Source organism: Eulemur rufifrons, chromosome 2 (genome assembly GCF_041146395.1).
Source record: "Eulemur rufifrons isolate Redbay chromosome 2, OSU_ERuf_1, whole genome shotgun sequence".
Classification (NCBI taxonomy): domain Eukaryota; kingdom Metazoa; phylum Chordata; class Mammalia; order Primates; family Lemuridae; genus Eulemur; species Eulemur rufifrons.
Window position 1 is genome coordinate 6568673 of NC_090984.1, and position 129841 is coordinate 6698513.

The window sequence follows — 129841 nt, forward strand, 5'->3', positions numbered from 1 at the left end:
GCCTGTAGCACCCGTTCCTTGGCCCTCCCCATGGCTGGCTCCTCCCAGCACCAGGTTTCAGCTCACACATGGCCTCCTCAGGGAGACACCCAGCACATCACCCGATGGCTGACTCTGACCTCTGGCTCCATCTGGGGTCACCTTGTTTGTGTCCTCTGCTGTTTGTCTTGCCCTCACTGTCTGCAGGCTCTCTGCGGGCGCTTTCTGTCCCCTTGCTGTGCTCTGGCTTTCCAGAAAATGTGTTTGAATGTGCACCTGAATAAACTGAGCAGTACACGGGATGTTTGGAGGGAAGGCCTTTGCCAGGCAGCCCCAGCGTCCTCCCCCGGAGTTCCGCCCAGCCGCAGGCTTCTTCGGGAAGGAGTGGCTTGACTTTATCTGTCCTTCCCACCTTAGCCTGAGGAAATGGGTGTACTCAGAGGGTGCAGCTCAGCGTGTTTGGACAGCCCCAGGTTGGGTGGGGCCCCACACCTGGCTGAAGACCCCACATTTCCCTGGGGTTGGTGGCCTGGGTTTCCATTCCTACTCAACCACCTCAGCATGTCACCTCCACTTTGTGAGCTTGGCTTCCTCATCTGAACCCAGGTTGGGTCTGTCACTGTGCAGGGCCACAGCCCCCAACAAAGCCTAGCTCAAGAGATGCCCAGCACATGACACCTGCTCCTCTGACAAGCAACCGTTCCTCTAAGGAGCACTTCGCGTCCTTGTTAATGATACCAGGATATGGGCCGAGGGGGAAACTGCTGCAAGGTGGCATGAGCACATTCAGGCTGTTTCTCTGCTGCTGTGCACTCTTGGGTAAGTGGCCCGACTTCTCTGAGCCTTGGGAGGTGAATGAGACCACTTTGACCCCAGTTAGGCTTGGTGGTTGTCACTATTGTATTCAGGACATCCCCCTCCAGCCAGATATGGTCTCAGGCTCCTGAGGAACACAGTTGCCTTTTCATTGTGAACACACATGTCTGAGAGGCTGGGTTATGATTCCCATTTTCCAGATGAGAAATAGACTTGCCTGCATTCGAGTGGCTGCAGTGGGGTGAGATGCCAGCTCAGCCTGCCTCCACACCCCTCCTCTTTTGCCAAAGTTGTTAACCTGACCTTGGGCAAATGGCTTTCTGGCCTTGGGTGATTAGGCCCTAACACTGTCAGGGTCTGGCTCACAGCCTTCTTGTCAGATGATTCCTGGAATCCCCGAGAGGTAGAGGAAACCAGAGGGCAGAGAGGCAGTGTCCTGCCCAGGACCAGCCAGGCCAAAACAGAAGAGCTGGGATCCCAGGCATCCTGGCTGGGCTCAGAGGCACACATGGTGAGGGGGTCATTTGCTGTTGCCAAGGGGTATTGCCTGCTGTTGTTGGAAGGTGGTAGGGAGGTTGGCTGGCGCCAGCCTGCTAAAAAATGAACAAAAGCCAGAACCCAGCCAGCACCTCTGGCACCATAGGGAGAGGCAGCCTAGTGCTGGGCCACTGCCCGACCCTTGCCTCAGTTGGCACTGTCCCCAGGGGCACTCGGGGCTTTCCAAGAGCTTTATTACCTCTATCCCATGGCCTGGCAGGTGGGCACTGGGAGTGGGGGCTCCTCCAGCATAGATACCTCTCTCTTGGCGTGGCAACCCATGCCCATAGTTAGTCTATGTCCGTGAAGTGTTATTTTTTTTGTTGTTCTTGAGACAGAGTCTCACTTTGTTGCCCAGGCTAGAGTGAGTGCCGTGGCGTCAGCTTAGCTCACAGCAACCTCAGACTCCTCAGCTTAAGCGATCCTACTGCCTCAGCCTCCTGAGTAGCTGGGACTACAGGCATGCGCCACTATGCCCGGCTAATTTTTTCTATATAGATTTTTAGTTGTCCATATAATGTCTTTCTATTTTTAGTAGAGACGGGGTCTCGCTCTTGCTCAGGCTGGTCTCAAACTCCTGACCTCAAGCGATCCACCCGCCTCGGCCTCCCAGAGTGCTAGGATTACAGGCGTGAGCCACCGCGCCCGGCCGTGAAGTGTTATTTACAGAGAGGAAACAGGCCCAGAGAAGAACAATATGTCACCAACATCCAGCAAGTGCTTACTGTGGACTAAGCTATTTTAAGCATTTTGCTTCCATTTCTTCAATGCTCCCATCAACCCCGGGAGACAGCTGGGAAACTGAGGCAGGGAGTCTGAGTCTCTTGCTAAAGGTCCTGTGGCTAGTAAGTAAAAAAGGGCAGGGATTCGAACCCAGCCCTGGGTCATTTCACCAAAAATCACTCTCCACGAGAGGCTCAGTTTTCTCTTCTGCTAAGTGGGCACTGTCACCTCCACCTGGAAGTGAGGTCATGAGATGGGGTGGGGGAAAGTCCCAGCCCAGCAAGGACTGGGCGCTCAGTGTTTAATGGACCTCAGCTTCCTCCTCTTCTCTGGAGGGCAAAATGGGCCCGGGTCCTGGGAATTGCAAGAAAGCAAACCACAGGTGGGAGTTATGTGAGAGGAGGTCCAGGTGGGAATATCAGGAGTCGGACGGTGGCCTCGGACTAATGACTCCAAGGTGAGTCAAGTCCTCCCCGTTTGAAATGTTGTGGATCAAGCATTTAGCAGGGGGCTTCCTCAGCTCTGAAATGTGAGCCCTTATTAAGACCTGTCTCAGCCTTACTCCCTCCCAGAATTCCCTGTTTCTGAACTTGATCTCCACCAACCCGAACCTGCACCTAGAGGAAACGAGCCGATACATGGGGACGTCTGGAACCCTCTCCGCCCTGAAAATTAAGGGTGAGTCAGAGAACAGGGTGGGCTCAGGGGAGGGGCCAATGACACAACCACCCACAGGATAGCAGGTGTCTCCCTAAACTGCTGGCATGTCTGCAAAGCAACCTCATGATCTGCACTTCACAAAGAAGCTGAGGCTCAAAGGCTGAATGTGACCTGCTGAGGGTCAAATGTTTTCCAAGAAGATTAAAGCATAGCTGGGATGTAAATTCTTCCAGGGAAATAGCCTTAGAGAGGAAAGATCAAGGTTAAGGTATAGGAATCATTTTTTCCACTTTCTAAGTGAGGAGGCTGAGGCCTCACAAGCACTTTGTCCAAGGTTGTGTGATGGGCCAATGACTGGACAAGGATTCAAACTCAGGTCACTCAGGCCTCCAGTGGCTGTTCTCTTGACACTCCCTTTCCAAAAAGCAGGCTGCTCTAGATTCATGTGCTGATTTAGCAAGTGAAGTGCTGTGTAACCCTGGGCAAGGTGCTTGACCTCTCTGTGCTCTGGTTTCTGTGAGAGGGCCAATGGCCCCTTTGCCTCATAGGATTGAGGTTAGGGTTCAGTTAATTCACAAAAGGTTTAGCAGGAAGGAGGCCCAACAGGGATGTCACTGGATTCCGCGGTGGAGAAAGCTGGGACTCAAGAGAAGTCAGACATTCAGAAAATCACAGCGCGTTTGAGTAGGATTCCACCTCTTATTTCCACATCTTCACACCACCCCGAGAGGAAGAGGAGGGCCGTGAGAGTGACCTCTAGCGAGTCTCTACCCTCATATCGTTTGCAGTGGATTACTTAAGGAGTAAGGGGATGGAAAATTATCCTCGAGTCCTTCAGCCTCTGTGGTCCAAATTCACAGCCGCTTCTGCCCTGGGTGGCCAGACAGCAGACTTCGCCAGAGGCCTCAAGGAACCGTGCGCACCAGACGTCCGAGGCCACCTCCAGCCGCAGTGCTCCAGGCCGACCCGCACCTTGCACGTTCCAGCCCTCCCTGTGGGCGCACCGCCCACACCCCTTGCGACTGGTCTCGGGGCCTGTCCGTCTTCAGCTGCGCAGCCAATCTCTGTCGCCCGCCAGGATACGCCCTCCGATCCTCTCGCTTCCATCCCGCCAGTCGCGCCAGCTTCCTCGTAGCCCCGCCCTTTCTCACTGGCGATTGGCCAGCAGGTCTGCCTGTTTTCTGCTGGGGCTCCAATCCTCGCCTGCCTCCAGGCTCTCGCCTCCCAACACCTAGCACCCGCTGGACCACTGGGGGACGCAGGGCCTCTCCCAGTAGCCCCGCCTCTGCCCGTTAGGGATTGACTTTAGGGGATGCCCGTCTGCTTAATGCGCTCCAATCACTGAAGCCTTCACTACTGATTGGTCAGGGAGCAGCCAATCGGGGCGTGGCGTGGACCTCTCCCGTGGCGCGCGCTGGGGGTGCGCGAGGCGGGGCCGTGGAGTCTGGAGGTGGCGGCGGCGGTAGCGGCGGCGCGTCCGGGCCGGTGAGGGGGCGCAGGGGGCGCGGGGCGGCGCAGGCGTCGAGGGCCCGTGCTCGTCGGGTTGAAGTGAGGCGGGGCACGGGTCCTGTCAAGGGCCCCGGGGATGGGGGCGGACGAGGCGGGGCGTGACAGCAGCGTCGCGAGGGCAGGGAGAGGTTAAAAGCCCCCATGACCCCCACACTCCAGGTCTGGTGCCCTTGGGGGCTCTCACAGCCAAGTCTGAGCCTCCTCACCCACAATCCACGCACATTTGACATCACGTCCCTTCTTGTTGACATCTCAGCCATACACCCGAGACTTCTTGCTGACATCCCCCACACCCCCAGGGCCGTGTCCCCTGCGCCCCACACAATTGGGTCTGACATACTCCTCACACACCTGACACCGCGCCCCCTCTCATGGACACCCCCCACATCACCTGAGTTTGTCCCTGTCGATGATATCCCCCCACTATGGGACCTACACCCCCCAACACTCGAGCCCGTGACTTCTCACTCAAGGCCCCCCCAGTCTCACCTGGAAGTGTTCTGTCCCCTCACGACCTTCCATGTATACAGATTTGTGTCCCCCCTACTTTAGCAACGGTGGGTCAGTTCCATCAGGTGCTTCCCCTCGGTCACCTGCCGTGTGCTTCTGGCGGCCCCACACCTTTCTGTCTCCCAACTGTGCTTTCTTGCACGTGCAGCTGTGTCGTGCTCCCTATGTAATAGTCCTGAGTCCCCCGGGGTCCCTCAACATTCACCCAAGCGGGGTACCTCAGGATCACTGCAGCTTCCCCTCCCCAAGTGTTCTCTTTTAATTTCGAACAGTGCTTACAGTATAAATTGATTTCTGCACCTTAGAATAATCTCATCAGCCAGACAAAACCAGAATTATCTCCATTTTACCAGCAACAAACCTAAAGCCACTTGAATGCTAGAGGCAGAGCCCACCCCTTCCTGGGCATTGCTGACCCTCCTCTGTATACCGCGCCCCCCATTTTTGCCCATCTATTGTGTTTACCTCTGAGGGATTGGCCAGGGAGGGAAACCACACTCCACCCCCTCAGGCTGTTCTCAGGAGTCGTGACTTTGACTGGGTCCGGAAAGGCTTAGCTGGAAGGGACGGCGCCTCTGCTGAGCCTATGTCTCTGGAGCCTGGGCCAGGGTGGGGGTGGAGGCGCTGCTGGAAGAGGGCAAACAACATCTGGGGTGCCTCCAGCCAGGGCCCCACCTCAGGGCTCCTGCACACCGGGGTCCCTCTCTGAGAGTTCGTTGGGCCCTTGAAGCCGCCAAACAGAGAGCAAGGAAACACTCTTCAGAGTGAGATGAGCTAATGTTTCAGCTGCTTAAAGCTAATATGCAAAACCGGAGCCTGGTGTGGTGCTGGGAATAATGATTCTTCTGGAACTTTTCAAGTTCCCTGGAGTCTGATTTGCAAGTGCGCAGCTTTGGAGCCTGGTGGCTTTGTTGTTGAAAAGCAATAAAGTGTTGTTTCCTGTAAGGCTTGTAGAGAGCCTCTTACCTCCCCAGCCCACAATCTCTCCCTTCAAAGATGGTGCCAGAATGTTCCAGAGGGTCATGTCACCTTCAGCTTATCTTATGGAAACTGAAGCCATTGGGGTTTTCTGCCCAACTTTGAAAGGGGTTATTTAACGTATATATGGGCATGTATATCTGTAATTTATATGTGTATGCATGTAGGTGTGTGTTGTACACATATGCACTTATACATATGTGCATATACATATTTTTATGTATACTTATGTTGTGTGTGTGTGTATATAAACTTTGATAAGGTAATTGATGTATATAGTAAAAAAAAAAATCAAATAGTACAAAAGGGCATACAGTAAAAACCAGGCATATACCCCATCCTCTCCGGATGCACATGCTGTTAATAATTTCTTGTGTTTTCTTCTAGAGGTAGCCTGTGACTGAGGCAGCAGAGAGGGTGGATAGGGGTGGGCAAGTGTATACCCCAATCCCTTTTAAACCACTGCTGAATTCTCACTGGACTTTATTGAACAGACATAGGGATTCTATGGCCAGTCCCTTACTGATGGCTATTTAAGCTGTTGCCTGTATTTTGCTTTGACAAACAGAGCTGCAATGGATAGATATAGATTCATGCATCAGCAAATACCAAATACATAGTGAACGTGTGTGGGCTCTTCATGGAGTTTACATCTGACTACAGGGACTTGTTAGCAGTGGCCAGGTCAAAGAACATGTCCATTCAAATGGTTAACATCCCTCCTCCTCCTCTCAGCTGTGAAGTTGGAAAGCCTGTTTCCTTCTCTGATGCCAACTCAGTTATGACCACGTGTTCTGGTCTGTCCAATCTGATATGTTAAAAATGGCACAAGAGATCCTTTTGAACATCACTTCTGTGTGTCCTACCCCTCCCTGCCTTAGGAGTTCTGGCTCATGGGGTAGGGATTAAACATTAGACTTGTTTCTCTTCCACAATCAGACTAAAGTTCAAGAAATATTTGAATCCCTCCTCTGCGAAGTTTGTCCTGGTGGCAGGGGGCAGTGGTGGCACTGAGATTTTGGCACAAGGTACCTTGGCAAGAACAATTGGCTAAAAGAACTATTTAGCTGTTGCTGATTTTTTTTTTTCACTTGGATCTAGGCAAAGAAAAATGAGGGTATCATAAGAGATTGAGACAAATCAGATGTTAAATCTGTTTGGGAAACTGTTTTGAAGGTCTCTCCAGTTGTCCGCAGTTTCTCACTAATGGTGCCAGATGGAGGGTGTCGTCATACTGAGGTCGGGCCGCTTCCCACCTGTCATCTAGTGTTTTGTCCATCTCTTCTATTTTGGCAGTTAGACATTTGGAGAGGTTTTTTTGTTTTTGTTTTCACAAAAAATAGGAAAAATTAGCTGGGCATAGTAGCATTGCTTTTTTTTTTTTTTTTTTTTTTGACAGGGTCTTACTCTGTCCCTTAGGCTGGAGTACAATGGCATGATTGTAGCTCACTGTAACCTTGAACTCTTGGACTCAAGTGACCCTCTCACCTTAGCCTCCCAAGTAGCTAGTAGCTAGGACTACAGGTATATGCCACCGTGCCTGGCTAATTTTTTTTTTTTTTTTTTTTTTTGTAGAGACAAGGTCTTGTTATGTTGTCCAAGCTGGTCTCAAACACCTGGCCTCAATCGATCCTCTCACCTCACCCTCCCAAAGTGTCGGGATTACAGGTGTGAGCCGCCTCACCCAGCCTACATTTTTTATTTTAAGTATGAAATACTTCTTCATAAAAAGTATAGCATGTACACAGGAAAAGAAAGAAGATATAAAGAATAATAAAACTAACACCCAGCTCAAGTAGAACATTGTCCCCCAGAGGCCCCACCTTGGTCACTGTGCTATTTTTATTTTTATTTATTTATTTATTTATCTTGAGACAGAGTCTCACTCTGTCACCCTGGGTAGACTTCAGTGGCATCATCGTAGCTCACTGCAACCTCAAAGTGCTGGGCTCAAGCGATCCTCCCACGTCAGCCTCCCAAGTAGCTGGGACTACAGGTGCGTGCCACGACACCCACTAATTTTTCTATTTTTAGTAGAGATGGGGTCTTGCTCTTGCTTAGGCTGGTCTTGAACTCCTGAACTCAAACAATCCTCCTGCCTCAGCCTCCCATAGTGGTAGGATTATAGGCATGATCCACCACACCCAGTCAACTGTGCTATTTTTAAAATAGACTGGTCAACATTTGTTTTCTTCACTGAGCACCTTTTGCTCCAACTGTCTTGGGCCGAGTGCTCAGATTCCAGGGGCTCGGCAAAGTTCTGCAGAAGCCAGATTTTCTACTGAGGACTCTGCCAGCAAGACAGCCTGTGCAGTCCCAGGAGGGGGATGGTGGCCTCAAGGCCATGAGCAAGTCACTAGCCGAGGGACAGGCCAGCACACGGAGGCTTTGTCTCAGATTCCTTCTGTATTTGTTTCTGTGGCTACCATAACAAATTATCACAAACTGGGTGGTTTAAAAAACAAAAAAATTATTACTGGTGTGGAAGCCTAAAGTCTCAAATTGAGGTGTCAGTAGGTTGGTTCCTTCTGAGGCTCTGAGAAAGGACCCATCCCATACCTTTCTCCTGGCTTCTGATGGCTGCTGGAGATCTTTGGTGTTCCTCGGCTTGTGGCCGCGTCACTCCAATCTCTGCCTTTATATTTGCGCGGCCTTTCTGTTGCATGTCTCTATGTCTCTGTGTCCTCTCCTTTAGAGATAGGGCCTTGCAGTGTTGCCCAGGCTGGAGTGCAGTGGCACAGATGCAATCATAGCACACTATGGCCTTGAACACCTGTGCTCAAGTGATCCCGCCACCCAGCCTCTCCTCTGTAGCTGGCACTACAGGCGTGCGCCACCACACTTAGCTCTCCTCTTATAAGGATACTAGTCACTGGATTTAGGACCCACCCTAAATCTCAGGATGAGTTCACCCCAAGATCCTCAACTAATTACATCTGCAAAGACCCCATTTCCAAATAAGGCCGCATTCTGAGGTTCCAGGTAGACATGAATTCAGGATAACACCATTCAGGTCCTACACTTGCTGGTCCAGCATTTCCATCATAACTTTATTCAGGGATGCACTTGTCTTCCAGGTGCCTCTGCTGTTTCAGGAAGAAGAGGCCACTGGGGTGAGAGCACATTTCTCAGCCCCTCCAGATGGCCCATGTGGGCATCCTGTGCCCTGGCTCACCCCCCTGCCTCCCTTTTGGAAGGTGGAGGCATCTGCTCAGAGCTAGCACTGACCTGGATTAGTGAGTGTGCACATCTTAATTTTGCTTTCCATTACCCCTTGGCACGTGCTTTCTGGGCTATGAGCTTGGTCCTGTGATTGTCCTTCTGTTTACATCAGGGTACAGAAGGGTGAGGGACATGGACACACATCAGACCATCACCAAGTGCACTTGGTCAGTCCTGAGAAAAGGGTGGGGGTGCTGTGATCTGATTCTGGGGGCTGAGGCAGGCTCCAGGAGATCCGAGGCTAACATGGAGTTAACTATTAATAGACAGCAGAGGGTTTTGAGCAAAGGACACACTGTGGGACCCAAGAGAAGGCTGTGGGGCTGGGCAACACAAGAGGGGTTCCAGGGGCCTGGTCTACAGTGCTGGTGCAAAGCCCATAGAGAGAGGCTCACACCAAGGTGGCTGTGGGCAAGGCATGGTCAGCAGACCTGAGCTCAGAGCCTCTCATGGGGACCCACCTGACAAGCACTTGTGAGGCTTCCAAGATAAAATGTCCCAACACAGAGCAAAACTCCCGACAGATGTCAAAGCTGTTGCTCCATCTCTAGGCCATATGCCTTTGCCTAAAGTTGAGTCCAAAAAGTGAATATGTACATTTCAATCAAGTCTGAATTACAGCACTGGCCCAAGACCCACCTGCTCCACAGTATTTGTTAGTGCAGCAAGTCTCATCCTCATACTGCCTCAAGGCCAGGTTCCCAAACTCCACCCTCTGGCAGTCCTGACTTACTGAGTCTACAGTGGGGCTCAGGAGTCCTGCGCAAATGTCCCTGCAGATTCCTGGGGCAGGTGGTCCTAGAAACACCTGGAAGAATGGCTCAACTCTAGGGGAATAAGCAAGACCCTGCCTTTCTCCTGCTGTGGGCAAGTCCCTTCCTTTGTAGGATTGTCTCCTCACAGGGCCACTGGTGCTAGGGTAAGGGGATGGGGTGGCAAGCCCCACTTCTAGCATGATCAGTGGGCATGAACTTTTGCCAACCAGGCCTTAGCAAGGTGGCTGGTTTTGCTCAAAGGTGGGGCCTGCCTCAGGCTAGGGAAAGGGCACCTTTGAACCAGGCCTTGAAGAATGGGTTTGGGGTCAGAAGGTGTCCCCAGGCAACAGAATGAAGGCTACAAGGCAAGACAGGCGTGTGTTTGGGGGCTTCAAGCAGCACCATTTGCGTGGAGCTCGTGGGTCAGAGCTAGACGACAGTGAACCTTGAATGTCAGAGTCAAAGTTGGCAGTTTCCCTGGCACTAAACGGCAGTGATGGCATTGGTGGTATGCTTGGTGGGCAGGAGGCGCTTTTACACAATGCCTCTTTGATGAGCAGTGGGACAATACCATCCAAGTTTTTTTTCACACTTTGGGGAGAGTAACCTGGAGAGGGGAGGGCGAGGGATGGATGTTCAGGGATGCAGGCTGAAAGAGGGTCTCCAGGTAGTGAAGTCGGGCAGCTGGAGAAGGGGTGTGGAAACATCTCAAAGGCATTCTCAGTAGGGCTGGGGAGTGTTAAATGGGATTCATCCCAGCCCCGTCTGATTGCTTATTAGGGAGGAGGATGCTTACCAACACCTGTCACCCACTTGAGTGGCACCAGCCTGAGAAGATAGGGACAGAAGAGGAAACTGAGGCACAGGGAGATTTTTAGTGACACATCCAAGGTCATGTGCTGGACCCCATCTTCCCACAGCACTGGTGTGTCGTGGCAGGGAGCAGAGAGTGATTGAAGAGATACATTTGTGCTTCTGTGAGGAGGATGCCTGGAGGGCAGGAAGATGGGACAGCAAAAGGCAAAAGCACTTGTCTGCAGGTGTCATACCTCTGGCTTCTTGCTAGACACGGACACTGATGTGACCCAGGCCCTTGCCTTCCAGGGCCCCTCAGGCTAGTGGGACAGGCAAATGGAAGTGGCACCTCACAGTGCAGCAGGGAACCGTGAAGTGCTCAGTGCAGGGCAGAGCAGCTAACTTTGGGCGAGGTAAGGCCAAGATATTTCACAGGGCTTTGAAGGATGCAGAGGAGTTTGCCAGCATGGCAGAGTACAGCCAAAAGCAGAACTTGGCATGTCCAGGGAATTAATTCACTCATCCAACAAATAACTGTTGAAGGCCAACCACGTGCAGGGTGCTGTGCTGGGCTCCGTGTGGCAGGAACTAGGGCTTTCAGAGTGAGGCCCAGTCACTGAAGTGCACCCTCTTAGTGGAGGTGTATGAGTGACGCTCAGTGCCGTGGTTTGTTTTAGATCACATCTAAGGGCCTTTGGTGACAGGTGTGGGCAGCACTGTCTGCAAGGATAGAGGACAGTGATCGACCATAGAATTTTTTGGATCTTTCAGGACATGACTGTCTGTGTGTTTAACCCATAGAGACTGCCATAAGAGGTGTAGTGACCAAAGTTTGTCTGAAAGGCACACAGAAGCAAAGGCAGCTCCCCACGTGCAGAGCAGCCAGTCCTGTCAGGGTTAACAAGAGCAGCCATTATGTAAGCTGCACCCAGATCCCACAGGCAGAAGTTAATGCCTATTAACTAAAAAAGAAAACAGCCTTTATCGATGGGCAGATAGGATGTTAATTGGCTTTCGTTTACCAAGCGATTACAGGATCCATTTCACGGCTGCTTATAAACTCCATACACTGAGAAACTGCCCTTCTGTTTGTGGAAATACTGCACATCCCACGGGGTGGAGCGGCGGCTGTACAGGGGCCCCGCCACACACCAGCGAATGCGGGGTCCTGGCTCATGGCTGGTCGGGCAGCTCCCGAGGGAGCGGGGCGAGTGTGCGGGCGTGTGCGTGTGGATGGATGAGGACGGCCTGCGCACGAGGGGTTTATAGCACGCTTGGCGCACACCCCGGACTGGAAATTGCCCTATTCAGAGCATAAGCAGCCTCTCCTGCCCCTGCCCAGTGCTCCTATTGCTCTGGAGGTTTTTATGCCAGAGGTGGTGGAACCAAGGGTTACCTAAGATCCCACTGGTTCGCATTTCCTGGATAACGCTGTTCAGTAAGTCATATTCACCATCGCCGCCGGCCACCTCTCGTTGCTTTCTGTTTGACGAGCAGAAAGATTGCCTGAACAGAAGTAGCCTGTGAAAAGGGAAACGTTTGTTATTTGGGGCTGGTCTTGGAATGCCACCCTGCACCTGGCCTCTGGCTCTCCCCCTAACTCAAGCGAGGTGTTTCTCTCCCTGGCACCCAAATTCCAGTTCAGAAAGCACCAATGCCCTAGGTACTTGTGAAAGGTATCCAGAGAGAACACAGTAAGCCTGGGCCTCCCGGGGCCACAGGACGCTGTCACCTGTGGTTGGAAATACGATACAGGGCTGGAGGGGCATAAGGGAAACAGGAACCCCAGCGCGGCGGATGAGCCAGGACTCTGGGAGGTGCAAGTGGCAGAAACCCAACCCACACTGGCTGAACTGGAGCGGTGCTTCTCCTGCTCCAGGACAGCAAAGTCCGTGTGCTTCCAGCACCACTGTTGGATTCCAGACTCCCTCCTCCCCCCTCAAGTATCCCCCTGCCGGCCTTGCTCTGCCCCCAGTTCTGTGTCGCCCCTGCCCTGGAACCTCACACCTTACCCACTTCCCTCCCCTGAAGAAGGAGGACTTCTCTGGCACAGTGGTTCCCTCAAAAGTCCCTGGTCTCAGTCTTTGGGTCCAGCACCCTGAACCCAGGGGAGTGTGAGCTCTCATTACCTGACCAGGGTCACCTTAGTGTTGAGGGGAGGGTCAGCCCCACTTTCTCCATGGTGACAGAGAGTGAGTGGTGGTTGCTGTCCTCAGAAGGGGACCACTGTGTGTGGGGACTGCCTTCTGGGCTTAAATGTCTCCTAGGGACTTTTACTCAATTGTTAAAATTACCAGCAGGTGTTCTCCACAGGTGGGGAGCTGAGCCTGTCCCCTTCCTAAAGCCCGTTCATTCCAGCCCCTTGTGCCTGGGCCATCCCCAGGCTTGGGTCAGTTGGCCTGGGAGGAGCTGGGCAAGGTTTGGTTTTATTTTCACTGTTTGAACTTTTTTTTTTTTTTTTTGGTAGAGATAGAGTCTCACTGTGTTGCCCAGGCTGGTCTCAAACTCCTGGGCTCAAGTGATCCTCCCGCCTCAGCCTCCCAATAGTGCTGGGATAAAAGGCATGAGCCACCTCGCCCAGCCTGTTTACACACTTTTTATTGAGGCATAGCTTACGTGCAGTAAAGTGAATGAACCCTAAGTGTGCAGCTGGGTGGGTTATTGCATCTGTATTTGTCTGCGTAACCAGCTCAAGGCACAGAGGCTTCAGGCCCCCTGTTGGCTCCTTCTTGCCCCTTCCTGATGTACCCCTCCAAAGATACCCACCATTCTGGTCACCACAGATGTGTTTTGTGCTTGAATTTTTTAAATCGTGGTAAAATACACATAACATAAAATTTACCATTTTAGCCATTTGTAAGTGTTCAGTTCAGTGGGTTTAAGTACATTCACACTATTGTGCAACCATCACCACCATCTGTCTCTAGAACTCTTTGATCTCGCAAAAGTGAAACTCTGTCCCCATTAAACACTAACTCCCTGTTCCCCCTCCCCCAGCCCTGGCAACACCACTCTAGTTTGTCTCTATGAACTTGACTACTCTAGGGACCTCATATCTGTAGGATCATATGTCCTTTTGTGACTAGCTTATTTCACTGAGCATAATGTCCTCAAGGTTCATCCATGTGGTAGCAGGTGACAGAATTTGAATGCATATACCACATTTTGTTTACTGTGCTTGAATTTTATGTAGGCAGAACCATTCGGTACATGCTGGGCAGGTCTTCAGAGCTCCCAGGGGACTTGAACGTGGCTCTAGGGCTGTATATGGGGAGGCCAGAGGGAGAGGCCTCTACAGGAGACTTTAGTTGTTTAAAGTGAACAATTCAGTGGCATTTAGTATAACATACTGATGTACGACCACCACCTCTATCCAGTTCCAGAACATTTTCATCGCCCAAAAGGAGACCCTGTCCCCATCGGCAGTCACTCCCCACTCGCCTCCCCCAGCCCCTGGCAGCCACTAATCTGCTTCCCGTCTCTATGGATTTGCCTGTTCTGGACATTTCATACAGATGGAGTCACACACTATGGTTACAACTAGCCTTTTGTGACCGGCTTCAAGTTTCACTCAGCATCATGCTTTTGAGGTTCATTCACGTTGTAGCAGGTGTCAGTGCTTTATTTATTTATTTATTTATTTTTTTGAGACGAGGTCTCACTCTTGTCTAGGCTGGAGTGCAGTGGCATCATCCTAGCTCACTGCACCCTCCAACTCCTGGGCTCAAAAGATCCTCCTGCCTCAGCCTCCCAGAGCGCTAGGATTACAGCCGTGAGCCACCTTGCCAGGCCCCTTTCTTTTTAATGGTTTTATTTGAGAGTAAACAGGTGGTCCTTAAGGCTCCCCTTTCCAGGACGATCACCCCAAGTGTCAGGACCAGAGGCTTTCAGGACCTCCTGCCCTGTCCTCTCCAGTGGCGTCATTCCTCCTCTTTTGGGGCTTCTCTTACCTCGTGAGCTGAGCATGTGAGCGAAGGCGTGAATTGGCAAACCCCTCAGCGCCCGCAGCTCAGGGAGTGGGTGTCGTGGGAGCAGTGAGGACGTGGAGCAGAGGTGCAGTCCCTGCAGCCAGAGCAGGGGGCAGAGAGCCCCGGGAAAAGGGAAGGGGAGCCCCTCCCCACCCCCCCACCCTGCTGCTCTTGCATGTACTTCCCTACCCCCCTGCACACACCATCCTGCATCCCGCCGCCCCCCATCCCCCGTACACCCTGCCTTCCCTCTGCATCTGCACAGTCCAGTCTCGGGCCCTCAGATGCATTGACACCTGTCCTTAAGGTGCATCTGTTCAGCCTCTCCAGCTGCCTGGGTCTTTTGGGCAAGAGTCATCATCCACACAGTCTCCATCCACCTTCCCTCCCCAAACCCTCTCCTCCACCTTGGGCGGTGGATGTGGAGCATCACGGAGCATTTGGGCTTAACCCAGGGCATGAAGCGAATGTGCATGAGGCCATCCAGATAGAAATCAATGACTGAAAAACAGAGACATGGGGGAGGAGAGACAGGTGTTCCTGGGGAAGAGTCCTGTACGTTGGTCCTCCTCCCTCTGGGAAGTGGAGCGTAACCCACCCCTCACTGGGCTGGTTCCAAAGGGTAGAACAGGGAATGGGAAGTCCTTTGACAGGGGCGGCCTGGACCCAAGAGGTCCAGGTGGGCCCTGGGAGAAGCGGCGTGCTGTCGGGAACCCCCATGTGATGTAGAGGAGGGCACCTCCGCTCCGTAGTCCCCCTAAAATCCCATAACCCCAGGCTAATCATGAAAAAACACATCAAACAAACCGAGCTGGGGGCAGGACATGGGCCTGTCCTCCCCAAAGCCACCAAGGTCATGGGCAACCAGGCAAGACCGAGGAGCTGACACAGACCAGCAAGGACTGGGGAATAACTGGTAAAAGCCAAAGGAAGCCCGGAGCTCTGTTGACAGTCATGATGGAATCACAGTAATGACAGTCACACCGACCAGGTCAGCCCAGGCCACCTGCCAGAGCCCCCTTCACTGCTGACACCTCGAGGGTCCGCCTCCCGCTGTGGGGTCACTGTTCTGAGATCTGCAGGCAATGACAGACACTTGATGGGGAGCTCAAGAGGCCCCTGCTTTTTAATTATTTCATCAGGTACTGCCCACCATACGTCACCATCCACCATACCTAATTCACTAATTCGCCACTGCTGGGGAACCAAGAGCCTTAAAGATGCTGAGGAACATTCCACCGGAGGCCCCATGTCCAGAATGTGGGGTAAAGGTGGTGGCTGGGGTGCGAGCCAGCTCTGGGCTCTTCCCAATCAGATGTCCGGTTGGCATTTTCAGACCAGGCTTCTGCCAGCCCAGCCTGTGTCTGGCGACGCTGAGCCCTGCAGCCCGGGGCAGTGTCTCCTGGTCTGCTGTTGTTTTCCTTGCATGTGACGTCTGGTCTCCTCCTGCGCCTCATTATCTTAGGCTGAGTCCTAGATATTAGATTTTTTTTTAATCACACAAGGCCCAGGGTATCATCTTCTCCTGGACATGATTTCCACTGGCCTCTTCCAGGCTCTCGGGAACCAGCAGGCCGGGGCTGACTTCTTCCAAGTTCAGAGCTGGAGGTTCCCCAGCCCCCAGACACCACGGGTTGCAGTCCCTCAGGGCTGGCTTTCTCTGCCACCTTCCTTCTACCAGGCAGCCCTTTGGCAGGAGCCCACGGCGGGGACTGGTTAACCAGAGTCCTCACCTCTGTCGTCTGGACTCTGACTTCTGTCCCCTCCCTTGATTCTGCCAAATGCTGAGGTCACCTCTTCCAGGCTCATGTCCTGAGACAGAGTCTTCCTGGGCACTGGACTCAGCCCCCAGGGTTTCTGGCCCCCCGGATCTCAGCTCAGGAGTTTGAGTCATCCATTTGGCTCTGAAGTTTGTGTTCCGGCCGCTTTTAGAGTTGCCATCTTGAGTTCAGCCAGACCCTTGCCCTCTGCATCCCCCTAACGGGCTGTTCCTTTGGGTTAAGGAAAGTCTTGATTAAGGGGCACATTGCTCTCTAGGAGAGACTTCCAGGATGAAATGATGTTGAAACTGGCCTTGGTGGCCGTGGCCTGCTTGAGGGGGGCCAGGGCTCCATGGAGAAGGACCTGGCCATGGCTTTGGAGTTCGCACTGGGTCCTGAGTGCCCTCTGCCCCTGGACTGAGCCAGGCTTCGCCGTGTCTCATCTGCAAAGTGACAGGCAGCACCTGCCCATGAGGGATAAAGGAGCGACTATGGTACCCCATCGTTAGTGCGGTGATTGTCACCGTTGTCCTCAGCCCAGCCTGGCCAGCACTAGCCAAGTGACCTTGGCCTCAGGCAAGCACCCAAGCTGCCTCAGCTTCCCCAGCTGTAAAGCAGAACTGAGACTCCTCAGTTAATGCTGGGCAGATTCGAGCACTCGGGCAAAGGGACGTCATGATCACTAGCTAATAGCTGCTGTGCGTTGAGCGATGCATATGTATTCACGCCGTTCTCCCCTCCACAGGCAGAGGCAGGGACAGACCCACCCCAGTGAAGGCCCCAGGGAGCTGCAGAGGTCGTGGGTGAGAGTTCTGTGGTCACAGGGTCTGGCCGCCATCCCTGTGTCCATTCTGCCTCAAACCCGAAGACGTTTTTAAGGAACCGTTCCAGACTACACCCTAGCGCTGCACACAGATCCAATCCCCCCATTGACGAAGCGGCACCTGTTCTTTCTGCACCACCTGAAACAAAGCGGGTGCTTCCTTTCGAGGGAGCTCAACTTACGCTCTGAATTTGAGGAATGTGCAGTTGAACTTTCTAATAGCTTCTGTCCTGGAGTGAGAGCCACTGAGCGGTGTGCTCAGCCCAGCGGCTGCCCAGGTGTCCTTCACGGTAAATACTGACAGAAATAACTTCGCAGACATGAAGCCGTTGCCGGTCCCAGGATGTTCATGAGCTGCAGGTGGAGGCTGGGGCACTGAGCGAGGCCGCTGGTTTCCCCAGGGAGACTGGACCCTGCAATGTGGGGATGGACAGATGGGCTCCCAGGCTGAACTCCAGAGATCCTCAGGTGGACAGTGTCACCAGCACACGGGGCAGGGTGCGTGTCACTTGGGCAGAGTTTGCACGGTGCACACAGTGTCACAGGTGGTCTAAGATTCTAACAAATGAGTGGAGGAGAAAAAGGCATTGCAGTGGGAATGTCTGCCCCACTGGGGTCGCTGGGGCGAGACCAAGGGTCGGCGCTACAAACTCTCCTTTGGCTCTTTCCAAATATTGTTTTTTTTTTAGGAGCAAACGTTTACAACTGGCCTAATCTAGTGTTCTATCCCACACCTGCGCCCAGATCCTGTTTTATATAAATACATCTTTGAGCTGGTGAGTTACATTTTCAGAAGGCAAAGTGTGGCCAACAGTCCTCGTCTCCCCACAGTCAACACCTCGGAAGTACCGTCGAGTTTCGCCTCTTCCTAAAAGTCACGGGCGGTTACGCGCTTGCTTGTTTGCTAAGCGGCAAAGGTGCCACCACCCAACACGTGGCTGCCCCATGCAGGGGAGGAAAAATATCTTTCCCTCGCCCATCGTAGGTCCACGGCTGAGGCCCCTATGACAAAAGACAGATTAACAAGAGCAAAGCGCACACATTTATTTAATACAAGTTTTACATGACACGAGAGCCTGCATAAGGAAAGGAAGACCCCAGAAACAGGTAAACCTGAGTGTCTCCATGTTAGGTCTGATTGAGAGTGGACAGAGGGTCTGATGTAATGGTCATAAACTGGGGAACTTGGCCCGGCCTGTTTGTTCTTCCTTTCCTCCAGGTATAGGCCAGGCACCTCTCACCTGAGGCTCTGATCACCGGCTCCAGGGGAGAGGGGTGAGGGAAAGGTGGAAGTGACCTTCCTAATTCTGCTATTTTCCCAAAGGCCAACGTGCTGTATTTGGGGGTAGCATGTCCTGAACCCCATCCTGCATTCTTGCCGTGGTCCCCAGGGCCAAGGCTGTGACTTGGTGGCCAGGTTGCTCTTCCCTCTTGCTTTCTTGAGCCTCAGCAAACATGAGTGACTCTTGACCACAGACAGCAGCTTTCTGCCGTGACAAGAAACCTGAGGTGTGACTCCTGGGTTGGTTTCCACTGAATTCCTGGGGGACCTCCTCCCCCCTCCCAGGTCTGCAGTCTGCCCCACCCCATTCTAGAATTCACTTCGTGGTTGTCTTTTCTAACTTAAATTCCTCTAAAGGACATTTTGTACCACTGCCTTAAAAGTAACTTCAGTACTGCCAGCACCAAAGGGAGGCTGGGAAGAAACAAGGTACGGTGGAAACGAAAGGATTTTAGGAAACCCCGGGCTCTCTTGCTCTGGAGAGAGGGAGGCAGCAGGGGGGCGTGGGGCTGAGACTCCCTCCTTGGTGTCTGCAGTCGCCAAAGGCTCTGGAGGGGGTCAGAACCAGAGCAGGCGGCTCTTGCACGATGGGACTGCAAGTACCAGCTGCAGTCACCCATCACAGCTCTGGCCTTGTCCTCAGCCTTCCCCTCTGCGCTGTGTCTCTTCTGTCTCCTAAGAGGACAGCAGTCATTGTACTCAGGGCCCACCCTAACCCAGGATGTTCTCATCTAGAGATTTTACCTTAATGACATCCGCAAAGACCCTTTTTCCAAAAAGCGTCACATTCACAAGTTCCAGGAGGACAGGTCTTTTGGCTGCCACCATTCAGCCCCCTCTAGGCACCTGCCCCCACCTTGCCTCAGCACCCTGTCACCCACAGGGCCCAGCACACTCAGGTAGTTCTGGGCAGTGTGTGTAGTGACTTTGTCCATGTCACGGGCACCACACCAAGGCCCGTCCAAGCTATCTGTGCAGAGATCCCATGGCAGGCTCTCACCCTGGCCGGCGACTGAGCAAAGGATTGTCCTTGGGCACCATCACGAGCAGCCCTGGCTGTTCACAGGGTAGGGAGGGTCTGAAGCCGCACTGCCAGTCTGGGGAAACTGTTCATCACAAAACCTGCGGCGCTCTGAGCAGGAGTCTGTGGGTTGGGGGAGCCGCACTCAGCCATGGCACCTCACTACCCAGGCCACGGCGCCTCACCCACACAGCAAATATCTGGATCCTCAGGAAGGCGGCTTCACAGCACGCGTCCACGCCCAACATGCCCGGGCCACCTGACCCGGCCCCTTGATTCTCAGAATCTACCGTAGAGAGGCCGTGCTGTACTCGCTGAGCGCCCAGGTGCCGAGGTGTGGGGGAGACCGCCAGGGTCCTCAGGGTCGGGGGTGGCGCTGGGCAACAGTCTGACACCACCGATGTCCGTTGGGAATGGGGGTGGGTGAAACATGCGGTGAATCCCACGGACTGACGATCAAAGGAAAGAGGCTTGGAAAGGTGTCTAGGGCCTGGTTTCCGTTTGTTCACTTACAGTGGTTTTAGATTTACAGAAAAATCGCAAAGGTCATGCATACAGAGTCCCCTGCAGCCCACACTTCCAGTGTCTCCTCTCCATAATGTCTCGCAGTGGTGTGGCACACCTGTCACAACTAATGAACAAATACTGAGACATTGTTATCAGCGAAAGTCCGCACTTCATTCAGATTTTCTCCGTTTTTCCTGAATGTTCTTTTTGTGTCCCAGGATCACATGTGACATTTAGGCATCATGTCTCCTTAGGCTCCTCGAGGCTGAGACACTATCACAGACTTAGACATGCCGCGTGTTTGATGACCTTGACAGTGTTTTGAGGAGTAGCAGTCAGGCGTTCTGTGGAACGTACGCCCATCGGGATGTGTCCGGTGTTTCTCTCTGTTAGACGGGGCGATGGATCTGGGGAAGGAAGACCACAGGCCCCTGAAGTGCCCTTATGGTCACATCATTATCAAAGGAACACACTGTCCACGTGACTTCTCACAGCTAATATTGACCTGGCTCTCCCGGCGAGGTGTCAGGTTCCGCCACCGTAAAGTCACTCTTACACTGCCCCTTCCCATGTTGTACCGTTTGGGAGGAAGTCACTGTGTGCAGCTCACGCCTAAGGGGTGGGCAGTCACATCCGCCTCCTGCCGGGAGGAGTAACTGCGTAAATTATTTGGGATTCCTCTGTGTGGGAGATCTCTCTCTTCGCCCCTGTTTACTCATTTCCTCAGTTGTTTATTTATATCGGTGTGGACTCATGGATGTTTATTTTATACTTAGGGTTACAATCACCACTGCTTTATTTGTTTTGTTGCTCAAAATGTTCTGGCTTTGGCCATGGGGAGCTCTTTCCATCGGCTCCTGTGACCCTTGTCATACCCCCTCGGTTTGGGTTTCTATTTTTGAGCAGGTCCTAACCGCCTGGCACCTCAAGGTGCTCCAAGTTCATCCTTCCTTTCCTGCCCCATTTTAGAAGCAGCTGTTGCTCCCAGCGCCAGGGCCACGGGCCCATTTTCAGTAGGAAAGAGCTGGCCGCAGACAGCTCGTATAGCAGAATCTCGTTTGTGCTTTTTGCAAGGTTACTCGCTGGCACCGAGGCCTGTTCTGGGGGCCTCTGTGTCATTCGCACTGTTTTGCAGTAACACATTAATTTATTGGGTAATTTTAAAGCATGAGAACCGAGACCTCACAGAACACCCAGTGCACACTGGCATCTCGGTAGAGCGAGGTCCTTCATCCTTTCTTCCTTCTGGGACCCTCTGGCCTGGACGGTGGGACTGTCCTCACAGTTTGCTGAGTTTGGGATGTGCTTCTACAGGAAGGTTCAATGTAGGTTTCCACGGAGGACTCTGATTAGGGCCCCTGACTGTAAGCTTTCCCGCAAAGAGCAGGCGGCTGTGCTGTAGGAAGATTAATTTTCTCAAAGTATTTCAGCGGACAGAGAGTGTCCGGTCCAAGGTGACACAGGCCCACTGCACGTTTGGTCTGGTGGTGGTGCTGGCCCTGAGCAGCTCTGGCCTCCACACCCCAGCCATGCCAGCCCTGCAGCACACCTCTACCTCCTGCTGTGTGACCTTGGCTGGCTGCTTAACCTCTCTGAGCCCATCTGCTCTGCTGGTACCAGATTCAAAAAGAAAACAGACTGTTTTTGATGAGCTGACAAGAAAGCCTTTTGTAAATGATTAAGCAATCCACACGGGACAGTGGCTTCAGCACACAGCTGAGGGCATCCTTCTCCCTGCAGGAGAAAGGACAGGAGAAGGCCGCTGCCCTGGCCTTGGGCATTCTGGTCCTGGTTTCAGGGGACTCGTGGAGGAGTCACAGGCCCGAGCCTGCTGGCAGGAGGGGGAAGCCACCGTCTGTGAGGGTCTCGCAGTATCTCATCTGCCCCTCTTGCTCCCCCAGGACCGAGTCTCCCGCTGACCCGAGCAGGCCTGGTATGGGTAATGGTGTGAAGGAAGGCTCGGTGCATTTGCGTGAGGATGCCGAGGCCGTGCTGTCCTCGCCCGTCTCATCGAAGGCAAGTACCCCCTGGCCTCTGGGGATGGGTGTTCTCCCGGGGTCCCTGCTGTCCCAGTCGGCCCCCCAGCCCCGGCCTCTGGGCCCCATTGCTCCCTCTCCCGTACTCCCCAGGCCGTGTGACGCACCCGTCTCCATCTCTGCTGCCCGACTGAGGGCGGAGCAGCGGCAGGAGCCTCTGTCCGCTCCACAAGGTTGTGGGGTGGAAAACGCCACATCTCTCCCACTCAGAGCACCACTTATGACATGAATCCAGCCAGCCCAGCCACCTGGCAAGAAGCCAAAACCACGCCTGACGAGGTTTGGAGGCTGGACTGTCAGAAGGCGTCCTACATCCCCCTCTCCTCCCTCAGGTCATTGAATACTAAAGAATGAGCCAAACTCAGGGATGGTCCTGGAGGGTGGATGTACTCAGGGTTTGCTCCACGTTCCAAAGTTCATCTCTGGTGTCCACACTTCAACTGAAGAAAAGATATTCCCTGTTAAATCAGGTCAGCCCTGACATTGTTCACGGTAGAAGCCAGAGCCTTCACTGCCCTCTAAGTCCTCCCGGCTGAGCCTGACACACCCAGACCAACCCAACCCTGCGTAGGAACCAAACCTCATTCCCAGGGCCCGACTCAGGTGCCAGCACAAGCAGCTCTCAAAGTCCACTGGGTCAAAAGCTGAGGTGATGTCATCTTTCAGGCCTCCTGACCTTTCTCCAAATTCCAGATGACACCAAGGAGCACCAGGTGGGAGGACTCGTTTGCCAGGGTCACCATCAGGTGGCTGAGGCACAGGACAGGCACGAAGTTCAGTGAACTTCCCAAAAGAGCAGGAAGAACACCTGGGCCAGGTGTGGTGGCTCACACCTGTAATCCCAGCCTGGGAGGCTGAGGCAGAGAATGGCTTGAGCCCAGGAGTTCAAGGCTGCAGGAAGCTATGATCCCACCCGTGAGCTCCAGCCTGGGTGACAGAGCAAGACCCTGTCTCGGTGGGGGGGGTGGGGAGGAGAACAGCTGGGCACAGCTGTCCCTGGGCACACCAATGAGGGTGTGCGGGGCGGATCCCACCAAGTGGACAAGCTCGAGGCTGTGGTTACTGCAGAGCCACCCTGGAAGTGCCCAGGTACCAGTCATTCACCAGACACCATACACAAGTGCCCATCTTCCTCTGTGCTGGTCAACCCTGATGACATCGATCTTGGTCCGCTTGGCCAGCCCCACGGTGGGGAGGGTCACACTCTGTAAAGTCACTTCTTTGGCTAAGAGGCTGAGCATCTTCTTATGGTGTTTACAGCCAACGTAGATCCCACCTGTAGTTCGCCCACTTTTTATGTGTCGGTGCCTTTGCCTGGTTCTTCATGCTCGGGACCTCTCCATTTGACCTATATTTTGAAACTTCGACCCTCCGGTGTTGCCTGTGCCGAGCTCTTTGGACAACACACTTTAGTATTCATTAACAAGGAGCTGCAAGTGCCGGGCAAAGGCGGTGACCTCTGCTGAGCAAGCAGGTCCCCCAAGTGAGGCTGGCGGCTACCTCCAGAGCTGCGGTTTGTGGATATGTGTTCCTGATGCAAAGAGTTGGTGTAATTTTGAGAACCACTAACTTTTGTTACCAGCATGAGCAATATAGCGAGACCCCAACCCTACAAAATATAAAAAGTTAGCCAGGCATGGTGGCGCGTGCCTGTAGTCCCAGCTACTCGGGAGGTTAAGGCAGGAGGATCACTTGAGCCCAGGAGTTGGAGGTTGTGGCAAACTGTGATTGTGCCTCTGCACTCCAGCCTGGGCAACAGAGCATGACCCTGTCTCAAAAACAAAACAACAACAACAAAAAAAAAACCAACCTACAAACTGCCTAGGAGATAACGTGATGGAGGAGATGGAAGGAAAGGCACGTCCACAGCACCAGCAGGACACGTGGAGGGACGCTCCGTGGACTCTTCCATCTGCTCACGGTGGCCCACAAGGGGAATGGTTGATCCGACTGATTCACAGAGAGGAAACTGAGGCCAGCAGCTGGTCAGCCTCAGAGCTGCTGCTGGGACCACCACCGAGCATCCACCATTTCCCAGAGCCCACAGAACCACACATCCATAACCTTGCTGTGTAACCTACAAAAGACAGGGGACCCCAAAGGCAAGCCTCCAAGAAGTGAGAAGATCAAACCCCACAGCCAAGTTCAGACCTGGAAACGCTTTGCGATCTGTTCCCCTGGGGAGGAGTGGCTGTGCAGTGAGGACACGAAACCTGAGCCCTGTGGGATGAGGCCGGGGTCAGGCCTCAGGGTGATCCGGGACATGTGGGAGTCAGACCCGGGCCAAGAGTTGGCCCTTTGCTGTTTCAAAGATGAGACAGGGAAGCCTAAATGGTCATCCTAGTCCCTGTGGTCAGTCTGGGCAGAGCCCAGGCTCAGGCCAGGTGTGTGGACAGCACCAGGCCCAGCCCTTCACGCCTGAGCCCCTGCTGAGCTGAGCAAACATGGGTGCGGACGTAGCCACACTTGGTCAGACATCGGCTGCCAGCTGTACCCCGTGTCCCTCTCTCTCCCCACAGCCTCCCCCAGTTCCAGCCTCTGTCCTCTCTTTCCTGGGTTTCTGCAGGAGCTGTCTCTGCTCTGGTCACAGTTAAAGTGGCCTGTCCACCCTCCGTGCTGCTCTGTGCCAGGCTCTGTGGGGTCTGGCCCCTGCCTGCCTCTCCTCTCTTCTCTGGGCTCCCTCCATTTCTCTGTGCCAGTCAGCCTGCCTGCCTTGTGGTCCCCCAGGACTCCCTGTTCCTTCTCACCCGGGGCCTCTGAGTATTTGTTCTTCTCCCTCTAATCTTGTGACACACACCCCAAGTTTCCTGTTCCTCATCCTTCAACCTCGGCCCCTCAACCCCAACCCCAACTTCTCCCGGAGCCCGGAGCTGCCTCCTCACGGCACCTTCCAAATCTCCAGATCAGTGGCTGTGTGCACGCGCACGTGTCTGACGTTCAGTTCACGTCTGGCTCTCCCTGGGGACCGGCAGCACCACGGAGGTGGGAGGGGGCCCGTATACACCCCCAGCCTGCACTGTGGGTCTCCAGGCCCCTCAGGGTGCCAAGGGGAACCCCACGGAGTCCTGCGAATCACTGCACAACCTGCCCCACGTTGCACTCAGACCACAAAGCGCCCTGGCGCAGAATTCCCCAGACCACTCCCCACTGCGACCCATTGAGAGTCTGCGGCTGAGTCCACCGGGGAGGTTGAGGCGGAGGCTCCACCTGCTGAGCAGGTGGCTTCCCCTGGCATGACCTTAGAGTGGTGGGGCAGGGACCTCGGGGAGCTCCAGAAGACTCAGGAAAGCACTGGTTCCAGGGCTGGTCACAGGAGCACTTGGTGCCACCATCATTGGTGTCACTGTCACCCCCTTCCTGGAATGGATGAAGAGTTGCAAACGTTGACCCCTGGAGTCCTGATCTGAAGTTGTGGGAAGGGGATACGCCGGCACAGAGTCAGGGCCTGCTTGCCTGACACTCCTTGCATGCCCCCCAGACCCCAAAGGTTCCTTGTGACTGTTTTTGCTCCCTGTGTGACTGAAACACCACAGTTCAGTAGTCAGGTACAGGCCAGGCACGGTGGCTCACACCTGTAATCCCAGCACTCTGGGAGGCCGAGGCGGGAGGATCGCTTGAGGTCAGGAGTTCGAGACCAGCCTGAGCAAGAGCGAGATCCCGTCTCTACTAAAAATAGAAAGAAATTATCTGGACAACTAAAAATATATATAGAAAAAATTAGCCAGGCGTGATGGTGCATGCCTGTAGTCCCAGCTACTCGGGAGGCTGAGGCAGGAGGATCGCTTGAGCCCAGGAGTTTGAGGTTGCTGTGAGCTAGGCTGACGCCATGGCACTCACTCTAGCCAGGGCAACAAAGCGACACTGTCTCAAAAAAAAAAAAAAAAAAGTAGTCAGATACACACAGTGGTGGAGGAACTAAGCTTCACACACGGGGCTCTCAGGGGTGACTCTTCTGTTTGGGGTACGTCCCATTGTGGACCCATCTCTGAGAACACAGAACCTCATGAGACAGCCCAGATAGCACCTCACCTTTAACGAGGACAGTCCCTGTCATCCCGGGAGGTTTTCACTTTGTTCTCGGCAGGCTCTGTGGCCACTGAACCCACAACTGCTCACCCAGGACCAAGCAGAGCCAGCACACTTGGCCACTGTGCATGTCCCAGCCCTGGCCCGGAGGGTGTAAGGAAGGCTCTTTTCTGGGGCACAGTCTCCTGCCCCCTGACAACCCCAACCATGTGTTCTGTTGCAGAGTGACCACAGGCAAGTGCTCAGCTCCCTCCTGTCCGGGGCCTTGGCAGGCGCTCTTGCCAAAACAGCGGTAGCTCCCCTGGACAGAACCAAAATCATCTTCCAAGGTAAATGCTGTCTGTCTGTGTCCATGTGATCGAGAAGCTGCCAGGTGGTCACCTCCTCCTCCATGGCCCCCTCAAGCGGTGCTTCAAATTGATTTTTAAAATGCTTCTGTAAAGTCCACTTAGACACTGCATGGGTTTCCTGGGGCTGCCAGCACAAAGCACCACAAACCAGGTGGCTTAGAACAGCAGCAATTTATTCCCTCACGGTCCTGAGGGCCAGCAGTCAGAAATCAAGGTGTCCACAGGGCTGCGCCCCATCCAGCGGCTCTAGGGGAGGACCCCTCCTTGTCTCTTCCAGCGTCTGGAGGCTCCAGGTGTTCTCGGATTGTGGCCATATCAGTCCAGTCTCTGCCTCCATCTTCACACGGCCTTCTCACTGTGTGTCTGAGTGTCTGTTTTCTCTTCCTACAAGGGCTCCAGTCATTGGAGTTAGAGCCTCCTCTGATCTGGTACATCACCTTAACTGAATTACATCTGCAAAAACCCTGTTTGTAAATAAGGTCACCTTCACAGGGATTAAGGGTTAGGATGGAGACACATCTTTTCAGAGGATGCAATTTAACCAACAACAGAAACCATCTCCCTCTTTCCTTAGGGTTAAACAGTCACAGGGTCCTCTGAAGATTAAGCCTGTCCCTCCTGCAAACAGATACCAGTTCATGCCCAGGGCTGGCAGCAGGACCGTCACAGCCCAGGCCCCTCTGCCCCTCAGCTGTTTGGGGAGGGACTGCAGGCTTGAGCCAGGCCCTTCCCAGAGCCTGGAGCGGGTCCCTGGCCTCCCTGGGCCCTGTTTCCTCGTTGCGAAAATGGGGCATTGATAATCGCCCTCCTCCCTGGGCTGCGTGAGGATGCAGCTTGCTGACAGGGTTGAAAGGAGCAGGGAGCCGGGGTTTGATTGTGGACACAGCAGGCACCACGTCACAGACTGGGGGGAGACTGCCAGGCCTCAGCAGAGGCTGCTTGCTCATGACTGTGTTTCTGGATCCCGCCACCGCTCAGATCCCGGGTGGCCACGGGCACCAAAGGGTGTGGGAGAGCAGTACTGGGTGTGCCCTTGGAGACTGTTCTCACTCCCAGTTTCCAGACCAGACCCTGGTGGGGGTGTCACACATACTGGGGGTTCCAGCCTTTGCATCTCACCGTCTCTATTGTGCTTTTGTTTTTTCCAGTGTCTTCAAAAAGATTTTCTGCCAAGGTGAGGTACTAGATCATTGTCCCCTGGCTTGGGGGCAGTCACCCCCACCACGCTCATGAGGCTGGTGGTCCTGGGAGAGACTGGGGGCGGGGACAGGACCACCGGTCCTCCCACCCCAAGCTCTGCCTGGACACTGCCCGCCGTGGGAATTTACAGGAGACTCGGCGTATCCTTGGGTGATGGGGTGAGGCCACGGGAGAGCTCTAAACCACGTTTCTGCGTTTGATTTATTGTTACCCAGAGAGCAGGTGTTACCTTCTCAATAAAGAAAAAAATAAAGGGCACGTGTAAAAGCCAGACTATCCAACACCAACGAATGGCCCTGCGCAGGGTTCTAAGCTCGCTCCGCAAACCGGGTTCGCTTTACAATCCCAGGGTTGGAGGACTGGGGAGGGCTCGATAATGTCGCAGGCTGCACCAACTGAGGTGCGGCACTCACGGGGTGCGTGTGGGGAGGCGGAGGAGTTGGCTGTGCATCAGCAGGGGTGGGGCACCCCGACCCAGCCTCCGGTTCAGGGCGCTCTGCAGGCCAACCGGGCTCTCGGGGAGGGCAGCGGAGTCGGAGGGATGCTGACCTCCATCTTTCTCCCAGGAGGCCTTCCGGATGCTCTATTACACTTACCTCAACGAGGGCTTCCTCAGCCTGTGGCGCGGGAACTCCGCCACCATGGTGCGCGTGGTGCCCTACGCCGCCATCCAGTTCAGCGCGCACGAGGAGTACAAGCGAGTCCTGGGCCGCTACTACGGCTTCCGCGGAGAGTAAGGCCCGGACGGCCCGGCCCCTCCTCCCACGCCACGCCCCTCCTCCCACGCCACGCCCCTCTCCTCCCACGCCACGCCCCCTCCTCCCGCGCCACACCCCTCTCCTCCCACGCCACGCCCCCTCCTCCCACACCACGCCCCTCTCCCCTTCTCGCCTCGCCCCCTCCACCCTGGCCCTTCCCCCACAAAACGCCAGGCAGTTCCTCACTGAGACCCTCCCAAGCGCGCCCCTCAACTCTGTCACATCAGCCCGTTCTGTTAGAGCTCCTCTCGGTTTGCCCATCTGTTTCCTTACGCCCCCTTATAAGTGCTGGGGGCGCAGGCCACTGTGCCCCCAGAGCCGTGGGGAAAATACACACATCATTCGTTCATCCAGGGGGAAAGGGAAGGCACCCTGCGAATCTCCACGTGACTCCCACTCAGGAGACCGCAGCGCACCTGGTGTTCCGTGGCCGTAGCCACCCCCAGCTGGGACGTGTGGGGGCTCCAGCTGGGCTCCGGCCGGGCCTATGCGCATCTCAGCCCCTCACTGGGTCTCCTTTCCCCCCACCCGCTTCAGAGCCCTACCCCCGTGGCCTCGTCTTCTCGCCGGCTCACTAGCTGGGACGACCGCCGCTTCACTCACCTACCCCCTGGACCTGGTCAGGGCGAGGATGGCTGTGACCCCAAAGGAAATGTGAGTCCTACCTTGGTGACGCTCTCACCAGTCACAGGGGCTCCCAGGTCAGAATCCCTCCATCAGGCCCCCGGGTTTGGGTCTGTCCCCCTGCGTTAAGAATCCAACATGCTGGCTGGGCGCGGTGGCTCACGCCTGTAATCCGAGCACTCTGGGAGGCCGAGGTGGGAGGATCGCTTGAGGTCAGGAGTTCGAGACCAGCCTGAGCAAGAGTGAGAGCGCATCTCTACTGAAAACAGAAAAATTAGCTGGGCGTTCTGGTGTTTGCCTATAGTCCCAGCTACTTAGGAGGCTGAGGCATGAGGATGGCTTGAGTCCAGCAGTTTGAACTTGCTGTGAGCTAGGTTGACCCCATGGCAATCTAGCCTGGGCAACAGGGAGAGACTCTTGTCTCAAAAAAAAAAAAAAAAAAATACGCCATGCTGACCCCGCCTGGTACAACAGAGCAGGCCTGGTGTCCAATTCTGCAGCTGTTCTCGAAAGGCAGTAATTTGTTCTCTTACCCTGGGGTCAGTTTCTGCTTGGATCAAACCAAGAGTCTTGGTTTTGAATTGGATGCAGATGCATTAGAATGTGCGGGAATAAAAGGCAAGGGCTGAGCCCACTAAAGCGACCCCATGGTGAAGGTGGAGTTTGGGCTTGGGCCTGCCTTTCCCCGGATTCCAAGGCTTTTGCAGCATGGCTGTATCTCTCAAAGAAGGGAAGCAGCAACATGCGCCCAGGCCCAGGCCCAGGCCCAGCAGGCTGCGGCAAGAACCGAGAGGCCGCATCCCACCTGCTCCCGCTCTGTTCCGGCAGGTACAGCAACATATTTCACGTCTTCGTCCGCATCTCGCGGGAAGAGGGCCTGAAGACCCTCTACCACGGATTTACGCCTACAGTGCTGGGGGTCATTCCCTACGCCGGCCTGAGCTTCTTCACCTACGAGACGCTGAAGAGCCTGCACAGAGGTAAGGAGCGTGGGAGGTCCGGGAAGGGGCGGCACCTCCGCCAAGCTCACGCAGACCCGGAGGCAGGACGGGGAACGACAGAGAGTGACGTAACAGCACTGACACCTGCCGCCCGTGTGAACAGGTGTGAGCACACTGCCGTCTTGCTCCTAGGTGTTTTTTGTTAAAGAATTAAACTGTTGTGGGTAAAGTTGAGGCCCGGACTCTCCCTCCCGAGGTCTCTTGCTAGAAGTGTGGGCTGCATCCCTCCGGACAGCTTTGGAAATGTGAACAGTACCTTGTCACACTCCACGGCATAAAAAGTGCCCCAGATGGAGTCAGCTTGCCTGGGCGTGCAGCTCCCCTTCGGCTGGTTCGGGGTCCATCCGCCTGCCATCTGTTTCTCTGCTCCACCCTGTTAGTGGCGACACCGTGTGCCTCCCCCTCTTGGGGGGTGTTAGGCTGTTTCCAGATTTTCTGTGATCAGCCCACATCCGGGACTCATCTCCCTGTGGGAGTGTGAGACCCGGTTTTCAGATTTTCTCCCCGCAAAGGGCCTCCCAGCACCCTGTCCCCACGTTCTCACCCCACATGGTGCCGGCAGCCCGTGTGTGTTTGCCCATCTGGTGCAATCAATGGATAGCAGCGTCTGCTTCTCCCTGTTCTGAATTCCTAGTTCTAAATTCACTGCTACAAAGGTGTAAAGAACCCCGGTCAATCGGTTGCGGCTCCTTCCTTCATCACGTCTACACGTCCTGTGTAGACCCACGCAACAGTGCTCTGTGTGGTTCACGGTCACATGTGTCGGTTCTTGGAACCACTAGCAAGGCCCTCCAGACGGGGCCGGTGGGCGACAGGGCAAGGCGAAGATTCTGGACGCGTTATTTTGCTAGACGCTGAGCTGACCCAATTGGATGTGAGCAGTGGCTCTCGGGGTTGGTTGTATGATTCCTTGTGTTTTCTGTCTTTTAAGAAACTTCACTCCCGATTTTGATAAAAAGGAGTGACTGGGAGGTGAGGACGTGGGGCGCGGGGGTACTAGTGCACGTGCGCCGGTGGGCCGCTCACGCGGGCGCGGGGTGCTCGGCCCTCCCCGCGCGCTCACGCCCCTCCCGGCCCCGCCCGCAGAGTACAGCGGCCGCCGGCAGCCCTACCCCTTCGAGCGCATGATCTTCGGCGCCTGCGCCGGCCTCATCGGGCAGTCGGCCTCGTACCCGCTGGACGTGGTGCGGCGGCGCATGCAGACGGCCGGCGTCACCGGCCACCCGCGCGCCTCCATCGCGTGCACGCTGCGCACCATTGTGCAGGAGGAGGGCGCGGTGCGCGGCCTCTACAAGGGCCTGAGCATGAACTGGGTCAAGGGCCCCATAGCCGTGGGCATCAGCTTCACCACCTTCGACCTCATGCAGATCCTGCTGCGGCACCTGCAGAGTTAGGGGCCCTGCTGTCGGCTGCTCTCGGGATGGTGGACCGGCGACCCCTTTGGTTTTCTGAACCCGTGGAATACGGTGTGCTTGGTCCCACCACGGGAACCACGTCAGGGGCTTTCTGGAACAAGCAGGCGGGCCTGGGGGCCGGGGCTGGCAGCCCTTAAGGTGCAATGTTGGGGCAATGGGCTCAGGGTCACTGCCACTCTCCTCTTCCCTCCTCCCCAGGGGCTGCGCTGCCTCGGGAGGTGTCGCCCAAAGACCCTGAGTCAGGAGTGGTCAGCTCCACCTCCTGGCCCTGCGTGTCCTCCAACATGCTGCTGATTCGAGTGTCCCTGTCCCCACTAGGCTCAGGGCCACACTCGCCTGTCCCTTCCGACTCTGCCTGCGGGCCTGGCCTCCAGCCTGGGCAGGCACCTTTCCTGGCAGCCCACCCCTGTCCAGGATGGGACAAGCCTCATGCTCAGTTTGGCCACAATGCAGAGCCTCTTACCCACCCAACCCATCCTGCCTTCTCTGTCATTTTCCAGAGGGCAATGACTCCTCCATCCCCAGAGCCTTCTGCTCAGGAACGGCCTTCTCCTGAGAGCCCCATCCTAGCCTCTGCTGTGAGTGCGGGACCCCTAGCTGCCCACCCGGGTGTAACCTTCCCAGGGAGGTCACGCATCCTCCGCACGGCAGGGTTTGAAGCACAGACCATGACATGGAACCACTTCAGGTTTGGGTCTGACCCCCCACCTGGGTAAATCTGCTGAAATCTGAGCACCCAGCCACCACCTCTAGGCCATGAAGCTCCTGCCGGGTCCCTGGCTCCCCAACTTCAGTGGGCACTTGGCTGAGGCATGGAGCAAGTTAAGGCCCACAAGGGATGTCTGATTTCCATGAATGGAGCACCCAGAGGTGGCTGGTGGTGTTGACCCTCCCAGAGTGGGAGCCCCATGACAGTGGGTGGCCCAGGTTGGGAACTGTGGAAGAGCAGAGGCACCCCAGGGAACCCCCAGCTAGCTGGTCTCTCAGAGAAGTCCCCAGGGCCGCCAGGTATTGGGGCTCAGAAATACCCAATAGCGATGTTTCGGGTTTCTTGGTTTTTTGTTTTATTTTGTTCTTCAAATTGGCCAACCCTGGGTTTATTCACATCAAAGCCCTGACTGGTCCGATCTGGTTCCAGGGCGAGGGGGACCTTGAGGGCTGGTTTCCATAGCTGGCTCAGCTGCCACACTGTGTGAAGGGCTCTGAGCTGGTGCCCCTGCCCTGTGTGTGTTTCCCGCCCCCCCCCCCCACTCTTCTTGCCTTGGACCTGCGAGTGTGAGGACCTCTCTCTGGCCTTAGCCACCAGCCATCCCTGACCTCATCCCCAGTGGCCCAGGCAGCCTCAGATGGCTATGAGGGGCTGTCCTATTGGGCGAGCATCCCTTGCCCCGTACTAAGATTCGGTGGGAGAGGCCGGGGTAGCCCTCACAGGGAGATGGGGGGACCTGAGCCCCCCAACCCCCAGCAAGTGAGGGCAGCAGGGGCTGGGGGTCCACCAGGCGGGTGAGACCAAATAGGTGGTTGGGGAGTGCCCTCCTCTGGGCCCCAGGCTAGGTAGGAGAGACGAGGGTTGGGAGGGGCCCCAGGTCCTGCTGGCACGCAGCGTGCTTCCCCTGAGGTGGCTCCTGGCTGAGTGGGCTGTGGCAGTGCCGTCCCCCACCCCTGCACACGGCCGGGCTCTCTGGCCGCTGCGGTCACCCGCCTCCCTGCTGATCGCTGGTCCCGGTCTGGAGTTATATTTTGATGCCATGAAGACACTTTGTTTATACATAATGTTTATATATTTTAAAGATTTGTGCCAAGAGAGTATATTTAATAAAAATTGAAATGACTTCTGCTCATGTCTTGTCTTCTTTGGCTCTGAGCACCTCCTACCCTCCCCCAGGAACCCCAGAAGAGAGTTGATGTTGTTTTGATATATTTGTGAATAAAGTTTTGAATAAAAATCTTGAATAAAGTTTTTTTTAATTCAATTGTTGCTGTTTGAGTTGTTAATACATACCATGATTTTCCAGAAGACACCAACTGTGCAAAAGGGTTTATGATAAAAAGTAGGCGAGCCTCCCAGTTCCCTCTGTAGGTGTGTCTCCTCCTGGAGAGATTCTGTGCGTACACACTTGTCCCTTTGGGGACCTATGTGGCTACCCACAGTGTCAGTCAGGACGGGCTGCCTCCGGCTGCAGCTAGCACAGCCCCGAAATCCACGAGGATTGAACAAAGCTTTCTCTCCCCAGAGCCTGCACCCTGGGACTAGCTAAGGCATCGGGCCAGAGCAATCAGCTCCTGCAGGCCAGCAGAAAGGGTCTCGCAGCAGCAATCAAGGCTCACTTTGCCGGCAGCCCATTGGCCAGGGCGACCTGCAGGGCCCGCCCTCCACGAGGCTGGCCGTGGCAGCTGTGTGCGCATGCGTATGCACACTTGGTCAGGGCGAGCAGGTTCCACTGACCCCCACCGCTTTGCTCCATGCTTGTGAGTCGGGACCCCGCTGTCTGTCTCATTGTTAGCAGTTGCAGTGTTCCCCCAGGACGATGCCCACTGATGAAATTTACCCATCCATCATGAATAGGCAACTAGATTGTCAGTGAGCTGTTGCCAGGACGTCGTGGTGACTCAGTGGGGACCGCTGAGCTTGTCCCCACCCCCCACCACATCCACGCCTGATTCCTCATTCCAGCTTCTATGCCGTGGTCAACCCCTCCCCACTCCCACCCTGCACTGTGGTGTCCCCTAATAGTATAGAGATGGGCTCATGGCCCTGTCTGGGCTAGCGACAGTGGGGAAGATGTTTGCTGGTTGCTTCTGAGAAAACTTCAGGACGCACTCTCCCTCTCTCTGATGGCCTTGGGGGAAGAAACCCCAGCCCGAGTGGGTGTTGGGACCACCTTGTGAACACCAGGAAGGGACTAACCCCAGGGTGAGGCTGACACTGCAGACAGTAGAGCAGAGATGAAGAGAGAAGCCGAATTCTTGTTGATGTCTGGGCTGCTGGATCTAGCTTTACCTGAAGCTCAATTGACTCTCCACTTCCAGCAACATGAGTCACTTTCTCTGCTTTATTTAAGACAGAGTTGAGTCTTCTGTCACTTTCTGAAGCAAATATTATTTTATATATCTCTTTGTGTTCATATACTAGTGTATCTATGGTATAAGTTATTAGGAACAAAATTGCTGGGCCAAAGGTCAAGGAATAGCAGGCACGGTGGCTCACACCTGTAATCTTAACACTTTGGGAGGCCAATGTGGGAGAATCCCTTGAGGCCAGGAGTTTGAGAACGGTCTGGACAATATTGAGAGACCTCCCTATCTAAAAAAAATACCCATCTACAAAAAATTTTTAAATTAGCCAGGCGTGGTGGCACGTGTCTATAGTCCCAGCTACTCAGGAGGCTGAGGCAGGAGGATCACTTGAGCCCAGGGGTTCAAGGCTGCAGTAAGCTATGATTGCACCATGCCTGGCTAATTTTTAAAAAATTTTTTGTAGAAAGGGATCTCACTGTGTTGCCCAGGCCAGTCTTGAACTCCTGGACTCAAGCAATCCTCCTGCCTCAGCCTCCCAAAGTGCTGGGACTATAGGTGTGAGCCACGGTGCTGGTCGGGTTTTGGTTTTGAAGATTAAGCCAACAGGCTTCCCAATGAGCTAGATATGAGGAGTCAGACGGGGAGGGGTCAAGGTGCTCCCAAGTTATGGTGTGACAGGACAGATGGGGCTGAGGTGACCAGGGGGTGCTGAGGAAAGTTCAGGTGCTGTGGACACACTGGGTTGAGCCATCTGAGATGCCCAGGGCTGCAGAAATCAAACTGGGCTTTGTTGGCAAACATGCGGTGCCTAATTAGTGAGGATGGCAAAAGAGGGGACCAGCAGGAACAGCCACGGAGGTGACAGCTGGAGGCAAAAGAGGCCTGAAGACTGGCTTGGATTGGAGAAGGGTGAAGTCCCAGGGACCTGATGAGACTTGCTCTGGAGGTGCAGTGAGAGGACCTTAGATTGAGTTTTCAATTTGTGCCAATTTTTCCTTGTAATGTTGACTTCTCTTGAGCTGAAGGTTGTATTTGCTTTGGTTTTTCATTCTTCCTTTTTTTTTTTTTTTTTTTTATTCTTTTGTTTGTTTCTTTCAGCTAGTTTGGAAACAGTACATTCTGTTTTTTCTGCCACAGCGTTCTCAGCCTCACACAACTGACATCTGGGGCTGGATCACTGTCTAGGGCTAGGGTGTCCTGGGCACCGTAGGATGTTGAACATCGTCCCTGGCCTCTGCCCACCAGGTGCCAGGAGCATTGCCCCCCTACCCCCAGTGGTGACAATTAAAAAATAATCTCCAGATATGGCCAGTATCCCTTTGGAGCTGAATTACCCCCTCCTTTGAGAGGCACTGATGTGGTTATTTTTATTTAGTTTTTTGAGACAGGGGCTCACTATGTTGCCAAGGCTGGCCTCAAACTCCTGGCCTCAAGTGATCCTCTTACTTCAGCCTCCCAAAGTGCTAAGATTACAGGTGTGAGCCACCACACCCGGCCTATTTTTCATTTTTATCTACATAATGGAAGAGCAGTTTCAAAAGTCAAACACTGTTCAAAGGAAGGTGAGGACGATGGCATTTCCACCTCCTCCTGACAACTGTTTTCTAGGTGTCACTGAGTGTCAGTGCTTCTGTGGCTCTCTGGTTGTGACCTCACTTTCCTAAGTGGAATGATGCCCCCTTCTGGTGGCAGTTGTTAGTTTTAGACACATGCCAAGTCAGCAGGACAGAAGGGGAGTGGCTTTACCCTGAGGTGGTGCAGACTTGGTACAAGTCAGGGAGTTCAGAGGCTGTGAATGAACAAGTGGTCCCAGCAGGGACGTGGGTCATGCTTGTCCCATGACGGGGCAGCAACAGCCCCACATTGGGGCCGGTCACTAGGCCTCATGCTCTCACCCTGGCAAGGGAAATGGGTGACTCAATTGTTTTATTCTCAATACAGATGCTCCCTGGCTTACCATGGGGTTAAGTCTTGATAAACCCATCTAAAGTCAGAAATATCGGCCCAGCGTGGTGGCTCACACCTGTAATCCCAGCACTCTGGGAGGCCGAGGCCAGAGGATCGCTTGAGGTCAGGAGTTCAAGACCAGCCTGAGCAAAAGCGAGACCCTGTCTCTACTAAAAATAGAAAAAATTAGCTGAGTGTGGTGGTGCGTGCCTGTAGTCCCAGCTACTCGGGAGGCTGAGACAGGAGGATCGCTTGAGCCCAGGAGTCTGAGGTTGCTGTGAGCTAGGCTGACGCCACGGCACTCTAGCCTGGGCAACAGAGTAAGACTCTGTCTCAAAAAAAAAAAAATAAAAATAAAAAATATCATAAACCAAAAATGCACTTAGCCAGGCTTGGTGGCTTATGCCTGTATTCCCAGCTACTTGGGAGGCTGAGATGGGGGGATCACTTAAGCCCAGGAGTTCGAGGCTGCAGTGAGCTATGATCACGCCACTGCACTCCAGCCTGGATGACAGAGCAAGACCCTGTCTCTAAGAAAAAATAAAATAAAATACAAATGCATTTAATGCTGGCAACACAGCAGATAGTCCCTGATTTATAATGATTCGATTTTTGATTTTTTTTTCCCCCCGAGACAGAGTCTCACTCTGTTGCCCAGGCTAGAGTGCCGTGGCATCAGCCTCACTCACAGCAACCTCAAACTCCTGGGCTCAAGCGATCCTCCTGCCTCAGCCTCCTGAGTAGCTGGGACTACAGGCATGCACCACCATGCCCGGCTGATTTTTTCTATATATATTTTTAGTTGTCCATATAATTTCTTTCTATTTTTAGTAGAGACAGGGTCTCACTCTTGCTCAGGCTGGTCTCGAACTCCTGAGTTCAGATGATCCACTCGCCTCGGCCTCCCAGAGTGCCAGGATTACAGGCGTGAGCCACCATACCCGTCCCCCCAATTTTTGATTTTTTTACTTTATTATGGTACAAGAGCAATATGCATTCAGTAGAAACCATAACTCATTGTAGGCCATAAGGAGCTCCTCGACTTACAATGGGGGTAACCTCCCGATAAACCCACTGTAAAGTCGAAAAATATTAAGTGTGCCGGGCGCGGTGGCTCACACCTGTAATCCTAGCACTCTGGGAGGCCGAGGCGGGAGGATCTCTCGAGGTCAGGAGTTCAAGACCAGCCTTAGCAAGAGCGAGACCCCGTCTCTACTAAAAATAGAAATTATTTGGACAACTAAAAATATATCTATAAAAAAAAAGAAATCAGCGACCGTATACATTTTACATAAACAGAAAGGTCACATACTCCACCTGTACATTGTTTTGTTTTTAATATTTTTAATTTTTTTTTTTTTTTGAGACAGAGTCTCGCTCTGTTGCCCAGGCTAGAGTGCCGTGGCGTCAGCCTAGCTCACAGCAACCTCAAACTCCTGGGCTCAAGCAATCCTCCTGCCTCAGCCTCCCGAGCAGCTGGGACTACAGGCATGCGCCACCATGCCCGGCTAATTTTTTCTATATATATTTTTAATTGTCTAAATAATTTCTTTCTATTTTTAGTAGAGACGGGGTCTCGCTCTTGCTCAGGCTGGTCCACCTGTACACTGTAATACAGACATGCACACACACCAGGGTCACAGGGACAGGACCATTTGAGTCCTTGACGGCACCACTTCCCTTTCGCTGGGTCACCACAGCCTTAATGTGCCCGTTTGCCTGCGGTGACCTCTGTGAGAGCAGTCACCCATGTACCTGGGGCAGAGAGTGGCAGCAGCGTGGGTGCACCCCACTCCCATTCCCTCAGCCTCTTTCTCCCCTGTCCTCTCCTGTCCCTTGTAATCTGCCCACTGTGCCCCCTCATGGTGCTCATTTCTCCCGTCCTCCCGCCCCTCCCCAGGCCGGTGTTCTCCAACAGCCACCCTGGGCCTTTTCCTCAGACTTGTGTTTCTTCTCACTCCCCTTCCTCCTCTCTTTGCCCCGAGGCCTTTTCTCCCTGTCTCCCTTCTGCTCTGTTCTCCCTCCCGCCTGGCCCCCCACCGTGCGACGCAGGCGGTGCCACACCAACATGCCAGAAGCTACTTGCACAGGCCAGCGTCCGCCACCACCACCACCGGGCTCCTGTTCGTAAAAACTGGCCTGCTCCTTTATTTGTCCAGAAGAGCAGTCCCACCCGCAACTCAAACTCGGCACAGGCGCTTCAGCGACAATGGCTTCAGGCCCTCCTGCCGCAGGGCCCAAGAGAGACAGTTTCCAGGCGGACACACAAAGTCCAAGTGGGGCCGCGGCTCAGGCACTGCGGTGTAGAGGACGGTGGGGAGTCCCAGCCCCATCTTGCAGCTGGGGACACTGGGGCACACACAGAGGGGGCTGGCTTGTGTCCCACCGGTCCAGGACCAGACCTCAGGGCCCCAGGAGGGTCTGCAGGCAGCTAGGAGCCGGCCAAGTGTTGGTGAAAGTAGAGGCCGAAGAGACTGGAGAGGAGCTGGCAGGCGGCCGTCCACCAGACAAGGTAGGCCAGGACACCGCGGAGAAAGAGAGGCGTGAGCAAGCCGCCCAGGGCTCCGGCGATGCGGGCTGCCATCTGCTGGGCTTCGTCCTCCCCGGGGCCGACCGGGACAGCGCTGGCTGAGGACGGGGCGGGGGACAGTGGGGGTGCAGGGCCCAGGCCCCAGGAGTAGCCACCTGGGATAAAAGGAGGATGGAGGGAAGTATGGGTGGAGGCACAGGAGGGGTCGGCCTCCCTGCCGGCACCTCTGGCTCCTGCCCGGGCCCTGCCCCTACCCCAGGCTCCTCCTCCTGCCCGGGCCCTGCCCCTACCCCAGGCTCCTCCTGCTGCCCGGGCCCTGCCCAGGCTCCTCCTCCTGCCCTGGACCTGCCCCTACCCCAGGCTCCTCCTCCTGCCGAGGCCCCGCCCCTACTCCAGGCTCCTCCTCCTGCCCAGGCCCTGCCCAGGCTCCTTCTCCTGCCCAGGCCCTGCCCCTACCCCAGGCTCCTCCTCCTGCCCTGGCCCTGCCCAGGCTCCTTCTCCTGCCCAGGCCCTGCCCCTACTCCAGGCTCCTCCTCCTGCCCAGGCCCTGCCCAGGCTCCTCCTCCTGCCGAGGCCCTGCCCCTACCCCAGGCTCCTCCTCCTGCCCGGGCCCTGCCCCTACCCCAGGCTCCTCCTCCTGTCCTGGCCCTGCCCAGGCTCCTCCTCCTGCCGAGGCCCCGCCCCTACTCCAGGCCCCTCCTCCCGCTCAGGCCCCGCTGCCTCCATTCTTTGTGCTGGACCCCCCCTCCCCTCCCTTCCCCTTCTTCCCCCTGCAGTTCTCACCCAGTGTCTTGAGCAGTAGTGTGCAGTTGAGGGTGAGGATGAGTGGCGTGAGGTACTGCAAGCTTACCACCGTCACGTAACAGTAGACCCGGACCACCTGGTGGGCAAGCAGCAGTGGTGGCTGCAGAGGGGGCCTTCCGGGTTCAGGGTTCACGCATGCCTGAGTGACCCAGGGACCTACCCTGAGCTCCAGGTTCCCTCCCTGCCCACCGCCCATACCCGCCGCTGGATCTCGCGGGCCTCGATGCGGCCAGCCTCCTTCCGCAGCTGCTCCACGCGGGCCTTGGCCAGGCACAGGTAGGCCTGCAGGTGGGGCCGGGTCACCGCCAGCCGCAGCAAGCACAGGGCCACCAGCACCCAGAGGCGCATCGAGTCGAAGGCCGAGTCTGACAGCCTGCACCGAGGGGCACAAGAGGGGGCAAGAGGGCTAACAAGGCTGACCCTTCACCCCTAGGATCTGTCCCCCAACCTCCAAGATCTTCCCTGACCCTCAGAGACTGGAGTAGAGAGAGGCGCCCCCAGCCCCACCCAATACGCACAGGGAGAAAGGTGTTCCTCCAAAGGGCGCCTGTTGCAGGAAGTCCCGTGCAATGGGCTTTGTCCAGAGCCACAGGATGAACAGGGGAGACAGGAAGCTGGTGTGCAGGAGGAACCTGGGGGGTGAGGGCAGGAAGGGGTGAGGCACCCCACCACTCCCCTAGCCTCCCCCAGGTCCCCCAACCCCCCCACCCACCAGGCGACCCACGTAACTGCAGCATGGGCCGGTCCTCTGACATGGTCAACGCATCGCGGTGGGTCTGGGCCAGCCGCAGGCCGGGGAAGGTGAGGAAGGCACCCAGCATGGAGCCCACCACCGCCAGCCCCACGCGGATGGCCAGCTTGGCCAGAGGGAGCCTGGAGAGAATAGCAGGTCAAGGGGCCCCACAGCCAGTCAGAAGCCTGCCTGTGGGACCCTAGGAGACTCCCAGCCTGCCCCTGTCCCCATTCCCCAATACCAGAACTCACGCCCAGTCCCAGCCCTGCTTCTTCAGAAATGGCTCCAAGTTCTGGGTCATGCTGGCCAAGCCTGAGGAAGATAAGGAGACGATGGAGTAGAGTGCATTCCCAGGGTCTCCAAGCCCATTCTGGCCCCCTCCCAGGCATCCTTTTGCTCCCCAAGTAGGAATGCACTAGTGGTGGCCAGGCCCTGTATCAAGCACTAGAACAACTTTGTGCTCTAGTTGTGCAGGGCTCTCTTCAAGAAACAGAAGGATGCACCAAGCAGACACCTCTGATTGGGCTGGAGACATGGGGTGGGGCTGCTGAGCGTGAGTTTCCTAGATTATTCCAGGAATCTGGAGAGGGATGAAGGACTCCTGCAAAGTCCTCCTGGAAGAAGGAATTCTCAATTCAGGCCCCAAGATTTTCCAAAGATTAAAAGCAAATTAATATGAGCTCACAACCAAAATTACCAAACACACAAGGACACAAATCACCATAAAGGAGAGTTGGCAGAAAAATAATAAAGTTTAGGCCTCAAGGACTTAAGAAATTGGCACTATCAATTATGTGTTAAATGATTAAGGAAATAAAAGCTGGAATCACAGAATGGGTGACATTGAGACTACATTCAGATGACTGGATAGACTTGCAAAGGAACTAAATTAAGCTTTCCTAAAGAGAAAATATAATTATTGAAATAATAGGTTGTTAAACAGCACATTAGAAACAGCCAAAGGAGGAATTGATGAAATGGAAGACCAATCTGAGGAAATCACTCAGATTCCAACTCAGAAAGACAAGAAGGTAGGAAATATGAAGGGAGGCTAAGAGATAAGGAGAGCAGAGTAGAAATCCCAGCATAAGTTAAATTAGAGCCCCAGAGTGAGAAAAGAGAGGGAACAAAGGGTCATGCTGGCCAAGCCTGGGGAAGATAAGGAGAGGATGGAGTAGAGTGGATTCCCAGGGTCTCCAAGCCCATTCTGCCCCCCTCCCAGGCATCCTTTTGGATGTTATTGGAAAAGAATGGCTAAGTCTGCAGAATGAATGAAGCACACAAACTATCAACCAGATAAATAAAAGGAAATCCATACCTAGACACACTGTAGTGAAACTGCAGAACACCACAAACAAACAGATCACAAAGCAGCCAGGGAGTTAAGACAGATCACCTATAAAGGAATGACAATTAGGCCAACAGCCAATATCAACTGCAACAACAGAAAAGGAACAAACAGAAAGAAAAAAGGGCTCACGCCTGTAATCCTAGCACTCTGGGAGGCCGAGGCGGGCAGATTGTTTGAGCTCAGTAGTTCAAGACCAGCCTGAGCAAGAGTGAGACCCCATTTCTACTAAAATAGAAAGAAATGATATGGACAGCTAAAAAAAATATATAGAAGAATTAGCCGGGCATGGTGGTGGTGCCTGCAGTCCCAGCTACTCAGGAGGCTGAGGCAGGAGGATCGCTTGAGCCCAGGAGTTTGAGGTTGCTGTGAGCTAGGCTGACACCACGGCACTGTAGCCCGGGCAACAGAGTAAGACTCTGTCTCAAAAACAAACAAACAAAAAAAACCAAACAGAAAGCAAAAAAGTAAGATGGTAGAAACAAGGCCATATACGTCAGTAATCACAATAAATGTAACTAGACTAAATTTTAAGTTAAATGATAAAGACTGTCAGACTACATTGAAAATATCCAGGTACATGGTTTTTAAAGGATAACACACTCCAACATAAGGTCACTGGAAGGTTGAAAATAAAGGGATGTTAAAAAGACATAGAAAATTCTAATCAAAAGAAAGCTGGAAAGGCTATATTAATACCAGACAAACTAGACTAAGAAGTATTATTAGACTCATGCCCGTAATCCTAGTACTCTGGGAGGCCAAGGTAGGTGGATCATTTGAGCACAGGAGTTTGAGACTGGCCTGAGCAAGAGCGAGACCCCTTCTCTACTTAAAAAAAAAAAAAAAAAAAAAATACTAAAAAAATAATAGAATGAAATTAGCTGGACAACTAAAAATATATAGAAAAAATTAGCCGGCATGGTGGCACATGCCTGTAGTCCCAGCTACTCAGGAGGCTGAGGCAGTAGGATTGTTTGAGCCCAGGAGTTTGAGGTTGCTGTGAGCTAGACTGATGCCACGGCACTCTAGTCCTGACAACAGAGCGAGACTCTATCTCAAAAAAAAAAAAAAAAGAAGTATTATTAGAGATAGGAGTCAATATATCATGATAAAATAGCTGACTCACCAGGAAAATCTGACAATTCCAAATTCATGAACATCTTGTAAATTAGCCTCAAAATATATAAAGAAAACACTGGTGGAACTACATAGAGGAATTGAGAGCTCTACTATTTCATAGGGAGACTAACCTCTACTAACTGATGTGTCAAGGAGAAAAGATTAGGAAACACAGAGATTTGAATTTATTAGACTCATAGATCCACAGAATATGTCTTTCAAGAACACATGGAATAGTCACAAAAATGGATCACATTCCAGGCCATAAGGCAATCTTACCCAATTTTAAAGAATCTACTTCAAATAGACCATCTTTTGTAACTATAGTGCAATTAAGCTAGAAATAAATAAATTTTTTTAAGGTCCATGTTTGACTTTTTTTTTTTTTTTTTTTTTTTTTGAGATAGAGTCTTGCTCTGTTGCCCCAGTTAGAATGCTGTGGCATCATCATAGCTCACTGCAGCCTCAAACTCCTGGGCTCAGGCGATCCTCCTGCCTCAGTCTCCTGTGTAGCTGGGACTACAGGCCTATGCCACCACACCCCGCTAATTTTTTCCATTTTTGGTAGAGACAGGGTCTCACTCTTGCTCAGGCTGGTCTCCAAATCCAAATACTGAGCTTAAGTGATCCTCTTGGTGCTAGGATTACAGGTCTGAGCCACAGTGCCTGACCTGACATTTTTTTTCCTTAAGAGATGCAGCCAGGCGCAGTGGCTCACACCTATAATTTTAGCACTTTGGGAGGCTGAGGCAGGAGGATCAGTTGAGCCCAGGAGTTTGAAGTTGCAGAGAGCTACGATGCCATTGCACTCCAGCCCAGGCAACAGAAGAAAAAAAAAAGAGACAGTCTCATTCTGTCACCCAGGCTGGAGTGCAGTGGCATGATCATAGCTCACTGCAGCCTTGAACTCCTGGGCTCAAGTGATCCTCCCACCTCAGCCTCACAAGTAGCTGGGACTACAGGCATATGACACCATGCCTGGCTATATGTAAGGTTTTAAAAATATTTATGTAATAATCCACAGGTCAAAGAAGAAATAATGATAGAAAAAACACCTAGACCTGAATGATAAAAAAAATCAGTGAAAACCTGGATGAACAAAAATGAGACTTGGCCGGGCGCGGTGGCTCACGCCTGTAATCCTAGCACTCTGGGAGGCCGAGGCAGGTGGATCGCTCAAGGTCAGGAGTTCGAGACCAGCCTGAGCAAGAGCGAGACCTCGTCTCTACTAAAAATAGAAGGAAATTATCTGGCCAACTAAAATATATATAGAAAAAAATTAGCCGGGCATGGTGGCGCATGCCTGTAGTCCCAGCTACTCGGGAGGCTGAGGCGGTAGGATCGCTTAAGCCCAGGAGTTTGAGGTTGCTGTGAGCTAGGCTGATGCCACGGCACTCACTCTAGCCCGGGCAACAAAGCGAGACTCTGTCTCAAAAAAAAAAAAAAAAAAAAAAAGAGACTTGGTAAAATATATATAGCATTAAATGCTATATATACTATAAAAATAGAAGAAACTGAAAATTTATGAGGCAAGTATCCAAGTGAGAAATTGAGAACAAGAGAAGGAAGTGTATCAGTCCTGCTCCGAAATGTCCTCGCCACACCAAAGGGGAAGGAGCAGAAAGGACAAAAGAAAATCAAAAAGAATCCTCGATTCAGTAAAAATACAATTCCTTAGCAAGTTCATTCCATGGGAAACACTCACATTTGACCACTACATCTTAACACAAAAATTAACTGCCAGGAGTTTCAGGGCTTATGTGAAATGCAGAACTTGAAATATTTTAGAAGAACATATAGAGTAAGTGTCTAATCTTAGGGAAGAGAAGGATATTTTCAAGACAAATACCAACTAAAGGAATGAACTTCTCTTCCTGAAGCCACCTGAGAGGATGCCTGCGATTACAATGGCTCAGTAGAGAAAATGTGGTCTGTGTATACAGAGGGAAAATAACGCAAATTTGGGCAAAAGAAAAAAAAACGAGAAACCGGAACACTTGTGCACTGTTGGTGGGAATGTAAAACGGTGCCACCACTGTGGAAAACAATATGGTGTTTCCTCAAAACATTAAAAATAGGCCGGGTGCGGTGGCTCACGCCTGTAATCCCAGCACTTTGCAAGACTGAGGCGGGAGGATCGCTTGAGGTCAGGAGTTCAAGATCAGCTTGAGCAAGAGCAAGACCCCCTTCTCTACTAAAAACTAGAAAAATTAGCTGGGTGTGGTGGCAGGGGCCTGTAGTCCCAGCTACTCCTGAGGCTGAGGCAGGAGGATCGCTTGAGCCCAGGAGTTTGAGGTTGCAGTGAGCTGTGATGATGCCACGGCACTCCATCCCTGGCAACAGAGGGAGACTTTGTCTCAAAAATAAATAAATAAAAATATAAAAGTAAAAATAGGATCACTATGTGATCTAGCAATGCCACTTCTTGGCATATATCCCCCAACACTGAAAGCAGGCTCCTGAAGAGATACTTGTGCCCCCACGTTTATAGCAGCATCATTCACAGTAGCCAAAAGGTGGCACCACCCCAAGTGCCCATCCACAGATCAATGGATAAACAAAATGTGGTCCGTCCATACAACAAAGTATTTATTCAGCCTTAAAAATGGGATTCGGTGGGGCTCGGGGCCCTTTGCCCCATGGCTTCCTAGGGGGCTGAGAGCAGCCTGCAAGCAGGGCCGCAGTGACTTCCTGCCCCTGGCCTAGCTGGTGGCCCAGGGCCCCTGCGCCTGGGAGCTGCTCAGGGTGGGCTCCAGCTGGTGTGTTCAGCTGGGTCAGCATCTTCCCAGCCTCGCGGGTCCCGCGCCGCCCCTGGGCCCCGCGTCCCACTTGCGTTTTCCTGACCACGGGACTCGGGCTACCCTGTCTGCCTGGCAGCGCCTCCCTGGTCTCAGCTCCAAGGGGTTGGGTGCAAAGCTTTGGACACCCAGGGAGACCGACACACAGTGAGGCGCGTCAAGTGGGTTGAAGACATAATCAATACCAACACGAAACAGGTCATCGGCATTTTTGCACCAGCTTTTCCACCTTTCAGCTTCTTTCCCGCTTTGTCAAGTCACTGGTTTTCAGCAAAAAAGTATCTCCAGGTTTTAACAGCCTTAGCTTGAGAAGAAGATTGAATGGAACTCAAGGGTAGTATCTACATGCCGTTTTTTGGTGGTCGGGATTTTTGGCCTGTACATGTCCTTATTTGATGAGGCCACTATAGCTGATCCACTTTGGGGTGATCCATCCCTTGGGAATGTGACTATTGCTATGCTCAGGCTACCTCATTTCTTTTCCTTGTTTTTTTTTTTTTTTTTTGGAGGCAGAGTCTCGCTCTGTCACCCAGGCTAGAGTGCAGTGGCGTCAGCCTAGCCCACAGCAACCTCATACTCCTGGGCTCAAGCGATCCTCCTGCCTCAGCCTTCCCAGTAGCTAGGACTATAGGCATGCGCCACCACATCCGGCTAATTTCTGTTAAATTATGTTTTGATACCCTATCATAACTTGAAATTAATTTTTTTTTTTTTTTTTTTTAAGACAGAGTCTCGCTCTGTTGCCCAGGCTAGAGTGAGTGCTGTGGTGTCAGCCTAGCTCACAGCAACCTCAAACTCCTGGGCTCAAGCGATCCTCCTGTCTCAGACTCCCGAGTAGCTGGGACTACAGGCATGCGCCACCATGCCCGGCTAATTTTATATATATATATATATATATTTTTTTTTTTTTTTTTTTTTTTTTTTTTTGCCAGATAATTTCTTTCTATTTTTTTTAGTAGAGACAGGGTCTCACTCTTGCTCAGGCTAGTCTCGAACTCCTGACCTCGAGCGATCCACCCGCCTTGGCCTCCCAGAGTGCTAGGATTACAGGCGTCAGCCACCGTGCCCAGCCGAAATTAAAGCTTTATTCCAACTGTTTCATTTTGTTATGTCATGGGCTAGCCCTATGTTAAGAATAATAATAGCTATGTTGTTACCAACCCTAACAGTGACTCTGATACAGTTTGGATAACCCAGGACTGTCTTAAAGGTCACTGCCTAGTTTATAGGTATTTGAATCAAATTCCTTTCTAAATTTTAATAATTTGACTCAAATCAAATTTTTGCTAAAGTGTCAGTTGTTAAATGGTATTCTTTCTCTGAAGCGCACAAGGCATTTGGAAAACAGTTCTTCCCTGGTGTGAACAGTCCACTTTACTGCCAGTGGCACCATGTTACGCATTCAGAAACATTCTTACTGAGATACAAGAGGGGAAAGTGTTGTTGTAATGTGATTGTTTCTTCTGTGTCATTTTTAAGCGAACTAAACATGTTCCAAAAGATGCTATTAAAATGTTTACAAAATGGAATTCTAACACCTGCTATAACCTGGATGAAACTTGAAGACATTACGCTAAGTGAAATAAGCCCGTCATAAAAGAACAAACACTGCACACCTCCACCTTTATGAGGTCCCTAAGGTAGTCACATTTGTAGAAACGGAAAACAGAAGGGTGGTTACCAAGGGCTGGGGGAGAGAGACAGGGAGTCGGTGTTTGATGGGGACAAAGTTTCAGTTTGGGAAGAAACAGTTGTGGGGACGGACGGTGGTGACGGTTGCTCAACATTGTGAACGTAGTTAATGCCACTGAGCTGAACACTTATAAATGATTAAGATCGTGAATTCTGTTGTGTCTATTTTACCACAATAAAAAAAAAAATGGAAAGAGAAAAAAAGACATCCGAAAATGGGCAACAATGTGAATGGGCATTTCACAGAAGAGGAAATATGAATCATGAATAAACAGGTAGAAGTGCTCAACTTCCCTGGTAATCAGCAAGTTCACATGGGCTATGGTGAGGATTTTGGTCTTTCTCCTAAGACCCTTGGAGTCTGGTGCCAAGAAGAAAAGTTACATGATCCAAATCATGTTTTGAAAAGAACATTCAAGAAATAAAGATAAATGGTAAACTGAGAGAAATATTTGCAACTCCTATCACACACAAAGGCTAAATTCCTTAATACGTAAAGAGTGCCTACAAATCAATAAAAGGTCCAACAAACCAATAACAAAAACTGGGCAAAAGAAATAAACAGGCCTTTTCAAGAAAGGAAACATCATGGCTCTTCAACATATGAAAAGATGCTCAACCTCACTTATATTTCCACACATCAGATCACCCAAGACTTGAAAGTCTGAGGAAATACAGGCAGAGAGGATGTCGGGAAATAGACACATTCATACCTCTTTTCCTAAAGGGCAATTTGCAACATTGCCAAAGCTACAAATGCACTTTCTTGCACAGGGACACATGCACAAGACTATTCCTACATAACACTGTCATACAACAACCGATGTGGTTTCATGCAATGATGTCACATAGCAAAAGACCTAGATGTCCATAAATAGGGACCTGGTTAAATAATCATAGAATATTCACATAATGAATACTATGTAGCTGTTATAAAAAAATAACACTGTAGTGTCAAGGAACCCAGGACTTCCAACATTTATTGTTTCTAAGAGAAAAAGATAAAAGTATAAAACCATATTTTGTGTGAATAAAAGAAAGTGGAGCTATAGGTTTCCTCTGGGGAGGAGAACAGTGAAGGAGGGTGATTTTCACTCTATCCTTCTTGTACTTTATGAATTTCATGTCATTTACCTATCCCCCCACAATTAAATTAGAATAGGTAAATATTAAACACCATGGCTGCTGGGTAGGGCACAGACTGGGGTGGAACAGAAGTACCCGTGTGAAGAGCTATAGCCACCAAGTGTGTCCATCAAAGAGGGGACGTCCTCTCTTCCCCAAAGCCCAAGAGGGCACCCAGGTAGCAGGCACTTGAGGCTCAGGAGCCATTATGGTCACTAATGGAGACTGCTCGGGCCCCAGGAGTCCCCTCCTTCATCTATTTAATACTATGTGCCCGACGGGCAAGCCAGTTAAGCTGCCCTGGTCAAATTACACAAGGGAGTGACAGTAGCAGTGGCTCCACGCTGGGGAGCACACTTACCTGGCTCCAGGCCCAGCTCAAGCGTCTCCTCCCGCACCACCTGCACCAGCATGGCCAGCAGCAGGAAGAGGAAGGCGAAGGTCAGGCAGACAGAGCGCTCGCCCCCCTCCTCCGCGCTGAAGTACAGCCGGGTCACAGTCAGGAACACCTTGCTGGGGGTGGAGCTAAGGAGGCCTTGGGTGCTGGTGCCAACGGTCCCCAGCCCGCTCCATTACACCTATTCCAGGACCCCCCAGCTTCAGGGCACAAATGCCCTTGCACAAATTGGCCTTGCGGGTGGCCTGGAGGAGTTCCAGTTTTGGGTCTCGGGGGCCCAGATCAGGGTGTGAGCTGGTGGTGTTTGTTCAGTGGGAAGTAGCCTCATCACACCACTTGTGGCCAATTAGGAATGGCCACCACCCCACACCCCTGGCCAGGTGATCCTGCCTCCTTGAGTCCCCTTGCCTCCTGGCCACATTTGTATATCTCAGGAAAGCTACCAGAGATACAAGGGCTGCAGCTCCAAACCACCCTCAAAAGTCACACAGGGTTTTTGAGAACCAGTGTGGGTCTCAAGACAGTTTTTCTTTTCCAGAAGCCCACTCCACAGGAGTGGTATTCTTGCTGTACTTTCTTAGACTTGGGTCTCCAAAGTCACATATTTGCCTCTGCTCTCTATGCTGCTTAATAAAAAATTTGCAGAGGGGGCATCTCTTTCTCAGCCCCTGAGTCTGGCTGGCCTGGTGATTTGCTTTGACACAGAGAATGTGACAGATGGGGCAGGGGTGGAGGTGGGCCGACTTCAGGCAAGCCACTGCCTTTGCTTCCCGTGGTTTCTACTGCCACCAAAGAGCAAGACCATGTGAAGCGGTGATGAACCGACCCAGCTGAGCCCAGCCAAGACTACCCACCCACAAAGCTAGAGCACAAAAAACTGCTGCTTTATGCCACCGAGCTTGGGAGAAATTTGTGGCACAGCAGGGGAAAACTGCCACACCAGTGTAGAGCAAACCACGAAGCCTGGGTCCCCACATGCCCTACCCAGGGAGCCGGAAGGAAGGATACATGGAGAAGGCCACAGTAAGCAGGCACCAGAACACGGAGATGTTGGTCTCCTTGGCTGGGCCCAGCACGTAGTAGTAGGCCTCTGTGAAGAGGTACACGCCACCCGAGTACACGGCAAAGTCCACGAACCACTGGTACTCCAGGAAGAAATGCAGGACTGCAGGAAGCACTCCACTGAGCCCCTGCCCAGCCAGCCCAGGACTCTCCCCAGCCCAACCCCAGTGAGGATGTGGTGACCTTCAAGGGCCCAGGGAGGAGAGTTTGGGGACCAGTGCTGGGCTGTTACCTAGGGCATCCACGGTTGTGAGGGGACAAGTTTCCAGCTGGAATGGAGTGTCTCGGGGCACAGACAGTGGCTTCTCATCACTAAGGCCATTGGCCCACCTGGGGTGATGGGGAAAAAGAAGGCGGCAGGTGAGAACGGCATCCTACAAGCACCTGGGAGGCTCTGCACACCAGAGTGTGGGTCCCCCCCACCCACAGAGCAGCCCAGACCACACTGCCTGTAAACGTGGGATGCTAACTTGACAGTGACCATCTCTTCGGACTGGGGCCTCTCTGATTCACCTGTGCCCGGAGCAGTGCACGGAAATGAGGGAGGGCAGAACCTGGAGCCCCTGGGCAGGAGCAAAGCTGTCTCCCGGGGAGGAGCTGCCCACCCAGGGCTGAGGCTGGGCCCGGCTCACTCACCGCTCCTTCCTGCCTCTGGGCCTCTGCTTGCCTGCCAGGGCCCGAAGCTCCTCCTCCGACGGGTGCTTGTACCGAAACAGACTGAGGGCAAAGCAAGGACAGGCAGTCAGGAAAGCTTGGGCATGGGGCATCGAGGCAGTGAGCCCCGAACCCAGGGACTTGGCTGGGCCAGGGGAAGCCCTGGGAGCGGGTAGGGGGTGGGCTGGGGGGGTCTGGGACACCCCTGAATCCGCTGGCTGACTCTCCTGGGGAGGCAGGCGTGTGCATTTTTCTAGGGAGAGAATTCAGTTTCCTCCAGCTTCTCAGAAAGGGTCAGAGACCCCCACAGGGACAGAAACCAGAGCAGGGTTGGAGGGGTAATCTCTAGCCGGAGTAAGGGCGGAAGGAAGGCAAGAGTAGCGGACGTCAGGGGCGTGGCCGTGGTACACGGGATCCAACCTGCGTTTCAAATACATGCAGACTGTCATAGTTCAGTGACTTCTCAATAAAGTAGTTCCCCCAGCCCCAGCCGAAGTAAAGGCTGCACAAGGCAGAGTGGGCGTGGCTCCTCCTGGCCCCTCCCACCTCGGGGCGGGGCTCACCTGCCATTGCAGAGCAGCCAGCGCGCGAAGGAGCAGTGCGGCGCCAGCCTGTGCATGAGGGTGGCAGTGAGCAGGGTCACCACCAGCTGCACTCCGAGGACCGCCTGGGGGGAGGGGACATGACGGGCAGTGCCTGCCAGAGGGTCACAAGCTCCTTCCCCCAACCCAGGCTATTTATAGAGAAGCCGGGCCAGATGGGGGAGGGTGAGCCTCTCTGGCTTCAGTGGCTTCTTAGGGAAGGGGTTCCCGGGGGAGCAGAGACTCAACTCTGGGAGCCTCTGCTGAGAGCGGAGCCCCCTCACCTGGCCTGGCTCTGCGCACCACCCCACCCCTGCGCCACCCACGTCACAGGCCAGCCCACCCCCCACCTGGCTGGGGTGTGGGAAGTGGAGCCCATAGGGTTCGCCCCCAGCCTCTGCTATGGATTTCCCGTATTCATCTCCCCAAGCCTCGGCTTTCTCATCTGGAAATGGGGAACTCCCTATTCTGCTTCCTGCATTCGTCACCCCCACTTTCTAGCCCTGCGAGCCCCGCACACCCAGGGAAAGCGGCTCGTCTGCCACCGCCTCGCACACCAACCGCGTCTCGGTTGAGCTTCTTGGCTTCACCCTGGTGGCTCCTGCCCCTGTCTGTGCCACCTTATATGGTCCCTGATGGCTCCACCCCCACCCCCGCCCCTGTCATCAACCTCCTTGCAAAAACATCCCTGCTCCGGGCCCTCCTCACTTCAGCATAAAGGCTGACACGTTGGAGTGGGATGATTTATTTTAAATTGAAAATTTTCTTACCAAGTTCTACATAACAACCTTTTAAACACTAATTCAGAACACGTTTTCATACGCTTATTTTTAAACGTTTTAGAAGGATCAGTCTGAAGCTGAAATTGGGTTTTCCTGCTTGAGTGCAGTAAATACCCATTTGCTATCAGTAATTATGTAATTATGTAAAATTATGTGCTCAGGAGAGCTGTCTACTAGTCTTCTGGTATTATAACCAACAATTAAAATGAAATAAAGATTACTTAAATGGTAGAATTAATTGATTATTAACATAATCCCTTAATCAGGCATAAATAAGCTAACTTTAATAGGAAAAACTCTAGTGTGATGGATACCCGGCCTCGCGCTGCAATTCACAAGCAGTGCTGGAAATCCATCACTAAAAATACCGACTATAGGACATTTTCTCTATGCCTGTGTCTTGGAAACCGAAAAAAGAAATCTTTTTTCGGTACTAAAATGCGGTGGGAGGCACAGTCATCCTAATCTCCAAATCCTCGTTGCTCGTTGCTCGCCCTCCCCCGCACCCAAGTGCAGACTGGTTGGCGGTCCACCCGGGTTCCTCCAAACCCAGCGGGCCGGGCCTCTCCAAAGTCCTCCCTTCCTTCTAGGACCCCCTCCCCTCCACGGCCCCCTGGCGCCTCTCACCCGCTGCTGTCCGAACATCGGGGCCTCGGGACAAGCGCTCCATCCTGTTGCCTTCCCCTCTGGAGACCACCCAGCCTCACTGCCCGGCTGTCTCCCCAGCCCTCCCTACGTCAACCCCCGGGGTCTCAGAGGCCCTACTGGACCCGCGGGTTCTCCATCGCTGACTTTGTCACCTCCAAAACCTCCCAGGGAGAAGATCTTGCTGGAGGGTCGCGTCCCTCCAGCTCAGGCTCCTGAGGTCGGTCCAGGGATGTGTCTCATGGCCCCGCCCCCCAACAGTCTCCCGTTTCAGGGTCAACGCTCTGCAGACATCTCCAAGGAACTTCTAGAGCCTTCTATCAGCCCATGTCCCTTCCTCGCCCTTCTCTGGATTTACGATCATCGAACCCAAGAATCCTACTAAAATCAATGCAACCTTCCTCCATCCGGTTCCCGAGAGCCCTGGTCCTCACCTGCTGCAAGCGTCCGGCACCCGGCCTAGAACGACGCCCCACTTTCAACAATCCCATTCATTAATGCACTTCCTTCAGGCCCACCTCCAACGTCCCTCCTCGGGGATCCCTCCCAGGCAGGGCCAGACCCCCCTCCCACTCCCTGTCCCTCCCTCTGCCCAGGCCGGACCCCTCAGGGAGACCCCCACGCTCCTGCAGGACCCTGTCCCCAGAGTGGGCCCCAAGAGGACCCCAGACCACCCTCGCGGGGCTCCAACGTGCTCGGGTCTCCAGTCCCCTTTGCGGGACCACGACCGCTAGGCAGGACCCCAGGCCCCTAAGGGATCTCCAAAAACCAGAACCCCCAGAACGCTCAGGGGCTTCCAGTCCTCTCGGCACGACCCCTGCCGGCTCCCTCGGAGGCCTGCAGCGAGACCAGGCCCCCAGAGAGGGACACACGGCCCTCAGTGTGACCCCACGTCCCTCACAGCCGCCAATCCCCACAAAGGGACCCCATCCCATCGGCGTCTCCCTGGACCCCCTCGGCTGCACCCCGGCCTCTCAGGGCACCCCACGCCGCAGAACGCTCGCTCACCATGTCGCATGCTGGAGCCCAGTGCACAGACCCACGGGCCTATGGCTCGGGTCACTCCTCGGGAACCCGACCAATCAGAGCCCCACACTGGTGTGACGAGCAGCTCACGCAACCAATCATCGGGTTTTGAACGGCAAATCGCGAGGGACGAGGGGGGGGGTCTCTCGCGTTGCATGCCGGAAGTTGTAGTTCAGACTGGCTGGGTCTGAGGTCGGAGTCCGGGCTGTATCTGAGAACCTGTGTGTCGGCCTCTCTAAGGCTGTCTTCTCACCTACACCCATCTTGCAGGTCTGCTGAGAAAACATTCATCCACACACTGTCCCCGGAGGGACAGGTTTTTTTTGTTTGTTTTGTTTGTTTTACGGCAAGTCAAGTGAGGGACAATTCTAAGTGTTGAACGTCCCCCATCACGGACATTCAATGGCTCCCACTGTCTAAACTCCTAAGCGTTCAAAGGCTGAATTCAGACCCCTCTGCCTGACTTAAATCTGCCTCCCACTCTATTGTACACACTATAGTACAGCTTTCCACCTGCCATGCTATCTAATAGCTCCAGGCCTTTGTAAATATCCTCTGTCTTGGAATGCTCCAAGGATGCCTCAATCTTTCTCACTTGACAAGTGCCTTATTCATCTATCAGCCAGGACTCTGTTGTGCTCCACACACACACACACAAATCTGACTCAAATGGGTTTTTGGCTCATGTAACAGAAAACGCTAGAGGTGAGGTCAGCTTCAGGCATGTCTGGATCAAGGACCAGCTGTCAGCCTCGGGAATCTTATGTTCTTGAAGTGTTTCATGGCTTGGAGGAAAGGGCTTCTGCTGTACGTAAGTGCCTGAGCTTTGCCATCTGTGTTTCTCTGGACGAGAGAGTCTCCCTGAGCATGGACATGGATTGTGCATGACTGGGTGTCTGAGGGCCTTTATGAGGGTGTAGTTCATTGCCTGGTCTCCGTGGGTGTTTTTGCCTTTATGAGCACGTGTGGATGTCTGTTCACAGGATATTCATCATTTGTGACTTTGGTCTTCTGGATTCAGAATGTCCCCTTGAAAGAATGTGGGTGACAGTGGCAGTGGGGGTCACTGAGATTTCCCGGGACCTACACGGGGATGACAAGATACCCCTCAGGGTCAGAGTGTGCAGATAGGATCCAGAGAAGCTCGGATTAGGGAGAGCATCAGAGAAGTCAAAGGTGCCAGGCGAGGGGGACCAAGAGAGAAAGGAAGAAAGGGGGCATTTGGCTTGGGGCGGGGGACTGATTCATGTCCTCCCTCCAGCATGACTGGGTGGCAGAACAATTGTCTCCGTTTCACCGATGAAGATACTGAGGTTCTGAGAGGCCCAAATCTCTGCCTCACACCCTGATCTCTTCCCTGGGCCCCCAAGCTCATGAGTTAAAGTGGCACTCAGCGCCCCCTTGTGGGGGCGCTGACAGCTAGCAGGAATCTGGCCGCAGGGGTACAGCGTCTTCCCTTAGACCTGCCCTTCCCCCACCTCCCCATTGCAGAAAAGGCAGCTCCAGCTTCCAGGGGCTCGGCCACAAACTCTGGAGTTGCTCTTGGCTTTTCTCTCACCCCACATATGAACGGGGCTGATGGCTCCATTTTCCAAGTGGAACCACGGTCCAACCCGGCTTCCGCCCCTTTCCAGCCTCCACCTCGTCTAGCCTCTGTCATTGCTTGCGGGTAGTCATCTGTTCGCCTGGTCTCTGGCTTCTGCCCCCCACCCCGCCATCCCCCAAAGCTGTTTTCCCCTGAGCAGCTTGTTCCCTTGTGAGCACCTGAGCACCTGAGCTCCTGAGCCAGACCACACCCCCCCTCTGCTCACAACCCTCCATGGCTCCCACCTCGCTGACAGCAAAAGCCAGTCTTCCCTTCCACATTGGACTTTCTGCATACTCTGCCCTCACCGTTTGCTCCGTGCTGCTGTCCTACATTGGAATCTTCGTGCACGCTCGTGCTCATCCTTATTCAACGTCTCTGCTCTGCGTTGCGCATCCCTCGTTCCCTCTTCCACACTGCATGTGCCATGTTCTCACTTTTACATCGGAGGTTCCACACACTCTGCTCTTCGTTGCCAGTTCAGCATCTCTTCTCTACACTGGATGCGCCTGTTACCTGTTCTGCACTGGCCCTGCCTTGATTCTTACTGTCCATCGGGCAAGCCCACGTGGTCTATGCTACACTGGGTATTGCACGCTCCCTGGTCGTCCTTGGATGTCCCTGTGTCTGTCTACACCAAACGTCCTACATTCTCTAACCCATATTAAGGTCCACGCTCTCATTCAACATTTCCTGGTCTCTATTTATGGGGGTCTTGAAAACACCTCTCTCAACATCTCCCGTGGGTGCCCCAGTGCTTTGCCTTCCAGCACTGCATTTGTACCTGGGCCGCTCTTCCCGCGGGTGCTTCCAACCAGTGCCTGAGCCCCTGGGGCCCTTCTAACAGTGACATTGCCCTGGCTGACGTGACTGTGGTGTCCTTGTCTGTGGATGTCTTTCGAGTGGCTCAGCGCTGTAGGACAATTCCACGCGACCCTCCTTCCTTCCCCTCCACGAGGGGACAGAGCTGGGGGCTGACCACAAAGGCCTTGCTGGAACCTGGCTCGCTGTCCACTGCCCTCTTGTGGTCCAGGACACCTCAAGTTCTACATGTATGATTATAGCACAAACACACACGTGACATGTGACACAGCCCTTGCTGGGTTCTCAGGCACAGAGCCTGAAAACATAGGGTGGGCCCCTGAAAGATTTAATTAATTACTTTTTTGAGACAGGGTCCCACTCCATCGCCCAGACCAGAACCCCTGGGCTCAGGCTCTCCTCCTGCCCGGGGATACCACCAAGCCCAGCTAATTCTTTTATTTTTTTGTAGAGATGGGGTCTCACTACGTTGCCCAGGCTGGTCTCAAACACCTGGTCTCAACAGATTCTCCCACCTCGGCCTCCCAAAGTGTTAATAAATTAAATCACCCTTAATTTATTTATTACAATTACTATTTTATTACCTTTTTTTACTTTTGGCTGGGAAGCACTGAATCCAAAGCTCACCATTGATCGCCACCTTGTGGCACATAGCAAAAGTGCAGTCTCCTGGGGACGGGAACCCGAGCCAGGACTCATCAACCGTATGGGGACCTCCAGCCTTAGAAAGCAGCTCACATTTTAATAACCCCACACTGGGTGCTTAGCCTGTGGGCATTGACCTCAGGGACTTGCCCAGTTTCTTGTTTACCATGGAGGTGAGATGCAGAGGCTGGGAAGGAGTTCTCTCCCGCTGTGCCTCAGTTTCCCCAGGGCACTTCCAGAGTCCCCCATTGATCACTGGAGTGGGGACAGTGACTCACCTCTCCTGCGTGGGGGAGGCACCAGGTGGAGGGGATTTAAGAGCCGAATTCTGACACTCTACGGAGGCGCTGATCACCCCAATCCCAGCCTCCGTCCCTGCAGGTTTCCCCAGCGCAAGACGTGGCTCCTCCACGGCCCCCACCAGGTCAGGGCTTCCTGTCACCCATGGCACCCTCTTCCCGTCACCCCACCTTCAAGCCATCCTCCAAACACACCCACAGAGTAACCGCACCTGCAAACGCTGGCTCCCCAGCCCCAGCCCCCTGCTACAGCAGGTCAGGGAGGGGCTTCTGCACACTTTGATCATGTGGTGTCCCTCCCTTGGAAACTGAGGTCCCAAGGCGCCAGCCTCACTGGGAATAAGAGTGTCAAAGACTGGGAAGAACCCGCAGGACAAACCCCAGCTTGGGGCTGGCATGGGTATGTGCGTGGCATCCTATACTCTGCCTCCCCTTCCAAAACAGGTTCTATCATGTACATACATATTTTACCCTGTCCCCTATCCCTCAAAGGAGTTGGACCCATAGTCTTGCCATAGTCTTGGCCCTTTTTGTCCGCTGTCTAGGTCTGTGTGTGCTAATGGTGGAATGCAAGGTGTTGGATTTTACTGAAGAAGCTCTTCTGTGCGGCGCTGCGGTGACACAGGGGATAAAGGTCTTGACATTGTCAGGCAAGCTGCCCTGCCCTCCCTGGCTGAGCTGGGCTGGCCAATCAGCCTTGGATCTTGGCTGGCAGAGTGATGGGAGAAGGTGGATTTTTTTTTTTTTTTTTTTTTTTTTTATGAAGACAGGCCTCTCTGTTGCCCAGGCTGGAGTGCAGTGGTGTGATCACAGCTCACTGCAGCCTTGAACTCCTGGGCTCAAACAATCCTCCCGCCTCAGCCTCCTGAGTAGCTAGGACTACAGGTGTGTGCCACCATGTCCGGCTAATTGTTTAATTTTTTGTAGAGTTGGGGGTCTCGTTATGTTGTCCAGGCTGGTCTCAAGCGATCCTCCTGCCTTGGCCTCCAAAGTGCTGGTATTACAGGCGTGAGCCACCGCTCCTGGCCCGGAGGCAGATCTTATAAACTTTGATGCCAACCCTCATGTTTCCCACTTTTCTGTTCAAATATATGATCCCCAGCTTTTTACCTGCTGGGGACACTACAGAAGGCTTCCTGGAGGAGGGGACATGGAGATGGGCCTTGGAGGGTGGGAAGGAGTTTTAAAAGGAGGCTAGTTGAGGGAAGTGCTCCCGGAGGAAGGACCAACATCGTGGCATGTTGTAACTGCAAGTGTTTCTAGGGGACTTGAGGAGGGGGTGGACAGAGGCCAGGACACAACAGAGTGGGGGCAGGGGAGCCGAGGAGCTCAGCTTCCTCCTAAGGATGAGTGAGGGTCAGGGCAGGGCAGAAATCAGATCTTGAGTGTTATAAAAATCCCACTGAAAGCCAGAATGCACGTGCCTGTAGTCCCAGCTACTTGGGAGGCTGAGGCAACAGGATCGCTTGAGCCCAGGAGTTCAAGACCAGCCTGGGCAACATGGCGAGACTCTGTCTCAAACAAAACACATCCCACTGAGACCACCTCGGTGGGGTGGACGGACACTGCTGCACCTTGACTATTTTCTGGGAGCTCTCCTGGCTCCTGGACACCAAAGTGTGCCCTGACACAGGATAGGCCCAAGTTGGGGCAGCTTGTGACTCCAAAGTGAGTCGCTTCTCCCTTGTCCCTTGGATGGAATGAAATTGCTGGGTCAAGGGATTGAGGGATATGACCATTTAAAAGATTACCGAGCAGTGCCCTGAGTGCGAGCAAGCAGCCTGCCATTCAAGGCTTCCAGCCGTTTCTAGCATTGCCACGCAGCCTGGGGGCTTACCCCTGAGCCCACGATGGGACACCCCCAGGAGCAGCCCTGGCTAGTGACTGTGGGGAGCTGGAGGGTAAATAGCCCAGCCCCTCCCCCCTGGAGCGGAAGCACCCTCCGTCTCTGCTGTCCCCAGAGACCCCAGCTGCATCACCTGCTCCTCGGCGACCCCTGCAGGGCTCCCCCCCTGTCCCCTCCCCACCCCTCCCCCCAGCCTTTCTCCCGGATACACCGCGGGCTCCAGTGGGCACCGCAAACCAAGACAGGGCAAGAATGAGGCTGCTGGGGAGGGGGTGGGGAAACGGGGGGTCTCCGAGCAGCGACAGTGTCGTCCATGGACGTCACGCGTGTTTTATTGGTGGATACACACTCAGGCAGGAGGAAAGGAGACCCCCCACCCAGAGTGGATCCGAATCCAGCCGCCCCCGCCAAGCCCCCACCGCAGAGGCCCGGAGGGAGGCTGGGTCCCCACCTGCCTTCGCCCTGCTCGGCGACAGGATGTGCCGGTGCCACCCGGGGTCCGCTACCGGGGCCAGCCGTCGGCCAAGGGCAGCCGGCGCAGGGCGGGCCCGGGCCTCAGGGGCTCTGCCAGAGACCGGGCGAGGAGCAGGGGGTAGGGGAAGGCCTTGGGAAAGTCGCCGGGGCCCCCGGGGGCCGGCGAGAGGCGCTCGGACTTGACGCTGACTGCCGGGGTCGGCGGGGAGGCGCCGCGGGGAGGGGGGCCCTCCTCGCCCAGGCTACGGCCCCCGCTGCAGGGGAGAGAGAGACAGAAGGGGGGTCGTGAGTGCAGCGAGGAAGGGACGGAAGCCAGGGAGGGGGGACAGCGTGGGCAGAGGCTCGGCAGGAGGACCTTGGGAAAGGAGGGGGTGGCGGTCCCTCTTGGGGCCTCCAAAATAGCCACCCCCCCGCGCCAGGGTCCTTCGCTGCGGGGGGGGGGGGGGGGCTGTGCGCAGTACCAGGTATGGCCACCAGGGGTCAGCCGCGGCCGGGGCTTCGGGAGCACCTGCGGTCCTAAGCATGTGGGACAGTCCGGGCGCTTACCTGGGCGGGACGGAGATGGCGGGGGGCCCATCTCCCCTGGAGGACTGCCACGGGGCCAGCGGGGGGGACTGCAGCAAGCCAGGGGGCGGCGGAGGGTCTCCCAAGCCGTATTCTGGTGGGAGGGAAGGGTGGGCTCAGGCCCTGACCCACCCCACGCGCCAGTCTCCAGTTCTGGTGAGGGGGGCAGTATGGAGCACCTGGCGGGCAGGGCGGCTGGGGGCGTACCTGGGGGGCCTGCAGAGAGGAAGGGGAAGCTCCCCAGCGGGGTTCCCGGCGCCGCAGCGGAGCACGGGCTCTGCAGGCTCCCGTAGAGGCTTCTCTGTGGGGACAGAGGGTGAAGGGTCATTTGGGGCCCGCACCCAGGTGGCCCTGCCCCCATCAGCCCGCCACACCGTCCCCTCACTCACCGAGGAGTTCAGTCCCCCTCGGGCCCCAGCCAGGCCACCAGGCAGGTCTGGCCTCCGCCCATCTGCGGCCAGGTACAGGGGGGGCGGCGTCTTGCTGGTGAGGTGGTTTGGTGAGAAGAGAGGGTGTGCCAGGCCTGGGGAGGGGGGGACCCCCAGAGAAAGGGTACCGGGGCCATGTCAACCAATGAAGTCTGAGGTTTAGAGGTGACGCGTGCAACAAACACTGCCAGAGCCCAGATCCACCCAGATGACCCCCTGGGACCCCCACCACTGCCCCCCGCCAGGGCCTGTGCCCCATCTCACCTGGGGGTCCAGCTTTCGGGGCTGCTGGTCGGAAGGGAGATGGGCGGCTCTGGGCAGGCAGGGCCTCCCCAAGCCCACTGGGGTCACAGCCTGGGGGGGGCAATGCCCCGTACACCACGTCCGGGCTGGGCATAGCGGGGGTTGCTGGCTGTGGACCGAGAGGTGGGTGGGTGGGAGGACGGTGCCAATGGGGTGCCAAGTCCAAGGGAGAAAATCCTGATGAGTTCGAGGGCCAGCCTCTACCTGTCCTTCAGGAAGCCTTTGCTGCTCTTCCCTTGGGGTTCCCGATCTCCTCCTCCCTCTGGCCTAACCCCACAAGCTAGGGGAGCCTGTGTCTGGCTCTGTCTGTCCAAGACAGCTAGGTCCAGAGCTGAGGCCATTTGCTCAGCATAGAGTTGGCACTGAGGGGGCTGCCTGGGGTGTTTGATGAAAGAAAGAAGGAAGGAACTGTTTGCCTGTTGAACTCTTATTTATCCTTCAAAGCCCCAGCTACAATGCCCATTCTTCAAGGAAGCCTTGCCTGCCCACCCAGGCAGAGACCTGCCTCCAAATTCCAGGTTCCCTGCCTCTAGGTCCTTCTCTCAGTACCAGCCTCAACCACTTGGGCCTAGGAGGTGGGGGAGGGCCCCGTTCACAGTGGGGTAGGGGGTCACTTACATAGAGCCGGGGCCGGGGCAAGGCTGGGTCACCCCCTTCGCCTGCCAGCCTCCGCAGCTTCTCTCCCGGCCCCTCAGGCCCCTCGTCTGGCTCCAGCTCTGGCCCATCAAGGCCCACACCCCTCCGCTTCAGCGTCTGTCAGGACAAGAGACAACAGAGTGGACCCTTCCCCCCTACCCCAGGTACGGGACAGGGAGAGGCCTTCCCAGCCCAGCTCTGTGGCTGGGGTAGAATGCAAGCACAGCCTGCTCCGGCCAAACCTCATCAGCCAAAACCTTAGTGAGTTACCATCTAGCAATTTCCACCTGTGTGCAAGGAAGGGCAGGTCCTGCCCTGGGACCAGAGAGGCCAAGGACCCACCCAGGTCACACAGGAGGAGCTGAGGTCTACCCAGGCCTGTTGTCACTGTCCTAATGCTGCCCCTGGACATGACTCAGGGACCTCCATTCTGCCCCCATGTGCAGCCTCAGAGCCTGGTATGCAGTGGCCGCTTAATAAATGTCGGCGGATTTCCTGAGCTGCCTTCCCCTGGGACAACAGAACCACACATGCCTGGGCCCCCCCGTTTCCTTTGCCAACTTCTCCCCCAACTTCCAAGCATCGGGAGCTCCCAGGCCCGGTCCCAGCCCACTGGGTCCTTCCCATCCTGGGCGAGGACTCCCTCGTCTGCAGGGACAGTGGTCCTGCCCTCTCCAATGGCAGGTGTGGGGCCGGAGCCCGCTACTGCAAGGGCCACTCCAGTCTCTCCCAAGGATGCAGCCGCGCAGACAGAAACACGCCGGGGCCTCAGCAAGGTCCGCTCGCCTCGTGGGGCCTTTTATTGCCTGTCTCTGTTTCTCTCCGTGCTTGCCTCTGTCTGACCCCCTCTGTCTCGGTGTGTGTGTCTCTCTCAGTCTCTGTCTCCCTCTGTCTCTGTCTCTGTCTCTCTCTCCATTTATCATGGCAGAAATTTAAGAGCACACTCCCTGGGGACAGACACACATAGGTTCAAATTCTGCCCCCTCCACGTATGTACTCTGCGACCTTCAGAGGCACCGAGAAGTCCTCCGAGAACGGGTGAACAGCGTGAAATGAGGTGGCGCGCGAGGGGCATGCAGTCAGCCCTCGATGCACGGTGGTCAATGTGCTGTGTTTCTGCTGCCCCCAGAGGGGGCCAGCCATGACCCCAGGCTTGTGGGTTTGTTTGTTTTTTTTTTTTTTTTGTGACAGAGTCTCGCTTTGTTGCCCAGGCTAGGGTGCCGTGGCGTCAGCCTAGCTCACAGCAACCTCAAACTCCTGGGCTTAAGCGATCCTCCTGCCTCAGCCTCCCGAGCAGCTGGGACTACAGGCATGCGCCACCATGCCCGGCTAATTTTTTCTATATATATTTTAGTTGGCCAGATAATTTCTTTGTATTTTTAGTAGAGATGGGGTCTCGCTCTTGCTCAGGCTGGTCTCGAACTCCTGACCTCGAGCGATCCACCCGCCTCTGCCTCCCAGAGTGCTAGGATCACAGGCGTGAGCCACCGCGCCCGGCCCCCAGGCTTGTTTTTACCAGCACCAAAGCCAGACTACGATGCTCGGCTTTTGTGCAAACCAGGAGTCCCTGAGAGAGCAGCGTGAGCGGGGCTCCCTGGGGCTGGGGGGAGGGCCCAGGGTACCTCGAGGATGTCGGTGTTGGTGCGGCTCTCGTGGGGTTCGCTGTACTCTGTGTACTTGAGGAGCACGCGGTCCATGTCCGTGCTGGCATACTGGAACAGGCGGTTGGCGCTGTTGAAGATGATGAGGGCGATCTCACAGTCGCAGAGCACACTCAGCTCATAGGCCTTCTTCATCAGCCCAAACTTGCGCTTGGTGAATGTCACCTGGACCCAGGACCCACGGGGGCAGGAGAGAGGAGAATAGAAGGATTTGGGGTGGTGTGGGGGAGGTGGAGAGGCCTAATTGTTCCTCAAACGTGCCTCATGATCCCATGCCTTCACGTGTGCTGTTCTTTCTGGCTGCACTCTCCTTCTCACTGCACAACCTGGAAAACTCCTATTGGTGCTTCAAAACCCAACCCAAATGTCCCCTCCCCTTTGGGAAGTTTTCCTTGGCCTCCCAAGCAGAACCCACACACTCTCTTTGGGTTTCCGCAGTTCTGTGGCTCCCTCTGGGCCAGCCCTCTGTGTGGGGTGTGTCTGTGTTAAGTTTCATCTCCCCTGTGACTGGGCTTCCAGTCATCAGGAAGAATAAATGAATACATGATCATAACAATGAGCAAACCCTCCATCTCCGACACCTGACACCGCGTCAAGGCTCCTCACACGTCCTCATGCCCCTGCAGTGTCCCCAAATGGCCAGGCCGTTGCCTCCGCCGTGCCCCTGCCGGAAATGCCGTTTGTGCAGCCGCTATTCCACCCAGTGCGCTCACCTGCCGGTTCCTTTGGTCCAGAATGCGTGAGATCTGGATTTTCTTCCTCCCCATCTTTCGCAGGTTGGGCAGAGTGACCTTGGTCTGGGGGAGAAGGGGGAGAGGACTCCCGGGTGGGTGGCCAGTGGGGAGCGGGAGGTACCCCAGCCTCCCTCCTATCCTCTGCCTGCCCCTGCCAGGAGCAATTGCACACGAGGAGAAGGCTGAGCAAGGGTGGAAGAGCAGGACACAGACACCCCACAGTCTAAAACAACACGAGCTGGTAACCGTGGGACCTCAGGTGAACCTGACCTCCCTGGGCCTCAGTTTCCCCATCTGTGCAGCAGGGATGATAGTGGTGTGCACTGCCCAGTGTTGCTGGGAGATAAAATGGCTAAGCCACGTGAGGCACTCAGATGTGCCCGGCACACAGCAGGCGCCACACACATGCTGCTATTATGAATATTGGCAACAGCCTAAACATCCTCCACCGGCGGATGGGAGTCACATGCGATGCCGGCACCCGGCGGCACCCAGCGAACGTCAGTCACTGAATCGGTAACCTGAGCGCTGGCTGTGAACGTGACCTGACCGTGACCGTGACCGGCACAGGGCCCACGCATGCGCAGGTGCGTCTCACTCAATACCACGGCAGGCCCCGCAAGCAAGACGGAGGGCCGTGTTTACAAGGAGACACGGATTCAAACGTCGTGTTGAGATTGGAAAAAAAGACTAGAAGGAAATGCTCGTGGCAGTAGTCATTGCCAGGCGGGGGATCCTGAGTGAGTTCCCATGTTTTTGTAAATGGAGGTGAAATTCACATAACATAAAATTCACTTTTTTGTATTTTGGTTTTTAGAGACAGGTTCTCATTCTGTTGCCCAGGCTGGAGTGCAGTGGCCCAGTCGTAGCTCACAGCAGCCTCAAACTCCTGGGCTCAAGTGACCCTCCTGCCTCAGCCTCCCGAGTAGCTGGACTGCAAGTGCCACCATCACACCTAGATTCTTTAATTTTGTGTAGAGTTGGGGTCTCCCTATGCTACCCAGGCTGGTCTCAAGCGATCCTCCTGCCTCGGCCTCCAAAAGCTCTGGGATTACAGGCGTGAGCCACCGTGCCTGGCCTCAAAATTCACCACGTTAAACTGTACAATTCAGTGGCATTTAGTGCATTCACGATGCTATGCGACCACTACCACTATCTAGTTCCAGAACATTCTCATCCTCCCAAAAGGAGACCCCATCTTCATCAGCAGTCATTCCCCACTGCCCCTCCCCCGGCCCCTGGCAGTCACCGATCTGCTCCTGCCTCCGTGGACTGGCCTGTTCCGGACATTTCGTATCAGTGGAGTCCCACACTGTGTGACGTTTTCAGTCCTTTTCTTTTTCCTTTTTGATTATCTGAATTTTCTAACTTTCCCCCTTCAATGATTAGAAATTATTTCTGTTAAAATTTTTTTTTTGCTAGTCAGACATCTTGCAAGAATGTTAAAAAAAAATTTTTAACAGAGCTGCAGCAGCCACCCCACTGTGAGACAGCCACCCCCAGTTCCCTGCGACCCGAAGGGGACATTCCCCGTCTGTCAACTGTGCAACCACACTCCACGTCCCAGCCTCTGCCGTGTCACAGGTGATGGAGGCTTCAGGCGAGTGGCCTCCCCAGGGTCACACGGGCCTGTGCTCGTGTTGCAGCCTGGCCTCTGACCCTCACTTGGGGTGGCCCTCACCACGGGCGGCCTCTCCCTACGCCTCGGTTTGCTGTTCTGTGAACCAGACGCGTAGCAGACCCCCAGGGTGAGCATGACATGCCAAGCACCCGCCACAAGCCCTGGCAATGAGCTCCCAAGAAATTCAGGTCCTTCCCCAGGAGCGGTCACAGCTGCTGTGTCCCGGACCCCCAGCCCAAGCAGTCTAGGCGGGACCCTCCATCATCCCAGGGGCCCAGGGTGCAGAAGTGTGAGACACCTTGGCTGGCATATATGGCCTGCTGTGTGACCCCAGGCATACCCTCTGCCCTCTCTGGGCTGGGTCTCTGAGCCATCACAGCTACCCAGAACTCAGGCCGGCAGCCCTAGCCCCGCAGCTCCGGCTCGGCATGCTAAATTTAACCTCCCGGGCTAATTTTAATCCCTGGCCGGAATCGGGTAAGTTCCCACGGCTGGGATGGCCCCCCACCCCCGATGGGTCCCCAGGGGCTGGAGGGGCACACTGGCCCGGAGGTCCCTCCGGAAATGGCCCCCATGCCCGGGGTCCCACGAGAGCAGGGCCTGGGCCAAGGCTTGGACCTGAGTCTCTTGGGCCTAGAAGACCCGACTCTGGCCCCTTCTCAGTCTGTCCCCATTTTAGAGACAGACACTATGGCTAGGGCAGGGGTCACATGACAGGGGGATTGCCCGAGAGCCAGGAAGTCAGGGGGTCTCTCTGAACTGAGACCAGAGAGCTGAGACAGGACGTGAGTTCCAGGCAGGAGGAATAGCAGGTGCGAGGGCCCTGAGGAGGGGTGAGAAACAGCAACAGGAGGGAGCGAGGGGGGAGGGCAAGAGGCCACAGGGTCTGGGCCACTCTGGGCCTTCTGAGCTTGGGGACAGCTGTGGGTTTTGGTCTAAGAGTGATGAAAGACTGTGACAGGGTTTGACACAAGAAGCCATGGGGCTTCATTTATCCTTTTAAGACTCAGCTGTGGCTTCCACAGGGTGCAGAACTGTGGGGGACCAGGGTGGAGGTGGCAGGAGGCTGGACAGGAGGCCAGGGCTGCATCTGTCCGGGCAGAGGCTGAGGGTAGGGCCCTCTGTGCTAGGCCTGTGCCTTGCATTTTAAGTCACTGCTCTGCAGGGCCTTTCAGGGCCTCTAGAACACCAGGAGGTCCTCCATCAACTCTGGTGCCAGGCCTGAAAGGTGCTGATGAGCTCATGCAGGGATTTGACACTCCTGACCCCTGCTTACACACTCTCTGTGGCTCCCCACTGCCCTTATGAGAAAGTCACAAAACCCAGCTTGGCATTCAAGGCCACTGCCCGAATCAGCTCCTGCCTACCTCTACCTTTGATAAATATCTCTCCCTAGAAGTCACTTATTCTCCTTCTTTGCCTGGCCAACTCCTATTCACACATCAAAACCCAACTTGAAAAATCCATTCCTCCAGGAAGCCCTCTATGCCATTCCCCTGGACTCCCACAGTCCCCATTCTCCTTCTCCAGTTCTGATCACATGGGGTTAGGGGTATATATCCCCAGCTTTGTCTCCCCTAGACTAGAAGCCCCCCTGAACCAGGCCTAGGAGTGGTCAGGAAGATTTGGTGAGTGGAGCAGGTCAAGAGAGACACGACTGACCCCCTACCCCCAGCTTCCCTCAACAACTTCCTCTCAGACTCCCCAGCTGATACCCTGCCCAGAAATACACGGGCATGCAAATCCAGCCACTCAGCGGAGACCTGTCTGGGCCCAGGTGTGAAGGGCCAGCCAAGGTATGCGGAGGCGGAGGGCCTGGGGCGTGCATGTATATTTGTCCTCACATGCAAATCCCCGCCCTAAAGCCGCAGACAGACCCTGGCGGCCCATTCTCCAGATGTTGGTGTGATCGGAACTGCTGGGGGAGGTGGCGGCACATGCTGAATGTGCCGGGCACGAGGTGGGAGGCTGAGGTTTGGAGAAACCTCTTCCGCACACATAGAGCCTCGCTGCCTTTCTAGCCAGAAATCAGAGAGATGTGGCATCTGCCCAGCACAGAGGCAGAGAGAGGTAGACCCACTGGCCAGGGGATGGAACAGGGAAGAAAGGACAGGAGAAACCCAGGAGGACTTCCCAGGGGAGGACGAATGTAGTTGGGCCCAGATGCAGAGACTGGATGGGGCTTGAGCAGAGCGGCTGGGGGGCAGGCATTTGAAGCTGAGAGTCCCACCTCCCCAACCCTGTCTTTGTACCCTCATCCTTAGCATTTATTGGTATCAACCTGTGCCAACCACTGAGCTACGCTGACCTCAAAAGAAGTAGAAAGCCTAAGTAGACCAACAATGACTACAGAAGATTAGAGAAGTGACTCGGGATTTTTTTTTTTTTTTTAAGGACAGGGTCTTGCTCTGTCACCCATCTGGGCCTGTTGCCTTTTTAATGGGAGGTCCTGGACTGGATGTCGTGGCTCGTGCCTGTAATCCCAGGATTTTGGGAGGCTGAGGCCAGGAGTTTGAGACCAGCCTGGGCAACATAGCAAGACTCCCACCTCTACAAAAAATAAAAAAGTTAGCCAGGCATGGTGGTGCATGCCTGTAGTCCCAGCTACTCAGGAGGCTAAAGCAGGAGGATCACTTGAGCTATGATTGTGCCACTGCACTCCAGCCTAGGTGACAGAGTGAGACCCTGTCTTAAAAAAAAAAAAAAGCCCCCCACTATCATGGCTGCTGTGGTGATTGGGGTCTGTCCAGGTAGAAGTGAGGTGACAGGAAAAGGCTGGGGCAGGTGTCCAGGTGGGAGACCTGGAGTTTGAACCAGGATGGAGGTGGCAACTGGATCAGTGGCACATGGGCTGATCAGCTGGTGACCAAAGGGGCAGGATGAGCTGGTGGCACATGCCTGGGGTAGGGGAGGAGTGGGCCTGAGCACTGTGGGGGGTGAGAGTGACTGGGGGGACAAAGGAAGATCTCAGGAGTGCAGATGCATCATAAACTTTCTACGGCAGTCTCTGTGGTCACTAAGTCAATCAACAAACACCACTCCGAGGTCCTTTAAGCCATAGACAATCACCTTCCCAGCCTGGTGAGGTCTCTTGGCCCCCAGGTAATAGAAGGGGGGAATCCCACCCTCCCACCAGCCCTTTACCTACGGGAAGACTCAGTTTTCTCACCTGTAGATTAGGGTGAGAATCCGTCTCCCACCCGCTGGGGAGGAGGTAGGGAAGAGGGTCTGTCGATGGTCTTGCTTCCCAGAAGCCAAAAGGAAGAGGGACCTGGCCTTGGAAGTGGGGAGGCTGAGTCAGTGTGCCATCTTGCCAGACCACGGCGACACCCTCGGCCCCCACTTCCTCCCTCATCAAATGGGTCCCAGGACCCTAACCTCCAAGGCTTTGCAGCAGGGGGCCTGAGAGGAAAGATCAGGAAGGGTTCACGGTCCCTTTCTCGGCTTCTAGCGGGGCTTTAACAAAGGGGGCACGAGTTGCAGAGTCATTTTGCCAGACCCCTGAGCCCGCAGGGAGCCGCGGCCTGGCGGGGGAGCCAGGCGGGAAAGGAGAAGTGAGAGGCAGGTGGGTGGCGGGGGGAGGGGAGGGCCCGCGGGAGGCGGCTGAGCGGGGAGGGGGCGCCGCTCCGCGAATCAGGCCGGCGGCCCCGCCTCACGCAACCCAGGCTGCGGTTTCATCACCTGCTCCCCAAGTACCTCATTACGGGCGACAGGAAGAGCCCCTTGGAAAGCCAGGACCCTCCCTCCTCTCTCCTGGGGGCTCGCATGGCTCAGACCCCAGCTGCCCACGACCCTCCCTCCCCAGCGGGAGCCCGGAGCCGCCTCCTCCCCTGGGGAGCTGGCTCAGCCCCCAGCAGGCCCTGGAGCCCTACATGCTGGGAGAGGGTGGGCTCCAGCAATGACTCCCCTGCAGCCAAACCTCTCTCAGCCTCAGCAAAGGGGGACGGGCCGGGGCCGCCTCGCTGAGCTGGCGCTTTGCAGTCAGTGCTGTGTAGATTCAGGCAGCTGCCATGGTCACGGGGCCCTGACCCCTCCCAGAAGGCCTTGGGGTCACCTCTTCCTCCACCCTGGGATGGGGGGCCCAGTTCAGGGGTGCTGAGGGGCAGGGACATGTTGGTTTGGGGGTCATTCTGTCCTTGTATGGACATAACGGGAGGTAGGGACATTCCCCCCCACGGAGACCCCCAAGCTCATACAAATCCCCTCAAAATCCACACATGCCTTAAACACAGTGGATCCCCAAACACACAAGGATGCCTCATACAAAAGTCCCCAAAGCACACGCAGTCCGCAGTACACCAAACCCACACAACTCTCCAAAGGCAAACGCCCCCAAACATACAGATCTGTCTGCACATTGGGCCCCCGATACACCCAGCCCCCCCGGCACACACAGACCTCCCATCATGTGGGGTCCTCCAACAGCACGTAGATCCCCCAAATGTCATGCAGACCCCCCAACAACATGCAGACCCCCACCACATAGACATGCGCACATACCCCAAAGGCATGCAAACCCCTGGTTACATATAGACTCCCCAACAACATGCAGACCCCCCAAATTCGTGCTGGTTCCCCATTATACACAGGGTCCCCAGACACAGGGAGGGCCTCCGTCCCTGCAGTGGAATGCCCCCCACCTTCCTTCCTGAGGCAGGGTGGTTGGCACCCCTCAGGGGACAGATGCCAGCTAGGAGTTGGGGGCGGTGTCTGAGGGTGTGAGGAGTGTTTGAATCTGGGAATCCCAGAATGTTCCAGCTGGAGAAGGCCCCACGGGGAACCCTTTGTCCCCAGGTCCCTCTGGCACCCATGGGGACACTAAGGCCCAGGAGGAAACTGAGGCCTCAGTCACTGCCCCCAGACATCCCCCCTGGCCTGCTCCTGGGAGGGAAGGTGGCCGGTATAGAGGCAGGGCCTGGGATGGGGACTCACATGCTGCCCTGGGAGTCCACGGTGGCCACGCACTGAGAGGCCAGGGCTGGGGCTGTGGGGCCAGCTAGTCCAGGCTTTGAATCCTGACTCCGTCATTGCATGGTGCTTTCTGGGCTCAGTTTCCCCATTTGTACAATGGGCTCCAGCAAACTCTCCAGGTGCCCACCCACCTGTCCCCAACTCAGAAAGGTCTCCTCTACCGGCAAATGCTCAGCACCCCCCTTCTGCCCCTTTTTGGGCACCTGACTGGTGCACTGGACTGGCCCCAAACAGACCTGCCTCTGTCCATCCCTGTCTCTCTCCTGGGCCATGCGCTCCCCTAGAACACCCTTCTTGGCTGGCCCAGGTCTGCTGAGCTGCGACACCAGACACCCGTCCTACAAGGATCTGCAGAAACCCCTCTTTCTGGAGGGATTCCCAGGCAGAATTCAACTTTCTGCACTTAGCCCTACTGGAGATTTTTTGCATTTCTTTGTTGCTTTTTTTTTTTTTTTGAGACAGGGTCTTGCTCTGTCCCCGGGCTAGAGTGCAGTGGTGTTGTCATAGCTCACTGCAGCCTCCAACTCCTGGGCTCAAGCGATCCTCCTGCCTCAGCCTCCTGAGTAGCTGGGACTATAGGAGTGAGCCACCATGCCCGGCTAATTTTTCTGTTTATTTATTTAGTTAGTTATTTTTGTAGAGACGGGGTCTCGCTATGTTGCTCTCTTTGATGAGCATCTTGCCCCACTAGGATGTCCTGCTCTGTGACCGCAGGGACGGATTCTCCCCAGCACCTGGCACACAGTTGGCCTCCAATCACCCCTCCTTGAATGAACGCGCAAACAACTGCTTAACAAGCAGAAGAAATATCGGCAACTTGTTCAGTTTTCTTTTAGATATCTCATGGCTCACGCAACAAATTCAAGGCTCCACGTGGCCCGTGGGCCATCAGTTTGAGACGCCTGCTCTAAACAACCTTCACAGAAAAACAGCCAAAGGGGCAGTGCTGGTGACCCTGGTCCTTTCGGGCCAAGGAACTGACCCTCTGAAGGTCCTACTGCCCAGCTTGGAAGGAAACCATATCCACAGGACCACCCATGGCAAACCTGGCCTGGCACGGGTGTCCTCACCTGCCCTGATGGCCAGTTCCTCTGTCACCGCCACTGCAGGCTGAGGCCCACCGCCCCATCCCACCTTCCCTTGGGAGGGACCCCGACCCCTGGAGCCAGGGGAAACCCCACGCTGTGAAGCTGACCCTGCTGTCCCATGCAGGTTGGAGACCAGGGCCACCTAAGGCCCCCAGCAATGTCCCTGGAGCTGCAGGGATGGCCCAAGGTTTCACTCTCTTTGTTCCAGAGAAAGATGTCCCTGTAGGGCCCCAGAAATTCTCCCCCAGAGGCCCAAGCGTCTCCGCTTGGGAAATTAACACATATGTCAGTGCTGGGTGGAAGGGGCTCTGCACACAGCCCAGCAGGCCCGAGATGCAGCCAGCAGGGACCCCGAGATGGGGGCTTTAGGCTATTGCTAGCTCGCAATATCTTCCCCCAGAAATGTCTGCGGGCCCACCAGGTGCCAGGGACACGGGAGCAGGGAGTGGGCAGAGCCTGGCCTCCCCCACTGCCCCGTCTGGTAGGGGAGGCAGCAACAGACACGAAACCGTGTCTGGGACGGAGGTCTGCATGCAAGAAATCAAACAGGGAGAGGCAGTGGAGCAAGGCAGGGCAGTGAGCTTCTTGTGACAGAGGGGCCAGGAGGGCCTTTCTGAAGAGGGGTGGTCTCAAGGATGAGAGGACACCAGTCGTGTAGGGATGTGAGGGACAGAATGACAGGTGCAAAGGCCCTGAGGTTGGAATTTGCTGGGCGGGTTCCGGGAACAAGGGAGGCCAGTGTGGCTGGGGCAGGCGGAGACAGGAGGGCAGGGAGTCTGCAAGGGGACTCAGGGGACAGAATGAGGGGTGTGGACTATAGAGCAATGGGGAGCTATGGAAGGTATGTGAGCAGGCGAGGGCTATTGTCTGATTCAGGATTTTCAGAAGGCTCTGTGGCTGCCATGGGGAAAAGGCCTGTTGGGATAGGGGGTCAGAAAAATGCCCAGCAGAGATGGCGCCTGGAGCAGGCCAGGCTGCAGGCTGGGACAGTGGACACGGCAGGCCCGTGCCCACAGCAGCAGGTGAGACACTTTATTCCAACCTACCACAATCGCTCCCCTGCCTGGGCCCCACCTTGACCTTGGGTGAATTTGGATCTGGAGGAGAACAGCGGCTGGTGGATGGTGGGATAGAAACGGCCTGGATGGGATTCACCGGCATCTCCACTTGCTCACCGTGCTGCTGGCACCTCCTGTTATTGAGTGCCTACTGTCTACCCGGGTGCACGCCCCACCTCATTTACGCACAAGACCTGCCTGACCCACAGACAGCCCAGGGGAGTGGAGATGGTCACCTCTGTTTTACACAGAAGAGGCAGGCTTCATCTAGGGGCCACATGGCGAGACCCCCACATCCCTACTCAAGTCTGGGCCAGCCCACTGCACCCCAAGATCACCACACCCCAAATCACTGCCCAGACCCAGTCTGGGAAGTGGGCACCGTCAGAGCCCAAGACACTCATTCCGGGGGTGTCAGGGCAGCCACATAAGTCCCTGAGATGCCGGGCCAGGGAGGCCGAGAAATGGGACTCAACCTCCTTGTGCACCCCATGGGAATTCACCAGTGGGGGCTAGGGTGAGTTCCCTGACCCCTAAGGGATCCCAGACACATTCTAAGCCTCTCAGAAAAAATGACATCTGTCCCCAGGTGCGTATGTGCCTCAAACCTTCCAGAAGGCCAGACCCCCAACATGTCTACACTCATCGCCTCCAAGTTGGGCTGATGAATGATTTTAATTCTCTTTCTCCTCTTCATTTGCATTTTCCAGACATCCACCTGGTTGGGTCGTGATTTAACCAAATCATTAGTTGGAACTGGGAAGCCAAGACTGGGCTCCACTTGCTCAGGTCACAGAAGTGGCCACAGAGCTCAGAGAGGGGAGGCAACTGCCGGAGGTCACACAGAGGGGAGGGAGAGGAAGCCGGGCCCCTCACCCCTGGCTTCTGTTCTCTCAGGGGACTGAGCAGTGGCCTTGAGCCACTTTCTCTGCGGGGCCTGGGTGTCCCCACCTTGCCTCCATCTTCCCTCCCACAAATCTGCTTCCAGCTCTCGCCAGTGAGACCCCACACCCCTAAATGTCCTGAAATTCTGTTTGCTGGAGGCCGAGATTCCGTCCTCAATTCAGACAGGCAGTGGGCAACAGGTAGGGGATGGGAGAGAGAGAGGCTGCCTTTTCAGGAAACCCCTCTGACCTCTGGAAATCAAACCTAAAACGCTGGTTCTTGGAAGTCCAAATACTTTTTTGAACCTAGTTGCCTTCACTCCAAAAGTCTGAGAGTTCCTGTTCCAGATGCCAAGCGCTTAGAGGTCCTGACCTTCCCCAGTGACAATTCTTGGCCAGGTCAGGCACAAGCCCTCAGCTATTTCTGACTTCTTGGGTCTGCAGCTTGGGGCTGGGGGTGGCCAGGGACCCGTGTTGCTCACATCTGCAGCCCTGGACCGTGAGAGAGGCAGGGAGAGAGGGCCATGTCTTGAAAGTAACGCTGCCACCAGGTTGTTGTGTGCTGACAGCTACAGAAGGCTGTGACTCTTGTTCCTATACCCAAGTCCCAGATGGGGATGCTGAGGCACAGGGAGGGGAGTTGGCCCTGGCAGCTGTGGCCCCCTCATATCCTGGGGCTCTGTGCCCACTGTCCTGCCATGACCCACTAGGGCACATCCACAGAAGGAAGGCATGGGTTGTGCACAGTTGCCAAAGGAGTGTGCACGAGGAGAGGGGACACCGCAGCTCTCAGACTCAAAGCTCACAGACACATAACAGGGCTCATGGCACCACAACTTTGGAGACACAACTCTCCAACTCAGAACTCCTCAACAAGGTGCAGTGGCTCATGCCCATAATCCCAACACTTTGGGAGGCCAAGGCAGGAGGATCGCTTGAGGCAAGGAGTTCAAGACCAGTTTGGGCAACATAGTGAGGTGGTTAGACCTCATCTCTACAAAAATGAAAAAAAAAAAAATTAGCTAGGCGTGGTGGTGCATGGCTGTCCCAGCTACTCAGGAGGCTGAGGCAGGAGGATCGCTTGAGCCCAGGAGTTTGAGGCTGCTGTGAGCTATGACGATGCCACTGCACTCCAGCCTGGGTGACAGAATAAGACCGTGCCTCTAAAAAAACAGAAAACGAAAAAGAAAAACCTTTCCAACTCACATCAAAACCTCAGACACAAACCTCTTGGACACGCAACTCTCAGACACACACCCTCGATATACACCTCTTCAGACACACAACACCATCAGACTCTCAACTCCTTGGACACACAACCATCAGGCACGCACGCCTTGGACACAACACTTGTGCACACAGACTCAGAAACACAATCCCTTGGACGCACTCTTCAGACTTACACAACCCCTGAGACACACAACTCTCGGAAACACAACTTGCATGCTTGCACCCCTCGGGGATATACTCCTGGGAGACACAGCCCCTTCATACGCACACCCAACCCCGGGACGACAGCAGCACACCCGGACGTCCCAACCCAATGCAGCCCACAGAAGCCGTTCAGAGGAAGACACCGCACGAGTCTCGACCCGACGTGACACGCACCTGCTGGGCCGGGCCCTCGGACGCGGAGCGCAGGGACCTGCGGCGGCGGCACACAGCTCTCTGCGTCCCGGGCCAAGGTGGCCTTCCGAGCGGGCGGCCCTCCCCCGGGAGCTGATTGGGCGAGGCAGGCTTATTTGCATAGAGGGCGTTGCCGTGGGGCTGTGATGGGCGGGCACTTGGGCGTGGCCCCGCCCCGGGAGTTCGGGGGCCGGGACTTAGACAGAAGAAGCTGGTGGGGCGCATGTATAATAAGGGAAGGACGGGGCGGGGGGGCAGTGGTGAGGGGAAGGCTGGGTAAGACCGGCCAGGCTTCCCCCGCCCTCGCTAGGAGCCCTTGACCTTACTGCTGAGCCCTGACCCTTCTGTGACCCGGACCCTAACCTGGACCCCGTTGTTCCTAACTCTCCCACTGCTCACAGGCGATGCTGACCCTAGCTCACACCCAGACGGAGGGACTACAGAAAGGGACTCTGGGATTGCCTGTGTGGCCTTGCTGTGCCTCCACAGGAAGGTGACAGACGCTCTGCTGCTGGTCCAACGACACTGCCCTGTCCCCCCTCCACAGCCATGCCCCTGTCCTTTCCTCTCCCTCCTGGCCACTGTTTCCTTCACTTCAAAGGTCAGCTGTGGGGGAGTCTTCCAGGACTGGACCCCAGCCCAGACTCTAAATTCCCCCCCTCCCCCCGGATCCCAGCACCACCCTGCCCAAGGCAGACCCAGAGGAGGATCAGAGGGGGCTTGATGAGTTTATCAGTGTGAAAAGAATTACGAGATGAAGATGGCTCGGGACTGGGCAACTCTGGAGAAGCCTACATACTCCCCAAGCCCTGCGAGGTCAGGCCGGGGCCAGAGGGAGGGCTGGGAGGCTGGGACAGGCCAGAACTGGAGACAAGGGCTGTGCCACAGGAGTCAAGGAGGGCTTCTAAGAAGAGAGGGGCATTTGTACTGGGCCTTCAAGTAGGAGTAGGAGTTTGTCACTGGGAGAAGGGCTTTTCAAGAGGGAACAGCACTTGCAGATGTGCAGAGGAAGAGCACAGAGCATTCTTAGCGGGGGCCAGGGGCCAAATGAGGGAGATGAAGCCCAACAGTGGTTGGGAGCAGATCAGGCTGGGAGCACAGGCAGGGGCTCAGAGTGGGGAGGAGGTGATTGATGAGGGGCCGATGCAGGGAGGAGAGCAGGCGGGTTGCAGTGGCTGCCTGGTGTGCATCTCCTGGGGAGACAAGAGGTGCCTACACCCCTGGACTCAGGGAGACACATGTGGGGAGATGCTAGTGTATGGGGGACCCCGAGGCAGGGAACAAGGGATCTGGGAGGCTCTTGCCTCTCCCTGCACCTCAGTTTACCTGTCTGTGACATGGGCAGCTTGGGCCTCTCGTCTAGGCACAGCCTTCGTTTTGGACAGAAAAACCGGGGCTCACACTGTGTCATCAGCGAGTCTCCCCCGCCCCCACCCAGTGCTCCATGCCACACACTCCGGTGTCCCAAGGACACACCAGGGCCCGGGCCAGGCTAGGGGCTTCCGCCTTGGCTCTGAGGTGCAGAATAGGGCTCAGGGAGCTTGAAGGTGGCTGGGGAGCCCAGGCCCTCCAAGGGCTGCTCTGTTTACCCGCAGCTGCCCTCTGCCTCTGATGCAACAGGCAGGCTCTGGTTACGTGAGGGTGGCAGCTGGGCCAGCTCTGGGAGCAGCCGGGGTGTGGTGGGAAGGGCCGGCCTAGCGGAGCCAAGCCAGCTGGGCTACACCTCCATGCACCCTGACCCTCCATGCGCGCCCACCAACCAACGGGGCTCCCTCTCCTGTTCCTGCCTCCCCGCCAGCTCTCAGCTCCCCCCGCCCCCTTCCTATTCTGATCACACCTCCCATGTCATTAGTTGGGCCCCCCAGCAGGGCCATCAAGAGTCTGGACCTTGGTCTTCTTAGATGAGAAGATCCTTAGTTGTGGAATAAGAGGTTGGATGTGGAGTGGAGAGGTGGGGGGGACTGGGAAGGGGGCCTGGGAGATGGGCGTGGGTGGAGGAGGCAGAGTGGGAGGATGGAGGTGGAGGAGCTGCTGCCCCCACTCCTCCAGTTCCTCTCCCAGAATGTCAGCGGGGAAGGCTTTGAAGGACCTTCCATGGCAAGGACGGTGTGGCACAGTGGGTAGGGAGGGGCCCCGAGGTTAGAGAACCCTGAGTTCCCAACCCAGTGTTGCCGCCCTCTCACTGTGTGACCTCAGGCCAGTTGTGTCACCTCCTCTGAGCCTTTCTGAGCCTTTTTGTCCATATGAGACCTGGGGACAATGGCAGCCCCTCCTCCTGGGGGACTGGAGCATTTCAAGACCCACCTACAGTGCCCCCTCCTCCAAAAGACTTCCCCATCCTCCTCCCGTTTGCGGTCCCTCCACCCCATCCCTTCTTCCGGCCCAGCACCGGCCCTGGGGGCTGGGGGTGTACATGTCCAGCTTTGTCTTCCTCAGCTTGGGGGCTCCTCAGAGCCGAGCCCAGTGCATGATGGCCCCAAAGGGGTGTCTCCATGGGTTTCTTGAACAACTGGAGAGTCCCAGAGAGGGTGTGAGTGGCAGAGGAGCAGGGAGGCCAAACTTAGGACACCCAGGAGCCTTGTTGGGGGACACAACAGGGCTAGGAAGGGGCTTCCCAGGGGCCTGACTGTGCAGGACTCTCCAGGAGGGCAGAGCAGGCCTGAAACAAAAACCAGGACTTGGAACCAAGGGCTAAGGACAAAAACCCATTGGTCCTGACCACTGCAGACAGACCAGGGTCAGGTTGCTGCCCCCTAGGGGCTTCCTTTTACCACACCCACAGATTTGAAAGGGCTCATACTTCACTCAGGGTTGGGATCCCTCCCAGGTCATCTCTGGCCTCGTGGCTGCCAGGCTGCTACTTGAATGCCCCATGGCACGGGGAGCTCACTGTCTCTTTTGTGGCCGGGAGCAAGTCCTACTGAGCGGGGTCTGGGAGTGCCCTTGCCCTCCACCCTGACAACGGAGGCTGCCAGCCTCTCGGAGCCTCAGTTCACTCTCTGAAAAGCTGGGGTGAGGGCACATAGGGTGACAAAGGGCGGAGAGTCACAACGTGCTCGGCTGGACCACCCAGGACTGCGGACAATGACCACTTGGAGGCCCAGCCCCCGGCCACGGCTTTGCCTCTTGCGCCCTCTGGCGGCAGGATGGGGCGGGGCGTCCTCCGGGGGGGGAGGGCGAATCGGACATGCAGATGAGACGCAAATTAACCAGCACCGGCCAGCCCTTGGAATCGTGGTGGCGAGGTGTCTGACAGTCCGGAGTCCTGCTCAGACTCCTTTAAAAGGAGAGGGCTATTAGCCTCTGGCTGAAGTCGCATCCAGAACGACATGAAGCCCCGGAAAGGTCTGGGGCACCCCACAACTGCGCCCCATTAGCTCCCAGTTCCCCAGTTGCCCAAGGCAGCTGCTGGGATATATGTGATGATCTCACGTAGCTGCCTGTTTGTCCCACGGGTCATTAAAGCATCCCCCTGGCCCACAAAGGGGACCCTCTCTGCTTCCCCTAGGGACCCCCTTGGAACCCCTCCTCCCACGATAACCCTGTTGCACCAAGCTGGGGGATCCTTCCAGAGTCGTAGGCCTGGGATCCACCCTGGCTATGCCCTGAACAACTCCATTCTCCTCTTTCTAATACATTTTACTGGAACAAAGGACTCTGGGCTAACACTGCATTGGCACTTGGAGGTGTACGAACCGTGGACACGTGACCACTCAGGCTTGGAATTCACAGGCAGGAGTGCCGGCTCTTCTGCATGTGGCTGTAGAAACACTCAAAGCAAATTTTGGCAAAAATGGTAATTCAGGGGCTCATGAAACTGAAGAATTGAGATTGACTAGTGTCAGGTACAGCTGGGGCCAGGGCCACAAGCAATGCTCTCAGGTGACGCCCCTTCCGGCCACTCAGCTCAACCACCTGGGCAACAAGACACTTCCTTCTTCATGCTTCCAGCAAAATTCCCAGGGAAGCCCTCTCATTGGGTCACATGCCCATCTCCAACCACTCACTGTGATCTGGGAGATGGGGGGCTCTGACTGGCCAGGTCATGGTCCCATGTCTACCCCTGGAACTCAGGGTGGCTTCTCCATATGGTCAGGGCCTGGGGCAGAAGTTGCTGCTTGAAGCAGAACACAGGTGGGGCAGGCAGGTCTGAGAGTGTCCACCTCATCCTGTAGAGAGGTCCAGTCCAGACAGAGAAAGGGAGAACCAGAGAGGGCTAGCGCCAGGCCCTGCATCACACAGCACGCCAGGGGCAGGGCTGGGGCCAAACTAGGCCAGGGTCTCCTCTTCTCTTGCTGTGAGACCTAGCGCAAGTCACGTCTCCTCTGGGAGCCTCTCTTTTCCCATCTGTGTTTGGGTGTGAGACCTGCTTTACGGGGCTGTCTGAAGATAAAATGAGATTATCCTCACGCAGCCTCCAGCACAGCGCTGGGCACACAGTGGGTGCACGATCAGGATTATGGAGGTGGCAGTTATTGGTCCAAGGGGCCGTGTCCATGGCTGATGGGGGTCAGGTAAGAGTCCAGGAACAGCAAAGACACATCTGGGGACATTCACACCGGGGCGCGGAAGCTTCAGGCAGGAGCAGGAGGAAGGTGCCAGTCACTCTTGCTCAGTCTTCGGTCCTTATCAGGCGCCACGAGACTGTGTCCAAGGGTCCACTTTGGTCAGGCTGGGGGGCCAGGGCCAGAGTCGGGGTGTGGTCTGAGAGGTAGACCCAGGGGGTAAAGCGGTAACCAAGGAGGAAGCCCAGTTGGGCTAGGGACAGAGTGAAGCTTGGGAGTTGGAGGGTCTGGGTGGGGATCCTGGCGCTTCTGAGCACAGGTGGTGACCCCGGGCTGGCTCCCTCACCTCTTTGAGCCTCGGTTTCCTCTTTTGTAAAACAGAGTAGTGTTTAGGGTCCTGGGACTAGAGAGGCAGGTGACAACTTGATCTGTGAAGGTCAGCAGTGACCCTGAGGGGAGCAGCTTTGCAGTAAGGTGGGGGTGGGAGGCCCTGAGCGGGGTGGCGAGGCAGTGGTTCTGGGGAGAAGAGACGGGTCTGTGGGGACATAGGTGGGGTCAGGGGCATTTGACAGGCACAGCAGAGGAGGGGACAGCAGATGACGCAGGGGAGTGGGGAGGGCAGAGAGGCAGCATCCTTGAAGGATGAGTGGGAAGGACTGGGGTGCGGAGGGTGGCATGGCGGGTGGGCCCAAGACTGGTGCGGGGCACAGGGCTGGGCAGCCAAGCCCCTGGGGCAGCCCCTCCTGCTTCAGGCCCCCTAGATGGTCCCCCTAGATGGCTCCACCCCTCAGCCCGTGGGACTCCTCTCCATGCCCACACTGAAAGCTAAGCCTGGGTTGAGCAGGTGCTCAGGAAGTGCTCACTGACTGTGGTGCCTAGTAAGTGCTGACTGGACACACATGAACTCTGCTGCCTCTTGGCTCTGGGGGTTACAGCTCTGAGGGGCTGGGGGGCCCCATCTGTACCCACCTCCCCATGACCTCAGAGAGGGCCTCCATGGCACAGGGGACAAGCACAGTGCCTGGGCTCCGTAAGTCCCCGGGCACCTTGTACCATCCTGCACCTGCCCCTCGGGGGCACAGAATGACCATGCATCAGAGCTCCCTGGTGCCAAGCCCTCCACCTGTGCTCAGCCACATGGCCCAGGCTTCATGCCGCCCTTGCGCAGCCGTCTCTCCTATGGTCCTGGGCCTGGCCACGTGATTGATCTCGCCAATGGGACACCCGCAAATGTGAAGCAAACAGAGGCTGGGCGAGCAGTTTGCACGGGTGCTGCCCTGCTGGAGAGGCTGCGAGGAGAACCTGACCACCCCCCACCCCCCAACTCTGCTGCTCATAGCACCAGTCAAGGACCAGACCTGTGAGTGAGGTCCCCTCTGAGCTGCAGCTGAGCTCCAATGAGGGCCACACGAGTGACCCCCAGATGAGAGCAGAACTGCCCAGCTGAGCCTAGTCCAAATCGCAAAATCCCGAGTAGGTAAATTATTGGGGCTGTAAACCACTAAGTTTTGGGGTAGTTTGTCATGCAGCAATAGCTGACAGCTACAATGTATATCCATCATTGTACCCTGTACCCTCTCTGTCACTTGATGAGCCATCTTTCCAGAAGGGCAACAAAGGGACCAGAGTGGGGAAGGAACTTGCCAGGGTCACACAGCAGGTGGGCAGTGGAGGGGCATTACAGAGGTGGGTGGGTAACTGTCACGCTGGGCTTTGCATGAGAATGTGTTTGGGTAAAGCGGGCTGTTGGCGTGTGGTGGGCCAGGGAGATGTTGAGCCCCCTTCTTAGTCTTGGGGGTGGGGAATCCTGGGACTGGGACAGGGCTTGTGGCCTGGATAAGAGGCAGGAAGAAGGTGGAGAGAGTGAGGGAGATGGCTGACAAGGTCCCTGAGCAGCAGAAGACACAGAGCGGGCTACACTGGACCTGCAGACACCCCTCCTGTCCTCCCACCCTCAAAACCATCCTACAGGTCCAGTTAGAAAGTCCCAAGTGGTTAGACAAGCAGGTCCCTGCTTGGATGCCAAGTGGGCAGGTTAGTTCAGAGCAGAGAGAGTCTCACAGCTGCCCTCGGCACTGACCTGGGTTGGGGGAGGTGGAGAGGCCTCCAAGTCTCTTCTGGGATCAGGCTGAGGAGGGCGGGGGTGGTTCCTCGGGGCTGGAACAAAACACGTGCAGCTTCCATGAGGCCCGGGTCAGAGGCCATGTGGCCTTCTCAGCTGGCCAGAGTGCAGGTTTGGGTCACATTCTGGTCCCCCTGTGGCCTTAGACTTCAAGGCATCCTCTTTAAAAATGGGACCAGCCACCCACTTCAGAGGCCATGGCTGGGACTCACTGACGCAGGACTGGGTGCCTCAAGCCCACAGGGCTTGCAAAGAGGCGCGTCAGCAGCACCGCAAGCTGCTGCCGTTGTCTTTCAGAAGTAAGTTGCATTTTCGCAACAGCAGGCACAAGGAGGGCATTTGAAAGCATTTTGGAAACCAGGAGTTGACAGTAAGAGGTGGGGCTTTTGAGTGAATTTGAGTCCCAATTGCCAACCGTCATCCCCTGGCAGAGCACCCAGATGCCACTCCTCCTCAGATGAAAAGAGCCCAGACAAACCCCTGTCAGCCGCCCTCAGAGGGAAGACTGCTACACGCCCACTCTTACGCACGCTCGAGGCCTTTTTGTTTTTGACAGTTCTCCTGTCTTAGTTATCAGAAACGGCAACAGAGATTTTTCTTCTTTCTAAATGCCTGGTGGGGGACAGGCATGCCAACCTGCGGGAGCCAGATGCATGCCATGGTGACCTTATGGCTTACGGCATGTGTATGTATGTTCATATGCAGGTTTATTAAGTTATAATGAAAACAAGAAACAAAAAGAAGAGCTACTTCTCCAAAAACTCTCCCCAGTGTGCAAAGACCGTAAGTACTTTTCATTCCCAGATCATCTGGTCCTCGGCTCAAAGCCTTCCTCTGCTCTCGAGGCCCTGGGACAGGGTGGAGAGAGGCCCCTGCCCACCTCCCTGGCCCCATCTCTTCTTGTTTGCCCGTGCGCCCGTTCCAGCCACACTGGCATTCCTCTAATGTGCCTCTGCCCTTGCCACTCTGCCACCTGGAACTCTGTTCCCTGATCTGTCTGCATGTCGTTGAGGCCACCCACTCAGAGAGGCCACCCGCTCAGAGAGGCCCCACACCCCTCTGCTTCCTTTGCAGTGCCTCTGAAATGCTCTCATCTGTTGTGTTTACCTGGTGCTGTGTCTCCCTGAGCCCACCTGTCTCAGTCACCACTGTGTCCCCAGTGCCCAGCCCAGGGCCAGGCACACAGCAGAGTTCAGGATCTGGGTACTGTGCGACTGAACTCTCCCGCTACAGATGCCAAAGGACAGGAGGAAGTCACCAGACGCCACGAGACGAGGAAAGGGAGTTTTCTAACAAGCGAGAAGCAGCGGTTCCTGGCTGAGCTGGTGGACGGTCCTGGCAGCGAGGGTGGGCCGTCCCAGGAGCTACCTGTGGCCCTGAGCGGTGGCATTCATGTGGTCCCGGATGCTGATGGCCTGTTTGAGCAGACCCTCGACGCTGCGGAAGTAGACACTGCTGTCGACCAGGTTCTTCACGGCGCTGAAATGGGAGGAGGGGCCAGGTCAGCCCCCCGGGCCGCGGTGCACCTCCATAGCCCGCCACCGGAGGGGAGCTCTCCAGAGTTTGGCGGGCACCTTGGTGATTCCATGGGCTTAAATTTTAGATTTCCCTGCTACACCTAGATGACATCTATGCAACAGAGCACACAATGGCAAGATGCAACTTTCATTTCACCGCTACTGAAACATCTAAAGTTTCAGCAGGGTAAGCACGTAAAGCTGGCCTCAAAAATATTTTGGGAATGATGGTGAAAAGAGTGAAAAAAAAAAGAAAAAATTTAAAAAATTATCTTGGTTGGGCATGGTGGCGCACAGCTGTAATCTCAGTTACTCAAGCTGAGGTGGGAGGATTGCTTGAGGCCAAGAGTTCGAGACCAGCCTGGGCAACATAGTGACACCTCGTCTGTACAATAAACAGAAAAATTAGCTGCACCTGTAGTCCCAGCTACTTGGGAGCCCAGGAGTTTGAGCAACCATGATGCCACTGCACTCTAGCTTGGCCAACAGAGTGAGATGCTATCTCAAAATAAATAAATAAATAAAATAAAAATAAATTTAAAAAAAGAAAATAGCTGGAGAAGCCATCTCCTCTTTGTAACCTGAAGATTTAGAGAAAGTCAAACAAAATAAAAAATAAACACCCATATTTGTGCTTGGCCCTCCCTTCTAGCCGCCACCCCCCCCCCCCACCAGCCCATCTGTGGTCCCAGCTATGGCAAAGAAATGCTGGCCCCTAGAGGCTCTGGCTCCCTACCTGGGTGGCACCTCCCAGAATGCTTTTACTCTCTCCTATGACAGATGGGGAGGGGCTCAGCCCAGGGAAGGGGCTCATCTGAGGCACTGGCCAGGTGGGTCAAGATTTGGCCCACACGCCTCTACAGGTAGGTTCAGGATGGGGCTCACCGGACAGCTGGCGAGGATGCCCCTGAACGCCTAGGAGGCCAGAGATGTGTAGGGAGGCCCGGGAGCGGGGAGGCTGTGACTCCTACCTGCAGGCATACTCCACAGTATAGATGGCTCCCTGGCTCTGTTCCTCCCACCGCTGCATGTCGGCCTGTGGGAGTTGGGGGGACATTTAGCAGGGGAGGCTGTGCCTGGACGGCCCTCCTCCCAGCTCTCTTAGTGGGGCTCTCATGGTGGCCACCAAGACCTTTCCTCCTGAACTCCCTTCCCTCTAAGGTCTGGGCTTCCTGTGATCACCTGGCCAACATGTCCCGGGGCATCTGCACTGGCTGTTCCCTCCGCCCGGCACGCCCTTCCCTCAGAGGGTCACACAGCTACCTCCTCAACAGGCAAGTCGCAACTACTGCAGATCTTACTGTCTCCTTCAAAATCTACCCCAGATCTGTCCACTACGGCCCCCAACCTGGCTCAGCCACCACATGCCCCCTTCCTGGTGTCCCGGCCTTCACTCCTGCCAGGCAGCCCTGGCTCCATGCAGCAGGCACCAGCTCACCTTGTGTTGGGCCAGCTCGGGCAGGGAGCGGCGCACGTGCTCCTGCAGCCGGTACAGGGCCACGGATGGCTCATTGGCCAGGACATAGATGCTCTCAGTGAACTTGTCCGTGACTGGGTCCAGGGTCAACAGCCGGCGGAGCAGGGGGCAGTGGTGGGGGGACAAGGAGACAAAGCATCAGCCTCCTGACTGCTCAACTGTGAGCTTAGCCAGAGCAGAGAGGAGCGTCCAGTGTCCCCCCCGGCAGCTGGGTCACCCACAGCATGTGATGGGCTGGAGGACATGGTCACAGCAGGGCCTCACTCGAGAGGACATTAACCCTTCCAGTGAATTCTTGCTCTTTCCCCTCCCAGATCCACTCCTGCTGCCCACTTGGACCCCCTCGCATTGCTTTCACCCCAGTGACCACAGCTGAGACTCCTGTTTAGAGAGTGCCACAGGACCTCAAAGTGCCTGAAGTTTACATCCCTGGATGGGATGACCGATGGGTGACATGAAAGCCTGTGTCCCTTGCTGCATATTGGAACCACCGGGAGGTGTAACTCATCCCTGTGAGCTCCCCTGTGGGACCACGGTGAGGCCAGATATGTCCCTCCCTTACTTAATCATATGTCCACCTCATTCAGGACCTCAGCATTTTTTTTCAATTGTCTTATACCTATTCTAATTTATTAGGTTCCATGTTTCCAGAAAAAAACAGCTTGGATACATGAAGGCAGGGACTTCTGAGCTTCAGTTTCCTCATTTGAAGAAAGGAGGGCCAGGCGCAGTGGCTCATGCCTGTGATCATAGCACTTTGGGGGACTGAGGTGGGAGGATCCTGTAAGGCCAGGAGTTCAAGACCAGCCTGGGACAATAGCAAGACCTCATTGCTTTTTTTTTTTTTGAGACAGAGTCTCACTCTGTTGCCCAGGCTAGAGTGCCGTGGCATCAGCCTAGCTCACAGCAACCTCAAACTCCTGGGCTCAAGGGATCCTCCTGTCTCAGCCTCCCCAGTAGCTGGGACTACAGGCATGCGCCACCATGCCTGGCTAATTTTTTCTATATGTTTTTAGTTGTCCAGCTAATTTATTTCTATTTTTATTAGAGACGGGGTCTCGCTCTTGCTCAGGCTGGTCTCGAACTCCTGACCTCAAGTGATCCTCCCACCTCGGCCTCCCAGAGTGCCAGCATTATAGGTATGAGCCACTGCGCCCAGCCTAAGACCTCATCTCTTAAAAAAAAAAGAAAAAAAGACCTGGGCATGGTGGCACACACCTGTAGTCCCAGCTACTTGGGAGGCTAAGGCAAGAGGATCACTTGAGCCCAGGAGTTTGGGGCTGCAGTGAGCTATGATGAGGTTGTTGCACTATAGCCCAGGCAACAAAGCGAGACCTTGTCTCAAAAAAAAGAAAAAGAAAGAGAAAGAAAAAGAAAAAAGGAATGGTAACAGCACCCACCTTGGGATTTGCTACAGAGATGGATCCAATGCTATGGCCCAGGGTGACTGCTGAGGGGAGAGAACCCAGGTGTGTCTCAGAGTCAAGGGAGGCTGCACACGAGTCTGTCATCTCACCACTATGCCCTAAGTGGGCAGAGCCCAGCCTGCCACCCCAAAACTGTGTGATCTCTTACTCTCGAAGCCTCCTTGTTTTGAAAATGAGCACAGTAATAGAATAGTTTATACCTCACAGTGTGGTTATGAAGGAGGAGGAATTAATTGTACTTGTGCTTTCTAAATAATTACCTAGAAGTAACTTGTGTAATAAAATAACAAAAAACAATTATAATTCAAAAATAGTTCGTGGCACTTAGTAATTTGTATTAATAGTTATTTGATTTATAAATACAATCGTCCCTACTATCTGTGAGAGATTGGCTCCAGGACACTCCCCCCCTGCAATACCCAAATCGGAGGAAGCTCAAGTACCTTATATAAAATGGCATAGCATTTGCATACTTTAAACCATCTCTAGATTTACTTATGTCTGTAATACCTAACACAAGGCCTACAGGTCACTTCATTCTCTGGGATTCACTTGGTGGAGGAAAAATTTAAGTTTTGCTTTTTGGTATTTTTTTCCTGAATTTCTCCATCCTCGCTGGGTTGAATCCACCCATGCGGAACCCGCGGATAGGGAGGGCTAATTATATTTGATACGTCAATGGAAACACACAAATGCATAAATACCTAAAGAAATAAGGAGACGCCACGAACAGCAATTACAACACTCCAAGCATTCTTCCAATGTGTTATAAAAATCAGGTTATGGTTTTTGCTTTTTTAAGAGACTGGGAGGGTCTCGCTCTGTCGCCCTGGCTCAAGTGCAGTGGCGCGATCATAGCTCACTGCAGCTTGGAACTCTTGGGCCCAAAAGATCGTCCCCTTTCAGCCTCCCAAAATGCTGGGATGACAGGTGAGCCACCGCGCCTGGCCGGATTATTGAGTTCTTAAAACAATCCAGGGGGGTATTACACTCCTCATTTTACAGATGACAGAACCAGGCACGGAGACGTTGTGCCTTCAAAACTAATCACTGGTCCCGACACGCTCCCTCCGCGCCTTTGCCACTCCCGCCCTTTATCAAGGCGCCCCTTCGCGAGTTCCCGGTCCCCTCTGTCCCGCCCCGGGACCTGCACCACCTTTCTTTCCCTTGAGCTGCATCTCTGGTTCCTCCATAATGACTGCGGCCCACCGAACCAGAGGCCCGAACCCGGAAGTCCGGAGGCTGGGACCGCTGCCTAAGCCTTCCCTGCGGAAACCGCACGCCGGACGGCTCCAGTTCCGGTGGCAGTTGGCCTGCCCACCCCGCTCCTCCGTCTCCCGGGACAAGAGAGGGGCTGTAAGTGCGAGAGGGAGAGGAAAGAGGCACACCCGGGGGCGGGTGAGGACGGGGCGGAGAGCCCCCTGAGGCTCCAGGGGGGGACACCCAGGCGGACACCCAAGGACTCCCTGGCTTTCCGAACCGCCTTTTCCCGGGGCAGACGAGTTAGGGGAACATTCTACACACTGCCCACTTCGGTCCGTATAAACGTCCTCCTTTAGCCCCCTTGCCACCACCAAATCCCTCCACACGTTTATAAACCTCCGAGACCGCAGAAAGGACATTGTTATGGAACTCAGTGGCAACGGCACTTCGCCCCTTTAAACTACGGAGGCCCCGCCCACTTCCTCCCGCCCTCCACTTTTGGAAAGCCCCGCCCATCCGTCCGGGGCTGGAACCCATTGGCTCCCGCTGGAAACACCTATGGGCGGAGCCGGGGGGAGGTGAAGGGACACAGGAGCAGTGCAATTCTCAGAGCCCTTTCAGGCCCCGCCTATTCCCTCCGGAGCTGATGGGCAAAGAACGCGCCGGCACAATTGCGCTGCTATGGCCCCAGCGAAGGCCACGCCCCTCCCCCAGTCTTAAAGGGCCAGAAGCAGCTCCTAATGCTCGGGCCCTTCCGCACTTTTGGGGGGCGGGGGTGCGCAGGCGCAGTGGGAGAGCTCTGGGGTCGGGGGTAGCGGTCGCGTATCAAGTTGCTCCCTGTCCCGGCAGAGGAAGCTAGGACGCTGAGGGTCTAGTCTCCAGCCTGCTCTCCACTATATCCGTTGGAAGATAAAAGTTTGTGAATTGGGGCCCCAAGTTTTGGGGAAACTGGTCTTGCGGCGCGGGGGGACAGAGGAGACTCCTGGGGAGGTGAGTGGACCCTGGATAGGTTTGGGAGGCGCGGGTGGGACTGGGACCAATTGCGTCTTTGTTGAGCCCTCACTCATCTTGGGGATTCCCCCTCCCAAATAAGTACAGCGACTGTTTATTAAGCTCTGCCCTTACCAGGCCCCCTGCTAAGCTATTTACAGACATGATTTCTTTTAGGCCTCATTTCCCCATTTTACTGAGGAGGAAACTGAGGCTCAGAGGTTGTCGCACGCTTGAGTTCTCACAGCCTGTGCGTGGGGGTATTCAAACCCAGACAGCTGACCGAAGAGCGGGGCTTGTTGCATTAGCCTTGTTGGTGGGGAAGAATAGACCTAAAAAGCAGTTAGTCTCTGGTTTTAATTTCCTGGCTCTGGCAATTAACCGGAGCCTCAGTTTACCCACCCTCATAGTGCAAGGCCAGGTATGCAGTCAGTGTCTACTTAATAAGAGCTGTTGATAATTATTGTCACCTCTTCCCTTTTGGTGCGTCCAACAGCTTCCCCCATGGAGCCCACCCAACCTGCAGAGGACCTCATCCTGACTGAGCAGCCCCCTGCCTCAGAACTTGGGGACCCCGAAGACCCTGGGGATGAAGCCCCAGATGGCTCAGAGACTGTGGTCCTCAGTCTCTTCCCTTGTACCCCAGAGCCCGGGAATCCTGAACCAGATGCCAGTGTCTCCTCACTGCAGGGTAGGATACCTCCTCGGGGAGTGGCCCTCTCGGCTTCCATGCTGGTGGAATGTCACATGACACCTCTGTCTTTGTGATCCTCTACCTAGGACATGTCTTCCCTCTCTACCCAACAAGGGGTTGTTTTTCACAACTTGTATGTTTTTACAACGTGGTATGGTACACATAACGTAACATTACCATTTAAACCAGAATTACAGCACAATTCAGTTTCAGTAAGTACATTCACAGTGTTGTGTAACCACCACCTCTATCTAGAATATTTTCATCACCCCAAAAGGAAATTTCACACCCCTTCTCCTCTCCCTCCAGTCCCTAGCAACTAATCTGCTTTCTGTCTCTATGGATTTATCTATTCTGGACATTTCATATAAATGGAGTCATACACTATGTGGCCTTTTGTGACTGGCTTCTTTCACTTAGTGTGATGGTTTCAAGGCTCATCCCCATGGTAGCAGGGGGCAGTGCTCCATGCCTTTTTAAGGCTGCATAATATTCTGCATTATAGATGGACCATGTTTTGTTTATACATTTATCCTTTGCTAGATGTTGCCTTTTTGGCTATTGTGGGTGATACTTCTATGAACATTCCTGTACAAGTTTTTGTCTGCACAACTGTTTTCAATTCTTTGGGGACAGATGTTATACCTAGGAGTGAAATTGCTGGATCACATGGCAGTCTTATGTTTGACTTACTGAGGAACTGAGGATTTATTTTTGACTGAAGTCTTAGAACATGGCTAATTCAGTCCTATCCCAGGGCCTTTGTTCCTGCCATTCCTTCTGTCTGGAATGTTCCTTCCGTACCTCTTCCTACTGCTGTTTTCTTTGACTTGCCGTCTTCTACCTGCATTTTTAATTCTTTGGATCCCTTATTTCAGCTTGAGGTTTTGTTCCATTTCTGTATCTGAAGCAGCCGCTTGCCCGTGGGCTCCTTTGAGGGCAAAGCCTCTGTCTCGTTTGCTGGGACACTGCGAGACGTGGAAGGGAAAGATGCACCCTGGGTATCCGGGAGAGAACGGCGAGTGAATGGCGGGGTCTCGGGCACTGTCTGTTATAGCTCCGACGCCCAAGGATCAAAGCCCCGGAGACATATACTGGGGGAACTGAAGCCTTTCCCCTCTCTCCCAGCAGGCAGCTCCCTGAAGCACTCTACAACCCTCACCAACCGACAGCGGGGGAATGAGGTGTCGGCGCTGCCAGCTACCCTAGACTGTGAGTGGGTCCCCAGTGGCGAGAGAGCTAGCAGGATGGGATGGGCTCAGAGGAACCATTGTGGGCAGAGGGTAAACTGAGGCATGGAGAAGCGATGAGGCGGGTGAGGACTCTGCTTCTCTCCGGACTGCAGCCCTGTCCATCCACCAGCTCGCGGCCCAGGGGGAGCTGAGCCAGCTGAAAGAGCATCTGAGGAAAGGTGCGTGTCCACATGCATGTGCTGGCGCGTCTGTGCCTATCCGGTGTGTGCGTGTGGGCGCCCTGTGCCCGCTCACGGTGTGAGTGTTTGTGTGTGAGCATGACCACGTGTGACCACCTACACGTGTGCTTCCCTGCTCGTCTGACCCCAGCCTCCCACCACGCCCTATCCCTGCTCTGGTGGAGCTGGGGAGAGAGGGCAGGGTGCATCCTGGTGGTACCACCTCCCTCCTGCCAGGAGACAACCTCATCAACAAACCGGACGAGCGAGGCTTCACCCCACTCATCTGGGCCTCTGCCTTTGGAGAGATCGAGACCGTCCGCTTCCTACTTGAGTGGGTGCGTCCCGGCCCAGCTGGGGGCTTCCTGGGGTCTCGCAGGCGGGCTGGGGTCTCAGCTGCATCTGCTGGTTACTTGTCTGTAAGATGAAGCTGCTGTGGGGACCCCAGAATTCCTGGGGATACCCCTACCCCTCTTGTTGCTGTCCCCCTCTCCCCACCAGGGTGCCGACCCCCACATCCTGGCCAAGGAGCGGGAGAGCGCCCTGTCACTGGCCAGCACGGGCGGCTACACAGACATCGTGGGGCTATTGCTTGAGCGCGACGTGGACATCAACATCTATGACTGGGTGAGGCACCACCCACCCCAGGCACCTCACGGCCTCCTTGCCTCCATTCCTGCCCTCAAACATTTATGGTGGCTTATACCTATAATCCCAGCACTTTGGGAGGCTGAGGTGGGAGGATCTCAAGGCCAGGAGTTCAAGACCAGCCTGGGCAATATAGTGAGACCCATCTCTACATAAAATAAAAAAAAATAGTTGGCGGTGGTGGTGCACGCCTATAGTCCCAGCTACTCAGGAGGCTGAGACAGGAGGATCATTTGAGCTCAAAGAGTTCAAGGCTGCAGTGAGCTGTGATCACACCACTGCTCTCCAGCCTGGGCAACACAGTGAGACCCTGTCTCTAAAATCAAGTGCTGGCAGGGTTCCAGGCCTGCTCTGGGTGCTGGGAACTCAAGTCAGAGCCATTCCCAAGCCTCACAGAGCTCCCAGTTTGGGGGAGGCAGACAAGGAAACAGGCAGCCAAGATGCAGTGAATAGTGCTGTAATGGCAGGCGCACAGGCAGCTCCAAGCACCCAAAAGTGACCAGGGAGGGTGAGGAAGGACTTCCTGGATGAAAGGGTGTCTAAGCTTGAGACTCAAAGTACAAGATAGACTGGCCAGGTGATGAGCAGGAGGAACCACATTAAAGTGGAGGCCACAGAGTGACGTGCATTGTGAGAACTGGGGAAAGATAAACCACTGCGTTTCCCTTGCCTCCACCCCCGACAGAATGGAGGGACGCCCCTGCTGTATGCAGTGCGTGGGAACCACGTGAAGTGCGTTGAGGCCTTGCTGGGTGAGTGGGGGTAGAGACTAACGCCGGGAGCCCCAGAGCCCCCAAAGTCCCAGCTGGCCCTGCAGGAGAGCTGAAGGCAGAGAGGGGGGCGAGCTCTGCTTGTACTTGTTCCTGAGCTGGGTGGTGAGTACCAGCTACTCTCAGAGCAGGGATCTGGGGACAGGAAATAGCGGGACAGCATAGGGGTCTGGACAAGGGGTTGCACATCTCCACCCTCCATGCCTCAGGGACCCTGAAGCCACAGGGGAAAAAGAGGAAAAAGAACCTTGAAGGAGTTGGGCTCTTGTCCAAGGCCACATGGGCAAAGGGCCAGCCCGTGGCTGCATTGTTGGGGGGTGAGATCACTGGGTCTCCCAAGTCCCCAAGTCCCTTCTGGGCTCCTGCCCCCCACTCCACCGCCTAATCTGCTTTGCAGCCCGAGGTGCCGACCTCACCACTGAAGCCGACTCAGGCTACACTCCGATGGACCTCGCCGTGGCCTTGGGATACCGGAAAGGTCAGCCTGAGCCCCATGGAGCAGCAGTGGGGTGCCATAAGCAGGGGACCACAAGGGGGCTCACGGGACATGGCCCTCAGTTGACAGACGCTGGCAACAAGAGTGTTCATGTTAGCCAGCGTTAAGCACCACTGTGTACCTGGCCTGGGCATGTCCCAGTCCTGGCTTTTGGGGCTTCCCATGGGCTGGGGTAGGGAGGCCAGTGTGTGTCAGTGACTAGGGCCATGAGAGGCCCAAAGGAGGCCCCGGCCCAGCCTTAGGATGTTCAGGGAGGTCAAGGAGGGCTTCTGGGGACCAGCGGGGCATCCAGGTGGCAGGAGCAGCGCCCACAGAGGCCTCATGGGGTGAGGACCCTGAGAGGGAGACAGCTGGGCGACAGTGAGCTGGGCCACGGAGGCCAACCCTCTCCATGGCAGGAGGTGGCTTTGAGCAGGTGGGTTTGACCCCTGGCTTCTCCCCTCATAGTGGGACCTCAGTTTTCCCATCTATAAAATGGGGAGATCCTAACAGAACTGACTCCCTGAGGTCATGGAGGGATTAAGGGCTCAGGAAATACCCCCTTCTTTCTTTGGAGTTTTATTCAATTTGGGGCAGAAATCATTGCTCGCCACTCCTCTCATCTTTTTGTAAGAGTCACAGTTCACCAACATTATTTGGTAGGAAATATTTTTATTAACTCTGAAAAGTCACACAAAAATGCATTTTTACAAACTTAGAGGAAGTTGAGCTTTCTGGGATGGGAAGTTGGTCCTCCCAGCTTTGCTGTGGGAGAGGCATGGATGGATTCCTTGGTCTATAAAGTGGGTCCTCCATCCAGGTGCCAGGGTTGCGAGGCCCTGTTCGTCCCCCAAGGGGAGAAGAGTGCAGGGTGGCCCATGCCTCTGCAGCCCCCAGCTCAAGCTCACGGCCACCCGTTTCCCTTGCCCCACCTCTAGTGCAACAGGTGATCGAGAACCACATCCTCAAACTCTTCCAGAGCAACCTGGTGCCCACTGACCCCGAGTGAAGGCCACCTGCTGGGAACTCAGTCACTCAGGGAACAAAAAGGTCGACTCAGAGCTGGGGGAACCCAGAACTGGCTTCAGAGGCAGCTCTTGGACAGGCGGTGGGAGGGGACCCTTCCCAACAGGAACCAATAAACTTTCTGTGCAGCAGAACTTGAAGGACTTTGCTGTGTTTCCCCAAGGGCTTCCTGGAGGAGGTCTCAAACCTTCTTCTCCCCTAGCACCCGCAGGTGGTAGATGACCACTCGGCCAAAAAAGTCAGTAGCATCCTCAAACGTCACTTTCAGCCGGTCCACCTCAGCAGCTGGCACGGGGAAAGTGTGAGCACGGGCAGTCAAGGGAAACAGGTTTCCACCCACCAACCCCCACCCTTCCCAGACCCGGTCTCTAGCCCCAGCTAGATGTCGCCAATGTGCTGGGTGACCTGTGCAAGCTGTGGGCCCCTCTGAGCCTCTCACACAAAACAGGTGGTGGTCAGCCTCATTTTGCAGATGAAGTGATGGAGGCCTAGAGGTCACTTATTCAAAGTCACACACCAGGCCTCCCACTCAGGTCTGGCTGAGCCCAGAGGCCCAGGCTACCCTACCCACGAAGGCCAGGACAGGATATCTGAAGCGAGTTGTTGTCCTCAGGGTAGAAATCCACAATCTTGCTCAGAGCTTCACTCCCCTGTGAACCTGCAGCAGAGAAAGAGGCAGACAGCGAGTGTGCAGGGTGCTCCCTGGAGCCCCACCTCCCTCCCAGGGCCTTCCAGTACCTTCTAGGCAGCCCCGGTGGCTGGAGAAACCCCCCTGGAACTGGATCTGAAGCTGGGAGACACGGATGCGCTGGGGGAACTCTAGTATCACCCACTGAGAGGGGCCCTGGAAGCAGACAGGGAAACTGAGGCCCACAGTCCAGGCTCAGAGCCTGCTACACCTCTCTCTCATTCACACAGTGCATGAGGGGAAAGGGGGACATTCAGCACACGTTCCTTTCCTGGCCACCCGGACTGTGCCCGCTAGGCACCCCCCCCCACCCTCCGAAGTTCTCAAGGCACCCTGGACTCTTAAATCTGATTCACACCACGGATGTAGAGGCCGGGGAGGCCCCTTACCTGATCCGAGTTCCAGCACGTCTCCTCGTCCTGATCAAACAGGTGCTTCTTTCCAAACTGCCGGGTGTTGCGATTCAGCACTGAACTCACCCTAGAGGCACCGGGATCCAGGCGAGGGAGGGGCTGAGCCCAGCTCTCAGTGCCGCGGAGGGCCCTCCCCAGCTCTGTCCACTGAGCTGGGCGGACCCCAACCTTAGGGCCCTGCCGCTGTCGGACCCCCGTCCCCCGGACTCTTACCTGCTCATTGTCTGTGGACAAACCAAAGAGTGGGTCATCGCGGTTCCACAGATCTCTCAAGGACTGGGCTCAGCTTAGGTTCGAATCCCGACGCCACCTGAGCCACAGAGGACGCAACCTTGGCCACGTCCCTGGCCTGCACGTCCCTACCGGGTCACTCTGGCCTTGAACGAGCACCCTCCGCCGCCCGCGTCCTAAATATCGTCTCGATCACCGCCCCCTTAGCCAGGAAAATCGGGAGTGGGGATCCGGGGAACTGCCCATGACCGGAGGCCAGGCTTTTCACAGGAAACAAGTTTCCCGCGGGTTTGGGGGCGGTCGCTCCCTGTCCCAGCCTCAGTTTCTCAGCCAACAGCTCTGGGAACCAAAACCCGGGACCCGGAACCGCGTGGGCGCAGCGCATGCGCAATATACTCAGGCCCCGCCCCGCAGCCGCTCCTGGGGCGGGGCTTGATTTTCCCCCGCCCCTTCATTCCCGCTTCTTAAAGGGCCCAGGATCAATGATTGAGTTTCTCTGAGAGCTGGAAGAAGGCGGCAAGCTACGTGGGGGGCGTGGTCCCCTGGTGCTGGGATGTAGAGCACTGGTTTGGGAATCTTGAGACTTCCTATAGCGATGGCTTCCTATTCAGGAAAGTCTGCGGAATCCATTTCCTAACTGCTAATGCAACCTAGGAACCCCTGAACCTCACTGCCTCCCAGAGGCCAAAGCAAGAGACATGGAAAAGGCCGTGATGTTGGGAATATCAATCTCCTTTGTCCTTGCTGGGACGCAGAAGGCCCGTGCTCCAAATCTGTCTCTCCCAGAAAATGCTGCCTAGGACATCAAGGAAGGCTTCTTGGAGGAAGGGGTATGCAGGTGGGTTTTGAAGCATGAACAGGAGCTTGCCAAGCCAGGTAACACAAAGCCTCAGATACCAGCCTGGGTTCAGTGATCCACTAGACAGCTCTTGCCACCCTCTACTATCACACCTTTGTGCTCGGCCCTGTGCTGGGTGATGCTGAGGACGGCGAGAGATCTCAGCCCCAGCCCTGTCCCTGAGTGAGGAGCCCCCAGTCTGGGCAAGACAGAGACAGACACACATCCCACGCCCCACGGGTTGAGGGCTGAGCCAGAGGAAGAGATACGGCTGGAGGAGCAGGAGTTCTACCTGGACAAGATTGTCCTGGGAGAGGAGATTTTAGACCTGCACCTTTTTGCATTGGCAAAAATTCACCAGGGTAAGAAAATCTGCTGTGGGAAGGGTGTTCCAGGCAAGGAGAACAGCAAAAGCAAAGGCCTAGTTGGGTGAAAGACCATGAATTTGAATAAAATATGTACAGCCATATCCTGCTGGGGCATGGCGGTGGGGGAAGGTGTTTGAGAAAGGGCGGGACACCATCTGATCTGCATGAATGGAGGGTTCCAGACAGAGCAGCCACTGGCAGGAGGCTGCCGTTCCTGGCTTCATCTGAATGATCTGGCATCCAGCCCCTTTCTTCAAGGGCTGGCGGAATGGTCCTCCTGGCATCCTACTAGCGTCTGCCCAAACCCCCTCCAGGAGGGGGGCTGGCAGGGAAACTGGGTCACCCACGGAAGGGCTGCCTCATGAGCCCCTGCCTGCCAGGACTTTGTGCATTCAGACATAGTCTAGTGCCATCCAGCTTTGTGCTGGTCTCAGGGATGGGACTCGAAGTGACAGGAAACACCCCATGCCCACCCTCACCCCCAGAGAAAGTTGGGAAGAGCATGGACCCTGGAGAGCCCAGATCTGGTTCGAATCCTAGCTGGACCACTCACTGGCTGTGTGAGCTCAGACAAACATCTTGACCTCTCTGAGCCTCAGTTTCCTCATCTGCGAAGTGGGGAGAATTCTACTTACAGGGCTGTTGGAGGATTCAGTGGGCTCTTTGGGTTGAAGCATAGCAATAGTGGCTGGCATTTGTGGAGAGCCCACTGTGTGTCTGACTTGAAGCCACATTTTCTTCTCAATCCATTGGCTCGTTACACCTGCCATGGCTAGTCCCTGTCACCCCTGCTTTGTAGCTGAGGACACAGCAAGTTGGCAAAGGTCCCCCAGTGAGGATACGCATGGCCCCAGGGCTCTCCACAGCACTCCTGGCCTTGGCATGGGGCCACATTGTCCACTGGGATGTGGCCAGCTCCATAGTGTCTTCCCGCCTCCTCACCCCACTGGCGCCAGGGCATGAAAGGGCCTCCTTTTTCTCCAGGGAATTAGTGGCTCCGGGCTCCCAGCAGGGCGGCCAGAGTGGTCCATTCATTCTCCTGAGCGAGGAGAGACTAAGAACTCCCAACCCCACCCCAAAAGATGGGGCAGGGAAAGCTCTCGAAGGTCCAAAAGCAGCTCCTCTGGTTTGCTGGTGGGAAACTGAGGCACAGAAAAGCAAAGTCATTTAGCCATGGTCACCTAGGGGGACCAGGATGCAAATCCCAGTCTGACTCTAGAGTTCCCCGAACCTGCGCCGAGTTCTGCGTTTTTCAGGGGAGAAATTGGAGACTCAGAGAGGGTCAGGGACTTGCTGAAGTCACAAGCAAGTTTGAGTAGTGGGGACTCTCTCTGCACTGGCCGTCTCTGGGGAGGCAGCCCCGCCTGTGCAGAAAACATGCTTCTGTCATCTTGGAGCAGGACAGGAAAAGGCTCTCAGATGGCTTTGAGCCTGGGGACTGGGCGTAATGGTTTCCCAAGGTCTAAGCCTGAGGTGACCTCATGGGAAGGAGGGTGTGACAGGATCTCCCAAGCCTGGAACCCCCAGTCCGGCAGGTCTGGGTCTGATTTATCTGCCAGGCTACACCCGGGTCCGGCAGGGCCCAGCGCAGAATATAGGAGGGTGCTCGCTGAGCACTAGCTGGGGGTGTTGGTCCTGGTGAGGTGCAAGCCTGGGCTCCTGCTGGAGGTGACAGTGTGACTGGCAGTGGGTGGCTGGGGGCACAGGGACTGAAGTGCGTGGGAAGACCCAGGGCTGCGTGTGTGTGGCTGGTTGTGTCAGCAGCTGGGAGGCTTGTGTCTGTCAGGGTTGGTGACGTTGGTGCCAAGTGGACGTGGTCGTGTGCTCACTCTCTGTGGGCATGCCCACACCTGGAAACCTGGGTGTGTGAACAACGTGGGGCAAAGGTGAGCTGTCTGCGGCTGGCGGGAAGGGCAAGGTGGGTGAATGGGAACAGAGTGGGTGTGTCTGAGTGTGGAGGGACGCTAGGAGCAGCCAAGCTCAGGGCTGTGCATTTGGCCATGCAGCGAGCATGACTTGTGTGTGGCCTGGCCAGGTGTGGTTGTGTGTGGCCAGGTGTGATTGTGCATGTGGTCAGGCGTGGTTTTGTGTGGCCGGTAAGACTGTGTGTGGCTAAGTGAGGTTGTATGTAAGCTGACTGTGCTATTGGTGTGGCTGGGCTGTGGCCGCGTTGTGACCGTGTGTCAGTGGTGGTTGGTGACATTGTGTGTTATTTGTCCATGTGTCACTCTGGGTTTGTTCTGAGGCACTTTGGGGGACACTGTCCACCCCTGAGACCCACCTCTCCTGGAAGGTCCAGCTTCCCCGCCTCAACTCTGGCCCACCAGCCCCGTCCCCCACTGGCATTAGCCCCTGGCCTAGGGCCCCAGTTTTAGGGGGTGGGGTGGGGACAGAGAAGGCACTCAGGGATGGGGTGGGGGGGGCTTGCCCAATCCCAGCTCAGGCCTATAAATAGCTCTTTGAGCCCAGCAGATTCCCAGGCAAGGGTGCCTCATTCAGTCCCCCGGCAACAGCCCACCCCTGGGCCCCGGGCCAGCCCCTCTGAGCTCAGCCCTGGCACCAGCTAGGGGAGACCGGGAAGGTGGGGGGGCGGGGTAGGAAGGAGGGGGAGTGGAAGGGTGAGGGTAATCGGGGGAGGGGGCCAGCTCTGTGGCCACAAACCTGCACTTCCACTAGGTCCCTACGCATGCTGTGCAGCCTCAGGCAGGTGGTCCCATCTCCATGAACCTCAGTTTCCCCAGAAAACTGTAAAATAAACAGCAGCCCCTGTGTGTTATCTTCCCATTTCATTCTCCCCGCAATCTGTGAGATGGGGACGGTTAATTATCCCCATTTTAGATGGGAAACCGAGGCACAGAAAGACCAGATGGCTCACCCAGAGTCACACTGTTAGGAGGGGCCGGGAGGGGATTTGAACCGGATTTGTGGAGGCTGAACTGCTCGGTTCCCACGCACGTCACACAGCCACGCTCAGCCCCCTCCTCCACTACAGCCATGACCCCGTGCCAGCCTTGACGACCAGTCATCACACGCTCTCTGGGTGCTGGTGACACAGCTGTCACCTACAGTCATTCTCATCAGCCAAGATCTCTGACCTCTGTCTCCTCTCTGTGACATGGAGTTGGACAATAAGTACAGCTGGCCTCTGTGTCGCCTTGGACCCTAGGGCCGCCGCTTCCTCCTCTGGGGTCATCCCTCTTCCCGCATACATTCCCACCCCCTCTTTGATAATCCTGCGGAAACTATCTTGTCCTCTGTCTGTCCCCCGACCAGACTGAGACCCCCTCTCAGCGATTCTCAAACACACACACACACACACACACACACACACACAGATGCAAGCCTGGGGGCGGGGGTCCAGGGAGCCTCCGGCCAGTCTCAGCCAAGACTACAGGAGAGAAGGCAGGGGAAGGGGCCGACCTCTCCAGGCTTTTTTCCTCTCCTCATTTCCATTTTTTTATCGCAATAAAACACACACGAGCTTTTAAAGATTGGGGTCTCCCCCAAGGACACACCTATGCTCCTCCCCAAAGCAAAAATGTTCCTGTGCCAACAACAGTCCCAGGTCTTAGCCTGTGTTCCATAAATGCTGATTGGACAAAGGTGAGTGAATAAATGATGTCATCTGGCTGGAGCTGCTGGAAACGTATCCGGAGTGTGACACACCTGGGGGCTCCCACCTTACTGCTTCTCACCAGCCCCGTGACCAGGGAATCTTCCCATCTTCTCTGAGCCTGTTTCCTCTCTATAAACAGTCATTGCAGCCAAAACTGCCTCGAGGGTGAGCCCTGGAGAGCGGGCAGGCCGGGGTTTGAATCCCAGCTCTGCCCTTCCCTCCTGCGTGACCTAGGGAAGCGACTTTACCTCCTTGGGGCTCAGTTTCCCCACCTGTGAAATGGGGCAGGCCTCACTTTGGGGCGCGCTGGGGAAACTTAACGCCGTTCCTGGGGTAAAGAGAATGGGAGACAGGTCAGGCACAGTCTTCCCCCGGGTTGGGGTAAGTGTCGGAAAAGTGGAGGAGGATTTTAGGCAGGGGGAGCCTCCTTCCTGGAGCAGCCGGAGGCCTCTGGCTGGCAGGGGCGCATGCGCAGAGCAGCCCCGCGGCCCCTTTATAAGTGCCGAGGCGGCGCTGGGGCGAGCGGAGCGCAAGGGCTGGACCCGGCGCGGAGGGAGCTGAGCCCGAGCGTCCTTTGTGCCGGGCGGTCGCCCCGGGATGCGTCCGAACTAGGAGCCAGGTGGGGGCTCCGTCGTGGGGAGGGGACCGCGTTGGGGGAGAAAACCTCGGGATTGGAGACAGAGCCTGGGATTGGGGAGGGGGCCCGGGATCAGGGAGAAGCCCCCAGAAAGAGGAGGGGGTTGATGGGGGAGGGGAGCCCCAGGCTGGGGAGGGAGTACAAAATGGGAGGGGGCTTGGGGATGTCAGGGGGACACGCATTTGGGGGCAAGGTTGTCCAAGGAATGCGGAGACAACCCCAAGGTGGGGAGGAGGCCGGGCTGGGGGTCGGTCTCAGGATTGGGGAGGGGGTGATGGGAACCAGGGCTAGCGGAGGAGCACCCCGAGTTTGGAGGGAAGAGGAGGACACCCAGATGCTGAGTGGGGGATTCCAGAACAGGGCACGACCGTTTCCCAGCTGAGACACCCCAGGATTTTAAGTGGGGATTCCCAATTTGCAGGTGAATGGAGGATTGGGGGCTGGACTGCAGTGGGGAGGGGCCCCCCAGATCAGCCTGAGCCCAGTGGAAGCGGGTCTGTGCTTAAAGTGAATGGCCATGGGGAGACAGCGCCCTGCTGTCTCCCTGTCTTTTTGGGCCAGGTCCTGTCACCACATTCTGACTCAGGGATGAGGCTCTGGGGGGCCCTATCCCAAGGTGGTCCCCATTTGTTCCCTCAGACCTGGAGTTGAGGTGCTGTGCCTTTTCCCAGGGAGCACACTGGGTATCCCAGGTGAATACTGGGTGGGGGCCCCCTGGGACCCCCAGTTATGGACCCCAGGATCCATGAGGGACACCTGCCCAGAGAGGGGGGCTGCCCCCTCCCGCACCTCGACATCTGTCCACATCCTCACAGCATGACACAGACCCTCACCTCACCCGTTTCAGTTCCATCTGTCCCCGTAGGTGCACGTGGAAGCCCTGGCTTGGTTTGGGGACACAGGCGCTGGGAAGTAGGGGACTGGAACCCCAGGCCCAGCCTGGGCAGGAGCGTGCAGGGCTTTGTTCCTCTCAAGCAGCATCGGTGGGAAACAGCCAGGACCGCCGAGGAGAGGGTTGGCGCTGGGCCCCAGCAGGGGGGTATGTGGGCAGGGCAGGGAGGGAGGAGTGGACGCACACTGCGACCCCAGAAACCAGCAGTCTCAATGGCTTGTGGACTTACCAAATGGAAGTTCCCCCCTCAAAGAGGCAGAGGGCTTTGTGTGTGTGTCTGCTCCAGGCAGACAGGGGAGGGAGAGTGTGTCCAGGGGGTCTGGGGTCCCCTGTGAGTCTGATTTGACTGCGGTTGTGTCTTTGTCAGAAAACTTGTGCTGGGGGCCACATCATCACTATGTGGCAAAATGATGTGCGCCCATCCGTCACTGAGGCCACATTTATCCATCCCGGTTTGTGCCGGGGCTGGCACTGCTGTGTAAGTGTGAATCCAAGTGAGGAGCTGTGTCTGATGGTGATCAGTTCACCGAGGGGTTTATGTGGGGGCACCCAGAGACTGTGGGCGTGTGTCTTTGTGCAGAAGACGTGCTGCCTGTCTTGTGAGTGCTCATACTGCCTCTCTTTGTTAATGTCACTGTGAATCTGTGCGAGTGTGTGTCTCCCGGGGTCTGTGTCTGGGGCGTGTGGCTGTGTGTGTGTCCTCTGTGTGTACGTGTGTGGCAAGGGTCCTTTCCATGTGATTGGTGATGTGGTCCCTGGGCATGGGGGTGTAGGATGTGGTCTGTGTATGCAGAGTTGGGGAGCTCATGAGGACAGGTTGGGCAGGGGTCAAAGTCCCCAAGGGGCAGCCTGGGATGATTTACTGAGCCCACTTCATTTCTCCTCCAAGGAGTTCCACATTCACACCATGCACACTAACACACCGTCAAGGGCTAGAGACACACACGTGTGCCACAGCCCCTGCTGAGAGGCACTCAGACCCACACATCCGGAAATCACACTGGGTCCCCTGCACTCCACCCAGTGCAAGAGCTCCTTCAGGCCACACACACCACGGGGCACAACTGCATGCATGCCCTTGCCTGGACACGGCACCGCTGACACATACCCAGTCACAAACACACAAAAACCGTCTGCTGGCTAACTCACCCGCACTCAGTGCCCACCCAGACAGGAGGTGGGAGTGAAGGAGGAAAGAGAGAGAGAGACACACACACAGTCTCACATCCATCTGGGCCGCCCCTCCCCCCGCAACCCAAAGGCCTCCATTTGCATATGCATGAGGTTCCTGCATTATTCATAAGGGGACGGGCCCTAGACAGCTGTGTAAATGCTCACCTCTGGCAGCCCTGGGGAGGAGGTATTTTAAGACAAGGGTGTGGGTGTGTGAGGGTGCAAGTGGAAGGCAGTGGGAGGGTGTGTGCGGGGGCAGGGGGTGCACCTGAAACTGTGTCTGTCACCATGTTGGACCACCTCACTCTGTCAGTATATTTTTAGTGTGTACACGAGGCTTTGTGCATAAAGAGCTGTTTTTAAATGTAACGTTTCTAGGACTTTACAAGTCTTAGGTCATTTCGTTCTCACAGTAGCCCTATAAGGTACTTGCAGGATCATCCCCATTTTACAGGTGGGGAAACTGAGGCACAGAGAGATTAAAGCAGCTTGTCCAGGAGTAGAGGCAGGGCTGTCTGGATGTAGAGTGAGCTCTTAATCTTATGGGATGTGTGTGTGTACTTGTGTGTGTAAGAATTCTCTGGCCTCATCTGATCCTAAGGGTGCAACCCAGAGTCCTGTCCCACCGTCTAATACCTGGCCAGACCTGGAGCAGCCATCAGGAGGCCCCACACTAGTGCAGGGTTCCAAGGGGAAGAATTGAGGACAGCCTGGGATATAGGCAGATGTTGCCGAGTTTTACAGGTTGATAGCTGGGGACACCGGCCCAAGGCCTGGCCTGGACCTCAGCCCTGCTGTGCAGCCTAAGGCAGACCAGTAGCCCTCTCTGGGCCCGGAGGCATTGTGTTAGCAGGCAGGAGGCAGAGACAGACCTGGTGGGCAGGGCTGCAGCATTGAAACCTCACAGTTCAGCACCACGGACAGGTCTCTGGCCGGCCTCCCAGCAGGCGACTCAAAGAGCTGGGAAGGAGAGCTGGGGAGGGAGACAGCTGTCCCCCACAGCTTCCCATTCCAGCCACTATCCAAACCCCCTCCTCAGGGCTGTTTCTTTATGGGAGCGGGGTGCAAGGGCTGGATTTGCAGATGATGTTCTAATTTCCCATCTGCACCCACCTCCTGAGCCCCGGTAAGAACCACCCAGAGGGGTGGGAGGCTTTGGGGAGGGGCCCCCTCTACAGGATTTCTGGTCTCTGGAAGAATGTGAAGTCTGGAAAGGCAATGCTGTATCTCAGCGCCTGGAATGGGCTTTGCTCACAGTAAGCACTCAGTTTGTTATGCCCATGGGTCACAGCCCCTGTGGACAACTGGACCCACAATTGAAATTTCCCTGTGGGCCTAGGAAAAATCTTCATCAGTCCATGCGAAGTCAGAGGGAGGATAGGGTGGGCAAGGGTGAGGCCCCTTCCTCCAGCTGGGAGTTGGCAGCTCCTCAAACATCCCAGAAACCAAGAATAGAATCTCGGTGACAACCAAATCCTGGAATTGAAGCCGAGAATCGTGTCAGTCAGCAAATCCAGATTAAAGGCTGGCTTGGAGGCCAGCCTGCTGCCTGGATGGGGGACCCTGGGAGAACGACGACTGGCTGCTGCCCGGTAGGAGGCCCCAGTCTGATGGTGGAGGCTGACTTGAAAAAATGGGATATCAATCTTGGCTGCGTTAAGGTCAATAATAATAGTAGCAACAGCCGAAATGTACTCCTTCATGCCAGGCAGTTCTAAGCATTTTATATGTATTGACTCCTCCATTTCCTCCAACTACCTGATGTTATCCCCATCTGACCCAGGAAGAAAGTGAGGCACAGAGAAGTTAAGCTGCTTGCCCAAAGTCACACACCAAGGAGCAGGCAGTGAGCCAACCCAGCTCTCATTCACTCCAGCACCCAGGCTCCTGACCATGAGGCTTTGCTGCTTAGATCCTGAAGTCCAGTGGCCCTGGATTCAAATGCTTGCATACTTACTCCGTGACCTTGAATTATCCACTGGCCTCTCTGAGCCCTGGTTTCCTGATCTGTAGAGTGGGGGGATCGACTATCTGGGAGGGCTGTACCATGGCTCACTCCTCCCTCCCTCTCCATTTTGTTCCAGGTCCAGGATGGGGACCATGTTTGTCTGGGCCTTGGGCCTTTTGATTCTTCAGAGACTGTTCTTTGCGGCCGGGGAACAGGGTGAGTCAGCTTGTGGGGAGGGACACATTGGGGTCTGGTAGGTGGCCACATGATGGGGCAGCTTTTTAATTCCAGAGACTTCTGCTGGTCCCTTGGCTTGGTTTAGAGAACAAAATGAGAATAGATGAAAAAGGTCTTTGAACAGTCAAAAGAGAACAAGATACCTGAGAGGTTATTTTTAGTCACTGTCAGCAGAAGCTGGAGGTTCCCGCCTCTCACCGTTTTGCTGAGATGAGCTGAAGAGAGAGAAAGAGAGACAGGGAGAGAGAGAAAAGTGGAGGGGGGGAGAGGGAGGGAGAGAAAAGTGGGGGGAGGGGGAGAGAGAGAAATGATACAGCAACAGGCTTACTGTAAAAAAGAAAAAAATAAATAAAAGAGAGAGAAATGAGAAGAGTGTGAAGATTGATTAATGATGTCTGCCAAGGAAGGGGCAATGGAAATAAAGGTATGTGTGTCTCTCCTGGCATCTCTCCAATAGCGTCAAGAGCCCAGGCTTTAGAAATCCCTCACTGATTTGCTCAGTGGCCTTAGGCAAATACAATTCTCTCTCTGAGCCTCTGTTTCCTCAACTCCCCCAAAAGAGAAGGAGACATTGCTACTGTGCAAATGGTTATGAAAATTAAATGAGGCCAGGCATGGTGGCTTATACCTGTAATCCTAGCATTTCAGGAGGCTGAGGTGGGAGGATCACTTGACACTAGGAGTTCGAGTCCACTCTGGCAACATAGCGAGACCCCCATCTCTACAAAATATTTACAAAATAGCCAGGCGTAATCACACACACCTATAGTCCCAGCTACTTGGGAGGCTGAGGTGGGAGGATCGCCTGAGCCCAGGAGTTTGAGGCTGCAATGAGCTATGATGGTGCCATGGCACTCCAGCCTGGGCGACAGGCTGTTTTTCTCAAAAAAGAAAAAATGAGGCCAGGCGCGGTGGCTCACGCCTGTAATCCTAGCACTCTGGGAGGCCGAGGTGGGCGGATCGTTTGAGCTCAGGAGTTCGAGACCAGCCTGAGCAAGAGCGAGACCCCATCTCTACTAAAAAAATAGAAAGAAATTACATGGACAGCTAAAAATATATATAGAAAAAATTAGCCGGGCATGGTGGTGCATGCCTGTAGTCCCAGCTACTCGGGAGGCTGAGACAGGAGGATCACTTGAGCTCAGGAGTTTGAGGTTGCTGTGAACTAGGCTGACGCCACGGCACTCACTCTAGCCTGGGCAACAGAGTGAGACTCTGTCTCAAAAAAAAAAAAAAGAAAGAAAAAGAAAAAAAGAAAAGAAAAGAAAAGAAAAATCAAATGAGCTGATTGCTGTAAAATGCCTGTTATTGATATAAAGAAGGTACTCCACACACACCATTCCCTTCCATGAGCGGCCTCTTGCTTAACCTTTGGAGAAACAGGCTCAGAGGACAGTGACTTTCCTGTGGCTGTACAGTGAGCTGTCCCTGCTGGCTGGCCCTTACCTCTGAGTCAGCCCTCTCTCTGCCTTCTCCATCCCAGGCACACGGGACGTCACCGGCGCTGCTGACAAGGGGCTCCACATGCAGAAGGTGGGGTCTGGGTCAGTGCGGGCCGCGCTGGCGGAGCTGGTGGCCCTGCCCTGTCTCTTCACCCTGCAGCCCCGGCCAGGTGCAGCCCGAGATGCCCCTCGGATCAAGTGGACCAAGGTGCGGACTGCGTCAGGCCAGCGACAGGACCTGCCCATCCTGGTGGCCAAAGACAATGTGGTGCGGGTGGCCAAGGGCTGGCAGGGACGAGTGTCATTGCCTGCCTACCCCCGGCACCGAGCCAACGCCACACTACTGCTGGGGCCACTGAGGGCCAGCGACTCTGGGCTCTACCGCTGCCAGGTGGTGAGGGGCATCGAAGATGAGCAGGACCTGGTGCCCCTGGAGGTGACGGGTCAGTTGGGACAAGGGAGGGGCTGAGGCTGGGAGAGGGAGGTGCTGATCCTGGAGCCCACCCACTGAGTGTCACCTTAGAAACCACTCCTTGAACTGGGATTCATTTTCAATTCTTCTGATAAAGTCAGGAAGAAAGTCTTCACTGGTACTATCCTATCTTTTAACACCTCTCTTTTTTAACCAAGAGGGAGCACCCTCCAGCACAGTCTCCTCTGGGACACAATATCTAGGCAGGATTTTATAACTTTGTTTTAAAAGTCAATTTCACAGTTACCTAATTTTACATAAGACAACAGATATTGGCTTTCTATTTATTTATTTATTTATTTTGAGACAGAGTCTCACTCTGTTGCCCAGGCTAGAGTGAGTGCCGTGGCGTCAGCCTAGCTCACAGCAACCTCAAACTCCTGAGCTCAAGCGATCCTCCTGTCTCAGCCTCCCAAGTAGCTGGGACTACAGGCATGCACCACCATGCCCGGCTAATTTTTTCTATATATATTTTTAGCTGTCCATATAATTTCTTTCTATTTTTAGTAGAGATGGGGTCTCGCTCTTGCTCAGGCTGGTCTCGAACTCCTGAGCTCAAACGATCCGCCCACCTCGGCCTCCCAGAGTGCTAGGATTACACTCAGCCGGGCTCGGTGGCTCACACCTGAAGTCCTAGCACTTTGGGAGGCTGAGGCAGGAGGATCACTTGAGGTCAGAAGTTCGAGACCAGCCTGAGCAAGAGTGAGACCCCATTTCTACAAAAAAAAAAAAAAAGAAAGAAAGAAAGAAAGAAAAATTAGCCAGGCTTGGTGGTGCGCGTCTGTACTTCCTGCTACTCAGGAGGCTGAGGTAGGAGGATCGCTTGAGCCCAGGAGTTTGAGGTTGCAGCGAGCTATGATGATGCCACTGCACTCTAGCTGGGATGACAGAGTGAAACTCTGTTTCAAAAAAAAAAAAGGAATACTCCAGTGGTAAGGGGAGAAATAGCAAGAAAGTCATCCTAATAAATAGGAATACAATTTTTTTCATTTTTATTTATTTTTTCCTAATTCCTGGTTAAGTTTACACAAATTTCCATTTAAAATAAATTTATTTAAGCTTTTTATAAGTGAGCAAGTTTTAAAAAGCAGTTTGATTGAAAATATATATTAAGGGTCTCAAGCAGTGGCTCATGCCTGTAATCCCAGCACTTTGAGAGGCTGAGGCATGAGGCCAGGAGTTTAAGACCAGTCTGGGGGCCGGGCGCGGTGGCTCACACCTGTAATCCTAGCACTCTGGGAGGCCGAGGTGGGCGGATCGTTTGAGCTCAGGAGTTCGAGACCAGCCTGAGCAAGAGCGAGACCCCATCTCTACTAAAAATAGAAAGAAATTATATGGACAGCTAAAAATATATATAGAAAAAAAAATTAGCCGGGCATGGTGGTGCATGCCTGTAGTCCCAGCTACTCGGGAGGCTGAGACAGGAGGATCGCTTGAGCTCAGGAGTTTGAGGTTGCTGTGAGCTAGGCTAACGCCATGGCACTCACTCTAGCCTGGGCAACAGAGTGGGACTCTGTCTCAAAAAAAAAAAAAAAAAAAAAAAGACCAGTCTGGGCAATATATCAGGGGAAAAATTAGCCGGGCATGGTGGCACATGCCTGTAGTCCCAGCTACTTGGGAGGCTGAGGTGGGAGGGTTGCTCCCAGGAGTTCAAGGCTCTGCTAAACTCCAGCCTGGGTGACAGAGGGAGACTCTATCTCCTAAAATATATACAGAGAGAGAGAGAGAAAGAGAGAGAAAGTAAATAACAGTTTTCTAATACCTCTTTATCCAATTCCTTTATTAAATTCTTCCTGTTGAAATACCCAGTGCAGTTTCTGTTTTCCTAACTGAGCAAGGTTGACAAGGCAAAAAAATAATAATAATGATTAAAATAGTCTAGGACAGGGTGTGGCACACAGGAGATGCACAATACATTTTTAATGTGTGACTCAATGAATGGATTGTGGTATGGAAAACATTCTGTGGACTGGGAAATCTATTCCCATAATTTATATTGACCTTGGGCGAGTCCCTGCACCCCCTGTCCTGGGGCTTAATCCACTCTCCCCCAAACTGTGAACTGGAGACACAAATAGTATCGCATCCCATATTTTATGGGGTCAACTGATCATCCCCTTTCAAAGGCCTCACTTCTCAAAACTGATAAAACTCAAGAAAACCTGATTAGTGGTGAAAGAAGTGAATTCCACCTCCAGATTTGTTCAATTTCCTTCAGTAAGCCAAACATATATTGAACACCTACCACAAGTGGTGGTGACAGGGTCTTGCTATGTTGCCCAGGCTAGTCTCGAACTCCTGGCCTCAAGCAAACCTTTCACCTTGGCCTCCCAAAGCTCTGGGGATTACAGGCATGAGCCACTGTGCCCAGCCTTCTCGGTCTTGATTAGATGGAGCAAAATGTTTAATTCTTTTATCTTGCTTAGCCATTTCTTTCATACCTAAATCAGAATTTGAGTCACAGTGAGCCTGTTATCGGTGCTTCACATCCTGGCTTACATGTCAACTCCTCCAGGAAGCCTTCTCGCCCTTTGTGGCCACTGTTATCAGTTTCCTCATCTGTAAAATGGGGGCATGTGGATCTCACTCCCCACCATCACCCTAGCACGTGCCTGGTGCTGAGTAAATGGGTGTGGTATAAGGCAACGTAGGGCAGCGGGTTTATTATTAGCAGACTGGAGGGGTGTCATCCTGTAAGAGGGAGATCCGCTGTCCTTGAACACTCTGGCATAAGTCGGCTCTTCCATCCTGGATGTTCCCCCACAGGCGTTGTGTTCCACTACCGGGCAGCCCAGGACCGCTATGTGCTGACCTTCGCTGAGGCCCAGGAGGCGTGCCGTCTCAGCTCGGCCACCATTGCAGCCCCTCGGCACCTGCAGGCTGCCTTCGAGGACGGCTTTGACAACTGTGATGCTGGCTGGCTCTCCGACCGCACCGTTCGGTGAGGGGGTACACAGGGTGAGGAGATGGAGGAAAGAAGTTCCTTGGGGGCTCCAGGAGCACACCTCTGAGACGGACCCTCACCTTGTGATGACAGGTATCCTATCACCCAGTCCCGCCCTGGTTGCTATGGCGACCGTAGCAGCCTTCCAGGGGTTCGGAGCTATGGGAGGCGCGACCCAGAGGAACTCTATGATGTGTATTGCTTTGCCCGGGAGCTGGGGGGTAAGTCTGAAGCTGGCAGGACCCCGACCTCCGCTCCTCTCCGTGTGCCTCTGTTACTCTCGCCAGTTCCCATCCCTCCCTAAGTCCTTATGCAACTCTCCTCCTCTCTAAACCTGCAGCCAGCCCCCTCGGAGCTTTCCATCACTCTCTGGGCGCCTGTTCCCTCTCAGCCCCTGTGCCCATCCCTGTCCCTTTTCTCCTCTCTGATCCCCCCTCACCAAGCCCCTCCCTTTCTCTGAAGCCTGACTTACCTCATTTGTAAAAAGAGGCTAAAGCCCCCTCTTGTTAGCTCTGCGTGATGCTCAGCTGCTGTTGTCACCACCTCGTTTAACTATCACCCAAACCTGCCAGGTTGGGGCTACTTGGACTGAGACCTCCCTTCCCGGGCTCCGAGGGAGGGTCCCCCAGGCCTCCCTAACCTCAGCCCGCCCCCTCCCGCAGGCGAGGTCTTCTACGTGGGCCCCGCCCGCCGCCTGACACTGGCCGGCGCGCGTGCCCAGTGCCGCCGCCAGGGTGCCACCCTGGCCTCGGTGGGACAGCTGCACCTGGCCTGGCACGAGGGCCTGGATCAGTGCGACCCGGGCTGGCTGGCCGATGGCAGCGTGCGCTACCCGATCCAGACGCCGCGCCGGCGCTGCGGGGGACCAGCGCCAGGGGTGCGCACCGTCTACCGCTTCGCCAACCGGACCGGCTTCCCCGCGCCCGCCGCGCGCTTCGACGCCTACTGCTTCCGAGGTGCGTGAGGCGCCGCGCTGAGGCTACGACCCGGGAGGGCGTGTCCGCCGTTGGACACGCCCCCAGGCCTTTCGCTTCGGTGAAAACCACGCCCCCGAGAAACAGGCTTTGTGATAGGCCACGCCTCCAAGAGACAGGCTTTTCGTGGGCCACGCCCCTGGCGAAGACCACGCCCCCCGAGATGAGACGAGTCTTTCCCTAGGAGTTGTGCCCCGGGGGAGGGACAGGGCTCCGGCAGGAGGCCAAACTCTGGCGTGGGAGTTATATTTACCGAGGCTTTGTCTCCTGAGGTCCTGAGGCACCCTAACCCTGAAAGACACGCCCCTGGGTGGGGCATATTCTACCTGGAGCCACGCCCATAAGCACACACCCTGTGGAAGAGGGAATGCCTCCACTGGCCACGTGCCCTAGACAGGTGGCCACACCAGAAATGACACTCACCGTTGTGCGGGGGAGGTGGGGACACAGCTTTGGAAGCTGAAAACCTCAACTCCAAGGAGCCAAGTCCTCTGTGTAAGCTGCCTGCTGCCCTGGGTGGAAGAGAAAAAAGAAACCGTTGGTAGGAGTGCCACGCCCCCTGGGCACCTCCTATAGCAGGGAGAATCCACGGCCCAGGTGTAGTGGAACCGGCCCACAGGCTAACCTGAGTCATGAGAGTTGGACACTGCCTGAGCTTTGCCCGTGAGCCAAACTGTCTCTTGACTCCTCAATGCAACCAGTTGACTCCGACCCTGAGAGTGGGCTCAGTCCAGCCCCAGCCTGAACAGTGGAGGTGATAACCTTGCACCTCCTTTCTCAGGCTTGGGGAATCTCGGAAACCACCGATAGAGACAGAGGGGTACAGAGAGACAGAGGTGCATGGAAGGTCTGTGCTGCGGCATGCTGGCATGTGGGTAGATTTCAAGCAGAACTTCCCAGGCAGTCCCTGGGCCTAACAGAACCTCTTCTGCTTTCTCCCACAGCTCATCACCCCACACCACAACACGGAGACCCAGAGACCCCATCATCTGGGGATGAAGGGGAGATTCTGTCAGCAGAGGGCCCCCCTGGCAGAGAATTAGAGACGAACCTGGGGGAAGAAGAGTTGGTCACTCCTGACTTCCAGGAGCCTCTGGTGTCCAGTGGGGAAGAAGAGCCCCTGATCTTGGCAGAGAAGCAGGAGACTCAAGAGACCCCCCATCCTAGCCCTGGGGACTCCACGCTGGCCTCGTGGCCTACAGAGGAAGTGTGGCTGGGCACGGTGGCCCCCAGCCCCAGCAGCACAGGGGCCAGCACTGCAGCGGGTTTGCAAACGGAGGCGGCCCCAACCGGGCCCACGCCTAGGAGGAGGGGGCGCTTCAAAGGGTTGAATGGGCGCTACTTCCAGCAGCAGGAACCGGAGGGAGGGCTGCAAGGGGGGCTCGAGGCCAGCACCCAGCCCCCCACCCCAGAGGCTGCTGGGAATCACGTGGAACCTCCCTCAGCCCCGGGAGCCACAGAGGCCTTGGGGAGTGGCCCGAACGGGAGCCCGTGGCCTGATCTGACCAATGAGGTGGATGTGCCTGCAGCTGGTGAGTTGGACCCATGGGGGAGGGGTCCCTGCCTGAGGGTCTGGAGTTGGGAGGGGGAGATATGCCACAGTCGGGACAGGGGAGGAAGCTCTGAGTGCCAGCTGGGTCCCCTGGCCTTGGAAGCCCCTCTTCCTCAGGCCTAGAGAGGAGGAGAGAGTGAACAATGGAGGCTGCCTAGAGATAATCACAATTACTGTGGTTGATGTTGTTGCAGGTTTCCCTGGTGGCAGGAGCTCCCCAGAGCCCTGGCTGTGGCCCCCGACCCTCGTCCCACCCAGCATCCCTGGCCTGGAGCTACAGAAAGCCAAGGGCCCCAGCATGAGGCCAGCTAACCCTGAACTGCCCTGGTCTCCTTCACAGGCCACTGTCCCTGCTCCCAGCTCCTCAGAGGGACCCAGCTCTGCCCCTTGGGAAGTGTCCCCCATAGGCACATCCCCAGACCTCCCTATCATGGCGATGCTTCGTGCCCCCAAGGAGTGGCTCCTGTCACACCCTACAGTCATCTCCACCGAGGCCAATGGGGTCGAGGGGCGTGGTGAGGCTGTGGCCACTGCCCTGCTCTCCCCTGCCACGGAGACCGAGGTGTATTCTCCGCCCCCCTCCTTGGGCCTGACAGGACAGGCTGGAGAGGTCAGGAGCATGACACTCAGCAGCCATGGAGCAGGAAGTCCCACGGCCCCCTCGCAGGCAGCCACTGACACAAGAGCTGGCGCCAGCTCTGATGGCCCCAGGGAAGACTTCGGAGAAATTAGGGAGACCAGCCCTACTCAGCCCCCTAAAGCTGAGCACCCCAGATCCAGCCCCTGGGCTTCTGTGGACAGCACTGTCATGGCAGATTCTGCCTCCACTGAGACTGCCACTGAGCCCATGGGCGTCAGAGGCATCTCGGGGTCTGAGTCTGGGGTCTTCAACACAGCAGAGAGCCCCACTCCCAGCTCTCAGGCCACTGTTGACGAGGTGCAGAGGCCCTGGCCCTCACCTTACAGCACAGGGCTGGATGCAAGTCCTCTCTCTGCACCCTCGGGGGGCCCTGGAGTCCTCTCGGTGCCTGGAGTCACCTTGAGTTTGGAGCCTTGGGCTGCTACAGATGAAAGAGCCACGGTGGGTCCCAAGGAGTCCACAGCCACAGTGGACCCCAGCGATGCTGGTGGAATTTGGGAACCTGGATCCCATGTGTCTGAAGGAGATGAAAGTCCCACCTTGGCTCCTCAGGTGGCCTTGGATACAAGCACGGCGATGTCCCTCACGTCCCTGGATCAGGGGGACAAGGTTGGGGTCCTGGCCACGTCCACACTGGCCTCCTCCAGCTCCCAACCCCTCCTGGAGCTTTGGCCGGAGGGCCAGGCAGAGGCCCAGGGGACACTGGGGACTTCAGCCCTTCCTCATCAGGGCAGCCCCCCGGGGAAGCTGGGTCTTCCTCTTTGGGCACCAACTGCAGCCAGCGTGGATGAGGCTGCCTCAGTTTCCTCAGGGGAGCCCACAGCGCCATGGGACTCCACCGGCACCCTGCTGCCCCTCTCCCTGGGCACAGAAGAGTTTGCGCTGGAGGTTCTGACCGGGAGCCCCTTCTGGGAGGAGGCGGCGAGTGGAGAGGAGCCAGCACTGCGGGGGACCCCTGCAGATGGGAGCGCTGGGGACGGTAAGTTCAAAGTTCCACAGCCCCATCCAGCTTGCTGTGGTCAAGGCTTGGGGACAGGGCCTGGGGCAGCCGAGAGCAGGGAGGAAGGATTGTCCCCGGTTCTGGAAGGTATCTAGCAGGGGGTGATGCTGGAGGCAGGAGCTCTTCAGGTGGAGTAGAATTTCTGAAAGGATGTTCCTGACAAAGGGATCAGCACGTGCAAAGGCCAGGAGGCGATGCTGCCCTTGCTCCGGCTCTTGCACAGCGAGTGTATCCCGTGACCAAAACGTGGGAACGATGAAGCACTGGGCAGAGTCTGACTCAGGGAATGAGTTCATGTGACAAACTGCTGGCTGTGTCCACTGTGAGTTGGATGGCAGGGACCCCCGAGGTCTGAGAGAGACAGAGCTGGACACAGACGCCTCCCAGGCGAGGTCAGAGGGAGGAGGTGTGGCAGGAAGGACTTCCTGAGCAAATGGGAATTGGGGACCTCGAGCCACAGGGACTGTGGGTGCCAGGAAGGGGCAGAAGTGGTCAGCATCGCCCCATTCTACAGACAGCAAGCTGAGGCTCAGGGAGGTCTGCCGCTACCCTACTAGTGGCCGAACCTCAGTTCTGTGCCCGACAGAGTCTAGAGAGAGCCACTGCGCTGTTCTCCCTGGCGCCGGGTCTGCCCCCAGCTCAGCCTCAAATTCTTGCCTTTCTTAGGTCCTGCCATATTGAGCTGGGTTTTTTGGCCAAATGAGCTTTAAAAAAAATTTTAAAAGACAAACCCAATTAAAAAGCCCTTTCTCTGAGCTGCAGAGCACTCTTATTAACACAGTTGGTTTTGAACTTGCTCCTTTTTTTTGAAGGCAAAGTGTGGCGACGGTGGAAACAGCAGATGGAGGGTTTCAGCATCCACCCTGTCCCCTCTGTGCTGTGTGCAGTGTGGGACCTTCTTTCCTTAGACGCCCGGAGGCAGCGGCCCCGGGGCAGGGCACTTGTATAGTCGGAGACTGATACCGGTTCCTGCCTGTGTGCTGGGCTGGATCTGAGCACGTTACTGGAATTATCTTGGTTAATCCTTATAACAGCCTGTGGGACAAGTTCTAATACGAACCTTGCCTTACAGATGGGGAGACTGAGGCACGGGGAGGTCAAGCGACTTGGGCATCCAGGCAGCTAAGGAGTGTCAAGGCTGGGGTTGGAATCCAGGCTGTTTGGAAACAGGGTTTCTGTCTCGACCACTGGGCTGTACAATGCCTCGTTCACTGGTGTAGAAAAACATATACGAAGTCCTGGGAGGTGGTGGGCTTGGCCAGGGGAGGGCTGTGGGAGGTCTGACCTTGAAGGATGAACAGAGGGAAGGAAGGTCAATGTCAAAAGAAACAGAGAAGGGGCAGCAGAGAGGTGGGAGGGAAACCGCTTAGGGATGCTAAGGAAATAGGGGTTGCAGTGGCACCTGGGGCCGGGGCTGGGTCTGTCTTGGACTTTGCTAGATTCCTCGCTCCAGACTGAAGCCGGTGGCAGCGCTGGGGAGACCCAGGCGCCTACCCACCCGCCGCTTGCAGCAGAAATGCTAATGACGCCAAAAATAAATGCAGCACCAGCAAGTGACTGAATCACCGCCAGTCCGTGGGCAGGTGTTGGCAGCACAGGGCACCTGGTGGCGCTCACGCGTCCCGTCAGGCGGCAGCCCCACGCGTGTGCACACACGTGCGAGGCCACGGTACAGACACACGCCCCGCCATCCACGAGCCCCTTTGCTATCCATGGGGCACAAGCCACCACCCCTGGGACGGGCCTCAGCTGCCACCCTCATTCAGGTAGCAGGCAATTATCGAGCACCTGCTGTGTTCCTGGCCCTCTGTTGAAAACAAATCCCCTGTCCTTTGAAAGCTGACATTCTAGAACAACACTCTAGAACTTTCCCGGTGATGGAAATATTCTCTATCTACACCGTCTAGCTTGAAATTCGGCCAGGACGACTGAAGAACCATGTTTTCACCTTAGTTTCATTTTAGTTAATTTAAGCGTGACTACCTATATGTGGCTGCCCCGTGGACCCTCACTGCTCTAGGGAGAGAGATGAACAAGAAACGATGATTCTAAGAAAAAATTAAATTATATCGGTAGTTAGAAAGTGCTAAGAGACCAGGCACGGTGGCTCGTGCCTGTAATCCCAGCACTTTAGGGGGCTGAGGTGGGAGGATCACTTTTGGCCAGGAGTTTGAAACCAGCCTGGGCAACATAGTGAGACCCCCTGTCTCTAAAAAATATTTTTTAATTAGTCGTGCATGGTGGTGTTCCCCTGTAGTCCCAGCTACTCAGGAGGCTGAGGTGGGAGGATCGCTTGAGGCCTGGAGTTCGAGGCTACAGTGAGCTATGATTGCGCCACTGCACTCCAGCTTGGGTGACAGAGGGAGACCCTGTGTCTATTGAAAAAAAAAGTGATAAGAGAGAAGTGAAGCAAAGGCGTAGGGGGAGATGCCAGTGGTGGCTTGCAGGCGGGGGGGGTGGGGGGTGGGGTGGGGTGGGGTGGGAGAGGAACTGTCAGGAAAGGCCTGTTTAATCAGATGAAATTCCAGGAAGCCTGAAGGAGGTCTGGGAGGGGCCAGGTGGCCATGTGGTGGAAGAACATTCCAGGCAGAGAGAACAGCCTGTGCAGAGGTTCTGTGCCTGGCGTGCTGCGGGAGCAGGGGACCAGCGTGGCTGGAGCAGAGTAAATGAGGCGGAGAGAAGGGGAGGGAGGGCGGGGAGATGGAGAAGATCGCACAGGGCCGTGCGGACTGCGGTTGACTTTTCTCCCGAGGGCAGTGCGGAGCCATGGAGGGGTCCAGGCAGGGGAGGGACATGACTTGACTCAGGGTTACACAGGCTTGCTGTGGCTGCTGTGAGAACAGCTTATGGAGGGCGGAGGCCAGGAGACCAGGGAGGAGACGACTGCTTGATACCACCTCAATTTCTTGTGTGGCCCCAGACCAGGACAAAACAGAAACAAATTCCTAGCTTGTAGGGACTAAAGAGAGCCAGGCCTTAAACCTGGCTCCTGCTGGCTTTTGCACCATCCTGCTGTGTGACCTAGAGCCAGGCGCTGTGCTTCTCTGGGCCTTGGTCTTTGTGTCTGTGCAGTGGAATGGTCAGATGCTGCCCTGACAAGGGATTGGTGTCAGCTGGGGTAGGATGAGAATTCTTTCCCTGCCCTTCCCGGGCTCCGGGGAGGGGTTTCTTCAAGGGGGTGGAGACCACCTACCATGGCATATGGGCCCCCAAGTTGGGGAGGAGACCCTCCTACCTCCAGGGAAACCCAGCTGGGGAATGATGGGGTAGGGGAACAAAGACCTGGGTGCCTTGATGTTCCCTGGGTGTCTAGTCCCATAGTGAGCAACACTGGGATTCTCCCCACACCCACCCCCTGCCCATCCAGGCTGACACAGACAGGGCCGGACCTGGCATTGGTGGGCAGAACTGAGAGAGAGGGATGATATACTTTTATTTCCATTTTATAGATAAGGCAACTGAAATCCAGAGAAGTGACTTGCCCAGGGTCCCCTAGTGAGTGGCAGAGCCAGGAATTGAACTAGACCTCACTGACTCCATAGTCCATAGTTATAATCACTATAATCCACCACCTCTCCACACTATAACCACTAAGGTTGCATCAAAAGAGGTTGAGCCATCAGAATGAAGGAGGTGATGGTTCACATTCTCCCCAGTGCTGTTCATACCCCACCTGGAACCTTATGTCCACTCCTGTGCCCCAAATTATGAGAAGTACAACAATGAGTCAGGGATGTCCAGAAGAGGGGGGACGAGTCAGGGAGGGCTCTTAAGCCCATGTTCTGGGAGAAGACTTCCCAAGAGAAGCTTCAGGAAGCCCCGGTCTTTGGGACTTTGCCACAGGCAAGGCAGCCCACAGATGCTTTGGGACAGTTCCTGAAAGGAGTGAGCTTCTCGTGACAGTGGACGCGTGAGAGGCAGTTGGTGACCACCAGTCGGGGAAGTTACAGAGGGGACTCAACACAGACAGGATGGATGAGAGGAGTTTGGGGGCCTGAGGTCTGGATTCTGGGCAGGCAAGTGACCCGGTGGCCTGACACCTTCACACGTTGCCCATCTATCCTTCAGTCCCTTTGGATCCCTGTGAGAACAACCCCTGTCTGCATGGCGGGACTTGTAACGCCAACGGCACCATGTACGGCTGTAGCTGTGACCAGGGCTTCGCTGGAGAGAACTGTGAGATCGGTGAGTGCCCCACCTGGGATCTGAGCCTAGATGTGTCTGAGTCCGGAGCCCTGGCTTCTACGCCAGCAGCCGTGCCCGCAGGACACAGATCACGACGAGCTGGCTTCCGACGCCTGCTTCCCATCCCCAGTCCTCGCATCCAGCTAAATCTGCCCCAGTTAGTTGAACCAGAACCAAACGGCTGAGCTCTCACTGTGGGGGCCAAGGCTCTGGTGTGTGCCTCCCATTACTACCAGGCATGGGGGTGGGGAGGGGACCACAAAGGGATGAAATGGCTGAGACTCCTCCCAGGAAAGGGCCCCAGGGGATCCTACTTTCCCCTGGATGGGCAGGGGTATAAGCACAGCCACCAGAATTATTGGGCTCTGGCCCCAAAGCCCAACACAGGAATTACTACAAATTACAAAATTATAACAACAAACATAAGCAAGATAATTTCTTGAGCTGTTCCATTGATTCGCCACTCACAACTATCCCCGAGCAGGTGCCATTATTACTATCACTTTCAAAAAGATAAACTGAGTCTCAAGGAGGGGAAGTGACTTGCCCAGTGTCCTACATGCCTCAGTCACTATCTCCACGTGGCCTGGTAGAAGAGGAGCCCAACTGAATATCCAGCTCTACCTGCAGACGGCCTTGTGACTCGGGCACGTCCTTGCAAATGCCTAAAAGAGGCTTCGGCTTCAGCATTCTGTGAGCCTGTTTTCGAGAGTATAACCTTCACTTTTCTGGAGTCAGGTGGAACATTCCGTGCATCACATCCTGGCCCTCAGCTGGCGCAGTGGCATCTGCTCTCATTCATCCTAATTTATGTTAATTGTGTGAGGCTCCACCCCCTTGGCTGCAGAGTCATTGCGCCATTGTGCAGACCGCCACTGCCACACTCGGGTCCAGCGTGGATGGTCGGATCGCGGTGACTCCGTCTTCCGCCTGGTTCCCCGTCGGGGCTCAGAGCCCAGGGAGGCTGTTCTCTGACTCGGCCCCTGCCCCTCTCTGCCAGACTTGGACGACTGCGCGTGCAGTCCCTGCGAGAACGGAGGCACCTGTATTGATGAGGTCAACGGCTTTGTCTGCCTTTGCCTTCCCAGTTACGGGGGCACCCTCTGTGAGAAAGGTCAGTATCTACCACACCCCAGAAACAGTGGCAGGAGCGGGGTTGGAAGCTACAAGCTTCCCCCACGCGCTCCGGGTCTCTGTCTCTGGTTCCACGGCTGTGAGTCCTACAGGAGGCAAATTATTTTTTTGAGATAAAATGCACATAACATAGAATTAACCATTTTAAAAAGTGTATGATTCATTCGCATTTTGTACATTCACAATGTTGTACAACCATCACCTCTATCTAGTTCCAGAACTTTCTCAGCACTCTACAAGGAAACCCTGAACCCATCAGCAGTCACTCCTCATTCCCCTCCCCCAAGCCCCTGGCAGCCACTAATCTGCTTCCTGTCTCTATGGAGTTGCCTGTTCAGGACATTTCACAGAAATGGAATCATAAAATATGCGTCCTAGGCCGGGCGCGGTGGCTCACACCTGTAATCCCAGCACTCTGGGAGACCGAGGCGGGTGGATCATTTGAGCTCAGGAGTTTGAGACCAGCCTGAGCAAGAGCGAGACCCCATCTCTACTAAAAATAGAAAGAAATTATATGGACAACTAAAAATACATATAGAAAAAATTGGCCGGGCATGGTGGTGCATGCCTGTAGTCCCAGCTACTCGGGAGGCTGAGGCAGGAGGATCACTTGAGCCCAGGAGTTTGAGGTTGCTGTGAGCTGGGCTGACGCCACTGCACTCTAGCCTGGGCAACAGAGCAAGACTCTGTCTCAAAAAAAAAAAAAAATATATATATATATATATGTACACACACACACATATATGCGTCCTTTGGTGTCTAGCTTTTTTCACTTAGCATTGTGTTTTTGAGGTTCATCCACACTGTAACATGAATCAGCGCTTCATTCTTTTTTATGACTGAATAATATTCCACGTTGTGGCTCTATCACATTTTGTTTATCCATTCATAACCTGATGGATATTTGGGTTGTTTCCCCCTTGTGGCTAATGTGAGTAGTGCTGCTATGAACATTTGTGTCCAAGTTTTCCTTTGAATAACTGTTTTCCATTCTTCCCCACCCCACCCCCCATTCCTTTTGGTGTATACCCAGTAGAATTGCTGGGGCATATGGTAACTCTATGTTTAACTTTTTGAGGAGCCACCAAACTGTTTCCCACAGTGGCTGCACCATTCATTCCCACCAGCATTGAACGCACAAGAGTTCCAGTTTCTCCACATCCTCACCAGCACTTGTTATTATCTTTTTCCTTTTTTTTTTTTTTATCATAGCTATCCTAGTGGGTGTGGGGTGATATCACATGGTGGTTTTGATTTGCATTTCCTAATGACTAAGGACGTTGAGCATTTTTTTCATGTGCTTGTTGGCCATTTGTATGTCTTCTTTGTAGAAATGTGCATTCAAGCCTTTTGCCAGAGGGGAATTTCAGGCCTTCCTGAGCTCCCATTCCACACACAGGGTGTGGCCCCCAAAATCAGAGAAGGAAACTTCCACTTTGGAATGCGAAGGGGTGGAGTGCAATGATCTTCCAGTTAAATCTATTCCAACAACAAAGAAGAAAAGTTAACAAGAGAGCCGAAAGGATTGTGGGGGGCAGGCCACAGACCTCAGAGGAGGGACCTGGCTTGGGGAGATCTTGGATTGGGTCCTCTCTCTGGTGGGCTGGCTGAGCTCATGGCTGGTGGACCTTGGGCCAAGGCCAGCCCCGCTTCACGCTCCTATCCCTCCTCGCAGACACGGAGGGCTGTGACCGTGGTTGGCACAAGTTCCAGGGCCACTGCTACCGCTATTTTGCACACCGGCGGGCATGGGAGGACGCCGAGAGGGACTGCCGCCGCCGAGCCGGCCATCTGACCAGCGTCCACTCACCCGAGGAGCACAGCTTCATTAACAGTAGGCACTCTGGGACATGGGACACCAGCCAGCATGGCGGGAGGGGTGGCACTAAGAGTCCCTTCCCCAGGACATCCCCCACCCCAGGTCCTGAAGATGCCACCTTTCCGAATCTGTGTTTATTCATGCAAGCTCTGCTTCTTAGTTCATCTGTGGATTCATTTGTTAATTCATACATTCACTTAGTGCATTCATTCACCAAGTATTTACTGAGCACCGGGCATGCGCCAGGCACTCTGCAGGAGTGACCAGTTCTTCAGGGGAATACAGGCAAACAAGTAAATATCTAAGTAAATAAGTCTATGCTATAATTGAACGGGTCCTGGGTGTGCCAATAACAAAACAGGGCCAGAGGACACAGGGTGACGGGGGAAGCACCTGTGACCTGTGGGATGACATGAGGAGCGAGCTTTGCAGAGACCTAGGGAGAAAGATGAGTGCCGCATGAATTACACCCGGCATTTATTGATTCAGTCGTTAGCCCTCCTGCCGGTTGTTCATCCGTCCGTTCATTCACGTTGCCCCCGGCCCGTCCCCCGTGGATTCTGTCGTTTGTTCATTCCCTGGTCCCCTCGTTTCTTTTTCTTCAATGTGCTCCGCCCTGTCACCGCTCCTGAGTGACCGGCTGGCTGGCTCATTCTCTCCTGCCTGCCTGTCTGTCCCTTGCCCATTCCTGCAAAGATGTGACCGCGCTCCTGTTTATTCCTTCCTCTGCCGGCCACACGTGGCGGCAAGGCCGGGGCCCAATTGCAGCCCTTTCCCTGCCGGGTCCTCCTCCCGTTAGAGGGCAGCCAGGGCTCCGCCCGCTGGGGAGGTGGGGCGAGGACGCCGCCTGCAGCCCACGTGGAGGCTGGGGAAGGGGCTCTTGGCCCTCCGCCTCCATTCGTCCCCTCCCCTCCCTCCCTCTCCATTCGTCCCCTCCCCTCCCTCCCTCTCCGGCGCCTGCCCAGGGCTGGGGGAGGGGCTCTGGGTACTCCGCCCACCTCTAGCCCCTTCCCTCCCCTAACTCCTGCCCACGCCCAGGCTAGGGGAGGGGCTGGTGCTCCCCTCCCCCACGCGGAGGCGGAGGGAGGGGCTTTGTGTCCTCCCCCTGCCCCATTCCCGTTCCGCCCTTCCCCTTTCATTCTCACCCCCATGCCCTTTCCCCCCATCTCCAGGCTGGGGAAGGGGATGACTCCTCCGCTCCCACCCCCCACCCCCGCCTCCACCACCCCCCACCTCCAGCTGGGCCGGGGACAGACAGGTGGACCACCAGTGCTCCGATCCCCCACCCCGCAGGCTTTGGGCATGAAAACACGTGGATAGGCCTGAACGACAGGATCGTGGAGAGGGATTTCCAGTGGACGGACAACACGGGGCTGGTGAGTGGCGGCGGGCGGGCTGGGGCTGCCTAGCTGCGTCGGCCCTGCCCTCCGGGCTCAGTTTACCCTTTTCTGCAAAAGACCTGCAGGTGGGCATCAAAGGTCCCCAGTACCTCTGAGACGCTGAAGTTGGCAAAGGAGCTTCAGTGAATCCTAAGTCTTCACCCCTGACTTCCGCAGCCTGGTCAATGAACCACCACCAGCTGCTGAGGCTACTGGGGGTCTGACACCTCCTCTTGCTCACTCTGCAGGGTCCCCCAGCCGTGGCCTCTCAAATATTCCAATTTCTCTGTATCCCCTGCCTGCGCAGCCTCCGTGGTCTCTCACTTGGACCCCTGCAGCCGTCCCCACAGGGCCACTTGCTACCTATGCTCTTCCCCCTCCCCCCAGCCATGGAGACTTTTTAAAAAATTGAGGTGAAATTCATATAACATAAAATTAATGATTATAAAGTGAACAATTCAGTGGCATTTAGGACATACATAATGCGCAACTATCAGAACGTTGCCATCTCCCCATATATGGGGACCTTTTAAAAGTCATACATCATGGTCGGGCACAGTGGCTCACACCTGTAATCCCAGCAACTCAAGAGGCTGGAGTGGGAGGATCGATTGTGTCCAGGAGTTTGAGACCAGCCTGGGAAACATAGTGAGACCCTTTCTACCAAAAATAAAAGCAAAAAAATTAGCTGGGTATGATGATCACACCTGTAGTCCCAGCTACTCAGGGGGCTGAGGTGGGAGGATCACTTGAGCCCAGGAGTTGGAGGCTGCAGTGAGCTATGATTGTACCACTACACTCCAGCCTCGGTCACAAAGAGAGACCCATCACAAAACAAAACAAAACAATTCCCTTGGTGTCACAAATTCCAGGAACACGGAAAAAAAATCCCTCAGCCTTTATCCCAACTACAAAAAGGTCCCCTCCTCCCTCTGTAGAAAAGTCTGGCAGTTCCTCAAAAAGTTAGCATATGACCCAGCAATTCCACTCCTAGGTAGCTACCCAAAGAATAGAAAACAGAGGTTCAAAGAGATACTCAGACATGAATGTTCATAGTGGCTCTATTCACAGTAACCAAAGGAGGAAACAACGCAAATGTCCATCAATGGATGAAGGGTAAACGCAAGGTGGTCCATCCATACAATGGAATATTATTCAACCATAAAGAAGAATGAAGTCCCCGTATATGCTACAACATGGATGAACCTTAAAAACATCTATGAAATAAGCCAGACATAAACAACCCCATGTTGTATGATTCTATTTATGCAAAACATCCAGAGTAGGCAAATTTATAGAGACAGAAAATAGATCAGGCTGGGCTCTGTGGCTCAGACCTGAAATCCCAGCACTCTGGGAGGCTGAGGAGGGAGGATCGATCGCTTGAGGCCAGGAGTTCGAGACCAGCCTGAGCAAGAGTGAGACCCCCCGTCTCTACTAAAATTAGAAAAATTAGCTGAGTATGGTGGCACCGACCTGTAGTCCCACCTACTTGGGAGGCTGAGACAGGAGGATCGCTTGAGCCAGGAGTCTGAGGTTGCAGTGAGCTATGATGACGCCATGGCACTCTACCCAGGGTGACAGAGCCAGACTCTGTCTCAAAAAAAAAAAAAATTATAATAATAATAGATCAATGTGTGCCAGGGGCTGGGAGCAGGGGAGAATGGGGATTTGGTAGTACTTAATGGGTACAGAGTTTCTGTTTGTCATGATGAGAAAGTTCTGGAAATAGTAGAGATGGTTACACAACATTGTGAATGTAATTAATGCCAATGAACTGTACACTTAAAAATGGTTAGAATGGTGAATTTTGTGCTATATATATTTTGCCACAATTTTTAAAACTCCCCCTCCTCTCCTCTGCCATGAGATCTGGCCCCTGCCCCACTCTCAGAACACACCCCAACTCCGTCAAGCAGCCTTAGCCCCACTGGTCTCCATTCAGTTCCTCAAACACGACAACCTTGGTCCTGCCTCTGAGCCTTCACACTTGCCGTTCCTTTGCTTGGAACTCTGTTCCCTGTCTGGATCCTTCCTATTCTTCAGTCCTCAACTCTCCTGTTGCTTCCTCAGGGAAGCCCTCCTAGACTTCCAGGCTGATGTCACCTTTTGTTCAACTATGAATCTAACAGTGATCCGTTGTAGAAAATGGATGAGTTTGTGGGGTTTGGCCAGGGGAGTCCCAGGGCAGGCAGTTCCAGAACCTGGGCTGGGACAGGGGTCCCCTGAACATCTCCCCAGCTCCCCATTCCTGCAGCAATACGAGAATTGGCGGGAGAACCAGCCGGACAATTTCTTCGCGGGTGGGGAGGACTGTGTCGTGATGGTGGCGCATGAGAGTGGGCGCTGGAATGACGTCCCCTGCAACTACAACCTCCCCTATGTCTGCAAGAAGGGCACAGGTACGCCACATCCTCCTCTCCCCTTCCTGCCCCTTATGTTCACTGGTTCATGTTTTCATTTGTTAGTAAATGTCAGCCCAGCCAGTTCGCACTTCCCGTCACTGTGTGAGAGTGCCTGTTTCCTCCTCCCTTGCCAACGTTGCACATTCTAAGCTTTTTGTTCTTTGTTCATCTAAGTGGTGAAAAAAAGTATCTCATTGTTATCTTAAATTGTACATCTTTAAGGATGAGATTAACCAACTGTTCATATGTTGACAGACTATTTGTATGTATTTGTTTTCCTGTGACCTGCCAGTTCATCTCTTTTGCCTAATTTTCTATCAGCTTGTTAATCTTACTGATTTCTAAGAGCTCTTTACATATGAAAAAAATCATTTGTGTACATTGTCATGTCCGTCTCTCTCTCGTACTTTAGTTCATTCCTGCTTCTATTCCTTTGTCAATTTTCATGTCCTTTTTTCTTTCCATTGGTTCAGATAATTATTCTTGCCTTGTATTTCCTTCAATCCCTTTGTGCCCCATGCTTGGCATAAAATTAGGGAGAGAGGTATATCCAGAGGGTTCCTGCCCATAAGGAGCTCCAGATTTGGGTGGAAGAGACAGAGACAAACACAGTCACTTCTAGCCCTGTGAGATCAGAGCTGGGCAGAGGCAGGGACCTGCTGACCTGCTAAAGGGGGTATCACTCCCAACAAGACATAAAACTAGTTTAGCCCCAGACTTGGCCACTCCCCTAACTGGAGATTCCTTTGTCCCCAGTGCTATGTGGTCCCCCTCCAGCAGTGGAGAACGCCTCGCTCATCGGTGTCCGCAAGGCCAAATACAATGTCCATGCCACGGTACGCTACCAGTGTGAGGAAGGATTTGTCCAGCACCACGTGGCCACCATCTGGTGCCGGAGCAATGGCAAATGGGACAGGCCCCAAATTGTCTGCACCAAACGTAAGTGGCTGCCCCCAGAGACCCCCATGTAGGTTTCCAGCTATTTGTAGTTTCTGATTAAAACATCCTATTATTACATGTGTTGATTGGCTTAATGCATGCCTGATAATACAGTCTTGCAGATGAGAGAGAGTTTACCAGCCTGCCCTAAGGAAGCCCATCCCCCTCTCACCACCTTTTACCCCTTCCCTGTCCTCCTCCACTTTCTTGCAGCCAGACGGTCACATCGGATGCGGCGACACCATCACCACCACCAACGCCACCACCAGCGTCACCGCCACAAATCGCGCAAAGAGCGCAGAAAACACAAGAGACACCCAGGAGAGGACTGGGAGAAGGACGAAGGGAATTTCTGCTGAGGAACCAGGCAAATGAAAGCACAACCCCCTTCCCACACCTGCTCTGGAGGCTTTGCCTGGGGAGACAGAGCCCAGAGAGAAACAAGAGGGTCTGGAAGTCCCTGAGCCCTGAACCCCCACCCCCCACCATAATCCTTTGTAAAAAGCTCCTGTCTCCCCTTTCTTATGTACACAAGGTCCTTGTGGCAGGCAGAGCCAAGTGTCTGAAAAGTCCATTCTCGTGAGGCTGAGTGCTGGGAGCATCTCCCAGCTTAGGGAAGCACAGTCAGCAAAGATTCTTCGTATAGGTCTAGTCTCTTGCCAGCTGATCGCCAGTTGTTGAAATAAGGCTTTGATTGGTGCATGAGTGTATGTCTGGATTCACACTAAGCATTTGCTTTTCCCGACAGAGATTCAGTCTTAGTAAATGCTTGGCTGTCCGAAATCCAGGATGAAGGCTTTACGCAAGGTCATTCGCTTTGGGAGGAGAAGGCTAAACAGAAGCACACTGCTTGAACTTGACTGCTCTTCCTTCACCCTAGACTTCTCCAGCCCAATTGCAGTCTTTGGTCTTGGTGGATAAACATAGTGTGAAGCTCCCATGGACTGAATTTTAGGAATGTTTTTAGAACAGCCTCCCTTCATGCCCGCAGAGCTAGGGGTGAAAATAATCCAAGCAATATGTAGGTGGCGGAGGGAGAGTGTACTGCTTACCAAGTCTATCGAGCACTGAGATTTGGTGGTTTCGCGTGTGTGACGAATCTCTCACACACATGGATGAGAGGATGTTTAGGGCCAGGTGAGCCTAGATTTCTTCCCCCTCCATCTCTCAGGGAGACAAAAACCTCCTTCCTGGACCAGGGAGATGCCAAGTTTTTTATTCCAGTGCCCATCCCCATCCTTCAAGCAGACATTGGTAGTGCCCCTGCCCTGGGTCCCAAGCCTGTCCCACCCCACCCCTGTCTCCAGCCATTGCCTGGTGGACTAGAAATGCATAAAACTTGAAGTAGCGACACTGACCTGCGATCATATTGTAGAGAAATGAGCAATGTCAAGACTGAAGCACACACGCACACATATGCACACACACGCACACACAGAGTTTTCTCTTGCAGCTTTTAATTTTTTTAAGTGGGAAAGCACTCACCTTGTCTTCCTTCCCCAAATCTGCAAGCTGTAAACGGCCTCCTCAAACCAGAGGTCAGGATCTAGCTCCCTGATCTCTGGCAGGAAAGATCCAGAGTTTTCCCTCCATGTCTGTTATCCATGCCAAACCCCTCCAGTTTGGGTAAAATCTGTGCATTAGCACTAAAAAAACCCACAGGGGAGAATGGGCCCCTGCAGGAAAGAAAGATAAGCAATACATCGTCCACCTGGGGATTCAGTAAAGAAAGAAATATGTTAACTGAGCCTACATCCCTCCTGGGAAGTAATCCCCACAGTTGCTAGCTATAGAATAGGCACCACGCTAAGGACTTGCACACAATCTCCGTGAATCTTCTCAACAACACAGTGACTTCGAGTCCATTATTTTCCCATTTCACACAGAAGGAAACTGAGGCTCAGATATAAGGGAAAGGCAGAGGTTTAACGTCACAGCCAAGACAGGAGTAAGGATTTGCTCCTGCTTTTGTCTGTCTGACCCAAAACACTGCTCTGGACTTCGAGGGCAGAGATTGAAGCACAATTGTGCTCACTTGTGTACCCCCCGCCCCTCACACACACACACACACACACACACACACACAGATTTAGGAAATGGTTGCGTAGTGCAAAGTGAACCCTTAAATCCTTGTCTTCAGTCTCCCCTGCTATAGACATTATGCACCCTACGGTTATTGTGGAGAAAACCCAGGGACATAGGTTTGACTTCTTACGTTGATAACTCGTCTTAGTTTAAAATAATAATAATAACATATCTTCATTTATCCATGTCACAAAAAGTTTTTCCTTTGTTTGGGGGATACTGAGGACACAACTTCTTTGTGGGTGGGTGGGGGTGTCTTGGTTTATGTTTCCTGTCCTTGGATCCCCTCGGCCCCTTGCCCTGCTGCCAGCCCAGCTCCATGATAGGAGGGGGTTCTGGTCCTTTCTAAAGTGGGCAGTTTGTCTTTTGATCTTTCCCTTTGGGATACGCGTGTGTGTGTGCCACGTGCGTGGCATGCATGTGAGTGTGTGTGTGTGTGTGTGTGTGTGAACAGCTTTGGGTTCTGGTTTTGCTGTGAGCTGCAGTGTTCTGTGGGTCTGTGGTATCTGACACTGTGGACATTAATGTACTTCTTGGACATTTTAATAAAATTTTTTAACAGTTCAACCTGCCTGTCACCTCCTGACACATTCTTTCATTCATCCACTCAGCAAGTATTTACTGAGTGGCTATTATAAGCCATGTACTGTGCTGGGTGCTGGGGAGACAGTGGTGAACAAGACAAATTTGGTTCCTGGGGGCTGGTCAGGGAAGGCTTCCCAGAGGAGGGGGATAGAATCTAAAGGACAAGTAGCATTAACTAGATGAGGAGGGGAAGAAAGGCAGAGTTTCAGGCGGAGGGAGAAGCAAAGTCCTCTTACGGAAGGGAACATGATTCATCTGAGTCTGTAGTGGCTGAAGCAGGGGGATGGAGACAGAGTGGAGGGAGATGAGGTCAGAGAGGCAGGGAATGGACCACTCCAGGCCATGTGAGCTATAGTGAAGAGTTTCAGCTTTATTACAAATGCAATAGTGTGGGGGAAAAACCTATCATAAGCAAGGTCAAAAGGCAAATGCCAAACTTAGAAACAATTTTTCAAATCAGAAATAAAGGACTTATTGCCATAATATATAAAGAGCTCCTACAAATCAATAGCAAAAGGACTAATCATCCAATAACCAAACAGGCAAAAGATATAAACAAAAATTTCACAGGACAGGAAATACCAGCTCTTAAATGACAACAGATGCTCAGGAAATTAATACACATATTGCAAGAACACCTAGATACACAAGGAAGGGCATATAAATAAAGGGAAATAAACAAATCTAACAAGAGAGAGCCTTGCATAAATCAATGACGACACTGCACCTGAACTGAGAATGATTTATGATTTATTTTGCTCACGTGTCTGTACCGAAGGTCAAAATTGGTGGCAGTGGTGGTGCGCAGCTTCACAAATAGAATCACAAGGGACAACTACATTGAGATACCGTTTTACACCTATCAGATTGGCAAGGGTAAACAGTGACAACACACAAAGCTGGTGAGGATGTGTGGAGCAGGTGAGTGCATCTCTTACTGGTGGAGGATAAATTGGCCCCACCTGTAAGAAGAGGTGGCGATTACTATGAAAACGGCAAGTTTTGACCCATTGACCAAACAAGTTCTGATATCATCCTCCAGTTACACTTGCGCTTGTGTGTGATGATATAGGTACTTATTATTAACAAAAAATATGGGAAACAATCTAAATGTCTGCCAAAAGTAAACTGGCTACAAAAATTATGGTGCATGCAAACAACAAATACTCTTCAGACCTTCAAAAGAATGGGGAGGGGGAGATCTTTACCTACTGATGGGAAACAACTCAAGACAATATTAGGTAAAAGAATCTAGGTGTGGTGGTGCAGGCACCTGTAGTCCCAGCTACTCGGGAGGCTGAGGCAGGAGGATCGCTTGAGCCCAGTAGTTGGAGGCTGCAGTGAGCTATGATCACACCACTGCACTCCAGCCTGGGCGACAGAGTGAGAGTCCATCTCAAAAAAAAAAAAGAAAAAAAAATTAAGTAAAAGAAGAGTTACTTAAAGGTATATATGGTGCACTGATTTTCATAGCAGCATGATTCACAATAGGGAAAAGGTAGAAACAATCCAAACATTCATCTACAGACTAATGGATAAAAAAATGTGGCATAATGCATCATGACCATGGAATATTATTCATAACAAGGAACGAAGTCCTGGTACTTGCTACAACATAGATGAACCTTGAAAACATGATGCTAAGTGAGAGAAGCCAGACACAAAAGGCCACATATTGTATGATTCTATTTATATGAAATATCAAGAATAGGCAAATCCACAGAGACAGGAAGTAGATTAGCAGTTGCCAGGGGCTGAGAGAGGGAGGAATAGGGAGTGATTGCTTAATGGCTACGGGATTTTCTTTTGGGGTGATGAAAATATCTTGGAACTAGATAGAGGCGGTGGTTGCACAACATTGTGAAATGTACTAACTGCCTCCAAATTGTTCACTTTAAAATGATTAACTTTATATCATGCTTTTTATATTAGCATAATTTCATGTTATGTTATGTGTTTGTGTTAAAATGGTGAATTTTATTGTTGGTTTTAGAGACAGTGTCTTGCTCTGTCACTCAGGCCCATGTGCAGTTGTACAATCATAGCTCAATGGAGCCTTGAGCTCCTGGGCTCAAGTGATCCCCCTGCCTCAGCCTCCCGAAGTGCTGGGATTATAGGCATGAGCCACTGTGCCCAGTCAAAATAGTGAATGTTATGTCATGTGAGTTTTACCACAATATAAGACAGTACAGATTGCACACTATCATTTGTGTAAA

General features: G+C 54.7%; 7 protein-coding genes across 16 annotated transcripts; 3 read left to right on the top strand and 4 right to left on the bottom strand.

Moving 5' to 3' along the window:
- The first annotated feature begins 4141 nt into the window (after window positions 1–4141).
- On the top strand, window positions 4142–33142 carry SLC25A42 (solute carrier family 25 member 42). Of its 3 annotated transcripts, none has more exons than XM_069477181.1 (8): window positions 4142–4268; window positions 21747–21861; window positions 26131–26236; window positions 27406–27431; window positions 28024–28190; window positions 28753–28869; window positions 29668–29819; window positions 30927–33142. In XM_069477181.1, exons 2-8 carry the CDS (start codon window positions 21781–21783, stop codon window positions 31232–31234), a joined length of 957 nt encoding a protein of 318 aa, XP_069333282.1. In that variant the 5' UTR covers window positions 4142–4268; window positions 21747–21780; the 3' UTR covers window positions 31235–33142. The 3 variants fall into 3 exon arrangements, with proteins under 3 accessions (XP_069333282.1, XP_069333271.1, XP_069333292.1); XM_069477170.1 differs by having other exon boundaries at window positions 4142–4200; XM_069477191.1 differs by lacking the exon at window positions 4142–4268 and adding an exon at window positions 16971–17325.
- Window positions 33143–38291: 5149 nt separating this feature from the next.
- On the bottom strand, window positions 38292–53552 carry TMEM161A (transmembrane protein 161A). Of its 3 annotated transcripts, XM_069494309.1 has the most exons (12): window positions 53502–53552; window positions 51049–51152; window positions 50468–50548; window positions 50064–50161; window positions 49778–49859; window positions 48734–48885; window positions 40539–40599; window positions 40284–40427; window positions 40073–40186; window positions 39753–39927; window positions 39534–39630; window positions 38292–38905 (listed from the first exon to the last, which is right to left on the bottom strand). In XM_069494309.1, the coding sequence occupies exons 1-12, from the start codon at window positions 53502–53504 to the stop codon at window positions 38652–38654; spliced, it is 1365 nt and encodes a 454-aa protein (XP_069350410.1). In that variant the 5' UTR covers window positions 53505–53552; the 3' UTR covers window positions 38292–38651. The 3 variants fall into 3 exon arrangements, with proteins under 3 accessions (XP_069350410.1, XP_069350427.1, XP_069350418.1); XM_069494326.1 differs by lacking the exons at window positions 48734–48885; window positions 49778–49859; XM_069494317.1 differs by lacking the exons at window positions 48734–48885; window positions 49778–49859; window positions 50468–50548; window positions 51049–51152; window positions 53502–53552 and adding an exon at window positions 41606–41683 and having other exon boundaries at window positions 40073–40427; window positions 50064–50123.
- Window positions 53553–59218: 5666 nt separating this feature from the next.
- MEF2B (myocyte enhancer factor 2B) lies at window positions 59219–63549 on the bottom strand. Its single transcript, XM_069494338.1, has 8 exons — window positions 63496–63549; window positions 62744–62947; window positions 61104–61238; window positions 60447–60594; window positions 60144–60277; window positions 59962–60055; window positions 59737–59848; window positions 59219–59444 (listed from the first exon to the last, which is right to left on the bottom strand). Exons 1-8 carry the CDS (start codon window positions 63547–63549, stop codon window positions 59219–59221), a joined length of 1107 nt encoding a protein of 368 aa, XP_069350439.1.
- Window positions 63550–78119: 14570 nt separating this feature from the next.
- Window positions 78120–87045, bottom strand: BORCS8 (BLOC-1 related complex subunit 8). Of its 4 annotated transcripts, none has more exons than XM_069477206.1 (6): window positions 86969–87045; window positions 84347–84459; window positions 83880–83944; window positions 82760–82870; window positions 81350–81426; window positions 78120–79436 (listed from the first exon to the last, which is right to left on the bottom strand). In XM_069477206.1, the coding sequence occupies exons 1-5, from the start codon at window positions 87003–87005 to the stop codon at window positions 81393–81395; spliced, it is 360 nt and encodes a 119-aa protein (XP_069333307.1). In that variant the 5' UTR covers window positions 87006–87045; the 3' UTR covers window positions 78120–79436; window positions 81350–81392. The 4 variants fall into 4 exon arrangements, with proteins under 4 accessions (XP_069333307.1, XP_069333306.1, XP_069333309.1 ...); XM_069477205.1 differs by having other exon boundaries at window positions 78120–79468; XM_069477208.1 differs by lacking the exon at window positions 78120–79436 and adding an exon at window positions 79477–79697.
- Window positions 87046–87127: 82 nt separating this feature from the next.
- Window positions 87128–93198, top strand: RFXANK (regulatory factor X associated ankyrin containing protein). 3 transcript variants are annotated; one of them, XM_069477210.1, is made up of 10 exons: window positions 87128–87168; window positions 87865–88005; window positions 88502–88696; window positions 89828–89911; window positions 90045–90110; window positions 90348–90448; window positions 90612–90737; window positions 91444–91510; window positions 91926–92006; window positions 92942–93012. In XM_069477210.1, the coding sequence occupies exons 3-10, from the start codon at window positions 88510–88512 to the stop codon at window positions 93010–93012; spliced, it is 783 nt and encodes a 260-aa protein (XP_069333311.1). In that variant the 5' UTR covers window positions 87128–87168; window positions 87865–88005; window positions 88502–88509. The 3 variants fall into 3 exon arrangements, with proteins under 3 accessions (XP_069333311.1, XP_069333312.1, XP_069333310.1); XM_069477211.1 differs by lacking the exon at window positions 87128–87168 and having other exon boundaries at window positions 87826–88005; window positions 89831–89911; window positions 92942–93198; XM_069477209.1 differs by lacking the exon at window positions 87128–87168 and having other exon boundaries at window positions 87826–88005.
- On the bottom strand, window positions 93198–94718 carry NR2C2AP (nuclear receptor 2C2 associated protein). Its single transcript, XM_069477213.1, has 5 exons — window positions 94344–94718; window positions 94107–94197; window positions 93768–93873; window positions 93620–93687; window positions 93198–93330 (listed from the first exon to the last, which is right to left on the bottom strand). The coding sequence occupies exons 1-5, from the start codon at window positions 94379–94381 to the stop codon at window positions 93211–93213; spliced, it is 423 nt and encodes a 140-aa protein (XP_069333314.1). The 5' UTR covers window positions 94382–94718; the 3' UTR covers window positions 93198–93210.
- Window positions 94719–103976: 9258 nt separating this feature from the next.
- NCAN (neurocan) lies at window positions 103977–125314 on the top strand. The gene is made up of 15 exons (XM_069494348.1): window positions 103977–104049; window positions 105554–105955; window positions 108751–108925; window positions 109022–109149; window positions 109591–109884; window positions 110847–111434; window positions 111649–112064; window positions 112122–113073; window positions 117163–117279; window positions 118280–118393; window positions 120089–120247; window positions 121526–121608; window positions 123869–124013; window positions 124773–124955; window positions 125169–125314. The coding sequence occupies exons 1-15, from the start codon at window positions 103977–103979 to the stop codon at window positions 125312–125314; spliced, it is 3975 nt and encodes a 1324-aa protein (XP_069350449.1).
- Window positions 125315–129841: the final 4527 nt, after the last annotated feature.

Excerpts from the sequence above, each read along its gene's own strand:
- SLC25A42 (XM_069477181.1), top strand. The coding sequence starts at position 21,781 with ATGGGTAATGGTGTGAAGGAAGGCTCGGTGCATTTGCGTGAGGATGCC. Across the intron at positions 27,432-28,023 it reads CAAAAAGATTTTCTGCCAAG|GAGGCCTTCCGGATGCTCTA; the intron begins GTGAGGTACTAG and ends TCTTTCTCCCAG. Across the intron at positions 29,820-30,926 it reads GCTGAAGAGCCTGCACAGAG|AGTACAGCGGCCGCCGGCAG; the intron begins GTAAGGAGCGTG and ends CCCCGCCCGCAG.
- TMEM161A (XM_069494309.1), bottom strand. Across the intron at positions 50,549-51,048 it reads TGGCTGCTCTGCAATGGCAG|TCTGTTTCGGTACAAGCACC; the intron begins GTGAGCCCCGCC and ends CTTTGCCCTCAG. Across the intron at positions 49,860-50,063 it reads CACAACCGTGGATGCCCTAG|AGGCCTACTACTACGTGCTG; the intron begins GTAACAGCCCAG and ends ACCTCTTCACAG.
- MEF2B (XM_069494338.1), bottom strand. The coding sequence starts at position 63,549 with ATGGGGAGGAAGAAAATCCAGATCTCACGCATTCTGGACCAAAGGAAC. Across the intron at positions 61,239-62,743 it reads CCAACACCGACATCCTCGAG|ACGCTGAAGCGGAGGGGTGT; the intron begins GTACCCTGGGCC and ends TTGTCCTGACAG. Across the intron at positions 60,056-60,143 it reads GAGGGGGACTGAACTCCTCG|AGAAGCCTCTACGGGAGCCT; the intron begins GTGAGTGAGGGG and ends CTGTCCCCACAG.
- BORCS8 (XM_069477206.1), bottom strand. The coding sequence starts at position 87,005 with ATGGAGGAACCAGAGATGCAGCTCAAGGGAAAGAAAG. Across the intron at positions 84,460-86,968 it reads GCAGCTCAAGGGAAAGAAAG|TCACGGACAAGTTCACTGAG; the intron begins GTGGTGCAGGTC and ends CCCTGGACCCAG. Across the intron at positions 82,871-83,879 it reads ACTGTGGAGTATGCCTGCAG|CGCCGTGAAGAACCTGGTCG; the intron begins GTAGGAGTCACA and ends CTCCCATTTCAG.
- RFXANK (XM_069477210.1), top strand. The coding sequence starts at position 88,510 with ATGGAGCCCACCCAACCTGCAGAGGACCTCATCCTGACTGAGCAGCCC. Across the intron at positions 90,111-90,347 it reads GAAAGAGCATCTGAGGAAAG|GAGACAACCTCATCAACAAA; the intron begins GTGCGTGTCCAC and ends CCCTCCTGCCAG. Across the intron at positions 90,738-91,443 it reads ACATCAACATCTATGACTGG|AATGGAGGGACGCCCCTGCT; the intron begins GTGAGGCACCAC and ends CACCCCCGACAG.
- NR2C2AP (XM_069477213.1), bottom strand. The coding sequence starts at position 94,381 with ATGACCCACTCTTTGGTTTGTCCACAGACAATGAGCAG. Across the intron at positions 94,198-94,343 it reads TGTCCACAGACAATGAGCAG|GGTGAGTTCAGTGCTGAATC; the intron begins GTAAGAGTCCGG and ends CGGTGCCTCTAG. Across the intron at positions 93,874-94,106 it reads CGTGCTGGAACTCGGATCAG|GGCCCCTCTCAGTGGGTGAT; the intron begins GTAAGGGGCCTC and ends GTCTGCTTCCAG.
- NCAN (XM_069494348.1), top strand. The coding sequence starts at position 103,977 with ATGGGGACCATGTTTGTCTGGGCCTTGGGCCTTTTGATTCTTCAGAGA. Across the intron at positions 104,050-105,553 it reads CTTTGCGGCCGGGGAACAGG|GCACACGGGACGTCACCGGC; the intron begins GTGAGTCAGCTT and ends TCTCCATCCCAG. Across the intron at positions 124,014-124,772 it reads TGTCTGCAAGAAGGGCACAG|TGCTATGTGGTCCCCCTCCA; the intron begins GTACGCCACATC and ends CTTTGTCCCCAG.